The following is a 144,179-nucleotide window of genomic DNA, read 5'->3' on the forward strand; positions in this document are numbered from 1 at the left end:
TTAGTAGGGTTCTCAGCCAAGGAGGCCAATGTTGTCTTTCTCCAGATGAGAGGGACATCATCCTCTACATCCATATCATCCTTTTTTTCATCTTCTATCCTTTTGGACCTTTTTCTTATTATAAAGTTTTCCTTTTATTCTTCATCATTTGTGCTATTTCTATCCAACTCCTCAACAATAATCTTTGAAATATATTTCTCCCTTGTGGCCTTTTGCTTGGGTATTTGATTCTTCTTCTCACTTGTGCACAACTATCATAGGCATTCCAAAGGAATCAATCTTCACCAAGGGAGAGGTAGGTGTAAACCTAGTTCTACTTTGAGCATGTTTACCAAAATATTCAGACACAGTAGGTAGGTTAATCTTCTTGTACAAATTCTCCATTCTCTTTGCTTGAGTTTTCTCAAAATTCTTCCAGATCATCCTGTTTAAAATCTCAATAGCTATCCCAAATCTTTCTACCAATGGATCTACCAACAATTGCAGTATTGCCTCAATGTTCTTCTCAACATACTTCTTAGATATCTCATATGGTAGCTATGAGAACCAAGTAGTTTTTGGCAAAACAACTTCAATGTAAAAATGGTCCTTGTTGACCAAAAAAGTGACTTAATTTTTATACTTTTGGACCATCTCACAAGAGATTCTCTCTCTTTTTGCATCTTATCTTGAAATTTCATGAACCAACCTAAATAACTTGTGTTGTATGCCTTTGTGTCCTTATTAAAACTCCTAATATGTTAATTTATTTGTACTTCTATAGGAGTGAACTTGTTCCAAACTATATTCTTAACTCTTGGGAGCTCATTCATGACATAAATGCTAAATAAATTATTAGTGACCCATACCTAAATGAATACTTGGTGTTCTCCAATTTATCTAGATTGTCCAAAATTTGGACTGTCTCAGGAGCTCATGAAGATCGAACTTCTCTCCTTCAACCACCATTTAATAAACAGAGTGTGTTGCAGTGGTGGTGGCAAAACCCTCATGGTTCTGATAGTATATATTGTATGCCAAACCCTTTGTTACATAGCAGACACCTTGATTAGTGATGTCCTCAACACTCATAGCCCTTCTGTCAGATTTCATATTAGTTAGTTGAGACACCGTATCATTATTCACCATTTTTAGATTAAGAAGAGTGTTAAAGGTACACAACCCTATTAGATCCCTAATAGCATCCTTTGTGATTTTATATCAGCAATCTAAAAACATAGTATCTCTATGGATTTGGCTAAGGATGATTTGAATACATGCATTCTCATAGCTGAAATTAGGAAACTCCTTCCAAATGTTTAACCCCATCTCTGAAATATGCTTGTACGACCACTTAAAAGTCATTATGTCTTCTTCCATCAACTTCATCCACACATCATTGAACTTCATGTGAATAATTTCAATTAGGGGTGCATAAATATAATCCCTAACATCCTCCTGTTACAAATGTGAATTTGATGGTGTGTCAGTATGGTTGTCATTGATGTCAACATACCGATTCTATGTTTTTGTGATTGGTTTATGCTTTGTATTTCTAATATGTTGTAGTTGCTCGATGTTTCCTTGGGATGTAATGTTTATGATTCTATGATGATATATTAGATTTATGTTATCCATGTCTTTATCTATGCTATTCTAATTTGGGACGTAATGATATGCTCTGAAGTCGTGGTTGCAGATATGTTCATTTTGGGTCTGGTTGACCTTGAATGTTCTGTTTTTGCTCCAGTGATTGTGGCGTATGAATAACGTGTTATTTTCATCAATGTAATGCATTGTGGTGTGGTCCACTTCTCATTCCTTTCCATTGCGGGAATGTTTAGTGTAAACCTATTTCAAATTGGGATCTGGAGATTTCTTTCGCCGACTTGGGAGAATTCTATTTCAGAGATTAGTATAAATAAAGGATGATTGTAATGAAGAAATATAGAAGCAAGTGGATTGAGAAAGAAGATCCATCTCTTGTTGGTGCGAATTTGTGTGAGGTTACATTTGATTGTGGTTGAGAAGTCTGGTAGTGCGTTGATGTTGTTTGGTACGAAAGCAATGAGCCAAAGGTTTCTTCTAGCATTACAACTTAGTGAAAATTGTGCTTTAGTGGTGGATTACTTCTTTTTCTTTCTTTGTCTTCTATGTAGTGAGCCCTTTTTTCTGACAGTTTTCGTTGAGTAGTGAACCTACCTGTAGTGAGAATTATGATAGTGAGCCACCCTTTGTAAAAATCACCTTAACTGGTGTCACCCTAATAGGTGTTTAATATTTGAGAATTAGCATTCTCCATGGTTTTTCCCCTCTTGGGTTTTCCACTTTAAATCTAGTATTTCAAGTGTGTACTCTCTCATGCTTATATCTATTTATGGATAAGTAATTAGGAATTAGTTTAATGGATCTTTTTTTGTAGAATAAGTAAAATATTTTAATTGACAACTGATTCATCCCCCCTCTTAGTTGTCTAGGATATTCAACAATTTGTATCAAAGCTTTGGTTCCTAGAAAGTGAGACTAACCGCTTGAGGAGATCCGATGACACTTAAATTGACTATTACTAGTTTTGAAGGATTCAACTATAGTTTCTGGAGAGTGAAGATGAGAGGATATTTTATTTCTCTGAGTTACAAGACTTGGAAATCTGTGGAGACTATGCATGTGATGTCAGCAAATGGTCCTACTACCCCGGATTAGATTGAAGCCTATGAAGAAAATGAATGAGTAAAGTATGCTATCTTTAGTGCCCTATATAAAATTGAATTGGCAAAGGTTGTTGCATTAGATATTTCTTATTAGGTCTGGGAAAGATAAAAAAATCTATGAAGGAAATCACAGAGTTAAGCTAGCTAAGATGTAAACTGCTAAATATAGATATTAGATCTTAAGGACGAAAGAACATGAAGACATAACAAGTTATTTTTAGAAGGTTGACAGTGCAGTGAATGAGATCAGAGATCTTGGTAGCACCTTGGATGATAATAATGTGATAGAAAATATTATGAGGACTTTATTAGAGTGTTACAGTGATAAGATTTCAACCATTGAAGAAACTTATGATCCGTCCAAGTTGACCAAGGAATAATTGTATGGTACCTTGATTTAATTTGAGATAAGGAAGTTTGATAAAGACAAAGCAATAACTGAGACAATATTTAAAGCTACAAAAGCTACAAATAAACATTCAGATGATGAGAGCCTAGATGAAAAGGAAGCAAACTTTGTAAGAAAGCTGAATAGAGGAACTGACAAATATAAATGTATGTTACCTCTTAAATATTTTAAGTATGGAAAGATTGGTCATTATGCATCTAGATGTCCGAAGAGGAACAAAACAAAAGTTTAAAGAAAACAAAGGAAATTTTAATAACTATGTTAAAGATGTTGGCTTGATAATGATTGTAATGAATGACTTCATGTGTTGTCATTGATGGAACATGTACACACACACATATGTTCACATTGTCATTGTAATCTTAGACAAATTGGTATTGCTTCTAAAAGTTACTTGTATTGCAACCGGTATTTGATGCTTTGTTTATGATGGTTTAGAGAGTGACAACCGGTATATGCAGGAATGACTTGACACCAACTTGAATACTCAACGGAGACCATCAAAGAACCAATGGAGGACAGTCAGTTTACATGTTGAAAGTGGTTAACTCTAATTGGTATCGGTGTTCCAACTGGTATTCATTGATTGTGTGATGAGTTATCACCGATCGTGATGAGTTATCCCTAACTGACAAATTTTGGCAGTAATTTGTGATGAGTTATGTTAGATTGTCCAGATACACTGAATCTGGAAAAAGAAGAGTGATGATATACCTGCAGAAGTACCTAATCCTTCACCTAGTGTGGATAATCCTACACCGGTGAATTGAGCCTTTCAACAGGGCTAAGAGGAGCATAACAATAAATCTACTTTCAAACCCCTTGAAAGATGAGTGGTAAGAAAGCTTGCATTTTTGAGTTATTTTGTGAGAGATCTTGATATCTTTGTCAATCATTTTTTGAAAGTTTGGCAACCAGTTTTACACCTGTTAATATTGAATGTATTGTCAAGCGATGTATTAGGGTTTGTAACCCTAGCGGTCAAGCAATTAATGCAATAGGTAAAAGGATAAAAGCGAGTTTTACTATGTTATTTTTACCCTAAATGCATTCAAAAGAGAATTCTTGAGCACTTGCAGAGTGAAAAGAGATTTGCTAGCTGGTCTTAGACGAATTTGTGTCATGATTTGCATGATTGAAGTTGATTCAAAGATTAGTGAAGGTGGAACTGGTGTGCATTCAAATAATCAACCGGTAACCGAGGCTACGTGCAAGAATTAAGGTATTTCTTTGTAAATCCCTTTTTGAATCAAGTTTATCTGAATGGCTTCATCATCTAAGCAAGTAGAGAGGCTAATGATCACATCAGAACCTATGGAGGTTGAGGAATCAGAACAAATAGTGTCTTACAATGCTTTATCTCAAGTTCCTGAAGGTGTTATCATAAAAGGTGATTTATCTAGTTATATTGATTGTAAAATCAAAGATTTAGAATCATTGTCAATTTATTCTCAATTGAAATCCCTTTGCAATAAGAGTAGAAAGATTCAACCCGAGTATATTAGGGTTTATGAGAAGGGCTTTCCTAATGTAGCTTATTTTCATGAGGATTTTGAAGAGGAACACATCAGAATCATTCTAAGTCGTGTTCATGGTGAAAACATGTATCCAGAAAGGACACACACTATAACCAAGGAAGTTATCCATGCTATGATTGGTTTTTTGTCAACCGGTGAAGTTCCCAAGCTGAGGCAAATTTCTAAAGAGACTGTAACCACTTTAACCTTGTCTACCTCTGATGCGCGTGCACTTTCTATTAATAACATTAAGGAGCCAACGGTTAAACTGGCTACTATGGTTATAGGCTATAGGATATTCTATTCCAGTAGAATGAACAATGTGCCATTTGTAGCAGTGCATACAGCCTATAAAATGATTGCTGAGAATGCAAATTATGACCTATGTGAGGCCACAAGGAGTCAATTGATGTTGAATCTATAGTCAATTAAGAATGACAACAGTCAGAAGTTCAAATTTGGTCAGTTATTGGTTGGCTTATCCTTTTACTTTGAGAATTTCCTACCGGGAATTGATGATATTGAATGGTCTAAAGACCTACCAGTAACTCTCAGATCAAGAACAACATTAAGGTTGTTAAGAACACTTTCTCTGTTGCAATGAACAAGTACTTAAATGAATTTTAGAAGAAAAAGAGTATGAGGGTAAGGCTACCTAAAGATGTGGTGAAAAACTTTGCTAAGAACATCATTTTCACAGTCACCACTGATTTTTGTCTGATGGAAGCTATTGAACCAAGAGAGGATGAAATGGAAGACATGAGCTATGAAGTCAATTATGACTTATTGATTGGTTATGCCAATAGCCTATTGGCATCTCCAGGGGACAAGAAGAAGAAAAGATTGGATACTGTTGAGGAGCAAACTGCAAAAGCTGAAACCAGTAGTGTTCAACCCAATAATGTAAAAGGAAAGAAGAAGGTCGAGAAAGCACCTTCAACACCTTCTATACTTTCTAATACAAGAGTGACACGAAGTGTCCAAGTTAAAAAGGAATAGGTACCCAAAGTAAATACTACAAAGAAGAGAGGTTGTCAATTGATTCTTCAAGCTGAATCTGATGATATTGACACAAAAGAGGAACCCAAGAAAATGAAAGCAACTAGTAAAGTACCTAAACCAGTAGAAGAAGTGCCAAAGGCAAGTGTTCCTATTAATGTCTTGTCTTACAAGCTTATGACTGATTTTGAGAAGACATTGAAAACATTAGGGAGGAATAGATTTGATAATGTCAAAAAAATGTTTTGATTCATTTGATCAAGACCAGAAGGAACAAATTGTTCAAAATGTAATCAACTATTTATGTCAATACAATCAATTACCTTAGAACCTTAAAGATGATATTTTTGATTCTTTGTACTCTATTCTTGCAAATAAGTAGCAAATTGTTGTTGACAAAGATCAAGAAATTATTGATAATGTATTTATTCAATATTTTCCTGAATTATCTAGATATGAATTAGTTGCTTTACTTGATAATTACAAAGGACAACTTATTTCAAAGGCAAGAAGATTGAAGTTATTAAATGGGAAAGCTCAATCTATTGAGGTTGAAACTCATCAGATAGCTCAAAACGTTCAACGGATGCATAAGCACTCAAAGTATTATAATGATGAGCAAACAAAGCCTAAAGTATGACTGGAGATGGAGGAGGATGAAATAGTGCAAGTTGATATTGTTTATCCTATCAAGAAGAAGGATGACACTACTTCCCAACCAGTGATATTTGTTGATGAAATACATGATATTATTGATCTATCTGGGAACATTATTGAACCAGATATGCAGCCACCAATAATTATTGATTCACAGGTTAATGCAGTGGATATACCGACAACTCAACCAAGTGCAGATATTACACCCCCACCGGTAAAAGATCAAACAATGAAATCACAACTCCCACCAGTTTCACAAGCTACCCAAGAGAAAACTGCAGAAAGAATTGCAGAGAAGCCCTCTGAATAGGAAAAGGAGAAAGAACAAGAGGAAGAGAAAAATGAGAAGGAGAAATCTGTTGAACCAGAAAAGGAATTAGTCAAGCAACAAAATGATGATGATGATGATGATGATGATGATGATGATGATGAATCATTTGGCATCAAAGGGCCTATAGATGTTGACAATATGAGTGCATCAGAATTATTGGAGATTGCAACTATGATGCAATCCAGAGCACAGAAGAAGAGGCTTAAGGAACAGAGGAAGGAAGCAAAAACCATCCAAACTGTTGTGGAGATTTTGTCAACTCCTATTGACAAACTTGGCCAGTTGGTTGTTGATGCTTCTAACCAACTCAAGTCCCTTGAGGAAACAAGTCAAACTATGGCTGAGAAAAACTACAGGAAGAAAAGAGGAGAACAAATAATGAAAGATATTGATACAGGGAAGATTGCTTTATCCCTGAACAAAGATCTTTTGAGGAAAGCTATTGAGACATGAGGCAGAATTCTAGCCTACACATCTAATGTTTCATTTTTCTATGCTGATTTAGTTAAGAAGCGAACTGAGACAGAACTGGAACTAGAAAAGATATGTAATCCCTACATACCTTTACAAGACCCAATCTTAGCTTTTGGCAAATCTGTTGATGATTTACAAACTCAGTTAGATTCGTATGATTTTGAACAGGCAAAGAGAGTTCGATCCTTGAAGGAGTTAAACAACTTATTGAGACCAAAGGTGGACATCTTGCAACAAGCTTATAAGAATGCATAAGCAGTTTTAGCTACTCCAGAGATGAGTACAGTTGATGCAATGGAAGAATTTTCTGCACAGGTCATGACTACCATAGAGATTACCGACACTTTACTGGAAACATGGGAAAATGATTTTTCTCAAATGAAGCTTACTTTTAGTAATATTTTCTTGAAAATTGAACTGAACACTCCTTAATATAGTACTCTTACATTTTGTATATGTCAACTTTTGATGCAAATTTTGCTATATATATATATATAAGTATTTTACTCTTCAATTTGGCATTGTTGTCAAAGGGAGAGTAGAAATATGTATGTGTGTTGTGAAAATTTTGTATGTATTGTTAAGGGGGAGCTTAATTATGTTTGTACATTTTTTTTGTAAGCACACTTAGTTGTAAAGTTGTAAAATTTTCTAAGTGTTGCCATCAATGCCAAAGGGGGAGATTGTTGGCTTGATGATGATTGTAATGAATGAATTCATGTGTTGTCATTGATGGAACATGTACACACACACATATGTTCACATTGTCATTGTAATCTTAGACAAACCAATATTACTTCTAAAAGTTACTTGTATTGCAACCGATATTTGATGCTTTATTTATGATGGTTTAGAGAGTGACAACCGGTATATGCAAGAATGACTTGACACCAACTTGAAGATTCAACGGAGACCATCAAAGAACCAATGGAGGACAATCGGTTTACATGTTGAAAGTGGTTAACTCTAACTAGTATCGGTGTTCCAACTGGTATTCATTGATTGTGTGATGAGTTATCACCGGTTGTGATGAGTTACCCCTAATCGACAAATTTTGGCAGTAATTTGTGACGAGTTATGTTAGATTGTCTAGATACACTACACCTAGAAAATTGTGATATGATTTCTAAGCTGACATGAAATCTAAATGTCTATATAATGACATTATGATGAACTATTTCTTATGAGATGATTTGATGTGAAGATAGAAGTGTTAAGTTGTTGAAGGCATTATAGAATATGTTGGTGATGCATTTTTTAGTGCGCAGAAGAGGATCTATTCAAGCAAGTTATGCTACTTTTAGATCACACCACCTGTTATTTTCTAATCACTACAACTGTCAAATCCCTTAACCAGGTAAGCTCTAACAAGATTCATTGTACAAATCCTTTAACAAGGTGATCCATTAGTTTGGATCTAAAATCCTCTACTGAGGTTACTCCTAATAGGGTACTACATTTAACAGGGTATAGCTCCTAGTAGAGCTTTGGGATCTTTAACATGATTCGCTCCTATCAGAGCACTTTTGTAGACCTTAACCGATCAATTCCTATTACTGCAGATAGTTAACTTGTGAGTCCCATCTCACCATGGTTTTTCCCATTTGGGTTTTCCACATATAAACACGTGTGTTATGGTGGATGTTTTACTTTTTGTGGATGCTTTAATATCAGTTTGGATTGCATGCATAGTGTTTAGTAAACTTGTTAAGTATCTCAACCGGTCAATGTTTAAAGTGGTATTTTTTGGTGTTGTCACTGATTCACCCCCCTCTCAGTGCTTATAAGTCTATCAAAAGATGATGCTAGTATTTCAGATGATAATTCAGATTATGAAGATGGTGATTGTCTATTCTTAGTAGAAAAAGATGAATCTAAACTATCAACAATAAAGAGATAATTGTTGCTTCAAAATTTCATGTTAGAAGAGATAGAAATGAATGGTTGATAGTGGATGTTCAAATCACATGACCAGTGACAAAAGTAAGTTTGTAAGACTTGAAAAGTATGATCTGGTGGTTCTTGTAGATTTGGAGGTGATTAGGTTGCTCAGATTGTTGGAATAGGTTCTATTACTTTTTACGGAAAACATAACACTGACAATGTATACTATGTGAAAGGATTGCATCATAATCTCTTTAATGCTAGACAGATGTGCAAGAATGGTTACAGTGTTTTTTCCCAAGATGGTGGTTGTGAGATCTGGAAGAACATACGAAACTATTGTTGTTGTAGGAAAAAGGAGAAGTGGAAACATGTATCAAGTGGAGGCTACTAAAGGGCATTGCATGTTATCTCATATCAATGAAAGTCAACTATGTCATCAAAGGATGTGACACATCAACATTGACAATTTGGTGAAGATTAGTTTGATAAGAGTCGTGAGAGATTTACCAAGACCGACTAAACTAGATAAAAGTATTTGCAGAGAATGTCAAGTGGGAAAATAGACAAAGGCAATGTTTAGAGGAAAGGAACAATATTCTACTGGACTGTTAGATTTGGTGCACACAAACTTATGTCGTCCCACCAGAACAAGGAGTTTACAAGATGAGAGGTAATTTATGCTCTTAATTGATTATCATTCTAGAATGACTCAGGTTGAATTTTTAAGAGAGAAGTTAGATGCATTAGAAAAGTTTAAGATATTCAAAGCTAGAGTTGAAAAGGAAGTTGATAGAATTAAATGCTTAAGATTTGGCAGAGGAGGAGAGTTTTTTTTTTATGAATATAACCTTTCTATGAGAAATATGGGATTAGGAGACATTTGTCTACTCCTAGGACACCTCAACATAATGCTTTAGTGGAAAGAATGAACACGACTTACAAGATGTAGCAAGATCTATGATCAAAGAAGCAAATCTACCATAAGTTTACTAGAAAGAAGCAATAGATACTATAGTATACACTTTCAATAGATTTCTATTTAGGAAGAAATATGGGAAGACATTATATGAGTTATGACGTCGAAGGATTCCATCAATTAAGTACTTCAAATTATTTGGAAGTAAATGTTGCATCTAGAGAGATGAAGGAAATCTTTGAAAGTTTGATTGCAAAGCAGATGAAGACATATTCCTAAGATATTCTACAAAAAGAAAGGCTTACCGATGTTACAACAAGAGATTGAGTAAAATTGTTGAAAGTGCAACTGTGAAGGTTGACGAAAACATTTCCAAAGACTCTGGTACACAAGATAGATATGAATATGATGATTCTGCAAGTAGAGAAGGAGAAGTGAAGAATATAGAAGAAGATAAGCAGAAAGAAACTCGGGTTGCTCTGACAACTATATCAAAAACTCTGAGGTATGTACCAAAGAATAACTCCAAGAACCAAATTATAGGAGATAAGAATAAAGGTGTTATTATAAGAGGCAAAGCTACTGAAGAACAAGTTCTTCTGTGTTTAATTTTTGAAACTGAACCTAAGATAGTTGAAGAAGATTGTAATGTTCAAAATTGGATGAAGGCCATGAAGGAAAAGCTAGACATGATTGAGAAAAATCAAACTTGGGAACTAGTCCCTAGACTGGTAGATAAGAATGTCATTGGAACAAAGTGGGTGTTTCAAAATAAACTAGATGAAGATGGACAAGTTGTAAGAAACAAAGCAAGATTGGTATGCAAAGGTTACACACAAGTTAAAGGCATTAATTTTGAAGTGACTTATGCTCATGTTGCCAAAATGGATGCACTAGGATGTTTTTAGCTTTTGTAGCATATAAATCTTTCAAATTTCATCAAATGGATGCAAAGTCAACATTTTTGAATGGGGAACTAAAAGAAGAAGTTTACATTGAGAAATTGGAAGGATTTAAGTTGTCAGATGATCCAGATATTGTTTGTAGATTGAAGAAGGTTCTATATGGGTTGAAACAAGCTCCTAGAGCTTGGTATGGAAGGCTAGACAAGTATTTATTGAATCAAGGTTTCCAAAAGGGATTTTTTGACAACAATATTTTGTTCAAAGTTGAATCAAATAAGATTCTAATTGTTGTAGTATATGTGGACGACATAATATTTGGAGGAATTGTTGTTAGAGAGTTATTGAAAAAGTTTGGATTGGAGAATTCCAAACCAGTATGTACTCCTATGACTACCAAATGTAAGTTAACTAATGATGATAAATCTTCTGCGACAAATACAAGCAAGTATCGATCAATAATCTAAAAGATCTGATAAACGCAAGCAAGTAGTTAGATTTCAGCAAGATCCGAAAGAGTCACATGTTGTTGCAGTAAAGAGGATTTTCAGATATTTAAAAGGAGCAAAAGATTTTGGACCATGGTATCCTAGAGGATCAAATTTTATTCTAAAAGCTTATACTGATGTTGATTGGGCAGGAAGTGTTGATGACAAAAATTGTACCAGTGGTGGAGCATTTTTCTTTGGCTCCTGGTTAGTTACATGGTTAAGTAAAAAGTAGGACTCTATATCTTTGTCAACTGCATAAGCTAAATACATTGCAGTTGCATCATGCTGCACTCAGATACTTTGGATGAAACAGACATTGAAGAATATTGGTGTGGTGTTTGATGAACAGATCTCAATCATGTGTGATAATACAAAAGTGACAAATATCTCTAAGAATCTAGTACTTGCAATCCATAAAAATCATCTCTCTAAATGGTATCAGTTCTCAAGGGAGAACATGTTGGATAATGAAGTAAGACTTGAGTATGTTTCTACAAAAAGACACATTGCAAATATATTTACAAAGGTTTTGTGCAAAGATACTTTTGAGTATCTCTAGCAGAAGTTGGGGGTAAACGCCCAAGATTCCTAGTTTGAACTAAGTGCATCTCGTAGTGCATTAGTCCAAGAAAATTCATCTATATATTTTTATCTGGACTAATGCTTGGGGCTTCCTCTTAGGGGGAGTTGTATGGGATTTGAAGATGGTTATAAGTGTTGAGTTATTTCTCACATTTGTCTTTGACGTCAAAGGGGGAGAGATTGGAGTTATGATTCTGAGTTTGTATTATCATGTGTGATAATACAAAAGTGACAAATATCTCTAAGAATCTAGTACTTGCAATCCATAAAAATCATCTCTCTAAATGGTATCAGTTCTCAAGGGAGAACATGTTGGATAATGAAGTAAGACTTGAGTATGTTTCTACAAAAAGACACATTGCAAATATATTTACAAAGGTTTTGTGCAAAGATACTTTTGAGTATCTCTAGTAGAAGTTGGGGGTAAACGCCCAAGATTCCTAGTTTGAACTAAGTGCATCTCGTAGTGCATTAGTCCAAGAAAATTCATCTATATATTTTTATCTGGACTAATGCTTGGGGCTTCCTCTTAGGGGGAGTTGTATGGGATTTGAAGATGGTTATAAGTGTTGAGTTATTTCTCACATTTGTCTTTGACGTCAAAGGGGGAGAGATTGGAGTTATGATTCTGAGTTTGTGTTTATTGTTTATGAATATTGTCATCAATGACAAAGGGGGAGATTGTTGCAAATGTGAAGTTGATGGTGTGTCAGTGTGGTTATCATTGATGTCAACATATTGATTCTATGGTTTTGTGATTGGTTTATCCTTTGCATTTTTGATATGTTGTAGTTGTTGGATGTTGCCTTGGGATGTCATGTTTATGATTTGGTGCTATTTGACAATGTTTGCAGTGCTCCACATTTCTCCGCATTTCTGGTTTTGATGATGATATCTTGGATTTATGTTATTCATATCTTTATCTTTATTATTCTAATTCAGGATGTGATGATGTACTCCAGAGTCGTCATTGCAGATATGTTCATTCTAGGTCCGATTGACCTTGAATGTCTTGTTTTTGCCCCAGTGATTGTGGTGTATGGATAACGTGTTGTTTTGATCGATGTAATGAATTGTGGTGTGGTCTGCTTCTCATTCCTTTATACCGTAGGAATATTTAGTGTAGACCTATTCCAAATTGGGTTACAAAAATTTCTTTGGCTAACTTGGGGGACTTCTATTTTAGAGATTTGTATAAATAAAGGATGATTGTAATGAAGAAGTATAGAATCAAACGAATTGAGAAATAATATCTATCTCTTATTGGTGCAAATTTGTGTGAGGTTGTGTGATTATAGTTGGGCAGTGTGGTAGTGCACTGATAGGTTTCTTTTGGAATTGCAACTTAGTAGCAATTGTGCTTCAATGGTGGATTACTTCTTTTTATTTCTTCTTCTTCTAGGTAGTGAACCCTTTTTCTAGTAGTTTTAGCCACACAGTGAGCCCACCTGTAGTGAGCATTCTAGTAGTGAGCCACCCTTTGTAACAATCACCTTAATCAGTGTCACCCTAACAAATGTTTTATACTTGAGAATTAGCATTCTCTATGGTTTTTCCCCTCTTGGATTTTCCACATTAAATATGGTGTTTCATGTGTGTGCTCTCTCATGCTTATATCTGTTTATGGTTAAGTAATTAGGAATTAGTTTACTAGATCTATTTTTGTGGAATGAGTAAAAGATTTTAACTAACAACTGATTCACCCCCCTCTGAGTTGTCTAGGATATTCAACACCAACAGGAGTAGTCATTTGAATCAACAAGCATAACTGATAACACAAGATTTGTAGAATACCTTGACCGCACTGTCTCTAGGGTTTGCACAAGAAATCTTCTTTCACACACTATAGATTTGAAATTTGCAAGATCACAAGTGACTAAAATGAATTTAAAAACTCAATTTACCTGTTATCTTCAACCACTTAGGTTTTGCATTGAATACACTTGACCATTAAAGACCCAAAAGTTGCTACCTTGTATTGACAAAGATCACAAATACATCTACAAATCACCAAAAAGACTTAGAAAGCACTACAAAATCCTTCATAACATCTACCATGATGAGAGCAATCTAGTATCCAATCCATAAGGGGGTTCTTAAGGTCTTCAATCAAATATCCCACTCAAATAATGCATTTTATCTAGTTACAAGAGGAAGCATATGCACCATTAGTAGGTATAGACCCATCCATTGTCTTGCCTTCTATACTCTATTTAGATTTCTTCACCCATGTCTTCTACATCTTCTCATTTATATCATTAATATCAATCTTATTTTTTGAACAAGAGGTCTTCCAATTCTTCCCTCTATAGAACATAGCAATTTGTCCTATTTTTTGCAATTGTAACAAGTAGGACCTTGTTGCAAATCACTTCTATTCCTTTTGACATCGGATATAGACTTAATAGCCTTGTGCCCATATTTATTGCATGCATAACAATATCCATTGAAAGATTGAACATTTATACCATAGTTTGTATTCACATATCCATTCCACATCATTATACTTCTGCATTCATTTTCCTTATGTTCAAACTTATTGCAAGTGTAGCATTGACCATTAAATGATTAAGATTTGAATCATTTGATCAAACTTATACATTCACTAGCTCTATATCCAAATTTATTGCATGTAAAACATTTAACATTGAAAGATGGAGAATACCTGGTTTGAGCAGGAGGAGGCTTTCTGAAGTTCTTCTTGTTTCGAATCTAAGTGAAACCTTTTCGGTCTTCATTATTCTTCCAGATACGTCCTTAACCTTTTCCTTTTCCTTTTCATCTTTGCTAGGAGTTTTAGAACTATCTCCTTTGTCAAAACCAAGATTGTCTTTGTCCTTAGATGGTTTTTGAGCACTTAGCATTTCATTTAGTAGATCACTGCCACCTTTGAGCTTTAGGTTCTTATCAATTTGTTATTTTTCCTCTTTTAATTCTTTCCTCAACAGTATTTTTTCTCTTTTAATTCTTTCCTCAACAAAACCACTTCTTCTTCAAGCTTAGTGCACTCTCTAGATTTGTTATGTAGTTTTTGTTTCAAGATCATCAATGGTCTTCTTTCCTTCATCAATTTATCTTTTCAGATGGATAACATGTTCTTTTTCTTTCTTGAACCTATTTTGGTAATCTTTTAGATCAGATAGAGCTAGTCTTAATTCTCCTTCAATATCTACAACCACATCAATATCCCATTCATGTGATTCTATAACATCCAAATCTTTAGATTCAAATATTGTTTTCAAATCCCATATCTTAGTTGTTATATTGTTTCTTCATGAACCTTTCTCTATTACCAATTGTTGAACACTTCCAGATGTTGAGAATGTGGGGGGGGGCGGGGGTGGGGGTACATCAACACATATTAAAACTTAATGATTCATTCAACATTCATTCAAATTATCATATGTGCAACTGGGAAAACAATAGAAAATAAACATCAATCACACAAGGACACCAAGATTTTGCATGGAAAACCCAATTAGGGAAAACACCATGGTGAGAACTGTTGACGGGTGTTTTGACACACCAACAAGCAAGTAGAACATGAATTCATACACCACCTCTCCTGACAAGCAATCAATCTCAAAAGACTGACAACTCCAAGGTCTCTGTAGTCGGGTCACGTTGGCGTTGGGTAACTCGGTGGCTTGATGTAGTTGTACCTATTAAGGGGCTAGCTAATACATAACTTTCTAGTTTATTTGCAAAAGTTGGAAAACTAAACTAAAACTAAGCTAACCAACGATAAAGAAATAGCAAAAGAGGAAGGAAATGCAGGGAGATGATGAAAATTCAACATTCATTCCATTTGACAATATCAACTAAACTTGGAGGATATTTAGAACATTTATACATTAGCACGCAAATCAACAATTCAACACACTAACGAAGCCAAATTCAGAGGTTAAAATTACTAAACCACATTTACATCAATATTAACCACCATTGAAATGCGTAGATCAATAAGAAACAAACATGATTCTCTCCAGACTCAAAAAGTTAAACCAAACAAATGAATATTAAACATTCATCATATGATAGATAACAACTAAGATAAACAAGAAATCGAATTAAATCATATGATCTCCTTCTAATGAGGATAGTTATTCAACAAATTTGCCACGCTAAATGTCTGATTTTGTTTATATCAGATTGCTTCCAGCTACACTAAGATGAAAAATGCAATGGAAAAGGAATCTGGAATGACCCTCTGTCAATTTCTAGAAATTTTCCATCTCCTAAGCTATTTCTAATTCTAAGAACCTAATTTAAAAAAGTCTAAATCTAGAGTTTCTAACCCTTTACAATGAGCTTTCAGCTCCATTTTATAACAATTCCCCTTGAAAATCCCCTTTTGGAAACATCAGATCAATCCTTAATTTGTGCATGCAAGTACAAAGTTTCCTTTTGCAACCCAAAACTAACTCCAGTTGACTGTGCAACCTTGATTCTGAAACAACAACTTTCCAATTGTGACATTGAGTCTACTCAAGTTAGTCAACACATTGAACCCCTAGTCTTGCTAATACTCAGTTTTGACTTCCAACTCAAATATAGTTCGTCCACACATCAAGCTTTCAAACCACAACTTGATCTTCAATTTATTTGCAGCTTAACAACACATTAGATAATGATAATTAGTTCACTCCAATGAGCAAATATTTAATATCTCTAAATTCACAAAATAAAAACACAATATTAACCCCCTTGTGAATTTAAATGAAATAAAATAATTAAAACATTATTAAATTTTAAAAATAAGTTAAAATTTAATAAAACTCCCTTTGTAATCGCTTTTACCCACATAAATTCGAATTGCTTGCAAAAAGGAAAGTGAAATAAGTAATCATTTTTAATGCTTTCTCTAAAATAATTATTACAATTTAAATAAAATTTAAATTACAATTAAAAAAAAATTTAAATTATAATTATGTCGATCATGTTTCAGCTTTTGTGGAGGTGTTATTTTATTACTCCAAATAAAATAGAACCCTCGCCACTTGTCTCGAGCTAGATTCACAACCTTTTGCATGGAGGACTTTAATGTATTTGTGTTCTTGATGTTTAGTATTTTAGAAGAACATTTATTTTACTATGATTCTCTTCTATTATAAGATATTTCTCTACATATTTTACATATTTTTTTTAAATATAAATATACTAATAATATTCAAAAATCATAAACATCTAAGAGCATTTTTAAAAAAAATTAATAATAAAAGTTAGCACATATGAGTGCCTCCATTGCATCCCGTAAAATGGTATTGCATTTCCCGTCCGTTTATTCTATTCAACACTATGCTCTTCTACCCTACTTAGGGTTACGAGACTCTGATATTCTGCTTCCTCCAGTTCGGGAAATTAGAATATATCATGTTTTGTCTCTCCGGAGGTCAGAAACTCTGGGGCTTGTATCACTTTGGTTTTGCGGGACCGTGGACTTTGGTTTACTCTTTAGCTTAGTTTATTCATGCCTCCGAGGTTCTGGAGTTGCAGGGTTTGGAATATTGATTCCTCCATCTCCCGGAGATGCAGAATTCCAGAGTCCATCGTTTCCTTTGTTGAAAACTTCGTGTTTGAAAAGTTTCCCCAATCTCACATATGCATGGCCTGTCATTTCCTTAATCAAGTTCATCTCTTCATGAATCATGGTACTTCAATGCCAATAATGTGATCTGCTTCTGATATGCTATCACATTTCAGTCACATTTGATATTTTTGTCACTACACAATGCTTGGTTGAATTTGCTTTCTTGTCTTAGTCATTTTGTTTGTACCATCAATTTTCATGTATTTTTATTTTCTTTTGTTTTGATTTCTCACCCTGCACTCGCAATGCCCTTAATCTTATCGCTTACCAAGCATCCAATATTTGCAAAGAATAGATCACATCTTCCATTAACTTTACATGATCATTGCTATCCAGACTTTCCCTTCCATGCATTGCTTAGATCAGTTCATGGTTCGTTCAAATGATATCCGAATCATATCTTAGCTGCAGACAAAACATATCTTTTCACCTAGGATGTCTTTGTTTCAAAAAGTGACTCCTTATGCTCATTTGTTGAAACTTCTAATCGATATAATAACATTTTGTTGAGTTTTGTGTGCCATTGCAAAAACACCAATACTGGCACATTATTTATCGATCTACCTCAAACTTACATCCTTGCTCATATTCAGTGATGTGCGCTTATTTCCGATTGCACAATGTTTGTTTCTCTCTGCTCTATTTGTAGCCAAGGTTCATTATCGACATTACTATTGGCAATCGATTTCTTTCATCTACACTTCGGGGATTTGGAGTTTTGGACTATCTTTTGTTTTGGCCATGGCTATTCTAGCTTCAAAATAGACATTTCGTACAGCGTGTTAGTGACATGTTAGTCAATCGCAGCTGTTAATTGCAAAATCGACTGTATAAAACGCGAGACTAACACGCGTCTTAGTCAATCCCTGGGAGTCTAAGATTTCAGACTTCCCGAGTGTTGAGTTTTGGGTGGGGTCTCATGGATGGGGGCTTCCTAAAAATAGAGCTAGAGCTGGAGCTGCTGAGATTTTTTAAGAATATTTTAAATCTCCAGGTACCATGATTTTTATTTTAAATTCCTAAATTTAAGTAAATTGGTAGTAAAAAAGTTTAGTTTTTTTTTTCTAAAATTTAAGTAATTGACAAATGGCATAATACATTCTTAAGCTGGTGGGGCAATTTCTAGCCCACCCCATTTTCACCAGCTTTGATTTTCAAGCCTAAAAGGTAGGGGTTCTATTTTTTAGGAAAAGAGGGGTTCTATTTTTTAAGAAAAGATTCTAATTAATCTCTAGCCAAAAAAAAATAAATTTCATGGGACCTCCTCTTCCTTAAAAATAGAGCTTAAGCCTTTTCCATGAGACCCCTGCCTTAGACCTTTTAAAGCTTTCACCATTTAGAATTTTGCATTCATTTGGACTCTGGGTTTTCACTCCCTAGGTCTGAAACTTCATCATATTTTAGATTGGGTTCGGAGTTCCGGAGCTTGCATTATCTCATTTTAATATTATCATCTGGGGGATATGAGACTTCGAGTTTGAAACTTCGTTTTATTTCACTCTATCTAACCCTAATATTCAAAAATAATAAATCTAAAGATTAAATTAAACTTAATTAAAATTGTAAACCGTTCTAAACTCAACTAAATCTAAATCTTTAATATTTGAACAAAATTCGAATTATGAAATGATTAAAATAAAATTATATTAGAGTTCATTTAAAATTTACCAAAGTTAATTCCAATACATTTTAAAACTCAAATTAATTCAAATTTTCACATAATTAAAATTTAAATTAATTTTGAATTTTTAAAATAATTGAAGCATTAATGTAGGTATTAATTAATTTTAATATTTAATCTTAATTGAAATAAACTTTAAATTTGGTTTTTCACAATTATTCAACTTTTATTATTTTGTATTTTCAAGGGTTATTCAATTTTTATTTATTTTTCAAATTTTATAATTTTTGGGGTTTTTTGGCGTTTTTTGGATTTTTTACATTTACCGATCTATGCTAACCCAAACTAACCAGGCAAACGATGACAAGAAAAAATGCAAACAAGAAATAACAGGATGACAATGACAACCAACAAGAAGATGCACACACAAAACAAAGACGCACAAGTGACAACATGCACCAACAACACAAAAACCAAAATGCACACAACGGAAAAACAAAAACACGGGACTTTGAGGTTCAGGGAACCAGGAACTCAAGGAACTAAATTCTTGAGGTTTCCGAGATTCTGAAATCACGAAATCCTGAAAACAACAAAGAAAGACGAAAACCCAGGATTCCGGGATCTTGGGGTTCTGGGGAGTGAGAAGGCCAACACCACAAACCCAGAAGTTCGGAATTTTGAAACAACAACCACACAAAACAAACAAACAACGAAACCCAGAAATTTGAGATGTCGAGGTTCTGAGAAATAAAAGAAGAACTCTTCCAAACTCGAAACTCTAGGATCTCAAAATTCCACAGAAAACAAGGGAAAGAACAAGCGAGGACACAGAGGAAGCCCAGTAGTTTGGAGATACGAAAGAGGACTTCAGGACCTCAAAGTTTTGGGACTCTGAAATACAAGACAACAACACAAAACAAAGCAAACAACAAGAAAATATTTATGAAACCAAAGCGAAGCAGAGGGGGGCCCCCAGCCAGAAGCGAAAAGTTGGGGTGTGTTATGCAAGGTATAACAAGAACTAGATCTCACTATATGAAAACAAATTACAAAGTTTTAGGCTCTAGGCCAAGAAAGCTCACTGCTCCTAATTTGGACTTGTAGGCTAAGGTGCACAACCTTAGGGAAAGATACAATGGACTTGAAAAACATTGAAGATTACTTCTTTAGGGCAAGATACAATAGATATGATTACAAAGAGTAATTATTGTTGAACTGAGTAGAAGCACATCCTCTGAAATGATGATTATTGTTCACTATTCTAAACATTTGAAACTGACTCCATCATTGCACATTTACAATTATGAACCTTCGCACTTACACCACACACCATTCACAACTTCTCATACCACCCATTACCATTTTTTATCCTCAAAAACATCCCATCCTTAATATATCATCCACACAAATAAAATACATCAATTAGGTCAGCGTAATTAGATGCAACGTGTAGAGTATAAACATTCACCCCCAAATACTTTCTCCAAAGCAATGCAAAAGGTAAACTAGATGTGTGAAGCATACACCATGTTGGCACTCCTTCCTATTACTCCCAAAGCATTGCCTTCAACTTTGCATGCTATTGTACAGACCAAAAACACTCAAGTTGGAGCCAGAGGATAGAACCGATAATGCAACCCAATCAATCATACTCAAAATATGGTGTGTACCTCCGCAACACTTGTGGATACACATCATAGCATCAGATAATATTGACAATACTACATTAGAGAATTGCAACACCAAAAACATCATAAGGCTGAGGAATGCAAAACATTCCTACAAATATGTACACTTTCATTGTGCAAATAACACTCATACCAACACTAATTTAGCTACAGATCAAATGAGAACATGAAACCTTGGATATAACATTCTTTTGCATCGACCAACATCATAATATAACCACAATCAAATATGAATCAATGCAGACTATAAAACTGAAACCTGTTTGACAAACTACTCATCAAAACAATCAAACTTAACTAAAATCTACTACGAACACATCTTCAATTTTCTAGAACAATCATGAGTAACTCGGATACACCATCTACAATCATCGCCACCAATATCCATACATCAATAAGCAAACTCTAGATATAGAACAATTAATCATATACTTGTGGAGTAGCTTCCAGACTTTGGTTGCCATTAATGACAACACAAAATCATATTTGCAACAATGCAAACAAACAAATAAAATAAAGCATCTACTACATGAACAATCTAGTATAAAAAATGCATGTCTCCCATTCTTTCTCATCATTTAGGGATGATGGATGGAGCTAGTTCTAGTGCTAAACATGGACCAAAATCTAATGATGGATCACGATGTGTCACTAGGAGCTAAAGTTAATGCTTTTGAAAATATTAAAGACAAATCCTTGTTAGTATTTTCAATAGTTTCATAATCATCGTCATCATCATCATCATCATCTACATTAACCACAATGGGAGATTTGATAGGAGGAGGAGAAGAAGAAACACTTGGAATTGACAACTTCATCTTTTAATGAGGTTGGTCAAGGTAAGCCTCCTCTCTAGGATTGTGTGATGGTAAGGAAGGCTAAGAAGGTGGGATCAAATTAACATTTGACAACTTAGGAGAAGAATAGCCTTTTGCAGCAAGCTCATGAACCTTGGCACAATGTATAGAATAAGGTTGGGGATCACTCAACATCGATTTATTTTCTTCCTTTTCTCTAAGAACGAAAGAAGTGAAAGGAACCACTAAAGTATGAGAGATATGAGGTGTTATATGTTTCCCTATCCTTTATAGGATTATGGAGGTGGGATTGCAACATATATAGGATGAATGTTAGGAGTAGGGAGGATTCTTGGTACAAGATGTGGTTCACTCTTTTCCTGTGGGACAAGAAGAGCTACTTATATATCCATAGACGATGAAGAATCCTTACGAGTAGCAGTCGAAGTGGATCCTAAAGGATCACCTAAGGATAGTTATATATTCTATTAACCATAAACCTTTGATAGGAAATAATAATGATATTTTGACGAGGTTTTAGTGGTTGATGTTTTTTAGGCCCAAAATAATCAAGGGTAAAGTTTTCATGATTAGCTAAGGGTTGGAAAAGACTATGATGTATCTAGTTATAGCTTGTTTGTTGAAAGGGAATTTGAAACACTTATGAACTATGAAAAGGACTGCCTTCGTGAGCCAAGGATGACTCAACTTCACACAAAATTGGTTCGAGGTAGGGATAATGGTAAAAATAACAAAAAGCACTTAGAACCAACTTCAATGGGAAGACTGATGGAACCTATAATTTTGATCTTGTTCATCATCATTTTCCACATAGTCCTCGTTTGTCACCTTCTTTCTTGATTGGACATGTACCTAGTAACTTTGGCATTATCGTCCATGGACATGGTGGCACATGAGTAGATTTTAGATACATCTCACACATATTCATTCTTTTCCCTATTAATTCCTATTTAGAATGGAGGTATTATTATATCTATACTTTATTTTGTTTCTTCCTAATGGGAGGAATATTGTTTATAGTCATTAAATCTCATTTTATTCAATCATCTACCATTTTTGTAAGAAATTATAATTTGAGGGGTGGGGGGAGGTTACATAGTCTCTCTATTTCCATCTTATGCAGGTTATATTTATTGTATATTTATGATATATGTAGTCCGTGGAGGTTATGTTAAATCCTTCATTATCACTTCATCACTTTTACATGATTATTATTTTGCATTATCTCTTTTAGAGAGGATTTTTTCCCATGTTTTTCTCCTTCACTCCATTTGTGAGATGGAAAAGTAGCGGATTGAGGCATACCCTATGAAGTGGTTGAGAGATGTAGATGGATTGTGGAATGGAAGTTAGTGGATTGAGATAGGATGGAGGATTAGTATTTGATCGAGGATTGAGGTTCATAGAATGGATGTTGAGTTGAGATAAGAAAAATTGGAATTTGATTGACTGAAGTAGGAGGGAATGGAATATGACATATTGAGTTTGATGGAGTGGATGATGGATAATTATAGGAGGGAATGAAAGGTGGTGGATTGAGATAGGATAGAGTGGATGAAGGTGGATTAATGTATGATAGAGTGGAAGGTGGTGGATTGAGATAGGATGGAGTGGATGTCGATAGACACAGGGGCTTCACTAAATAGGCAATATCATATCACATGTGTTCATATTGGGGGGTTGAATATCCCAAAAATAAGGGTGCAATATATTGCCCATCGGTTAAAATAGGGGGGGTTTAATTCGAGCTATGAAAAATGCAATACTTTATGCAAATAGGGGGGCTTTTAATTCAGGTCGTGTATTGGGAGGAGGTGGAAAAAAAGGAGTTTAGGGCAATACTTTTTGAAAATAGGGGGATTCTTTAGTATGTCATGAACACAAGTGATATGACCCAGGTTTGCTGAGTGAAGTCCCCATGTCGGTAGATTAATGTATGATTGACTAGATGGTGAATAAGGAATAGTGGGGGGATTATGGTGATGGTCTAGAGGAATAGGATTAACTATAGGACTAGGGTTATAGATTGGAAGATAATGAGATGGTGGATTTGGATTAGAAATTTAGGTGGTAGTGTTGCTATGAAAAGATGGATGTTGGGATATTACTTTGCGAGAAGGTGGAGTTATGAATTTTGCATAAGCAAGATATGTGGGTCTGATATAAGAGGGAGATGTGGATGTGTGACATAATGGATTTCCCTTATCAAAGGTGTGATACAAGTTATGAGTGGATATGAATGTAGCAATGGTGGAGTACATTGGATGAATGATTGGATATTGTAAGATGCTTGGATTGACAAAATCATCATAATAAGACTGTGACATGAATATAAGTTGATAAGTTAGACATGGGTGAATGATGAAGATGGATGATAGACTAAAGCTTAGAATAGGATTGACAATAATCTTAGACTAGGATTTTGATTAAGCTTAGACTGGGATTTGGATTAAGCCTAGATTAGGAAGGTAATTGACTATGAAGGAATGGGTGAAGTCTTCTAGCTAGTCCTCTAAATACCACAAGGGTATGTGAGGCACATTCATAAAAATCAATCGATCACAAGCATGGGTTGGGAATGTTAGATAAACCACTCAGACCAACCCTGTATCTCTATCTTAGTATCACCCAAGCTTTGGGATTTTGATAAAGACATGGCATGACTAGATTGGGTTATAGCTTTTGCTCTCACCCCTTTATATACTCTGTTGATTCACGTGGTTGAGGTCATCCCTTGAGGTGGTGAAATCCCCAAGAAGGCCTCCTAAAAGAAAGGAAATGTTAGGCAAGCTATCACCCTTGGTATGAACACAACAAGAGTTAGGTGTGTGTGTGTGATTTCTGATCCCCAAGTTTATCTTTCAATAGAAGGGGAAAGCATTCGTTGACACACACCCCAAACATGACAAAAAGATTAATTAAGCCTTTAGAAAAATTGAAGTGTTCCTAGATTAGTGATAAAAAGATTATCTTTGGCCATGAACTTGTAGAAGATAATGTTAGTATTTTGAGATGCTAGTCTTTGAGAAATGATCACAAGTTGCATAAAAAAATGATTAGATGCCAAAAAAAGTTCAAGGATAGTGATGTGTTAACCCAAAAGGGTTGGAGGAATTGACCCGGCGATAATGGGATACAAGAAAATTAATTTAGAACCGATTATTATACCTAATTTTGTGAGGAATTACTATCTGGAAATTGTATGGAGAACAAGCCCACTAAAAGACAAAGAAATCTCATTGAATTTTCTGCAACCCCGCAAAAAATATATGATTATCTCACTAATATATGAGTTCAGCTAAATTTTGATGAAACCTATCGGAATATGATATAGCCTTTCAGTTCACAAACCTATTGAAATATAGGGTAAACCCGCCAAAAAATAGGGCAATCTTGCCATATTATGACAAAGTCACCAAACCATAGGTCAGTCCTGCCACTTCTCAAGTCAAACTCGTTGTTTCATGATTAATCCTTTCGATTTGTAAATGTCACAGTTTCATGGACCCATTGAAATGTGAGGGGATTTTTATTTTACAACCGGTCGAAATACATGTATCTCTTGTTGTTTCACAAAGCATACCCATTGAAATATAAACAAAAATTTGATTTCGAACTTGCCAAATTTTGACAAAGTCACCAAACCATAGGTCAATCCTGCCACTTCTCAGGTCAAACACGTTTCATGATTAATCCTGTCGATTTGTAAATGTCACAGTTTCATGGACCCATTGAAATGTGAGGGGATTTTTATTTTACAACCTGTCGAAATACATGTATCTCTTGTTTCACAAAGCATACCCATTGAAATATAAACAAACATTTTATTTCTATCAAATGTGAACTTGCCAAAATGAAGGCAAACCGACTAAAGCGGTTATAGACCCACCAAATTGCAACTTGTAGAAGTCAAATTGCTAAAAACCGTAAAAATTGTTAGATCAGACCTATGACATGGGTCCCACGGGATGTCCCAGAATGTGTGCAAGGAAATTTGAGCTCAAAATAGATAGCAATAACAAAGAAAACAACCCAAAATCACATAAACAAAGCAATAATCAAGATAGGATGAAAAGAAGCCAAATTGAACATAAAATCAAACCAAAGTGAAGTTTGCTAGCCTCCTTGACACAACAATTTGTCCTTTGATGGTAGATTAGATGTGTGCTCACAATTTTGGCATTATAATAGTACTCCAAGTGCTCAAGTTTTCGTAAGATGAAGATGGTATAGTTGCATGAGTTGTGTGAAAGTAGCATAATAAGAAAATGAAATGAATATTTTGGTTAAGTGTTGGAAGGATTTGAATGGAGGGATAGGATGTAAAGGTGAAGATCGAGGGTGGAGAATGGTTAGGGTTCTCACCTTCCATGAGAGGTTGACAAATGTCAACCTAAGAGAGCATGAGAGGACATGGTAGTTAGGAAAGGTGTTGGGTGGAGTGCAAGGAAGATTTTTCATAAAGGCACTTCTTGTTGTCACACTCCAAGGTACACGAGGAAGGTGAATAAAGGAATTTTAAATTACTTGAAAGGGATAAGTACAAGAGGGATCATGTGGGCACTTTCCAAATGTTGATGCAATCAAATGCCAAGTGGGATTTGGAAAGAAAGCCAATTAAGGTATATGTTGACTTTCACCCTAATCACCATGATTAGGGGTGTGCACATGATTAGAGAAGAAATTATATTGAAATAAATGGACTAGAGTGCAAGTGGGCAATGTAGGAGGATTTGACATTTGGAGAGAGAATGAGTGGAGAAATTTAAAATTACTTTTAATTCCAAATGGAGGAAAAGGGCTATTTTAGTTAAATTAAATGCGAAATTGGAGGAAATGGGAAGGGACATTTAATTAAATAAATGTAGGAATTTATTTAATTTTAATTAGAAGGACTATAGGTAAATTAAATAAATCAATTAACCTAACACTAGAGGAGTAGACACTAATTAAATAATAATGAATTATTTAATTAATAACATGATACAATTAAGACAATAATGATGATTAATTTGATTGAATGTTAATGCTCAAATTTACGTGTCTACAGTAGGAATGTGGAATAAGATGTCTAACTATTTAGTTTACATCACGTTGATATCTTGGATGGTTAAGTGAAGAAGTTTATTCATCTCCTATGGGAAAATGTTGAACTGGGTCATCTAAGATTGTTGATTATGCAATTTTATCATTTATAACATAAATGAAGAAACTCTATATACACTTATTATGTAGGTTAATACTAAAACTATAGTATAGGTCCCATGAAGAAGGAATTAAGTCTAAAAATATAGTTTTCTCTAAGAATTTATTATATGAGTTTGTATACAATTTTCATACATTTTTTTAATAACTAATTAACATCCACTTTTTCATAGAACCTTACAAATTGAATTTCCCTTCGTTGACATAGGAAAAATAAAGTGGAATGTTCCATTATCAATGTCTCTTGAAATAAAATTCAACAAGGTATTCAAAGGAAACTCAAACCCTTGAATGGTCGGTTGCTTGATTAAGGATTCAATTGAGACAATCATTTGTTGTACTTCAAATAAATTAATACTATAGTGAATCCTTCCTTCAAAAAAAATATTTTTTCATAAAAATTAAGGGCCTAAGGATGGTAGTGATTGACTAGCTTAAACCTTAAGATGTAGTGCTCACATATATAACTCCTTAATTCCTTAACTTCTTAAATGAAACATTGGTCAGGCTCAATGGATATTCAAGCTGCATGGATACATTTTAACCCATAGAATACAATCCTAGCCAATATAGATTATAAATAAAATCAAATATGGTGAGTAAAAATTGGCAATATGGCTCTAAAGTAACCAATCATTATAAAATATTGTTGGTAAATTAATTTTGTTTTTACTATAATTTATAAAATTTAATGAATCTGATTTCATTATGTATCAAATATTGTGTCAAATTTTTTGAGTTTAAGATTTTTATAAAACAAATGTTTTGGAGATTTAACCTAGACTAAAATATTTTTTTGTAAAAATGTGACGATTCAAGTCACCTTATAGCTTGGACTATTAACCTAATTTTAAATCTCTAATATAACTACTTATTCATTGACTAATATTTGCCACCAAAAAATTATTTCTTTTGACTTGATAACTTTTTGTGTTTTTGAATTGAAATGAGACATTTCTTTACAAAGACAAACAATTTTTTTTTTGGTGACTCAAAGGTATCCCTGTGACCTAGCCTGCCTTGCCTTAGTCTTTCTTACTGCCAAGTTGGGGCCAAGAAGGGGCGAGCTGAGGTGAGACTAATGAAAATCACATGCATTAGACAAACCCGAGACCAATGGAAAGCAAACCCACAGTCCAAGCCAACTATGCTACTCATGCGGGTTACAAAGACACGATTTTTTATTTAATAATCCTTTATATATTAATTTTTAAAATCACTTTGGAACTTATTGCTAAGAGAATTCCTTTTCACTTATTATATCTTTTTTCACACAAGTTCACTCAAAATTAGACACTAAATGGAGAGGAAAGCTCCAATACACTAGACATCCATTTTTCATGACATGAAACTCAAAATGGCATTCTTCAATGGTGTAAGAGGTCCTTTTCACCCTTTTACCAACTCTGTGCCACTTAATGCATTGGCATGCTTCAATACATGAGGATGTCCTCTTTTACATGCTTTAGTAATTTGTCTTCACTCATTTAGGTCTATTTTCTCTCGTTTGATGTGTTGGAAAGTTGAGTTGTGTTGTATCACTGATTAGGGAGCCCTTAAAAATATATCATTGACAAACATGAAAAACAAGTATTAAATAATGGCTCACAAAACAGGGAATACAAATGTAACAAAAGAAATGATTCAATATGAAAATTTTGTATGGTTATAACAAAGGGGAAATGATTTAATAATCACCCGCCCATTGCACACATAACCCCACAATTATTATTTTTTTTAAATACCAATACATGATAATTAAAAATTCACTAAAATATTCCACATGTACCAAAAGTTGTTCACTTGTGCATCCAATAGTTAAAATTTGAATATTTAATTATAGGAGTTAATGCCACCTTTTTGGTAATCAAAACACTCAAGTATTAGAGCATTTGTGCATAGGTATTGGTCAAAACATTTATTAGAGGAATATGTGTTAGATCAATTGTGCAACAAAATTTTGGTGGTTTTAGCACATGGTTATTGGAGTGTCTATGAATAGATATCAAGCATCACTTCTAAATAACCACTTTTATACACTGAATGAATCCTCATGTGCTCATCATAACTCCCCAAAAGATGAAACCATAACTTTAAGCTCTTAAGTCATATATGAAGAAGCCAAAAAAAATTGTCAAAATTTGACATATCATTTAAGACCTTAGAATGTGCAAAATTAAGATATGAGACTATTGAATTATTTCCCCTACTGCATCCCCTTTCAATCAATTAAAATACATTAAAACAAAGAAATCAAATAAACTAATCTTGCGTAGATTGTATCTTGAAGTTATCTATAAGATTGTGAGAAAGAACCTAACTGAGAGGCATATGCATGGTTCTATAATACATGGGTTTTAAATCAAGACATGAAAGCCATGAAAGCATTGAAGGAGATGAACTTATTAACTCTCACAAGATACTAGATTTTGAACTTATAGTTGCAATCGCAAAAGCTTATGGAGCAAGATCATGTTGTGAATTGAATTATGGTATCCATTACGGTGTAGTGTTTCAATATTAATGAAGTACTTGCAAGTGAGAAGCGCAATTGATTGAATCACACTCAAACTTGTTTGCTACTAACTAATGAGCACTCGATGAAACTCATTGAGTAGTTGCTAAGGGACTTGCTTGCAAGTAGTAGTGCTTCCAAATGTGCCATGCTCAAAATGTGCAAGAAATGCTAAATAGTCTACATTCACCCCTCATTTATCATCCACAACTACATTTTATATCTTCACGTTCATGATTGAAAGGATTGAGGAGAAGGATTTTTTACTATTTTCTTCAAGTATGGTTTTTCCTTCCCTTTTCAAGCATTAGCATTAGATTTTAATTTCTTTAAGACTTTTCTTGGATATTGGAAGGATTCCATTTTGAGATTTGTTTCATATCCATTCTATTTGAATTAATGTATGGTTTTTAATATTTTCGAAGTCATGTTTTTGTTAAAAAATTCAATATTAGGATTTGCAATTATTAAATTTGATTATCTTACTTTTTCAAATGAAAGATTTTTAATTGCCATACAAATGGCATAAGAAAAAGAATTTATTTTTCAAAATGTCACTTGAAAGCATGTATCAAGACTAACCATCACAATGATCCTTTGCAACTATCTCAGTTTGAGATAAGTGGAATCATCAATCACTTGAAATACCATCTTGCACAAACCCCTAGTTGCACATCAACTTGTGCCTAAACTTTTAGCTAGAAGTTCAAAAGGAGATTAATGTGACTCTATTGTTGATCTAGCAAAAAAATGATTAAAGAAAGAAAAGACTCAAACAATCATTGCATAAATAATGAATTCTAATATAGCACAAGAATCAAAGAAAGATATAAGGACTAAGATTGTGGGCTCTTATCCTAGTCAACAAATTCAGGTCTTGTCCACAGCATAAAGCTAAAGTTGCATGCAATTTTTTTTTGTCATAAAACACACTAGAATTGCAATCTTTGCTTAGAAGTACAAGTTGGAACAAGCACAAGCATGAGGAGCCAAACATGACATACAATTTTTCGGTATCATGAAAAAACATCCTTCAACATGATGATAAGCTCATATAGGGACAATTTAGTTATAGAATTGACCATTGCAAGGATATAGTACAAGGCACCTACTCAACATGTCTTAAGTGGGTCATTGCTCCAAATGGCAATTACACATTCAATTATAAAAGTGAAAAAAAAATGCAATGCAAATATGGATGCAACATACAATTAGATGAGGAATCTCCATGTTGGGTTGCGAAATCTTGGCAGCCCCTTGGGGTGGGCAAGATTGAACTTTACATTTGTGCTAAAGGCTTCTTCATTGCCTCTTTTGCTTCCTTGGAAGAGAGGAACCTGGTTTTGGATAGAGTTTGGGATTAAGATGATTATCCTCTTTCTCTTAAGCCTTGGTCTTCTACCTTCAACCCCCTTTCTAAAACTTTGAATATGCATCTTGTCTAGGTGTGGCTTCCAAATCTTCCTCTCTAATTCTAGGAGACAATTTGCTATGAAGCCATAGGTAATTCTATTGGCCAATTCTTGAGGGTTGACGAGTCTAATTGTATGGGGAACTCTACGCATGCTCGTTTTTTGGTGGACGTTGATCTCTCCTTGCCCCTTCTTGGTGAGGTGGTTTTGATGGTGGGGGACCAACCTTGGTATCAACCTATGGATTATGAGGGCATCCCTTTCTGTTGTCACCATTGGTTTATTACTGGACATTTGGCTTCAACTTGCTTTTTGGGTCATTAGAAAAGGCATGCTACTTTGTGGAAGAATGCTTATGAGGATCACTTGATGGTTGAGGATTTGGCCCCTTTTGTGGATGCATCTTCCCAAGATCCTGAGGAGTGCCCTATTATGAAACTTGTTGTCCCTCCTACGATTCCTTCTATGATTCTTTCTTATATTTTCTCTCTTCATGTTGCTTCTCTAGCTATTTCTCCCTCTTCAACTGTAGTTGGCCACCTATCTCCCTCTCTTTCAACTCGCCTTTTATCGATTGTTGATCTCCCTACAGTGGGACCTCCTCCTCTTCTTAGATTGCATTGCCTAGACAATTGTAAGTAGATGGAGGAAAGGTCCTAGTACCTCTTCTCCCCCTCTTTCATCTATGTTGAAAGAGTAGTATTTTCTAGGGTTGGGACCAACCCTTGTTTACCACTAATTCTTAGCTCTAGTTTAAAAGATTTTGTCTTTAGGTTGTTTCACCCCTCATGAGACCTTGCTCTACTAGCCCAGTTGGTAGTTATGTAATGGTTCGAACCTCTCGTTTTTATCTAATCAAAACATACAATTAGATGAGTGAACAAATAGAAGGAACTATACAAGAATCAACTTTTTACTTGCTTTACACAGTAAATCAATCTTCTCCTTGAAGTGCATTAACACCTCAAACATAGCGAAGAATGTGAATAATTTGAATTAAATGTTGGAGAAGAGTGTTTATAGTTTGGCATAGAGAATGTGATTCAAGTGGTGAAAAACAATGCAAGAGTGTGTGTAGCTATAAGGAAATTTCCCAAGGGTAGGCACTCATTACTTAAGCCCCTTGTATGTTGCATTGCCTTGATCTCTTGGAGGAGATGGACAATCTTGATTAGGTAAGGTACATAGTGAAAGAGGGCAAGAAAAACACCAAATATACCTACAATCACCCAAGGTGCTTAACTTGATGAGAAAGCATCTCAAAGGAATTATGCTTATGCAAGCAACTACCATGGTGTTTTCAACTATAACTTCATTGCCTTGCAAAGCATTTATAATTTGATAACACCTATAAAACATATCTTTATAAGCAAAGCATGCATGGATTTGGCTTATTTAAATAAGGCAGATGGTGAAGGTCATAAAAATATTTTTTATGATGTCTTTGCGAAGAGCACTAATGAGCCTGTCAAGGTAACTTCAAACATTTTAAATTTTAAATTATATACATCCAATTCATATTTTTTTAATTGTGGGTATTAGATACTATTCAAGAAAATTAAGTTATTTTTAATTGCAACTTTAATTTATTGTAGATGTTGAAGCCTTTAATAAGAATTTTGTGCTTGGCGTATGCCAAGTAAAACCCAAAGGGCTACCCAAGAGGCCATCAACAAGACCAAAGAGGTCATCTGAAAGTATTACAAGGGAGAACTCAAAAAATACTAACTCATTCAAGACGTCATTGATGGGAGGTAGAACAATCAACTCTACCAACCCATTCATGTAATTTTTTAATCTCAAATTTTTCATCTCAATGGACTTCATGGGCATCGATGGAGAGCTTATTGAGGGAATCCCAACATGCATGGGGAAGATGTCAATTGAAATTGAAACTAAGCATTCAATTATGGAATAGTTGCAAAGATACAAGCATGTTGAGGGGAGGTTGTCTCTTTTGCCACTACTTATTCAAGGGAGAACCATCCAAACATCAAATAACAAAAAATCTCAATTGTCACTTCAAATCTTTGTTAATTAAAATGTTTACTTACAATCTTGTGAATATATTTTTTTGTTGTTGCTTAGTGAAAATATAGGGGTACAAAAATCACAAGCATTCAAGGCTAGCTCTTCAATTTTTTTTCTCAAACTTACTTATAGATGTGAACACAATTGAAGTTTATTTATTTTCATAACAAGAAAATACATAATAGATTGATACAAGAACACATACCATCATCTTTGTGCAATGCAACCTTCAACATCCCTAAAAAAAAGGTCTATAGTCATTAGGCAATTGAATTGAACACCAATCCATATTATAACTAAACTACCCTCAATGAGAACCCTATGTTTATAGAAGATGAGATTATCAAATTTAAAAAAGTAGAGGATATCATAGAAGCAAAAGTGGGAAGTATTAGATTGGAAGAGATCATGGCAAAGGTCCAAGATGGTCCTAAAGAGTTTACGTTGTAATTTGAGGGCAGAGTTTAAGCCACAACTGACACAAATTAGTAGGACCACAATGATTAGCAGTATGCATCTAGGAAGAGAACTCTAAAATGTTGTAACTTGAATGAAATTGTAATTTTTTATAATGTCTTTCAATCATGTGGTTTATATCATATTCTGTTGTATTCATACAATGATATATTGTACCTTTCATTCAAAGCTAATAATGCTTTCTCAACATTCTATTTGTTTTATTTTTAATGAATTTAGGTAATTTTAAAATTTGTCAAGTTTTTTTGTTTAATCACAGAATCGGGGTTGAAATTGGGTCTGCTGAGTTTTGTTGAATCACCAGTTTTGATGGTGGAACATATTCGTGTTGAGCAAATTGGAACACTACATGATCAAAGTTGGTTTTAATAATGAACATGAGGCTTTCATGGTCCATGAATAAGAGCATTAAGCTTCTAGAAAAATCTGTACATGTGATTTTTCTGATTGCTGTTACGTGTGGAGTTTGATGCTGCCATTTTTGTCGGAATGATACAATGGTATGACTATTGCTGGCACGTCTGTTGCAAGCTTGGAAATTAGAACCAAGATTGTGTTAGGTTCAAAGATGAACCTTTAGAGTGTGATGGAGCCGTTGAGAATCATTGGTGTAGCCAAAGATATTGTTACATATAGATTTGAACCCATTCAAGATTTACTGTCCTGGTCGTTCACCAATTTCAGAATGAAAAAAAAAAAATTACTTGAGAAAAGACAGGCACAAAATACAGAGGGAAGCATCACTAAAAAATCCTAAAACTATTAGAGCCAGAGAAGTAGATTACCCAAAATCCACCTTCAAACTTGTCTTAAAGTTAGTCGAAACATAAATGTTCTTTCAATCAAATTTATATGGCAATTGCCTACTTCACCTAGACTCACACCAATTGAAAAATATTTTTATCATTCCCCAAAATTCAAGAGAGCTTTTTTTTTTTATTTAGTACACTTGGAAATTGACAGATTGTACGTTGCATAATATTCTCTACAGTTATGGATACAGGTTAAAATGATTGGAAAAGACTTTTCTGGAAGTACTAAAACCCACCTCAAATGTAATATTGTGCTCATCAATGGAATTTGGCTCATCAATGAACTTTCAGTTAACCACAAACCTATGTCAAAATCATTGGTTCTTAATGTAGATTTGTTAATACTGTTTCTTGGTTGATCCTTTGAAGTGTGTACAACTCCATTATGGGTTCTTGATCATTCAAACAGTCTTTGGAATTGAAGCGGTACTTTGAACAGTACAAATCGGCCACAGCATATTTAATTAGATTATTTGAGAAAGCCATAAACTTTTCGAGAAGAATCAGAAGCCTGTAACATTCAAAATGTACCTAAAAAAATACTGAAGAAAATGGAGAACCCAGAAGAATCTTAGAATTAATGAGTACTACATGCAACCCTATATATTAGCCTATAATATTGAAGGTATTCCAAACATATCCAAGCAAGAAAGATTTGATTTTAGAAAGGCATGTTTGCTTCATGTGAAACTAGCCAAGCATCTGCAATACAAATAAACCATTGATTTACATCTGTTTTGAAAAAAAATAGTAAGACAAATTCTAGATTTTATTTAGTACTAGATATATAAGGATGCCTAGGCAAATGATTGACAACCAAGAGAAGGGATAACAGAAAAATTTACACCTAAATTGGAAGCAAGAAACATAATATACACCTTTACTTCCAAAGAACATGCATTAAAACTACATGAGCAAGGAGGATGAAGTAAACCATACATCTACGATTCTAAAGTCTTACAAGACAAATTTCATTTAACAATCGTTCTACCTTAACATATTTTGGAACAAACTCCCTCAAAAACAGGCCATTGTGCATAATCAAAGCTCCAGATATGCGATAAAAAAATTGTTCACAGACATTGTAAACTGACAGTATGACATCATCGAACCAAACATGGTCACTAAAACATCAGTAAAGGATGGGAAAAAATCATACAGATCGACTTCCGATCCCTGCAGTAAATCCTTGTGTATACGCTGCATTTTTTAAAAGCATCTGCAATTCCAGAGCAAAAATGAACAGGTTAATTTCAGCAAGCAGCAGTAGAAATCCTCAACATGTAACAGTACCATGTAATCCAAGAAAAGGGAGGGAAACTTTGGCATAAAGATAATTAGAAAATGTTATAATTGCAAACATGAAAGCATGAAGAAAGATTTAAATAGGGAACAAAGTAGAAAGCATAAAGAAAACCCGGTATGTCTGAGCATTATCAATATATCTAATGTATATATAAAAACAGAAATTATAATCACTCATGTGTCACTCACCATGAGGCTTTCTAATTCAGGACCCAAGCGCTTCCTAACTGCTCCAGCTACAATAGGTCCCAGGTCCTTCCCATGCAACTTAACAGCATCCTCTGTGATCTGAAAGGACATACAGAATATCAATATCTCCCAATGTAATTTTAATTGTTAGCAAACAAGCAGCTACCTACCTCTGAAAGAATCGCAGCACTTGTTGTATCTATGATGGAGTTCACAAGATTCCCTACATTAGTAGCAGATGCTGTTGAACCCACAATATTGGTCCCCTTCTTGTCATTATTGACTTTTGTAATGGCCTTTGGCTTTGGATTGGCATTCTCTGTTACAAATTTTCATTAATTGTCAATAAATTCACAAACATTAAATTTTCTTTCATTCATAAAGATTGGGCTTTACCTAATTTACTTTGCATGTTCAATAAAAATGTTTCATTCCAAGTTAATTGAACTTCACTTGTACTGTGTAATGATCAGAAAGTTTTGAAGTGCTATTTCATGTAGAACTTTCATGTAATGGAGAACTTTCATGTAGCAACAGCATGCCTCGTAAATCTTGAAATGAGAAATCTTCTTTTCAAAATTTATCTAGAGAGTCTACATGCATCATCTCTCCCAGCAAATTAGGATCTTCATGGAAATAAGCTTACAGAAAACAATGTATGATCTAATATTGAAGGTTCCTAGAGGAAAGGATTCCAGAAACCACAAAAATAGATAAAATGATACAAAACATTCACACTTGTAATGCATGAACATAAAGAAAATGACTTCTTTCATACTGAACAAGAAGCCATATCCATTCTGATGAGAGCAGAAAAAGAGCTAGAAAACTCAATTTTGCCTTTACAGTGACCCAGCAAAAAGAAGCCTGGCAATTCAAAAGCAAATAAGCAAGATATTTTCATAGTCAAGAAAGACTCGATGTTTATGATGTAAAAGAGAAGGAAAAAAAGTTCCCATCAATTTACATGTGATGCAAATAATGCCTTTCAGATTGAATAGTTTCATTTTTTAATGCGCTTGTCTTCAAACAATGCCAATTCAGATGTGCTGACAATTTTGCCTAAAATCATTATTAGATTGTGCTGACATGTTATTTCATTGGTATCAATTTTTTAAATCAGTAAAACAGTTTTTTTAGCAACATTTTTAGCTATTTGGCTTTGGATTGACATTCTCTGTCAATAAATTCACATGAATAAAATTTATTTTCATTCATAAAGATTGGGCTCTACCTAATTTACTTCACATGTTAAATAATGAAGGTTTCATTCCAAGTTAATTGAACTTCACCTATAAACTGTGTAATGATCAGAAAGTTTTGAAGTGTTCTTTCCATTAGGAGAACTTTCATGTAGCAATGGCATTCCTAATGAATCTTGAAAATAAGAACTCTTCTTCTCAAAATTTATCTAGAGAGTTTACATGCATCATCTCTCCCAGAAAATTAGGATCTTCATGTACACAAGCTTACAGAAAACAATATATGATTTAATATTGAAAGTACCTGGAAGAAAGGATTCCAGAAACCAAAAAAAAAATAGATAAGATTATACAAAAAATTTACACTTATAATGCATGAACATAAAGAAAATCTGAAAATGGCTTCTCTTATACTGAACAAGAAGCCATATCCACTTCGATGAGAGCAGAAAAAAAAGCTAGAAGACTTAATTTCGCCTTAACAGTAACCCAGCAAAGAGAAGCCTGGCAATTCAAAAGCAAATAAGCAAGTTATTTTCAAAGTCAGGAAGGACTCAATGTTTAATATGTAAAAGAGAAAGAAAAAAAGTTCCCATCAATCTACATGTGATACAAATATTATTAAAATATTCGATGTTATGATGTTGTATTAAACAATGGAGACGAAGTCTCCTTATATAGATTTACAAAGACGATGTTTCTAAAAGAAACAATCGTGAACTGAAGCCAGAATAGAAACTACCTAGACTAATTAGACAACTAAATGACCATTAAAGAAACAAAACATTATTCTAACACCCTCCCTTAATGGTCAGCGTGCTAACTACCAAGAGAAAAACAGAGAAGGCTGCCCCCCCTTTTCAGAACATTCTACGACATGAGCCTGCCACTGACACTCCCAAACTCTGCAAAACTTCTGGGTAACTCAACAAATAAAAAATCATCACAAATCGTCCAACCTGATGTTGGGTAACAAAGGTATCACTCCCTATAGCCAGAGACACCGACATGAAGATGAAACTGAAACCACGATTTTGTGGAAAAATAGACAAATCCTCAACAAACTTTTGCAAATGAGCACAACGCCCCAAAACAAACTGCAAGAAGCCATGACTTTTGAGGAAAAAATCGCCAAACCCTGAAACTGAAGATTACAAAGCATCATTTTTTCCTAAAAAAACAATAAAAACCCTAAGACAGGAACACTTGTACCCATGATTTTTGAGGATAAAATCAAGTAAAACCCATCAAAACCCAAGACACAAAATCCTAGACACAAATCAAAATACAAAACTTCATTTTTTAGGAAAAACGGTAAAACCCAATAGAATTTTTTAAGGAAAAAATGATTAAAACCCATGAATAATTTTTGTGGAAAAATTATTAAAACCCACCAAATAATATTTTTAGGGACAATTATAAACCCATTGATTAATTTTTTTAAGGGACAAAAATTAAAAAACCCCATGAAAAGTATGACTGGCTGCTAAAATATACTGATGGTAAAAACCCTAGGCAACAGAATCTGTTGCAGGTTGAACAAACAAATTGGCAAAAATCAAAAGCCACCGCCATTGGAAATGAAGACCACAGGGATTGCTCAGGAGGAAGAAATCGTGCGCAGAATAAAAAACACAGGTCACAGAAATTAAAACAAAAAGGCGCCACGAAAAACTGAAAACCGTCGCCGGTAGAGAAAGGAAAATGCGATCATGAACTAAAAAAACGCAAGCCACCGCAGTTAAAAACAGAATCACACAAAAAAAATTGCGGTAGAAGCTCTCATACGAATCGCGAGTAGACCAATCACGAAAAATTACGCGCAATATTTGCAGAAGACAAGCGCAGGAAAAAGAAGCGGGCCATGAAAATCCGCCCACAAACCGACGCGAATGTGCAAAGTAAAAAACTGGATCACGTGGGCTTAGAAGTGTTGGAAAAACTCAAAATACAGGCACGAAAAATGACGCCACAATGCAACCCGAAAACAAACAAAGGCTAGACAAAAGTCGTGCAGGCTGGATGAGCCTAACATGGGCGCACAAAACTAGATCTGTGGCAGTCAGAAGACGGGTCTAAAACCCTTTACGAGTTTGAACTTAGAAAACCCGCTTTCAAAAAAACACATGAACACAAAAGGGTCAAAACCTTACACAAGTTGGAAAACACAAAAACCCTCTTTTGCGACCTCTAATCTTCAAACCAAAATCTACAAATGAGATGGCAACCCTTGAAGAAGGCCCTCCCAAAATCATGAGCCCTCCCATGAGGGAGACGGGCTCAAACCCGCTCTGATACCATATTATTAAAATATTCAATGTTATGATGTTGTTGTATTAAACAATGGAGACGAAATCTCCTTATCTATATTTACAAAGATGATGTTTCTAAGAGAAACAATTGTGAACTGAAGCCAGAATAGAAACTACCTAAACTAACTAGACAACTAGACAACTAGATGACCATTAAAGAAACAATACATTATTCTAACAGCAAACAATGCCTTTCAGATTGAATAATTTATTTTTTTAATGCACTTGTCTTCAAACAATACCAACTCAGATGTGCTGACAATTTTGCCTCAAATCTATAGGATATTGTGCTGACATTTTATTTAATTGGTATCAATATTGTAAATCAGTGACTCAATTTTTTTAGCAATATTTTTAGATATTGTACAGCTTGGGATAATTGAGCCAATCGTTCAACAACCCACATCATGAGCATTCATTTCATCTATGACCAATATCTAATAAACTTGATTGATCCACTTAAACTTTAAAGTTTATGATCCAGTGCTGCAATGAGTGCCCAAGAGGGCCACTCAAGCTCATGGGAGAATGGTAATAGATGAAATGACTTAAATATTAAAATAATATAAAATAATTATTAGACCATAAGGCTTACAGTTGTAATAAAGTCACCTTAGTGAAAAATGTGTTTTCTATTTTTTTAATTCACTATTTTTAGTGTTGGGTGAATCATGTATGTTTATCCTTTTGTATGGTTTTATTCTCCAATCTCTATATGAGGAGATGAACCTATTTGTAATTGTATTCCACTATTTAATAGAATATTAAAACATTGTGTTCTATTAATTTTACAACATACTATCAAAATGGGGGAGTCATGTGAATTTATTAATTGCAGCGAAGAGTGAAAATCACAAGCTGTTCCTAGTATAATTTGCAGCCTTTTTTTTGAAAAAAACTCTCAAGGGTTTCATTTGAAAATTGTGAAGGTTTTACTGGTTCCTTTGAATAGTCATGACCAAGATTATACATCAAAATCACATGGGTTTTGTATGAAAATCGCAGGTATCTGCAGCCAAGTTTCATGAGTTTTGATCTTCTGAAAATCGCATTGTTTACCAGGAAAAATCACACCTGCTTTCCAATGAAAATCGCATCTATGTTTTTAGTCAATATCATGAGATTTGTTTCTTGAAAATCGCAATTTGTTGCAAGGGTGCATGGGATTTTTTGTTTTCTGCAAGCCTTGACAAAGATTTGACAGATTTTCAAAGGGAAATCACAACTATTTTCAGCGTTTGACGAGTGGTCTCCCGTAGGCAGACCTTGGCTACAATTTGAGAGAAGGGATAGCAAATCTTCTGGGCCTGTAGGTATGTTTTTGTCTCAACGGTGGCAAATTTTTTTATTGTTGAATCTGCAACTAATGTTTGCAGTTCAATCCCAAGGTAAAGATTTCTATGACATTTTTTCTAAATAGCATCCAAAAAAATTTCAGAATATCAGCAAGATATTAGGATTTTTACTGTATTTTTTTCAGTTCAAAGAAGATGTTCTCTTGAAGTTTGAGCTTTGGTGAAGTATTTACTGTTATAAGTGGTTGTAGCTATAGTCATGGTTGTTGCAAGCTTCTTTTGTTCCTAATATCAATCCTCGCCCATTGTTGGGTTGTATTCTGAAAGTTATTGCCATTACAAAAATCTGGCTTCTCATGTCTATCTGGAGGATATCCAGATTTGAGCAATTATTGAGCATAAACATTGGAATTGCGGAGACACATGAAAGTTTGGCTATGCTTAAGGTGGGTAGGCAATGTGTAGAAGGTAATATTGTTGTTGAATCAAATGATAAAGGCAAACTTTGTTGACATGTTGAAAATCCTCCAAGCACGTTGCCAGGAGAGCCTGGAAAGATTACTGTACCAAAATGAATGATGAATTGTGCATATTTTAAGAAGCCCACACTTGGAAGACAAAAAGAAATCCAATATAGATAAAACTCAAAATGGATGGTTGCCTACTTAGCTTTGGAGTTTGTGATCTTGGGAGGCATACCCTTCAAAGGGTTATGAGACAACTTGATGGAGCTCTATGAGTGTAGCTCGGCATGGATTGTTGTCCAAAGGTTTGGGAGATCCATGATTTTGAAGTTCAAGGAGGTGGTACTCCAAGAACTTGGGAAATCAGCTCAGGAGCTACGCCTTTATGAAGGTTTGAGGCAGCTTGATGGAGTCCTACTTGGTAAATGGTGTGTTTAAAAAAAAAACGTTTCTGAAGAATGCCAATTTCATGGTTCGAAATATTTTTAGTTTGATATATTTTGTTTTCAATGAAGTAAGCCTTAAGAGGGCATATTAAAATAATATAAAATAATATTAGAAGATAAGGCTTACAATTGTAATAAAATCACCTTAGTGGCAAGCTTTTATTTTGCCTTTTTAGTTCAATATTTTTAGCATTGGGTGAGCCACGTTATGTTCATCCTTTTGCATGGTTTCATTCTCCAATCTTTATATAAGGAGATGAACCTCATTGTATTGTATCTTGTTATTTAATAGAATACTAAAATGTTGTGTTCTATTAATTTTTACAACATTAAGGAATGAATCAAGTATGGCAAATTGCATGCAATTGATTCTGAAAATGATATCCATAAATAATGATTGTTTATCATGTATCTTATTCCTTCTTGTTGTCATTTTATGACATCCTTGGTCCATCAATGAGAACCAATTAGAGATATGCTCCATGGACCAGCGCTACCCCAGTTGATCAAGGATAGAACCAATGGAATCATGAAATGTTAAATGTTGTCTTGTCAAGAGTCGGAACTTCTCAAGCCTTTTCCCTTCCTTGAACCCGGAACCCCAGAATCCTGAAATTCCCAAGTTTCCAAGCCTTTTCAAACCCGGAACCCCAAAATCTCAAATTCCAAGTTACCAAGCCTTTTCAAACCTGGAACCCTGGAATCCCAAAATTCCAAGTTCCCAAGCCTTTTCAAACCCGAAACCCCAAAATTCCAAGTTACCAAGCCTTTTTAAACCTGGAAGCTCGAAATCTTGAAATTCCAAGTTCCCAAGCCTTTTCAAACCTGAAACCCCAAAGTCCCGAAATTCCGAATTCCCAAGCCTTTTGAAACCCAGAACCCCGAAATCCTGAAATTCCAAGTTCCCAAGCCTTTTCAAACTCGGAACTCCGAAATCCCGAAATTCCAAGTTCCCAAGCCTTTTGAAACCCGAAACCCCGGAATCCTGAAATTCCCAAGTTCCAAAGCTTTTTGAAACTCGAAACCCCGAAATTCCCAAGTTCCCAAGCCTATTGTAACCTGGAACCCTAGAATCCTGAAATTCCCAAGTTCCCAAAGCCTTTTGAAACCCAGAATCCTGAAATCCCGAAATTCCCAGGTTTCTAACTCCTCTCAACTTGCGACACTTCTAGATGACAAAATCAAACACTCAATGCTCTTAATGCTCCACCAACCCCTACGACTTGTTTACTATCATTCATGGAGCTACGCGCATTTAATGTTTTTGCAAGATTGCCATCAGGTGGAGTACAGGGCCATGCTTATTTATGGGTACTTGATGACCTGCATGTCAGGCCTGCATGCTCTGACTTTGGAATGTCAGGCAATCCACCTTATAGAAGTACTTTTCTTCTTGGGATTGCCTTGTCAGGGTATGGCCAGGTTGCTTGCATGTACACCATGTCAAGTATGTGCACTTCCTTGACTAACATTCCTCTGTGCACGCCAGGGTCAAGGGTTCCCCTCCTTGACCATTGGTCTCTCCTCTGTGACCAATTTGCTATATATAAGTTGTTAAGCCTCATTGTAAAGGGTTCTCTACCTATTGGCTTGAGCTACTCTTTGCTCTTTCAATTCTCTTGAAGATTTGTATATTTTCTTGCATTTCTGCAACTATAAGTTTGGCCATTGGCCTGAGAATGAATTGAAATTATCATTCTTGCCTTTCTTCAACTTATGCATGTTGTGTATGTTTTCTTACCTTCATTGTAAGTGCATGTTTTGTGGCTTTCTTTCATGTATATGTTATGTTAACTTGTTTTTGGCTATGACTTGTGGGAAACCTTCTCCCCTTTTGAACAAATTTTAACCTCCATAGATGCCTTTGGAGTCATTCATACAACCGAATTTTGTGCATCTCCTAGGTATTTCAATTGGTTCTTTGTGTCAAATCTGGGTGGGGAGAGAAACATCTCTTATCTTGGTGCATCACCTCCTTTCATTTTAGCATTTTCTTCTTCCCTTTTCCTCTGCAAGCTGTTAGGATAGGTTTAGAAGTAGAATTTGGAGTGTTGAGTTGGTTCAACACTTGCACTTGGATTGAGAAGGAAGTTGGCCTTCTCCGGAGATTCAACACCCTTGAACAAGGTCCCACACTTCAGGGTTGTTTCCATGTTTCACAAGGTTGCTAGGTTGATAGCTTAACAAGGGTGCAAACTTTTGTGACAACACTTCCATCATAATTTGAAGAAAAGGTGCAGAATAAGATTATATTGTCTAAATTTCCATTGTGTGAATCTTGTGAAATAAGATTTTTATTTTTTTATCAGTAATGGGCACTTTTTAAAGTGTCGAACACTATTGTTGTTCAAATCTGCAAGCACACCAGCCCAGCAAAAGTATCAAGCCTACGAGCATAGCAGCCCAGCAGGGATTTGAACCTTGGTGGCAATTTCACCAAGTAAGTGTTTTAGCCGCAATACTACATGGGTCATCTCATGAAATAAGAATATTAATAAGATCATTCTTCCTATAAATTATCAATTGTGGGAAAATAAAGCAAAACAATTCACATGTATTAAACAAAGGAGGAGGGGATTGAGTTTTGTCATCAAAAGAGAGGAACTCCTTACCATAGAAGTGCAGAGAACAGACAAAAATACATACATTATCATGAGACTTACATTAAATATCATGAATGTACATTACAAGTGCCCAAGAGGGTTAGTCCTATTTATACACTAAACTCAAATCCTAACGTCTTATATTAATAAAGTTATGTTTAGTATAAAACTTAATATAAAACTTCATAATGCTTATATTTTAGCAGTATTTAAACATAAATCAGGAAAAATTTGCCAAATCATGATTAATCACAACGGCGAAATCCCAGATTTTTTACCCCAAAAAAGTTGCAATTTTTTATTAAAATTGTTGATTGCTGCTTTTCACCTAGTTTTCTAATTCACTCCAATTTTTTCATGTTTAATCACGGTTTTTTGGAATGTAATCATTGTTTTTTCAAGTTTAATAATTTAATTTGTATCAGATGTAGGCTAACCACCACATTAATATATACTCGGGTTTTCTGCCATTTTCTATTTTCACATGGTTGCCAAGCTTTTCTTGGCATTGACATTTAGAAACTTTTAGTATGCTAATATACATTTCTACAGTGGGTTTTGTCTTCTCTACTGGCTGCTTAGGATTAGTGGTAATCAAGTGCCTAATTTCCAAATGAAATTATGGGATAGGCATAGCAATGTCACAACAACATCCACATTGACGTAATATGAGAGTTCTTGGGGCAAACTAAACAAAGTCATTGAAAGGACTCTCAATGCGAAGCAAAAATTTAAAAAACACATTTAATCAGGAAAAGAAAAAATTGGTGGGGTCAGTAATTTTTCCTCCAATAAATCGCAAGTTCTTTTCCAAAATCATTGACCCATGATTTTCAACCCGGTTTTGGTGCTTATATGTGTTTCAATTGGTAAAACATCACAAAAAAATTACAACTCGCATGACTTTTTCGATGGATTTTTTGCAAACCGCATGGAATTTGGAGCTTTTTTTTATGAATTGCCTAGATTTTCTCTTTGTTAGTGGATGACCAAAACCACACCGCTAACAGGTCCAAAATCTTATTGTTGTCACAATTCCAACATGCTACTCTATGCTACTTTCTTCATTGTGAAAGTTGGCCTTGGTCTACCCTATGTTGTCTGCTGTTGTCTTCTTCAAAATCTGCAGCCCTTGAATGTAGGCGCACATTCATAGCTAGTCAACCCTTCATAACACCCTGAACAATGAATATTATGACAATTGTCCCTTCAATTGGCCATTGTAGTCGACAAATTTTTAATTTAACAGAACTTTGTATCAAAAAATAAAATTTATAACAATCAGCCCTTACACAACATTCATGATAATCAGCCCTCACACAGCAATTTCATCTTTGGTTTTTTTCTCCTTCAACAATTAGTTTAACATACCCTCTTCAGAGCTTACTTGCTCTAATACCAACTATCAAAAAACCAATGGACAGATTTTGAGAGAATATATGGCACAAACTCTAATATGTGTATGCTTGTATTTATTATTCCATTGTGTAAGTTACATTTTAGAGTCTAGACATTACTAGTGTGGTGTTATTATATCATTGAAGTAAACAATAAATGTTTGTGTACAGAGTATAGTCTAGCATTAAATTATAAATTTATAACCAATATCTTTAAATATATTAAATTATCTTTATGGAATTTGAAATTCAGAAAATAAAACATTTATCTTCCAAATATTCTAAGCCATTCAAATCCCATTTCAATCAATGTTGAGTAAACTTTCTCAAAATAGTAAAGGTAAAATGTGTTAAAATTCTAAGCCATCATACACTGTGAACTATGAAGTATGCTTTGTGCAATGTAATGTAATCAGCAATATGAATATAAACAACAAAAATCTATTTTTACGATTCATGGGTTAAACACTCTAATTTGTTTGCTCTCTATATCTCTATGCTATGCAAATGCTTTAAAATTTATTTATTTTTAAAAGATAGTTTGTCTTTTTCTACATTTATTACATTTCCAAAAAAATCTGATTTTTTCCTATTTTCTTTCCAATTTTTCCCCACTTTTTCAAAAAATCTTATATTTTTGGTTTTCCGATTTATTCTCCAAAAGATTTTTGCTGCTGTGGCCGCCCCACCTTATAAAAACTATAGACCAAACCCTACTCCAATGCCGCTGCCTAACCAAGGTTAATATATTGTCCTAACATAGAGGGTGTGTAACTAAGCACTATACACATCGTACGATCCCCATATTAGAGCTTTGTCTATAACTGTTGATTCTCTGCCTCTCATACATGCATACTTATCAATCTTGAATCACCTTCAACCAACATAGATTCTTTATATTCAAAAACATCTTCCTTTCTAGCACTCCAGCTATGCAAGTTGTAACAATGACTATCTACTGCTTTCAACATCGGAGACAACCTTCTGCTATTCTCAGTTGTGTGGGTGCTTACGTACACCTTGTCAAGAAAGAGAAGTGGAGGTTGTGGAGAAAGTACTCAACTGATAGGGCATTTATGCCCATTCTCATTAGGGAAAACTACTCAACCAATGAAACGGAGGGCCTTTAGGAATGGATCATAATGCACCACTCAAGAGTCAAAACTTTATGTCAGGGGACTAAGCAGATTCAGGAGACCAAGGACACGGCAATGAAAGAGTTCTTTAATCAGTAGATCAAGGAAGGGGAGGAACAACACCAAATTTAGATGATATTGAAAACAATTCATAAAAAAAACATAGAAAGTTAATTTGATGATTCCACTCTGAGATGAACAATATGACCTAAGTAGCTAGACTAAGAAACTCTTGATTTTGCCTAGGCAACTTGATTGGTCATTTTGGGGCCATAGTAATTCTGACTTGCTGGACATACCATTTTATCCTTCGGTCGTTCTCTTTATTTAAGGTAGTCCTGAGGTCTTTTACTATATTTAATATTAAGGTAACAGCACTTTAATAAGATAATAAGTTGGGCCCAGATAATGATCTCATAAATATGTTCAAATTCTGTCTCAGCTCAGTTATAAGCAGGGCTTTGACAATCCATGGACAAAAACAGATAATGAACATCTCCCAATTGGAGGAAACATGATTGAAGTCATTTACCATCCATCCCTAACCCCAAGTCAATCCCACTCATGTCAGGTACAACCACAAAATTCAAATAAATGGTCTTGTCAATTGCAGTCATACAATGAAACCATTTTATCAGAAAAAAATGCATGTCCAATCATTCTCATTAGTGGTGGAGCTATACTTAATCCAAAAAAATGTGCAACAAAAAGGTTTCTGCATGATCACCTTTAAGTCTGCTTATCTCACTCTCTCTATCAGAGATATTCAGAGACCCAATATCATTTATCACTTCCTGTTGTGAAATATTAGACAATATAATTACTTCAGTTGGAACATGAACTGCTAGATCAGGCAGTTGCTCTTTTCCAACAGGAACTGTAGCCTGTAAAAGGAGAGAGAGATAAGCACTCTTTATACATATCAAACATTTATACGATTAGCTTCTATGTCATTCCTTAATATTAAAACTAAGGGACTAGTTACCTCTAAGTCCACATAAGCAGGCTCCTTATTGATTGACATCAAAAACTTGTCAAGATCGTCTGTTGTAAGGGCTGCAAGTACATAAGAAGAAATTCAATAATTGCAATGACAAGCAAAGAACTCTCTTCTTGCAAAATAAAAAATATGCTAAATATGTGCATTCGCATATTTAACCAAAATGAAAAGGCATAATCACCCAGCTAAATTCAAAATATAAACATTCAAAATGACAAAATCTCACTAAATGTACAGCATTATAAATGGCACAATATCTATACTTTCAGTTTTATCACTTCATCTGTAAGACCCCAATTCATTGGTATTGAAGTAATTAAAAAGCAATTACAGTTGTATTCATTCAAAATAATTTGGCAATATAGCAGCTAAAAAGCCACACCAACTTTGAAGATTGATACACAAACGTTAAGCTAATATATAGAATCTTCAACAAGAGAAAACACTTTTAATGAAAAGGACTAACTAGGGAACGGTGGATGGCCATTAACTATTTCCCAAATCCAAAGACCTGAAAAAATTCTTTGACAGCTACTATTGTTATACAACTCTAAAATTCGTTCTGATCTTTGACAGCTACTATTGTTATACAACTCTAAAATTCGTTCTGATCTTTGACAGCTACTATTGTTATACAACTCTAAAATTAGGTATAGTGTTGAGTCTTGACAATGTGTCTGATCTTTAAACACGCATATGAAGTGCTTGAATCTACAGCTTTTATCATTTCCTTTTAATCACATGAAGTAATTATCCACATAATTGAAAGAAGCACTTGCTTTGTGCTGTCTACAAATTGCTACCAACTTACATGAACAATTGAAAATCAAATAATGACATTTGGCAGAAAATGTGAAGCCAAACTTTACAATATATCCACCCACAATGATTACCTGTGTGTTTTATCACATCATTTGATCAGATAATTGTACTGCTTACAAACATTGAATTTTCATAATAATTTATGCTGTAGAAAATTATATACAATAAATTTGAGTTAATATTAAAAATAACATTCTACAAGAAAAATTTACAACCAAATTATTAGCTGGCCAATCATAGGAAGCAGAAACGGAAAGATAACATGCATCCTGCCCTGTTGAATAATGTCAGCACATGCAACATGCTTAGCAAAATAGGATGCATCAAATTCATCTGGAGAGGAGATAATTTGGATTAAATGAAGATCTCATTCCAGAATACCTGTCTTTCCTATTTCACAACACCATTACTCATCTGACATTTGCTGGTTTCAGCCTTAGCAGCATGAATATTTTGGGGAAAAAATCAGCAAACCCAAAAGTATAAGATTTTTTGGAAAAATTGGGGAAAAATCCTATGTTACCTAGAGTTTCCGGGAGGGGGAATGGGGAAACAGGTTTCCGGGACAGTTTTTTTTGCCCAGAACAGGGGACAGCAGGGGACGGATATATATATATATATATGAATAATGAAATTTAATAATAGCAAGTAGCAACATAATAACATTGAGAAGATAAATCATTAAATATTACCTTAGGTTAGGATTGTCTTTCCATATGTATTTGCATTCAAAATGGAACTTTACTTCTCAGTAAAAAAATGTGAATACTGGTGAACTTTATTTGTACTTTTTTTATTCGCCAATAGAAATAAATACAGGATTTGTCATTTTTTATCCATTTCCTATTTGTAAATAAGAAAACTATTATCTGTTTGTACAGTTATGCAAGAATACAACACATCCATCTAATGGTCGAGAGCCTATTTTCACCTGTTCATCATATGCCAAATGGTGAAGCCTCAGCTAATTGTGCCATTGGTGGTTTGTTTTTCTTTTTACTTATGCGTGATTGTCCCATATATATCGATATCATAATATATGATATCGCCGGTGATAATAATAAAGTTAATAAACTTATTAACTTTTCTGCAGACTACAGATTATAAATTATAATTTATTAAATTTATAATTTACTAATTTGTAATTTTTAAATTATTAAATTATTATAATATTTATTATGTATTAATAATATTAAATAAATAATTATTAATAAATAATAAATATTATAATATTATATAAGCGATTTTTTAAAAATAAGAAAAAATTACTTTTTTATAAAAAATTACTTTAACAATCAGGTATCCAATTTTTTTTTAAAAATTAATTGCTCTTAAAATAATAATAATTTTTTGAGTTTTTTATTTTTTTTTAAATTTATTGTTGTATTAGCCAGAAACGGCTAGCCGTCCCCGGGACAGCTAGGGGACGGCTTTAGCGTACCCTACCGTCCAGGGGATGGTCAACGGTCCCCAGGGAAAATGTTGACTGTCCCCGAGTTTCCAGGACGGTTTCCGGGGATCGGGGATGGCTGGGAAACGTTTCTGGCCGTCAAACCGGGACGGTTTCCGAAACAGGTGCCTTGAAGCCAGAAACGCGTTTCCGGGTAACATAGGAAAAATCAGATTTATAAAAAACATTAAAAAATGAAGAAAAATAGTCAAAAACTATTTTTTTTTAATATAAAAGAGAGTTCAATCTATGAATTGTGGAAAATAGAGTTTCGTTGTTTATATTCATATCTTTAGTTCAACCCATGTCCTATTTTAGTTAGCCTTGCTATCTTTTTTTCTGCTGGTTAAGGCCGGAAATTGTATTTCTATCCTTTTAATATCCTCTACCATTTCATCCATTTAGGAAGATGATGAACTGTATTTGCCTTTAACTGTATGATTAGAATAAAAATGCTTTTTCCTTTAATCATACAGTTTATTATACTGTATAAATATAATAATATATCTGTCATTTATTCATCAAACTATGTTAGACGTTAAATGTATTTCTACATTTCATATATTATAATATATCTGTCATTTATTCATTAAAATAAAAAATAAATAAACTATATAAATAAATTGAAAAAATATATATGACAGATATATTATACTGTATAAATAAACTGTATAATATATGGAATGTAGAAATAAATAATATAAATAAACTGTATGATACATTTATATCTTGCCTTTTACTGTATGATTAAAATAAAAATATCATGTTTTTAGAATTCTAATATTTTTGGCATTATAATATGGACATATAATATAGACGTCTGAAATTAATGGCAGAACTGTTTAAAGATACAGATAAAATAAAACTGTTTTAAATACAAGAATTAGCATATTAATATTTCAGAATTAATATTAAATATTATACAGATATCTGAAATTAATATGTACATATATTTTGGCTTAAATAATGAAGCGGAAATGTTTTGGCATACTAATCTGGACATATCATTAAAAATGAAGTTTGCAAATTAGACGTTGAGCTGTAGACTATAAGATTTTTGCATGGTTTTTTCACGATTTGGAGGGTTATATTTAGGTTTTCGGACCATTTTTAGGGTTTGTGATCTTCATGCTGATTATTCCCGATTTTTTCAATGATCTAGTCACAATTTTAAATGCAAAAAAATTGTTGAAAACCAGTCAATGACTTGTTAATTTTATTAATCAGACTGAAAGAAAATAACAAAGAAAATAAATGCAACACACAACACAATGCTATCCTGGGAAAACCTCCCTCTTGGAGGTGAAAAAACCAGCAAGAAATCTCAGATCCAATTAGGTTAAATATAACAGCAAATTACAACATAGCCCCTCTAGGGCATACAAGTAACTTATCTGATTCGCAACTCAGATTAGACTTGATCAACTTGCCCAGAATTCAGATTTCAGACCATATGGTGATATTTGCATGCCCTAGGATGAATGTCTTCAGGTCTGGAGCAGATTCAGCAACCTTGAATCACGTTCGGCACCCTAGGAGCAGGCTTGGTAGACTTAAGAGCAGATTTGGCAGGCCTGAGAATAAGTTCGCCCAGTTAGAAGATGATTCACTGAATAGTTCGCTGCCTTAGATGATTAATTTGCTGTTTAGGAAGTTCGCACAGCAGAAGTAGGAGTATTCGCTTGGTTGATTATATTTTTGATCCTCAAATGATCTTACTTATATATGAGTTCAAGCCCACTACAAACCTTGGTCGGCCTTATTCATTTTGGCACCAAGTCACAATAATTTGAATACTTTATTTACAAGTTACATCGAATAGGTCTTGACCTATTTACAGTTTACAAGTTATATATTAATCAGTTTACGACAGTACGGATTGACAAACACGCGTGTTAGTCGCATGTTTTACACCGTCGATTTTGCAATTAATGGTTGCGATTGACTAACCTGTCGCTACACGCTGTACGAAACATCCGTTTTGGAGCCAGAATAGACGCAGCCCTTTCTCTCTGTGTGAATTCTCAACCACCGCTTGTTTTTACTATCAGTTATAAATCTTGATGCTTGTCCTTTGTATTGGTATTATATAATTTACCCTATCAGATTAGAGTTAAAACTGGGAGGCAATCAGTAGTGAAGAATAATCTTGTTTAATTATTCACCAGGAATCTTAGACATTTCATCAGGATGTTTGATCTAGCTTAATCTTCAAATTCTATATTTGTAGAACTTTGGCCAAACATAATGAGTATCAGAATTATATCCCTTTGTAATAAGACTGAAGATCAATACTTCATGAATTGCAGTGGTGAATTTCAAGGTGCTTGGGACTCCTTGTGAAGACAATGCCAAAAGAGAGTATGGGTGTGGTTAAATTCTCTCTATAAATGGTTTCAGAAAACTGTAGACTAGTAAAGATATGATCTGTGTTACCAGAAGAGATCATGCAGCCAACATGCACATCCATTGTCATGCAATCAAGCTCAAAAGTGCCAACTTTAGACAGCCTACTTACACTGATTATCAATAATATTAGTTTTAACTTTTGACTTCATTTTCATGTGCATCAAGTCAAGCAACATGACCACTCACAAAGAGTACGAGAACTACACACGCCTCTAACTTACTTGTGTAATGTCCCCACTTTGAAATATGATTTGATAATAAATTATAATAATAAAATTTAAATAAAAAAGCATAAAAATTAAAATTAAATTAAAATATAATGTCATGTCCCCTTGTACGTGATTAACAAAGATATAAAAATATTAATTACTTTATATGAATTTCCCATTCATTTATATAAATGATTAATATTTACAAAGGCATATTCTTTTAATTTGCTACTTAAGCATAACTAGCCATAACTATTACGGGACTTATAACCACTTCGGTGGTAATAAAAGAAATGGGCATCTGCGATAGACGGGAAAAAGATATAAAAAAACAATATTTGGAAAGAGAAATGATCATTCACGAGATGACAATACCAGTGGTATGATTCCTTTCGCCAGCCAATTACCTGGCCTATTGGAACTATGAAATAGTGAACCTGTGAAGAATAAACTATAGGCGGAATCACTGTTTAGATACAAATTTTGGGAAACCCAGCAGAAGGTTGACGGAGTAGCACGCAATTCCAATCGTCTTTATGTTCAGAAGGCACGTGGACTTCACACCATCTTCCGTAAAGATTGCAAACTGTGTATGTGTTAGAATATTGGCGAAGAGGTGCACAGGTCTCAATTCCTTCTATCTTTCCGTGTGTAAATCGCTCCTTCTTCTATCCTCCCGTGTATAGAACGGCTTGCGGTCTTCAAACACTTTCCCGTGAACAGAAACGACGTACATTACATTGGCTTCCAGAAGACCCGATATCGGTTGCAATCTCTGTCAGGGCGGATTCCTTCAATAGCGTTGCGTGAGTCAACAAACCCCCGGATGGGTGTGATCAGGATGAGGCGGAACCAGTTTCATAGACGTCAACACCTACGCGAGCAACTACGTCATAATGCCAATTACAATGGGGTCATCTGTTTTTATGTCTCACCATAGACGTCCCAAATAGCTGACGGCTTCCAGATTGGGCGCAAACAATCTCTGCAATTTTAGGTGTACTTTGAAATACTCTTTGAATGTTGAATACGGATTGCCACTAAGTGCCATCAATAAATCTGAAGGTCAAATTGGAGTTATTTGTGTTAAAGTCTTAAATCCATAAGCAACGGAATAAGTTAAACATTACATTTCCTGTGCAATCTGGACACATACATTAATTTACAGTCTATCCTAATAAGGAATTTTACAGTGGTATCAAAGCTTTTGTGTCCTGCCAGCCTGTAGGGTATCGAGATTTCATGAAAATTTATTACACAGTTGATTATGCACCAAGGAAATTATAATTTCCTAAGTACTAGGGCCCGTCAAAACAGGTTTACAAACTCTCCTTTAGCACAGAATAGTTCATCAATTCCATTTGAAATTGAGGATAGCCACACAGAAACAGACGAGGAATTTATTTTTGAAACCAACATGGGAGGCCCGGATAACAATAGGGATTTATTAGCTGCATTGATCAGAAGTCAGCAAGATATTCAAGATAATGTTAATAGAATGACCAACTTGATGACCCAGTTTATGGCTAATAATATTAATCAGCATCAAAATAATGGAAGACAAAATAATCAGCATCAAAACAATGGGAATAGAGATGAACAATCAGTTAATAATCAGCCAACGAGATCAAGAACAGCTAGACCATTTATGCCCACATTTACTGCTAGAAACCAGCCACCAGAAAATGAACCAACAATAAGAGAAATACAGGCAGAAATACATCAGGATTGGTTAGATTCCGGTGAAGAATTCCGATCAACAATGACCTTTAGAGAATATTTAGATGTCAGAATGAAACATAGGCCACGAGGACAGCGAGGGAATAACAGTGAATTGCAAAAGAAAATTGGAAAAATGTCCATTCCTTATTTTGACGGAACAAGTAAAACAACTGCTCGGGCTAGGGTGCAAAAATTAGATACCTACTTCCAATTAAATCCTATGTTGGAAGAGGAGGCAATTAAATATGCTGCATTACACCTTGACGGTATAGCACATGAATGGTGGCATCATGGGCAAATAACTTTGGGCCACAATTTGATAGGCACTTATGTTGAGTTTACTGAGAAACTTATTGATAGGTTTGATTCTAAGGATCCTGAACTACACCTTAAAGATCTGACTCAACTTAAGCAAACTGGAACTGTGGAACAATATATCTCTGAATTTGAAAAATTGGCAGTTTTAGTCACTGAAATTTCTGAAAGGCACAAGATTGTGATATTTATAGACGGATTGTCTGATTCCCTCAAAGGGTGGGTTAAATCCTTAAACCCCCTTACTTTACAAACAGCTGTCAAAAAGGCAAGAGAATTAGAACCATCTTCAAAAGGAAAAATTTTTAACAAAGGACCACCCCCTAAACCGGAAAAAGACAAACAACCTTGCAACAAAGATGAATTCCCTAGAAACAGACTAGATAAGGAGGAAAGAGAAGAACTCAGAAGGAAAAAACTTTGTTTCAGTTGTAGAGAAGCATGGCAACCGGGGCACAGATGCTTAGGGAAGGGGAAAATTCATTATATAGAGGTTATGTCTGACAATGAGGATGAAGAAAATGTTAATCCTAACATAGAACGAACACATCAAACTACTGAGTCAGAAACAGGTACCAAACAAGGAGAAGGAGTCATAGCATCCATGACAGGAACCCCACATTATAATATTTTCAGGGTTAGAGGAGTTTTGAATGGACAAAGGGTAATTGTTATGCTTGATAGCGGTTCTACTCATAATTTTATAGATGCAGCACTCGTAGAAAAATGTGATTTGCAGACAGAAAAACACGAGGGTTTTGATGTTAGAGTAGCAGGTGGCACTAATTTGTCTAGCACTCATAAAGTTCCTAAACTGAATATCACTCTTGCCAATTACACTGTTACTGATGATTTCTATGTGATTGATCTGGCTGACACTAATGTTATTCTGGGCATACAGTGGATGGAAACATTAGATGAATATACACAGAGCTTTAAAAGAATGGAATTCTCTTTTAAAATTGATGATAAGAAAGTAGTCCTTCGTGGTATGTCTAACAGTGGGCCCAGGATCGTCAGTGCGAAACGAATGGAAGCTATTTTCAGACATGGAGATGTGGCATGTTCAGCACAATGTTTAATCTCCAACAAGGTATCAAGTTTTGAATCTAAATCCTATCAAGCTGATTTGTTAACAGTATTAGATTCACATTATTCGGTTTTTAATGATATTCCTCCAGGAGTTCCACCTGATAGAGGTTTCGAACATACTATTGAATTAGAAGGTGGTGCTAAACCAGTGATTACTACTCCTTATAGACATCCTAAAACATACAGGGATGAAATTGAAAAAGCAATTAAGGAATTATTGGATATGGGGCACATCAGACCTAGTTCTAGTCCTTTTGCATCTTCTGTAGTGTTGGTCAAAAAGAAGGATGGGACACTTCGAATGTGTATTGATTACAAAGCTCTTAACAAAAAAACAATCAAAAACAGGTATCCAATTCCTCGAATTGATGAATTGTTAGATGAATTGCATGATGCCATTTATTTTTCTAAAATTTATTTGAGATAAGGGTATCATCAAATTAAGTTAAGAGAACAAGATATTCATAAAACTGCTTTCCGTTGTCATTATGGCTATTATGAATTCTTGGTTATGTTGTTTGGTCTAACAAATGCTCCAGCAACATTTCAATCCTGTATGAATCATATTTTTAACAAACAGTTAAGGAAATTTTTGCTAGTATTCTTTGATGATATATTGATTTATAGCAAAACTTGGGAAGAGCATTTGAAACATATTGACATAATTCTTGGTATTATGGAATCACAATCATTGTATGCTAAGGCATCTAAATGTGAATTTGGAATGACTGAAATTTTGTATTTAGGGCATATGATCAGTGCAACAGGGGTACAGGTTCATCAAGAGAAGATAAGAGCCATTTTGGAGTGGCCACCACCACGGAACCTTACAGAATTGAGGGGATTCTTTGGTTTATGCAGTTATTACAAGAGGTTTGTCAAAGGTTTTTCACAACTTGGGGCACCCTTGACAGATCTTACCAAAAAGGGGGCATTCAGATGGACTGAGGAATCTCAACAGGTATTTGAGAAACTTAAACAAGTAATGAGTTCTTGTCCGGTACTCGCTCTTCCAGATTTTAGTCAGCCTTTCGTGTTGGAATGTGATGCTTCTGGTGATGGAATAGGGGCAGTTTTAATGCAAAACAAACATCCTATAGTTTATGAAAGCAGGAAACTTAATAAACTTGAGAAATTATATTCCATCTATGATAAAGAAATGTTGGCAATCATGCATGCATTGACAAAATTTAGACAGTATTTAGTTGGTAGCAGATTTGTGGTAAAAACTGACCATAATAGTCTGAGATATTTCTTGGGTCAAAAAGATTTAATGACAGGCAACAGAAATGGATCAATAAGATTCAAGTTTATGACTTTGAGATTGAATATGTAAAGGGTAAAAATAATGTTGTTGCAGACGCGTTATCTAGAAGGCCTGAAATCAACGCGTTATCTATCGTAACAGCTGATTGGAAATCTTTATTGCTGACCGAATATTCAAAGGATTCTTTTGCATGTGATTTGCTAGATGGTAATATACAGGATGATAAATATAAAATTGTTAATGATGTTATTTATTACAAGGACAGGATCTATTTAACTTCAGGATCGAAGTTGAAAGAAAAAATTCTCCAATCTATGCATGATATTCCTCTAGCAAGGCATCCTGGGTACTTCAAAACATATCGTCAAGTAAGAGAATTGTTCACGTGGAAAGGATTAAAAAATGATGTACTACATTATGTCAAGGAATGCACTACTTGCCAGCAAAATAAAGCAGAGCAAACCTATCCAGCAGGTTTATTACAGCCACTACCTATACCAGACCAGAAATGGGAAAGTATATCAATGGATTTCATCATAGGTTTACCGAAATCCCACGATAAGAATTGTATTTTTGTCGTGGTTGATAGATTAACTAAATTTGCGCATTTCTTTTCTATCACTACAGAGTTTACAGCAGTTCAGATTGCAGAGTTATTCTTCAGAGAAGTTTTCCGTTTACATGGTTTACCAAAGACTATAATTAGTGATAGAGATAGCAGATTTTTGAGCATATTTTGGGGAGAGCTTTTCAGATTAACAGGTACAGAGTTGAATCATGGCACCAGCTATCATCCGCAAACCGATGGACAGAAGGAGATAGTGAACAAATGGATTGAAGGTTATCTTCGTAACTATGTCGCCGGTCATCAGAAGGCTTGGGTTTGTTGGTTATATTTAGGAGAATATTGTTACAATACTACTTTTCATATTTCAATTGGTATGTCTCCTTTCAAAGCATTATATGGCTATGATGTACTCTCCTTTCTTGACCTTGCTTTTGAACAGAGCAATGTACCTAAAACTCGTGATTGGCTTCAAGAAAGCCAAGATATTTTGTCAGCTCTTAAGGAGAATTTGCAATGTGCTCAAAATCAACAGAAAATCTATGCAGATAAAAAAAGAGTTGAACGTCATTTCGAAGTGGGCGATTTGGTATTTCTCAAGTTGCAACCTTATTGACAATCTTCTCTCAAACGTAGTGGGTCTGAAAAATTAAAACCACGGTTTTATGGTCCCATCGGGTAGGCCGGAAGGTTGGTACAGTTGCCTATGAACTTGATTTACCAGTGGATAGCAAGATACACAATGTATTTCATGTATCTTGTCTCAAGAAAGCTCTGGGGCAGCAGGTGTCAGTGTCTAAAGATTTTCCCCCTCTGAATGATGAAGGGAAGCTTGAAATGATCCCAGAGGTAATTTTGGAAACACGAGACAAGCAACTGTGGAACAGAACTGTCAAGGAATATCTCATCAAATGGAAAAATTTGCCTCAGGACGATGCTACCTGGGAAAATGAGACAGTTTTGGAGTTGCTTGAGGGCAAGCAACACGAGGCTGGGGAGACTGTCATGTCCCCTTGTACGTGATTAACAAAGATATAAAAATATTAATTACTTTATATGAATTTCCCATTCATTTATATAAATGATTAATATTTACAAAGGCATATTCTTTTAATTACATATTATATTTACAAAGGCATATTCTTTTAATTTGCTACTTAAGCATAACTAGCCGTAACTATTACGGGACTTATAACCACTTCGGTGGTAATAAAAGAAATGGGCGTCTGCAATAGACGGAAAAAGATATAAAAAAACAATATTTGGAAAGAGAAATTGATCATTCACGAGATGACAATACCAATGGTATGATTCCTTTCGCCAGCCAATTACCTAGCCTATTGGAACTATGAAATAGTGAATCTGTGAAGAATAAACTATAGGCGGAATCACTGTTTAAATACAAATTTCGGGAAACCCAACAGAAGGTTGACGGAGTAGCACGCAATTCCAATCGTCTTTGTGTTCAGAAGGCACACGGATTTCACACCATCTTCCGTAAAGATTGCAAACTATGTATGTGTTAGAATATTGGCGGAGAGGCGCACAGGTCTCAATTCCTTCTATCTTCCCGTGTGTAAATCGCTCCTTCTATCCTCCCGTGTATAGAACGGCTTGCGGTCTTCAAACACTTTCTCGTGAACAGAAACGACGCTCATTACATTGGCTTCCAGAAGACCCGATATCGGGTGCAATCTCTGTCAGGGCGGATTCCTTCAGTAGCGTTGCGTGAGTCAACAAACCCCCGGATGGGTGTGATCAAGATGAGGCGGAACCAGTTTCATAGACGTCAACACCTACGTGAGCAACTATGTCATAATGCCAATTACAATGGGGTCATCTGTTTTTATGTCTCACCGTAGATGTCCCAAATAGATGACGGCTTCCAAACTAGGCGCAAACAATCTCTGCAATTTCAAGTGCACTTTGAAATACTCTTTGAATGTTGAATACTGATTGCCACTAAGTGCCATCAATAAATCTGAAGGTCAAATTGGAGTTATTTGTGTTAAAGTCTTAAATCCATAGGCAACGGAATAAGTTAAACATTACATTTCCTGTGCAATCTGGACACATACATTAATTTATAGTCTATCCTAATAAGGAATTTTACATATAAAAAATATAGTTAAATATAATTAAAATTTGATTAAGTTAATAAAAGGACAAAAGGCATGAAATGATAAGTTGGGACTCCCCCGAGTATGAGGTATAAAGAAGAGAGGAGAACCCATTTGAAGGGGGGATTATTTGGGGAATCAGAAGTGCAGATCTGATTTAAATAAGAAGCGCAGATCTGATTGTGAAAGGTTGTGTCCCTTTCGAAGGGCAGAAATAATGAAGAGTTGCACTCTTTCAAAGGGTGCTAATGGTGAAAGGGTGTGTCTCTTGCCCAAGGGCATACATGATGAAGAGGTGTGACCTCTCCCTCACATTGAAAGATATAGAGCATAGTTCCCAGACTCGGACTCGGCAAGGCCGACTCGACTCGTGACTTGGCTATGACTCGGCAATGACTCGGCAAAATAAAAAAACCCTTGAAATTAAGAGATTTTTAACGATTTAAAACTTGTTTCATGGACCCATTATTGAATAAAGCCCAATTATAATGTGTGCTAGCTTGTTATGCCATGAAAGGCATGCTGGTAGAGTATCTACTTGTTTGGGGCTTCTGTTTAGTATTTTCTTTGGCCAAATTGAAATTCTGGGAACACCAACATGAGACATCATGAACAACTTCACTTGGGAACTATAAGGAGTGCTTGTGTATGGTAGCATTAAATAGTGTGCTTGTTGAACTTAGGTTTTACCTTGGGACTATAGTTGAACTTGGTCTTTCTTGGACCTCGTAGTTTTTAGGCTATATATATATGTTGGATGGAAGGGGGAATTGTGAGGCCAGAAGGGTTTGAAAATATGCTCCTCAGAGACATGTCCCTTGCCAAAAATAACCTTGTGCTCCATGGGGGGATTTTTTGGGATGTGGGGACAGGTAGGAAATGTCCCCAACTCACACCCTTTTTTCAAAATTTTAAGAAACATCCCTGTTGTGAGGTACTCACACATCACCCCATTGCAAATGAAGACCCCCACTTTTTGCTTTCTAGGGTTAGCTCTTTTAGTTTTGTTGTTGGTCGTTTTAGTGTCTTAGCCTTTGCATTGAAGGGATTGAGTTTCTCAAAGGTCATCAAATCAGGTGGATCTCCTCAAGGTGAAGTGAAGGAGGTTAGGTTAGTTGAGCGATTAGGGGTTATTTAGATCATTCCTAGGGTTTTTGTGTACTATCTGGTCACGCTTCAAGTTGCTAAATCAAACCTTGGTTGAATGCATAGTGTCCTCCTAGGTCCCGTCCCTTACATCAAGGTCAGAGTGAACTCGCCTTAAAAGTCTAGAATGTCATCCTGATCCTGAAATGGCCTGAAATTTGACTAAGTCTGGAAATTTGAAGGATCCTCCAAAAACTAGATTTTGCATTATAACTCATGGAGGTCCGAAACCACTCTCAAACATCCTGACAATATATATGGAATATAACTTAAAGTATATCTTATACTTAAATGTTATATTTCATATATGAATCCTGACGGAGAGACTAAGTTGTCAAACAAGTCAAAACATTGACTTGTCGTTGCCGAGGCTTGGAGCTTGGACTTGGCGAGTTTTGCCATAACTCGCCTGACTCGCGAGTCAAGCGAGTTATGGCAAAACTCGCCGAGTCCGAGTCCCAAGTCAAGCCAAGCTCGCGAGTCAGGCGAGTTATGGTCAAAACTCGCCGAGTCCAAGTCCCAAGTCAGCAAAACTCGCCGAGCTTGGCTCGACTCGCCAACTCGGCGAACTCGCCTGACTCGCGGCGAGTTTGGGAACTCTGATATAAAGGGATAGAATAGAATTGATATCCTGATCGAATATATATTGATCATTCACTAAGAGCATTAGAGCACACAGCCTGGTACGCTAAATATTCTCTGATGTCTGCAATGTTGTTCGCTTGTTTCCTTTTTGGATTTTTAAATAAATAAACTTCAGAATAAGATAAACTATGACTGAAATAAAGCATTTTTTCTAAAAGAACCTGATTATTAATTAGCATTTGTCTGCAGTTAGAATATCATAATTTATATGATTTCTTACGTAATTAAAAATCAGAAAATCCGAAATATTAGGGATCTGATCTTGGATACTTCTGCTAATGCCTATGGAGGATGGGAATGATTTGTACAAAGGGAAAGGCAGTCTAATTCCCCAACCATCAGGTGGTCCCAAGATGGGGTAAGGATCAGTGATCCGGAAACCTTGAGGGAGTAGTCCCAAGAAGGGGTACGGGCCTGCATCCAGAAACCTTGAGGGAGCCTGTTAGTAGTTTGGTTTCTCAGCACCCTAGCACCATAATTACCCCTTCCTCCATTAATGTTAGGTAGCAACCAGGTTAGACCATAATATAGAGGATTATGATTTATAAAAAGAAGGAATAGTAGTAATAAGCATAATAACATTTGGTAATGCATTCAAAGACGTATGACAATTGTTGATAACATGACAGCTTCCAAGTAGGGGACATTACAACTTGAGGCTTGCATGTTCATGCATAAGATTAATCATTTTTTAGGCATCTTAGAAAATGAAGATCTATTTATTAATTTATGGAATTAGTTTTAACATGTAAGTTACTAGTTAATGAATGTTTATGTCATGAAATGATTAGGGTTTATCCCCTACAAGTATATATTGAGGGAAAATAATAGTATAAATTTATTTTGGCTGTTTAACATCTATAAAAAACAAGGAACCATTATGTAATGTCCCCAACTAGGGATTACCTGAATTTCGTCCTAAATTAAAAATTCCATAATATAGTTTATCGTTTTTTCAAATTATGAGAGTGACTTAATCTATTCATTCAATAAACTTATGAATTGATGAATAAATACATGGATTAATAGCACATATTTTACAAAGAATGATAAACATGTCTTTCTACCTATAACCAATCATGGTTTAGTTTGGTAGGAAAGCCTTGAGAGGGTGCCTGTAAACTGCTCAACCCAACTAAGCCCAAGAGCGCACAGCGTCCCACTATGACAACTCACCTCTTGGCCCACAAGAGGCAGGAACATCCCACTATGACAATTCCATCCCTTGGGGTGGCCTACTTAGCTTGGGAGAACCAGTAAACTGCAATTCCCTAACATACTTCCTCCATTCATTCCTTTGATTGATTACAAGATAAGACGCGCATATATAAATAATCTAAGAAAATATAATCAAGTATATATATATATATATATATCAAGCCAATACAAATCTTGCTAACATCATTATCATATATAAATCTATTATCCTTATTCTAATTTGAATATATATATATATATATAAAACTATATTACCAATATATTTGGTAATTACCCACTATATAAACTATTAACACCACTTCTACCTATTGGGGCTGTAAAAGCAGAGAGATCTGACATGAGTCAGATCAGGTCTGCCACAGTAATGAAATTAAATATGACGCTCATCGTATTGCAGTCTATATTAATAGTATTATTAAATTCTGCATAATAACATTATTAGGCTTAATATATTAAGCATACGTATTAAGCACATCCCCATGCATACCAAAGAACAAGGATGTTACTGCCTGTAACTTAATAACAGTTCTGTTCTGATCTGATCAATATTATATATTGATCTTCTGTAGTTTTAAACTTAATCTGTTGTGATGGATATCTCCCCCCCCTTCCTAATGAGTATGTGATTCTTATTAAATATATATTTGAATGGTTGAATGGTCACACCCTTTTGCTCGGTGATGGATACAACCTTTCCTTAATTGCACCTTTCCCTTTAGACAAATCGTGCCTCTTGTTTAATGTGTTGACTAACAATTAATATTTTTAACATTCACATCGCTGTTGTTAATTATCGAACTTAGTAATCGTTGTTCATTGATCATCATGAATATCGTTTACTAAAGCATATTAACCGATTGCTGTGTATCGCGTGGCTTCAACCTGAGTGTTCTTTTTTTGACACAAACGAATTCCTAGTTTTCTTGTTTTCTTATCCTATGTCAAACTTGTTAGCAGATCGCTGTCTTAAAATTCATGTATGGTTTATGTAATTGATGCAAACATGCATCAGATCTGGTCTGCCACTATGTGTTTATTCCCAAATCTAAATCATTGTTTATTAATGTTTTATCATACATCATCTGTCTTATCAACATTATTGTTGCCTTATAATTACTGTGTAAATAAGAATATTAATTTTATGTAATATTTAATGAATATTTAATGTTAATGTGAATGTGACTAATAATCTGTTTATTATGTTTATGAATCTGATTATATAATACTAAAATAATTGATGCGTTAGTATATTAGATATAAATGATTATTATTTGACAATATGGGGATATCACACATTATTTGTGATCCCTTGTGCTTTTCAGCCAGATTTGCAAATGTAATCTATATTGAATCTACAGGTGCCCCAATCATTTCGAATTTCAGCTATTTAATTTCATCTTTTACAGCTCATCCACCCTCCCATTCTCTTTAGAAATTAGCAGAACTGTTGCTAAGGAAAAGAGCTAAATATAATAAAGCCTTGATCTATTGATAGAAGTGAATGTAACAACAATCTTAGCTCTAACCAGCACCACAAATATATAATCATAACTTGTTAAAAATGGCAAAAGTTCAAAACAAGTTTATCAAATAACAAATGGTAAATTTCACTTATGACAATCCCTTTTAATTTTCCTCCAAAAAAAAAAAGTATAGCCCCTTCCTCAAAGATACAAGGACCCCTAAATCAGACCTTAAAAAAGTGCAAAAGAAGCATAACTGTCAACTTAATTAAAACTATTCATAATAATATGACAGTGAAGCCAAAGAAATTTAATGGAAGTCACACAAGATATTACTAGTTCGGTGTTAGTGGCAAGCCAGTTGGTTCCAGTCCACCCTAGGGGCTGTCCAAGGTCCTGCCTGATACCTGCATGTTCATCTGAGATGAACGCGGATGTACCCACAACAAATTTGGCAGAGTGTGACACCCAGGTGGCAAATTTGAATAGTTTTTTAATTTTGTCGATTTCTTGAAGACAAAAACAAACTCATTTCTTAATGCTATTAAATTTCCGCAATCCAAGCTATTATCTTTGCTGTTTCTGGATTTGATTGTGTGTCACTTTTATATCGTCAACATTTCGGATCACACTCTATGATCCATCATTAGGATGAAAGAGAGTTACAGGAGATGTGAAATGGTCAGTTGCAGACCCAGGATTCAATAAAAAGAAAGGAGAGAGGGTGGGAAGAGATAGAGGTAGGAAGCTCAAGGTGTGAGGAGAAAGAATAAGAAAACAAAATACATTAAAACCAACAAACATAACAAATATAAAGTGCACAAAGGGTTAAGAGAATAAAAGAACATATATAAAATAAATGCAACGAACATAATATATACACAAACATAACAAATAACCACGTATTAATAATATATATAAAAGAGCAAAAAAATATATAATATAAACCAACTAATAAACAAGAAATATAAGCAAATAATATTACATAATATAGATTAACTAGGGCGCATGATGTATAGGCTTGAAAAATATTATAAATACAAAAAACAACTATACATATTCGTGAATATAAAACATATTTAATAAGTAATTTACTCTTACAACAACCAGAAAGACTATTATGTTTATTTATAATAACTCAAAAACCAATATATGAGGAAAGAAAAATATTTGAAGCCATTAATGATTATAATAATACGCACTATAATGTTTATTACAATTAAAACATAAAAAATTACAACAAAGAAGATAGGAAAATAAAAAAATTAATATAAGCTACAAGAATATAATAACTATAACAAACCTATTAAATACCTAAATTAAAATATATAAAAACATATAACCAACAACATAAATTATAGCTTTTAAAATATACTACAGACCCTTAAAATATGAAAATATATATATCCACAAAGATTATATGATTAACATATATATGTGGATACATGTTTTTTCATATTTTAAGGGCCCATAGTATATCTTTGAATATCAAATAGGTTATTGAGACCCATTTTGCCTCCAACACAATTGTCTTGAGACTACTTGTGAAGGTTCATGAGACACTTTCTAACATGGTCATTAGCCCAAATTGGACCATATGGAGGCAATCTAGCACTACAAGGGCAGCAAATATCAAGCAAATGATTCTAGATGACATTTGGTGGGATCATGAAGAATATCTCCACAATTTCACTAAGCCCATATTGAGTATTGACGTTATATTGACATGAATAAGCCTTGTTTGGATGAGATATATGATGACATCGACTCAATGGTTGAGAAGATATAAGCCATCATAAATGCAAAAGAGCAAGATTTTGAAAACACTTTCTTCAAACAACAATACAAAGTTATTGAAGAGAGATGGAACCAAATGACCACTTTACTATATCTTCTTGCCTTTGCATCAAGTCCCAAATATCATAGTGGTCAGCTCCCTTTAGTGTCAACAAGAATTGCCCCATATAGAGATGTTGAATTCAGTCAAGGATACAAGGCAGCACTTCACAGACTCTTCATTGATCTTGACATGCAAGATGCAATAAGTTCATGGATTTTGTACACTCCGACAACTTTAGTGTCGATGTTCTTCGGGACAAGTATAAGGTCAATGCTAATAGTAGGTGGTACTTCCATAGCTAATCATTCACACACCTACAACCTCTTGCGATCAAAATTTTATTGCAAGTTCTATAAAAAAATTATTTTTATTTTTTAAGTTTCATTTATATTTTTAAGTTAAATTTTTTAATTTATAACTCTCTAATTTTGTCTTAAAAGATTGATAGTTCATCTACATCTAAGAGGAATTGGAGCACTTACTCCTCCATCCACTTAGTAAAGCACAATCAACTACACTCGAAAAAGGCAAAGGACTTGGTGAATGTGCATTCAAACTTGCAATTTGTTTTAACAAACAAAGTGGCTACAAAGAAGGGGGATATCAAGCCAAAGCATATTGACTTGGATGCTTCCACTTACCACCTTGCTGCACTTGATGTTAAAGATAAGCCAACTAGCAAGCATGACAATGCTTGTGCTAGTGCCAATGCCAATGGCATTGCCTGTGGTCCTTCTAATTTACCAATGCCTACATCAACTAATATGGAAGATGGTGATGATCTTTTTGAAGACCCATTTGATGATGCTTGATCAGCAATGGTTGACTGTAAACACTTGACACTATTATTTTTTAATTTTAATATATAATATATATCATGACATTCGAGTTTGACTAATTGGCATTGTAATATTTTTTATTTTTATGGTGCTTTTGTTTATTATACAATATATAATGCTATGTGTGGTGTATTTTGAACTTAGCTACTGCGGCAAATATGTCTATATTTCTGATTTTTATATGTTTTTGTATCTATAAACCCAAAATGAACTCAACTCCAAAAAAAATTGACTGAACTTGAACCCAAACCAATAGTAGGACCAGTATCTTAGTATAAACATCATAATAAGAAAAGTCAAACAAGAAAATCATACATAATTCAACCAGATATGGACCTAAATTTCATAGTTAAAAACTAAGTTACCGGTTCTTCCCCTTTTGGCCTAGGTTCCGGTCCTGGTTCTCCCCGGGTTCCTCCCAGGTGGCCGGGTTCCCTGTGAGTCCTGCGTCGCAGGATCCACAAGGAACCCGGCCACCTGGGAAGGACCCTAGTGGAACCCAAGGAGAACCCGAGAGGACCCGGGTGAACCCAGAAGAACCCGCGTGAACCCATGCCCGTTGTTTCCCAAAAACGGGGCCCACAGGTCAAAAAAACAATAAAAAACAATAAAAAAAGACTTTTTTAAAATAGTTTTTTTATAATAAAACTCTAATTCGCCTCTTTATGACTTTTTAAAAAAGACTTGAAACTTGAATATTATCTTTTTTGCAAATTATGAATATGATATTAGACTTTAGTTATTAGTTTACTAATTACATTTGCGATATATGAATATTTATTGGCATTGGCAATTAATAGTTATGGATTTATGATTTATCATTTATCATTTATGTATGGAACGTCACATTGTATATTTTATTTTTGTATGGATTGTATATATTGACCATATATATAGTATATGGGTATATATATATAATTAAAATATATATATGTGTGTGTGTGTGTGTGTGTGTGTACGGACGAACCCATACCCGTACCCAAGATTTTATTTTTTTTGCCGAATCCGTACCCCAATCCGAACCCGAACCAGTAACTTAGGTTAAAAATATCAGGAAAAAATAATGTGAAATCACAATTTCAGAATTTCTTGAGAATTGGACCATTTCACGAGTTTTTCACTACCAAATCACAAATTTTTCATTAAATCAGATAAAACTTATTTACAACTTTGGTTCAATGCTTATGTTCATAAATAAAATAAATGTAGTGACAATTATTTACAACTTTGGTTCGATGCTTATGTTAATTTTTTGTTGATATCAATGTTGTAGGTTGATTTACAATCACAATGGCATCTGGATGCACATCTACTTCGACCTGAACAAGTGCAAGTCAACCTATTGGAAGGAAACCCCTTGGTAGAAGTGACCCCACTTGCAAACATGGCATAATGGGACCAGTACCATGGACTATTATGTGTACCTGGTGCTTGAAGAAACATAGTGTAGGCATCAATCGCCTCAAATACCATCTTGCAGGCACTACTTGTCGTGATGCCAAGCCATGTAAAAAAGCTCCTGAAGAGGTCAAACAAAAGATGATAAACCTCCTTGCAGCACTAGATGAAAAGAAATTTGAGAGGGCAAGGCAACAAGCAGCCATGCAAGATGCCATTGCTCCTAATTTGACAACAACAGCTAAGGTGAATGTGCAACACATTGTTGGCTCTAGTCGCAGTCCACGTGTACATGACTAGTCTTCCTCCTCCATGTTAAATTAGAACCAGAAAGATAAAATTCAGAATCTGAAAATACAAAACAAGAGACTCAAAGATTTGTCCTAGGAAAACCCTCCACCTAAGGATGAAAAACCCAGCCACACCAAAATTGAATTTTATTATCAATATACATCTGATACAATGCTTTTAAGTATAACAAGAAGCTTTCTGAAAAATGAGGACTTCTACCTTACATTCAGAATATGTCCTCTCTACAATGAGATGAGATCACATATCAATCGAAAATAAAGGATAATACTGAGAGATCGAAAAACTACAAGATAGCTGAACACGATATCATTGCTTCAAAATACGTTCACAAAAGATTACTGAAAGCATATGATAAAATTGCCTTGCTTAAGAATAATACTGCACTCCTCGAACAACCTGTTACAATACACATATCAAAAAGAAAGAATGGGAGCACGAGAACAATATAACACGAGAGGACAGAAGAAGAGTGCTGAACAATACAAAGAGAACTGAAACACATTCAGTAAAATCACAGCAAATATAGAGCTCAAATTTTATGAAGTGAGCAGAGATGCAGCAAAACAAAGAGAAATCCACAGCCACGGCAGGAAACAATATAGAGAAGTTACAAACATTAACACTCCACTTCAAAAAAATTCAATACTTTTGTGCCTAGAAATGAACCAAGATCACAGCCTTCATTGGAAGCTACTACGTGGAATAGGGGCATGCACAAGGAAGCAAAGAAGGCTTGTGCAAACTTTTAGTATTATAACAACATTCCCTTCAATGTGCCAAGGAGTCCATAATGGGAGAGTTTGTTGACAGCATTGACAATTGTAGAGAAAGGGTTCAAGGCCCCTAGTCCAAGAGATTTAAGTGGTAGGTTGCTCAAAGATGCTATTGTAGATGCAAAAGAAATTGTGGAAACTGAAAAGAAGCAATGGCAAAAGTATGGATGCCCAATTCTTTCAAATGGTTGGACAGATGGAAGAAATCACACTCTTATCAATTTTATAATGGTTTCAAGTGGTGTGATGGTTTTTCTAAAGTCAATTGATGCCTCCAACATAATAAAGAATGCAGAAAATTTGAGCTTGATATTGGAGAAGGTTGTATAAAAGGTGGGCATACAAAATGTTGTCCAAGATGTTACGGACAATGAAGCAGCATAAGTGGCAGCAGGTAGATCGCTTCAAGAGAGGCATCCAACACTTATTTGGACCCCCTTGTGTAACTCATTGCCTTGACCTTCTTTCGGAGGACATAGGCAAAATTGATTGAGTGAAACCGATTGTAGAAGAAGCAAGAGATATAATAAAATATATATATAATCACCCATGGGTTCTTCAATTGATGAAAGAGCACACCAAGAATAAAGAACTTGTGTGATCAACGTAACTAATAGTTTATTGACTCCCTTGAAGCAGATGTTTGTGAGTCAACCATGGGTAGACTCTTTTTTATGGTGACTCAGCTTGCTAAAAGAAGGCTGATAGTGAAAAGATAGTAAAACTATTTTTTATGGTGAATTTGCAAATAGAGCATTAGAGACTGTCAAGGTAACTTCAACTTAATTTAATTTTCAAATTGAATCCTTTGTTTTTAATTTTAAAGATTCAAAGTATTTTGTTTCATTGTAAGTTGTAATTTAAATTTGTTTCTACTTTGTACTTTGTAGGTGACTAAGCCTTTGGTGAGGATCTTGCGCTTGGTGGATGGAGAGAAAAATGTAATGGGATATATAGCCAATGGATAGGGCCCAAGAGGCCATCCAACACTATTACATGGGGGACGCAACTATATTTGCCCCTATTTGGGAAATCATTGATTGGAGGTGGAACAATCAACTCCACCAGCCCATTCATGCAGCGGGGTACTTTCTCAACCCCAAGTTATACTTCTCTTATAGCTTCACAGATGCTAATGGGGAGGTTATGGAGGGCCTATTCACATGTATTAAGAGGATGACACCTACAAGTGCAATAAAAGACCTCGTGCTTTTAGAATTGCAGAATTATAAGGCAGCTAGGGATTTGTCGTTTTCTTCCAAAAGTATACGAGGGAGAGAGATCCAAACAACAAGTAAGAAAAAGTGAAGCCTTATATCTTGCAAGTTATAAATTACAATTATTAATAGAAAATTATTTATTTACAAAAAAATGAATATTTTATTTGCAAGTTCTTGATGGGAAGATTTTGGTGGAAATACCTCAAATTTGGAAAGGCTAGACCTCCGAATTTTGTCTCAACCTTGTAGTGCTTCTGGCTATATGTGCAACTACAGTTTGTTTGATGGCATTCACACAAAGAAGTGTAATAAGTTGACTCAAAAACACCTCAATGATCTTGTTTTTGTGCAATATAACCTTCACCTTCGCACAAGAAAGGTGTAGGACCAGCCAGGCGAACTCATTGATATGGATGATGTTGATCCCTACAGCGATTGGACCATGCAGGATGATGAGGCCTCCTTGTTTACAAAGGATCAGATTGCTGATTTCAAGAGGCAAGCTATACAGGATTTGGCTGAAACAAAAGCAGGGGAGATTGATTGGATGACATCAATATGGTGGAGGAGGAGCCACTGCCACCGACCAACATGGTGGAGCCACAAGCACAATCTTCTACACCAAGCAAGGAGCCAAATTTGAGTGCAAGGACCTTACCCTCTACCTCACATTATTTCTTTAAGGTAGGGAAGACGAAGATGTAAGAACTTGTAACATCTAAGTTGCCTAGATATGAAATTTATTATGATGATTTTCAAATACAATCACCATTAATACATAATAGTTACTAGTTAGCAGCTAGCTATTGTGTACAGTTCCACTATCCATCTTCGTATGATGATGCCATTTTGTAATCCATATGTATTCAACAATCAAACTTAATAGAAAACACTTCCTCATGATTTTTAGACTCATTTGATACATTTTGTAATTAAATTTTGCCAAAAAAAGTGTTTTAATAAGAAATTTTAGTAATTTTTAAGCTGCCAAGTTTTCACCGAGTTTTTGTAAAGCCAAAAAATTTGGGCTCATCGAGCACTATCTAAGTCCGAGTATGCGATCTATGGAGCAAGCTATCCAAGGAAAAAACTCTCAAACAACAAGTAATAAAATTTTAAGTCTTTATATCACAAGCGTCTTACAAGTTACAAATTTCAAATTTACAACTATTTATAATTTGTTTGACATTGCTTTCTAACTCTTCGATATTTTATTTTGTAGATTCTTGGTGGATAGATTGGAGTGCTAATAGCCCAAATCTCCAAAGATTAGCCCTTCGCATTTTGTGCCAACCTTGTAATGCATCTAGCTGTGAGCACAATTGGAGCTTGTTTGAGCACATCCACACAAAGAAGAGGAACAAATTAGCTCAAAGCCTCAATGACCTTGTCTTTGTGCAATACAACCTTCGACTTTGCACAAGAAGGGTAGGGGACAAATCAAAGGAGCTCATTGATTTGGATGAGACTGATCCTTATAGCAATTGGGCAAAGGAGGGATGAGCAACCTCAACTGTTTATTGAAGATGAGATTCTTGATTTGGAGAGGTGGGCATTGGAGGATATGGGTGCAGCAAGAGATATAGGACTGGATGACATTGATGAGACTAAAGAGGAGTCATTGCCATCTACTAGTAGGATAGAGGTCGAGCCACAACCTTCTATGCCAAGCAAGGAGCTACAACAGACTCAAAGGATTAGAACCTTAACCTCTCCCCAAGTTTTCACTAGGTTAGGGAAGGGGAATATGTAAAATGTTATGTTTTGTAATATGTAATTTATGAATTATGATAATGATTTTCAAAGCCAACCATTATAAATTCATAAAAGTTGTCAATTATCTATTGTATAAGCCATCAGAATTCCGCATGATTATGCGATTTTGCACTCAATTTATATTCAAATAAATTAAATTTAACAGAAAACACTTTTGTACTCATTTATGGACTCATCGGATACATCTTGTCATTGAATCTTGCAAAAAAAAAAGTTTTTCTAAAGAAATTTAAGCAATTTTTTAAGTTGCTGAATTTTTTACAAGTCAAAAATTTTGGGTCTGCTGAGGTTTTGCCAACTCTGAGTCTGCCAACTATGTAACAATCATAAGAATGCAACCCTTTCAAGCATATGAAGAGATAATTAATAATAACAGGGCATGCAAGTATGTATCATTGCATACTATGGTGACTACCACAGCGAAGGGAAATGATGTTTCAGGGAGGCGAAGGACCATGGAATAATAACTGCCGTGGGGCAAATGTGTGAAAATAGCAATAAGACGGTTGAACCACGAAGCCTCCATTTATCTACTCTCTTTATTCGTTGTCTACTCTAAAAACCTATGGAAACCAACATTCAGCTTGTGTCTTCTTACCACCAAATGGCATTCTTAGAGGGGATATTAGAGATGGGGCTCAAAGGAGTCTTCGAAGTTAAATTAGATATTACTATCGTTGCTATACAATGGCTGCTGGTTGGTGAACTCTCGTTGGCTGATCATAGCTATAGACTGAATTAAGCTGTACCATCAATGTTCATTGTGGTGCTTTTAGATCTGGAAGAAGACAAAGAAGTTATTAGAATAATGGCCTCTCGGCTGGTCAGGAAAGGCCTACTAGGAGGAATAGACCTGATTCTAAAAGAGGCGGTGACTAGAGCTGGTTTCCCTCCAATAAAAAGCACCATGATCATCCACAAAGGGTTGGTTATAAGGCCATGGCCTTTGAAAGAAATAAGCAGCAGCTACAGAAGAAGGCAAGCAAAGCAACAAAGCTCATCAAACTCATGACTGGGACAATGTCATCAAAAATGAATTGGTGGGATTCTGCACTAATCAAAAAGCTTGCCATGATAGAACGGTAAAATTGCTGGAAGCTTTTTGTTTTTATTAAAATAATAATATTTCAAATAGGGCATTTTGCTTAGTTTAACTCTTTATAGGAAAAATGTATATCCCCTAGATAGCTTAGATACAATCAGAACAGTTTGAAATGTTTAAGCCCTCTCAGATAGTGTGTGGCATGGCATGATATATACATTGAATAAGCTCAAACTGCTGCCTGTCCAAAGACAATCTTTTTTTAATACAAAGGATATGTTCCCCACAACCACAATTCACCGACCAATTGAGAAAACAAGGAAAATGCAGCAAAAATAGGATAAATGTACATTTACATTTTTCCTCAAAGGTTAAAATGAGACAAAAGAAGGTAAGTATATTATTTTTTTAAATCTAGAAGCACTTTTTTAAAAACTTGGGAAACAACATAACAAATGTAAAAAGTTGTGATTACTCACAATTAACTGCAAGATTTTCAAGAGAACTGCTACTATGCTTTAAACACTGTACTGGAAGTGAATTGGAGGTGATGATAAGAAGCAATTATGGCGATATTATAAACCCAAAAAGTTAAAAACAAGTCTGAGGCTTTTCATCTCATCAGGCAGTTGTCATCTACGCCAACCACTTACTATAGCATGTTTACTCATAAAAACCAAGCTTAGACACAAAAGCAGATAGACATCTTATATGTGGATCACAAGCCTTAAAATAAAATTGATTGACATCCATTGATCATGTGGCTAGAAGGGCCATAATTTTGTAAATTGCAAACCACAGAAAAAAATTGATCAAAACCCATAGACCACAGGGCCAGAAGGGCCAGAAACACCTCACCCCAAGACAAAAAGACAAAGTTAAAGACATAAGTACTAAAGACACAACAAGCATACCATCTCTGTCATAGAAGTCAAACCCTACATTTAGAGTAAAGTTAACACTCTGTCCTCACATTGGGAAATATGTGTTCAATCCAACAGCATAACTCTTTGTGCTCACTCAATAAGCATGTTTGCACAAGCTAAATTGTTCATAACCAACGATGCATCTGGTAGCTAGAATTATAACCACTTATAGATATCGTGACCTAAAACAAAAGTAAGTTTAGACAAGCAACGGGCAAAATATATTTTTATAAATTGATAACAATGAAAACCATCTTTAGCAGAAAACAAACAAACTAAATTTATCATCAAAACCTTACATTAGATGAATAGATCCCAAAAAGAAGATTGAAAGTTAGGCTTGATTTTCCACTCCACTTGCTTAATCATTTCATCATTGGATATACATATGCCACATGCCTCTAAAAAAATTTAGTCTTAAAATGAAAATGAAAATGAAGTTAATCCTGTAAAAAAGCAATCAAAAGCACAGAATGCTGAGTTGCATTAAAAATTCACATGTTACAACTTACAAATAGTCATATCATTTGATAATGGATGGAAAAAAACACACTTTTGCGCTTTGAAACCCTTGTCCAGAAGTAGTGCAACAGATCTACAAATAACAAATACCAAGATGAAGTCAGAAGCTAAAAAATAAAATAAAATCCAAAAATAGAATGCATCATCACACAGAAGACTTAGAAACAAGCAAATGCAAAAGAGAGCAGCCATTACTGAAGCAAGCTTCTCTGGGTCACTCTTTATTACTCTCTTTCCAATTCAAGCATACTTCTGATTCTGTTTTTCAAGTGATTACTTTGAAGGACACGTGGATTGAAAGGTGTCTGGTCAGAAAGTACTTATACAGGCCTAATTAAATCTAATTTTGGCTCATGTATTATGTTTTCTAAAAGTTTAGCATTGAAAGATCAATTATAAACTGAAATCAGGTGTTTAATTTTCATTCAAACTGGCCCTTCAGAATTTTAAGATTTTTCTTATCATTTCATTAATGACTATTATGAACCAAATCTGACTGATAAAATGCAACAAACAGCTAAAGCAGCAACTAAAAGATAATTGAGGAAATTATCTTTCTTCGTTTTTCATAACTTGTGAAAATGAGCTACAAAATTCAGACAAGGATAACACTAAATATGAAAGATGATAATTCTGCAATTTTCACACTCTGTTTTGGCATCTATCTCCCCTAGCATGTTTTTAGATCCGTTTAGCCCTATCCTAGCCTTTGTCCCACTCTCATTGTCAACATGGACTTCGTGTTTTTGTATGTCTCAATCTTTTCTATGTAAGTGAATATATTTTTTTATGTCAACTTAGTGCCCCGTTGTCATTGTGAGCCCTTTTTGGCCTTACTGTACTTGGACAATAGCATGACATACTAGTGTCTTTTGATATTGCAGCCATAAAACAGCCGTTTCCTTCTAAATTTGCAACTTTGCTGTGCCTAAATATGCAATTGTAACTGCTGTCAGATCCATTAAGTGAATCCCAACAGCTAGTTTGTCTAGGCATGTCCCTTCATCTTCCCAATGGATCTCATGTTTTAGAATCTCTCGAGCAATATATCCTTCATTTTCTTTCCAACACTTTCATGTCTTTGTAAAGCATCCCAGCACTCTTGAGTTTTTTAGCAGAAGCTTTATACTTCCAACATTGATCTTCTATGGGTTTTCTTCATTCCTGAGGGGATATGATTAAAATTTCAGCAGTTATCATCTCCATTTCAGTGTTGCAGGTGATATTGTTTGAAGCTCTACTTTCATTTCCTTTTTTTCATTGTTATTGTAAACTCTCCTTGTGTTTTAGCTTCCATGTTGGCACATACAGGGTTTCACCTCCATTTATATCCTCACACACACACTAGGGTGTTCATTCTTGTAGACTAAGGATTCAAAAAGTCATAGCTTCATTTCAATATTGTTGTTTTTAAATTCTTGGAAGCACTTAGGACTTAAGGGCACACATTTTCCATTTCTCCTCTTTCCATAGGCTGCCTGTGAAAGTTGAAAGGCCAAAATAGGTGCTTGACCTGAAAGCAAGCTCCTATAAAGCCATCCCCTTTCTCCCCATTTTTGATTGCAGGTGTTTGAGGACCCCAAATGCACAGAGTGTTTGTTATCTTTAATCTTCTATTTCATTTAAAGTTAATTTCTTTCATTCTGTGTATTCCTGAAAATATCCAATGTCTACATTTTCAGTCAGGCTGTTACATCCAAATGCACAGGTATTCTTGAAATCCATACAGGAATTGGAATTTTGCATCTGTTTTGGACAATAGCTCCACACTAGCATCCTAGACAGTGAGCTGCCAATCCAGGTTCTTCTCTATTTTCTCTTGAGTACTCTGAATTTTGTTTTTCAATTTTGCATTCTAGATTTCAGTTATTCCCATGAGAAAATTTCTATACAGGATTACATAGTTAACTATTAGTAAAACAGTAAGCTAGAAGACACAAAAACATAGAAACATCTCTCTTTTCTTAGTCTTGTAGGTAAAATCAATTTTTCACTTAAACAAATGTCAAAGAATCTTTGACCCCTTCCATGTGACATAATTTTAAGACAGTGAATAAGGTCTTGTACCTAACTAATTCATTAGTGGGTCCTATTCACATGATTAAGTTCACTTAGGTCCTATGGTAGCTTTCTAGAAGGTGTTAGTTGTCATAAGTTCTTATCTGAGCTTTTAACATTTAATTCAAATTACCTAAGTCATTTAATAGTTTACACTTTAGTTGTCTCATAACATAAGATTAAAACACATGTCACCATGTTGTCTAACCCTATCTCATGTACATTTCATATTCAGTCAATCATTCAAGCATCCATAATCAAGCAAGCTATTCTTGCCATTTTTGTTAAAATAATATTAATATCTTCTACAATGGTCATCTTCTATTTTTAACAGTCATCTTAGTTGTCGACTTATTTAGCTATTTAGCTTTTTAGTCGGCTTATTTAGCTTGTTAAGTTAGCTTTTTATTATTTAGCCTTTTAAGCTATATTTAGCTTTTTAAGCTTTTTAGCTTATTTGATTTCACTTTAACGACTAGTTCTATTTATAGAACATCGTCATGTAACCTCTATATATACGTGTGTATATCATTCAATGTAATTATCCGATTATTGAATCATTCATTCATTCAATTTATTTTTCATGGTATCAGAGCATGGAAATTAAAATTTTCGAAAGTTTAGGTTCTTTTTCTCTACCTGGGCGGATTTTCTTTTTGCAAGTTGAAAATTTTCCTAGGGTTTCTACAATTTTCGAATAGGGTTTTGACCCTTCAGTTCAAGTCGAAATTTTATTCCGATTGCAGATTCTTAGTGGGTTTTTCGAAACCTCAACTTGGTCGTCGTCAGATTTTTGGGGGTGCATCGTTTTTCATGCCTCGATTTTTGAGCCGTCGAATCTGCATTTTGATTTTAGATTCTTGTTGGGTTTTTCGAGAGGTTTTCTGGGTTGGTCTCAAATTTTTCTGAATGCCTCGTTTTCTATGCCTCGAATCTATGCCAACGAATTTGCCTTGGAATTTAAAAACAGTCAGTGATTTCTACCAATTTTGTGGAAGTCGGGAATTTTGGTGTCTTCTGGGCGCCGCTTATGTTGTACATCCGACCTAGGGTTCCTGCTCCTATTTTTTTTTGCGTTTTTTTGGGGGAAAAAGCGCCAATATTTTTCTGGGTTTTTTACAAAAAAATCAGAGGTATTAAAAAATTTCAGGTTTTAAATTTGCCGAAAATTTTAATTTATGGGTTTCTCCCAAACCTTGAAATTCGCGCATTAGGATTCGTGTCTCGAATTCCACTCTAGGGTTTCAAATTTTTTGTGCAGCTGCTTCTATTCTGATTTTTGAATCAAATTCTTCTATCTCATGCTTTCACTAGGTTGACCTCATTCAACCTCCATTTTCGTGATGGCATCTTTGACCAACATCATGTTGGAACACAATCAAAAGTTCAACAGTTGCCACAACACCTGGAAACAGTGCATGTTCACGATATCTGAATATCGTTACTTTTATCAAATTGATTTAGGCTCGACCTCGTCTTACAGGTCCCAGCGTTTTCACGATTTTTTCCTCAAAAATTGTTCGCAAGGTTTATAATTTTCCCTTAAAAATTATCTCATCTGTAATCCCCAATATTTGCGTAAGATTTTAGTTATCTGGGTTTTACCGTTTCTTTTCCCACAAAAATGCGATTTGTAACATCAGATTTCTTGGGTTCCTATTTTAGGGTTTGACGGGTTTTTCTTCAAAAATCGTGCTTTGTTGCAGTCAGTTTGGGTTGCACCTGTCAAGGTGAACATCTGCAACCATGGTATCTTGCAGTCTGTTTAGGAGTTGCTGGAGCAAATAGTGCTCAGTACTCTTCTGCAAAAGGGTTTGCTGATTTTTTCCTCAAAATCATGGTTTCAGGCTTCAGTAATTCGTGTGTGCCAAATCTCGAATTCACGTGTGAAGGCTACATTAGCTTGGATGGCTTTTGGTACTCTTCTATAAAAGGGTTTGCTGATTTGTGATCATAACACCTGCAATGTCTTTTGTAGGGTATTGAGTACGATGACCATTGGGGAGGGTGTTAAAATAATATTAATATCTTCTATAATGGTCATCTTCTATTTTTAGCAGTCATCTTAGTTGTCAACTTATTTAGCTATTTAGTTTTTTAGTTGAGTTATTTAGCTTGTTAAGTTAGCTTTTTATTATTTAGCATTTTAAGCTATATTTAGCTTTTTAAGCTTTTTAGCTTATTTGATTTCACTTTAACGACTAGTTCTATTTATAGAACATCGTCTTATAACCTCTATATATACGTGTGTATATGGTTCAATGTAATTATCCGATTATTGAATCATTCATTCAATTTATTTTTCAATTTTCTCTCTTGAAGTTATTTTGTCTTGCAAGTGATCCTAGGGTGTGGGGAGTTCACAATCCAAATCCTACATGGTATCAAAGCTCAAGTGCTACAAACTCCTTCCTAGATCTAAGGGACATCATCAAGTTTGAAGAGCTTGCTAGGTGCATTTTGGGATTTCAAGGACCTAGTACTGAAATCGATGTCAAAAGATAGTCAAAATTGGCTTTTGTTTCATCAAAATCTGACATGTTGAGCTAGACCTACAAGGATTGCAAGTAGGGTAAAAGAGGACTAATTCAAGAGGTAGCTGAAATTTTGAAGCACTTTGGGTCAAAATTGACCCTGCCATCACGTCCAAAAGGCCTAAAAACCTAAAGATCACCTATCAAATTATCAAAATTAGTGACATATGGTTGAATTGCATATGGTTGTACGAATCCATACCTAGTCGTACCATACGATCAGGAGGCATTGGCAAAAAAAATACTACTCCCTATTGTTGTGACATTTTCACACATCACCCCATTGCAAACGGGGACCCCCTTTTCCCTACTTTATGCGCTTTGTTAGTTTAGGGTTTTGGCAGTCAGGTGACAATTTTGAGCTTTCAAGTGCCCGAGTCTCGTTTTTGAAATAATCATGCCCAGAGGCTTTCCATGCGCAATTAGGGTTTAAATTTTGAATTTTGGAGTCAATAGGATCATATGTTTTAAAGTGTCAAAATTTTAGAGTGATCCTAAATTTTGCTAAGTCTTGAGGTTGCAACAAGTTTTGAATTTGAGCGAAAATATGTCCAAGTGTTGCAAATTGGTGTTATTTTGTGCTAAGAGTGTCAAAGATTTCCTTTAGGAGTCAGTTTTTTTACTCGTAGGACTTCAATTCCCCCCCTCAAATCCAGTTAAAATGTTAAAAATCCCGATGGAAATAGAATTTCCACCAAGGGAAATGATAAAATTTAATAAGTTTGGACTTTTACAATGCGAAAATCACCAGTCCCAATGGGGAACGTTTCTCCCCCATGAAATTAAGGCATAAAATCAAGTTGTCCCAATGGGAGACATTTTTCCACCAAGTTTTAAAGGCAAAATGGACTTTGTCCCGCCGGAGGGCATTTTTCCATTGAGTTTCAAATGTTTTTTGGGGAAATCTCGATGCCTCTAAATTCTCCACTGCAGTTGTCTCGATGGAGTGAGCAAAATGAACAAAGTGTGTCCAAATGACCCACTTTTCCACCAGGAGTAAAAATGACTAAGTTAAGTGTTATAATATGTCCACATGAGGTTTGAATTTCCCCTAGAGGATGTTTTGATGGAATTTGACAAGTTTTGATGGGAATTTGAGTCCCGATGAAGGGCGAACTTCCACCAGGGGATATTTTTACATAAAGATGGTCAAATTTGTGTCTACATGACCATCGATTTTTCCCTAGAGTGGATTTGTGGGTGAAAATGAGTTAAGTGATGAAATTTTATTGTCCAGATGAGGGTCGATTTTCCCCTCAAGGCTTTATGTGATAAATGATGACAAATTTTGATGCAAATATTTGTCCAGATGGGGTTCGATTTTCCCCCAAGTGGCTGGAAGTAAATTCAATTAAGTTTTAAATGATAAGTGTGCCCAAACAATGATGATTTCGCCTTGCCATAATTATTTAATGATCAAGGGTAATGAATTTAATGTCAAATGTGGGATCCAAGGCAAATCAATTTTCCACCAGGCTCATATAAGGCAAATTTTTATCCCACATTGCTTGTGTGGTGAATTTGGAAGGTGAAACATGAATAAAGGAACCCAGCCAGCATTAAAATAATATTATAATGCCATTAATTTGACAAGTTGCAAGCTGATTGGAGGCGCCATTGCTGGCCTGAAGGTTTGAATTTCTCCAAGTGTGATTGGGCACCATTTTTGGAGAGGATTTCCAAGTATTTCATTGCTGTGTTAAGGCGATTTGTGTGCATATTGTTTGGCGCCATTGCCGGTAGAGAGGCGACTTCATTCAAATCTGAGTTGGCGCCATTGCTTGTAGAGAGGCGACTTCATTCAAATCTGAGTTGGCGCCATTGCTGGGTGTGTTTGTGACACCATTGGGAGGGTGTGTTTGCTGGTCCAAATCTGAGGCATCATTTCCAGCCCCCCTTAGCACCATTTTGATTTGTTCTCTGTCCATTTCCAGCCATTGTTGCGCCAAAACGTGGTCATTTCCAATCAATTTTGGGCCAAATCGTGCCATGTGAGAGGACTATGCCATGTATTTTAAGTGATTCCAGCCATTGTTGCGCCAAAACGTGGTCATTTCCAATCAATTTTGGGCCAAATCGTGCCATGTGAGAGGACTATGCCATGTGTTTTAAGTGATTCCAGCCATTGGAGTTGTGTTCTCAGACCTAGCACAGAGAGTATTCAGACCTGAGACGTGTTGGGAAAGCCAAGATCATACATTTTCAGACCTACACAAGGTGTATTCAGACTTCAATATCAGAAAATCACTTTAATACACCATTTTCTGAGTATACCAGGACGTCTTCAGACTTATATTTTGTGATCAGACTTGAAATAAGTCTGAAAATCAGGTTTAAAGAGGGGTTTTGTACCCCATTTTTGGTCAAAATTCATGTTGTTTTCAGAATTTATGTTACTTACCATTGAAATTTCTGATTTTGAGCCTTTAAATGAAACAAAATTATTAGAAATCAGAACTTAGGATATTCTGAAATTGAACTACTAGAGATATTCTCATCATGATATTAACTTCGAGCTTCATACAGGTACTGTGTCTAAGTCGGGGATAGCAGCGAGGAAAAATCAATTGGAGGTTGTATAAGAGAGCTTCTATCTAGAGTCGCTGATATCATCTCGATGGAAGAAGGTCACGGACACAAACATGGAGTACCTGAATATGAAGCAAATGAGGCGAAGAAAATTTGGAGTGAAGAATCATCTTCCTTCCACCATATCTACTGATATCATGAAAAGTGGAATTTACAATGCAACTGGCTTTCCACCATCTATCCAATGCAATGAACTTGTAATTGAATGTGCGAAGCATTATGATCCTCAAACCCGAATGATCAAATCACCTAAGGGAATAGTGCTTGCGTACCCAGCTGAAGAGTCCATTGGGGAAGTGTTTGCAATCCCTAGAGGTACGCATATGCAAGAGATGACTAAGGATGAAGCCTTAGCAAAATTTGAGAAGAGAGCAGAAGCATGTATGACAGTCGTCAACAATGAGTGGATCCTTGAGACAAGGCATCACCACTCCAGATTGCCCAAGAGACTTCTATGTTTGGACTTCAAAGGTGAGTACAGTGACTTAATGTTTTTGCTCAACCGAGTCATGGGAACACCTCAAGGGGCGCTATTTGAGAATTGGATGTATTATTTTATTGAGGAAACATCAAAGGGAATGGTGATCAATTGGGCGAAGATAATCAGTGATAACATTGACTTCCAGTTGAGAGGTTTGGAGAAAACGCGGACATTCGGTATGGCCTCCTACCTTGTATATGTACTTGTCAGATTTATTGTGTACAAAGGATTGATATGCAATACAGAGTTTGTGAGAGCTATCTGCAACTCCATCTGCACAAGATTGAACATTATAGAAGGGTGAACGATGCTTTCACCATGTACATCACAAGACTGTTGCAAGGGGGGATCCACAAGCGGTTGTCCAAGGAGGCAACTACACTTATTGAGAAGTACTGATCTTGATATATGCAGTTTCCTACATTCACATACCTACGAATCCAGGGATTTCAATCTGAACCATACAAGCTTCCTAGGTATCCGACAAATAGGATGAAGACAACTTTTGGAGTATGATCTTACTTGAGGTAGTGAGACAACTTTTGGAGTATGATTTCCTACAAAAGGAGAAGCATAAAACAGGGATTACTCTTCCAATTGCACTTGGAAAGACTATAGAGGTACGCCACACCACAACCACGGCGAATTCAGTTATTGAAGAATTGGAGTTCTATTGTCTTGGAACCTATAAGAGCAGGGATCAATTTGATCCAATTCAGAGAAGTGTAACGATCAGAGAAGGAAGATTTACACAGAGAATCGACATCGAGGACTATTGGGCTAATCTCATGGATAAGCTCACAATTAGGAAGAGGATGTGCTCTTGTATGTAAGTGGACTTCATGAGGAAGTGTGATCTCTTCTCCATTCCAGATCAAGTTCAGGATGATGGTGACCATGTCCATCCGCAATACATAAATGAGAAAGACAACCCTATCTTGTCACCCAATTGGACACAACCTGAGTTGGTAGACTTGAATGTTTTGATTGGAGAAGTGAATGATTACTCCAGGGAATGGGTGGACAAGTATGTTAATGAGTTAAGAAAGTTGAAGGTCACCTTTACCTATGAAAAGACAAAAAATGAGGAGTCCTCTCTCAATGATGATGAAAGGACAATCAGTAATATAAGAATGCATAGTGAAGGGGAGAGTCAGGCTCCTAAGAGAAGAAAAGGTATGCCTGGAGAATCACAAGCAAGAGGCAAGAAGATTGTTAGCCAGAGTTCAAAGCAAAAGAAGCATAAGTCTAACACTCCTCAATCCACCGTGAGCTCCTCGTCTGTGAAGGAGAATGAAATGACAAAGAAGGACAATAAGTCTAGACAGGATTATGACACGGAGATCTAGAGAACAATCAAGAGTTATATGCTACAGCACAATCGGCACCACATGATGATGATGAAGAATAGTCGAGATCTCCTACAATTCAATTAGAGGACAACTTGGGCAATAATGTGGTCGATTTAACCAAGGACAAGGATACAGATGATGATGTCATTTCAGCCTTGAGAGGACTTGATCAAGACTTGAGCCTCAAAGACGAGATGGAAATTTCTACTATTCTACTATTCTTGATTGGTTGCTGCAAAGCATGGAGAAGAAGATGATAGAGGCGCAGCCTACAAAGGACATTGATGATTTCTTGGCCAGGATTAGAAAAGAAAAGGAACAAAAGAAAGCTAAGGTGCTCTCTAAGATCACTAGAGATGATGCAAGTGTGCGTTTTGCACAAGTGGTCATCTCGATGGGTGATAAGACTAGAGATGCAATCACTCCTATGGATTATCAGATCACCACAATTGACCTTGGACCTACTACAAAGAAGCAAGAATTCTAGGAGTTGGATGATACAGTCAAGGCAATCAAGGCGTGATTGAATAGAACTATTTAGAAGGAGATACTTGAGAGTGAGAACAAGAGAGTCAAAGAATACATTGAAGGGATGAATTCCCAAAGGCGTGGGGATCCCACTTTCATCTCACCCATTGCTATTGATCACGAATGCCCCTTTGATCATGAGGCAGCAAGGAATACACATCAAGAGGTTGGGAAGTGGATTGAAAATGTTTTTAAACAAGCGGATGATTTCCTACCTCAATTTGTCCAAGCATTTGACAAGGCAGCGATGCTTATATTCAAGATACAATACTTGGAAGGAGTTTGAGATGATTTCCAACAAGTACAAGAGAAGACTATTCCTCACCTCAAAGTGTTGAAGAGGATTCCTACACCTACATTGATCCAAGGGGGAGTTATTCAAGTAGGGGATGTTTATGATTTCCAGGCTAAGTCACAGAATACGGCGATTTTCATGGATGAGATTCGAATTTAATCAAATTTCAAACTTCTATAAAAAAATCGTTCAAATTCGTCCATAAATTCGGCAACTGCTGGGTCACGGGTGTCTGCAACTGTTGGGTCGTGGGTGTCTGCATATCTCATGAAAATCTGAAAAATTCGTTTAAGTTCGCCCAAATTCGTACAAAGAAGGGAATGCTAGAAACCCACGGAAGGGATTCTACATCAGCAACTACTTCATTCCAGATTCGTTGCAATTGCATGCGATCACATCCATCGTATCGACTGGGTCTTCCCATGCGATTAATTTTCTTATTCCTGTCCCGTAAATAAAAGCTATGTTTAATGTTTTTATCAGTGAACCACGAGGACGCGTCCCCCCCCTTTTTGGGCGCGTCCCCCCGTCAGAGACGTCTCGGGGACGGGGGGACGGGGACGCGACGTCCCCCGCCGTCCCGCCACCGCCACCCAAACGCCGCCGGGACGTGGAGACGTCCCCGCGTCTCCCAGGGAGACGTGGAGACGTGGAGACGTCTCCTTGGGAGACGTTTGGGCGTCTCCCCGTCCTTCAAGAGACGTGCAGACGTCTCTCCAAGGACGGGGAGACGCCCAGACGTCTCTTGTCGCCCCCACTTATATGCAATGTTTAAAATTAAAATTTTTTTAAAAAGTGAGTTTTTAAGTTTTTTGAGGGTTAAGGGGTAACTCTAATTGGACGTGGGCCAATGGAAAAATAACACCCGACGCCTTTAGAAAATAATAAAAGTATTTTTGGCCTCGCGGGGCGCTGCCCCTCGACCCCGCCCTGTATCGCGACAGGGAACGCGCAAGGGGCGCTGCCCCTTGACCCCAACTTGGGGGCGCTGCCCCCAAACCCCTGTTGAAAAATATAGGGGGAAACCGCGCCGATAGAAGTAGGGAAAATCTAACCTCCGAGTTTGATCAGGCTCCATATAACAACACAACTTAGAAATCTTGGTATTTAGATTTAGTATTTCAAATTTCCTATAGTCTCATTTGAAATGTATTTCTTACACTGTAATACTGTCATACATCTTTTCAAAACTAGTTTTTCAAGTACTATATGTATATGTACAAGTATATGAGCACCACCACCCCGCCACCCCCCCGCCGCCGTCCCCCCGCCATCCCCCCGCCGTCCCCAAATTTAGGCCCTTGGTCCCCCCGTCCCGGAAACGCGTCCCCCTCGTCCCCCCGTCCCCCCGTCCCCAACGCCCGTGGAACACTGGTTTTTATCTTCTTTATAAAACATGTAAATGGGAATTAACGAGGAATAGGTGGCTATTAAAAGAGGGCTCGTATTTTCAAATTTTTATAAAAAGTTTAATATATTAAAATGTATAAATATTGTTTTATTTTGTTTTTATTTTTTAATATATTATAATGGTATATATTAAAATATTATATTTTAACATATATTTTTTAGATTTTTAATTATTAATATATATAAGATATAAAATTTCATATATTTATTAAAAAAAAATTATTTTGGTAATTTTGTGGATTTATTTAGTTATATTGGTCGAATTTAATGTCAATTTTTTTTTCGAATTTTTTCCCTTGTCAAATTTCATACGAATTTTATTGTTGTCGAACTCGAACTCAAATTCGAACCTTGTGACTTAGTTTCCAGGGATGGTATTGTTCATTGGCCATGCAAAAGTCCGCTTATGATCATGCAAGACAGGATTGCACAACAATGGAAGGATCAATTCAAGAGATTCAATCCAAGATCCTTACATCTATTGAAGAATTATTGGGACTAGATGTCCATGCTTCCAACAGTTTGAACTTGGAAGAATTGAAAGAAAAGATGAAGTTTATCTACTTCAATCAATTAGAGTCTTTGAAGAAGAATCAGTTTGATGATTTGGTTTCTCTTGTGATTCACATCAACAATTTGCAAAAGCTTATGCCGGATTGGGAAAGTGTCTTTGATGCTTGCTCAAATGCCTTGGATGTGATAGATGCACAACAGGAAGCTCTACCCAGTGTCACAATGGAGGAACTCGATTCAATCTTGGCCAAATTCATGGAGTATGCAGCTAAAGAGAGGGATGCAGGCCGGAATCTTCTAGAAGATTTCCTCCTTGATAACTAGGTGTCATCCCATTGGACCTCCTTTTTTTATTCCATTTTTTATGTAAACCCTAATTGGGGTTATTTTAGGGCAGTGTTGGCAAGATCTTGGCCCTTGATTCTAAATGAATCTTGGCCATTCATTTCATTTGAGACTATATAAACCCATTTGCCTCTCATTTGTAAGGGAGAGATTTTTGAGAACTGTCGCCTATATGCTGCAAGTTTGAATACAATCGTTGAGGTTTGGTGGTTTAGTTTAGATTTTGTATGCATTTGTGGTTCTCACTGCCTCCAAATTAGATTAGAATTTTCTTTCAAGTATTTGAGATTGGATGAAAGAAGTGTTGAATGCATTTGAATGAAATTCGTATAATCCATACCACTAGCTTCTTGTTGATTGTAAGTTCACCTTGTGTGGTCAACTAGAATTTGAATAGAACTTAACTTCAATTGTTGCTCGTCCATTGGTATGCATTGTTTTGATGGCATTGATGTTGATGGTAATAATTTGAACATTTATAGATCTACCTTAGATGATTGCACTAAGCATGTGTTAAATTGTTCTTTGATGGTGAAACCTTGCCTAGTAGAATTTCATTGAATCATTCACTACGTCTTGCATTCTAGGTTTTAGATTAGAACTCCTAAACCCTCATCCCTTTTTACATTTTGTTTGAAAACCTTTTGTTAGAATAGATTGAGCTCAAATTGCAAAATCATTTGAAAATTATTGGCAACCCATGTCCATGCATGATAACCTTGAATCATTTAGAACAATTGTGTAAGTCCCCAAGTGAAAACAGTAAATCACATCAGCCATTGAGTTACCCACATGTCAAGAACTGACTGTAGAAACCTTGGAATCGTCTTAGTTGATCAGATATTTAGCATCTGAGGTAAAATACTTTGGTCTTTTATTCTATGTTCAAATGTGCATAAAACACACATCAACACCTATGCAAAATATTCTTTGGCATTTTCGACGAATATTTTGTGGCATGCGCAATCAAATTGGTCGTCTACATAAGATTCATCATCGTACTTCCTAAGTCACATGGTTAGTTTGTTGGCATATTCACCTGGTCACAATGCTACAAAGCCTTTTTTTAAATCATTTTTTATTTGAGATTAGAATGTTATTAAGTTTGGTTGCCATTTGATTTGGTTTTGCCAACAATTGGTTGGTCTTACACATGGGTCATATTATAAATGAAGGTCATGGTCGCCGCTAAGTGGGGGGCTTATCACCCTAGGCAATGTGGCCTATGACCCAACAGCAAGATCTTTTTTTGGGTGCATGCACCGAAGGTCACAAGGGCGCATAGGGGCTAACCCCTTGAGTGTTGAAAAATTTTGCGTTTTTGGCATTTTACCCTTTGCTAATGTAAATAATGTCATTATCCAACTAGTTAGCCAATCACTTTTATAGGATTAACCTACTCACACCTAGCTAAAGTTTCCTTAGGCTCTATGTTTTTGTCTCACTTCATAACATTGAGACATGTGTCCTCATCACTTGAGACACTTATTGTATGCATACTTGCTCACATACTTGTCAAGTGATCTCCCAAGTGTTGTACCTTGGAGGGGTAGTCAAAGTTTCACTCCTACCTTCTCGCCTCATCTACCTTGGCTATATATGCAAGGCATGAATGTACAATTTACACGCTCTTCATATTATATGATAGATTACCCAATTGTGTTTATTGTTTCACTAGTAAAAGTTTTGTTTTGTGCTTTCATATTCCTGGCTTACTCCAACATGATATCAAAGCCATGAGAGGGAATTCCTTCCCATATTGTGATTTTCACACATAGCACTATAATTGGAATGTCAAATTTGGTAGTTTTTTGTTTTTCCAATTTTTAATCATGTACACGTGTTGTACGAAAAAGTTGATAAAAAAAAAGGAAGGAACCCTTTGACCCTTTGCCCATATGCCATTTTTGGTAGATAATTTGTTTCTATAGAGAATTTGGCCTTTTGACCTATTTTTGAAAACAATTTGTGGCCTTTATCAGCCTATTCGCAAGTTTCAAAGTTGTTGCAAATTTAACTTGTGGTTTTGTGGAGGATTTGCCATTGTTGATTATTTGCAGGCATGGTCCATGACTGTATTTGCATTGCTGATTGCGTGGACATTAAACAAAGTCTCCAGTAACACCTCTTTGTGTCTAGTGTGTTAGGGACGTCAAGTGAGCTCAGATGTGTTGTACCTTTGGAGGAGTAGTCAAATTTTCACTCCTACCTTCTCACCTCATCTACCTTGCCTATATATGCAAGGCAATCTATGTACATTTACACACTCTTCAAAATATATGATAGATTATCCTATTGTGTTTATTGTTTCACTAGTGAAAGTTTTGTTTCGTGCTTTTAGATTCCTGGCTTACTCCAACATGGTATCAAAGCCATAAGAGCACATTCCTTCCCAAATTACGATTTCCACACACAACCCTATCATTGAAATGTAAAATTTGGTAATTTTTTATTTTTCCAATTTTTTATCATGTGCAGGCGTTGTACAAAAAAATTGAAAAATTTTGAAAAAAAACAAAGCAGGGAGCCCTTTGACCCTCTGCCCATCTGCCATTTTTGATAGATAATTTGTATCTACAGAGAACTTGGCCTTCTTTAACCAATTTTTGCAGGCAATTTGTGGCCTTTATCAGCCTATTCAGAGGTTTCACTTCTAATTTCGTCGAGGATTTGCCATTGTTGATTATTTGCAAACATAGTCCATGCCCATATTTGCACTACTGATTGTGTGGACATTAAACAGAGTCTCCAGTAACACCTCCCTGCGTGCTAGTGTGTTGGGGACGCCAAGCATTCCATATGTTGGCTGCACACATAACAGTGGTCAAGGTACGTATTTGAGGCTGTAATTTGTCTTTGATTGGCCATTGTTTCCACCGCCACTTTTTTTACTCAATCTTCTGCATAGGAAGCTTTGCCACTTCCTCCATTCCTTGGACATATTTGCCCAACACTTGGCTATTTACTTAGATGCCTACTTTGGTGACTGGTATAAAAAAAAGGAATTTTGTATTGTAGATTGGGAGTTTCAATTGCCCTCCAATATCAGTTTCAAGTTTCAACTATTGGATTTCTTCCAAATTGTTTTGCCAACAGATTGTCTAGCGCCTCAACATCTTTCCAACGCATCTGCAATCAATACAACTTGGCTTTTTGCAAGTTTTTAAATGCCTGGAGGAGAAATATTGTATGGCCTACATCTGCAGGATTAGTTTATTCAATCTCAAAGTGCTTTAGAATGTTGCAGGTTGTTTGTAGCACTGTTGTACATACGGGCACCTCCATTCTCACACAACATTCCATAAGAATTAGGCTCATCATTTTTGGCATTCAACACTTGGCTGTGGATTGCTTTCCATGCAGTCTCCTATTCCATATTTGGCGGCATCTCTGCCACCTGTGATCTCCCTCCAATAGGTTCCCCACAAAATGAATTTGCAAGAGGTGTCAAGCATTAGAGATTAAAGGAGTAGTGTGGTGCATACAATAGAAGACTTGATCTTCTTTCTCTATCACCCTCATATCTTGCTTTTAACTCAGGCTTAATCTGCATGTAGCCTCCACTCCAATCCAGCAACTCTTAGCAAATTTGCAACGACTCCTCCCACTTGGCACTTCACAATAGTGATTTTAGATAAAAATTGTTTGACAACTATTATTACCATTTTCTGCTAATAATATTTATTATTGTCACTGTTATTGCAACATTAACTGCAACAAATAATGTTGCTTGAATCAACTGTCCAAACCATTTAAAGTGTTTGTAAAGAGGGTAGTTTTTTCTTTTTTCTATAACTTGCAAACAAAGGGGTCTTTTTTAACATGAAAAGTCTTTGCGAAGCTCTTTCTGTGCCAAATCCAATGAGTGGTTAGAAGGCTAAGTCTGATCTCTCCGTGGGCATTTTTTCAACTTTTAATGCAACTGTATTTAAAATAGGCCAATATATGAGAACTTGTTTTTGTAATAACTTTTTATTGGTAGCTCGGAACTGAGTACCGTTTCTTGCAAAAGTTGATATTTTCCCATTTCCGACGCATTGGACCTATTTGCCTTGTAAAACGCACTAAATTGTAAAGTGCCAAAATTGGGGGGGCTCTCTAATCACGAGGGCAATTTGAGCGTTTCTACTTTTTGAGTTTGTTGGTTCATATGATCATGTCTCTCACACTAAGTCCCTTCCATTTGAGTATTCTTTGTATTCCTCCTAATGAATGAAAAAAAAATGTGGATATCATGGGAAGAAAAGGCATACACCAAACGATTGCATTCGTCATATAGTTGAAGAAATGGAGAAAATTCTTCTCGATCATGGTATTCCCTTACCTAAGCCTCTATTTCCAACACCTACAGAACCATCATATAGTCTCACTAATCCATCTTGTGAGACATCACCATCATATGGGGATGAACAATGTAGTTGAATGGCTTGCATTGAAGACTCATATCCCATATCACATGTTGCTACATCTAAATCCAATGTTGACACATCCATGAGTCCTAGAGATTCTTTGCATCAAGACATTGCTATTGTCTTTCAAATCCACCTCATTGGTATGCATATCTACTCAACATTTCGTGTCTTTTTGTAGATTCCACCCTACCGATTTGGGTGACACCATTAAAGAAATTCATCTTCTATCAATGTTAGCTTCAATGAAGTTGCATCACCATCTTTGGATATTGCTCTTGCCTCGCCTACATCAGCTTCTATCATGATAGATTGTAAACATATTGATGAGTTGACCTATCCGACTCAATCATCATCTATGTTGACATCATCTACAACAATATCAGATTCTCATCGGTTCAGTTATCACCATACATCCGTGGTCCCTATTCTTGAATCTTCTATGGTACCTAATCCATCATATCAGCATTAGTCACCTCATAGCATTGGCTTGGAGATCATTGAGCATCCATCATGGGCACCATTTCAGTCTTTGAATCATGTGCACAATTCAGAGACATTCATAGTACATCCTAAATCTTCCTAGCCGGAATGGGAGGTCATCTTGCACACATTTCTGTTGTTTCTTCCTAAAGAGAGAAATGTTGTTAAGCATTCCTAGATCACCTTTAGCATCCAATGTTGAGCATCTACCAACACTACAAGCATCATCTTGAAGGGAGGTTGCCTGGTTCCTCTTCTCTTATCAATTTTGGGAGGAAGAATATCTTCACATGGAGTTCATTCCTTCTCACTTTCTGAGGGACTTTCTCTCTCTCTCTCCTATAGGGGATCATTATTGCACTTGTGTTAGAAGTAGTCCTTGGACAGTCAATTCCTTCCTTCTTTCACTTCTCATCTTCACAGTTGTACATTTCTTTCATGCATCATTTCTGTTTTGGAGAGGAGTTTTGTTCCCACTAGATTTTCTCCTATTTTCCACTTTATGAGAAATTTGTACGTGAATACCTAATATATCCTAGTAGTTGGGACTCATCATCTTGCATACATTACTCCCTAAGTTGCACTTAGTGTAAATAATGTCATTATCCAACTAGTTAACCAGTCACTTTTCCAAGATTGACCTATTCACACCTAGCTTAAGTTTACTTACACTATTTTATATTTTTGTCTCACTTCGTAGCATTGAGACATGTGTCGTCGTCACTTGAGACACCTATTGCATGCATACTTGCCACTTGCTCACATACTTGTCAAGTGAGCTCACAAATGTTGTAGCTTTGGAGGGGTAGTCAAAGTTTCACTCCTACCTTCTAACCTCATCTACCTCACCTATATATGCAAGGCATCTATGTACATTTTACACATTCTTCATGTTATATAATAGATTATCCTACTGTGTTTATCATTTCATTAGTGGATGTTTTATTTCATGCTTTCAGATTCCTAGCTTACTCCAACACCCTCGTTGAGAAAATCATCATAACTTTTGCATATGGAGTCGATTTTTCAAAAAGGAGATATCATCAAAAAGCTGATTTAGTGTACCTTCCAGTGGAGCAAGTAATTTTGCAAATTCTACTGTTTGGTGCCATTTATTGTTGTTTGAAATCATATCTTCATTATTGGAATCCGAGCTCATAACTTTTTGCCACGATCTTCGATTTTCACAATTCCTACAGCTTTAGAAAGGTATTGATGACCTCCATCCATCCATCCATTCACTTTTTCCGATTTCAGCCCCAAGTACATTTTGTTTCAGTTTTTGTCCAATGGATATCTTAGAGATATCTTAGAGAATTACTCAAACATACTATCACTTGGGAAGGTGTTGTTTTGATCAATGTCTTTCATTTCAGTTTCAAAGCATCTAGCATCTGTTGTTGCTTCAATCAGATTCTAGTGTTTCTCCACCAGAGGATTTCCAATGTTTCTTAGCAAAAAGACAATCAATCATTTCTATTGCATCATCGGATTCCAATGTTGCTCCAACAATCATGAGTCTCGGTGTTTATAGGCTTCAAAAGCTTGTCTTTGTTGATATGAGTAAGGTTCAAGAGTATAATCCAATATGCTTCCAATGTTTCTTTGCAGCAGGTTATCTCATTATGGGTGTGGGGGGAAGGCTCCATAGTCTTCTCTTCTTTCCTTCCTATGGAGGTTTAATTCATTATACTTTTGTAATGGATGTAATCTTTAGTTGGTATCATTGAGTCCTCCATCTTTCATCACTTGATTGTATCTTTGCTCTCTTTTGGAGAGGACTTTTGTCCCAATGGGTTTTCCCCTTTTCTCTACTTGTGAGAGATTGCATTGTAAATAGGTACCTAACCCTGACATGGCCTAGTAGCTGGGACCCATAATAATTTTCATCTTTGCACCATTTGCATAATAACATACTAATCCCTAAGTTGCACTTGAGGGGGGGTGTAGGTGTGAATAAGTTCTTGTAACTAATTAGTTCATTAGTGGGTCCTATTCACATGATTAAGTTTACTCAGGTCCTAGGAAATCTTTTTAGAAGGTGCAATTGTTATAAAATCTTATCTTTTAACATTTAACTCTAGTTACCTAGGTCATTTAAAAAATTGACACTTTAGTTGTCTCATGACATAGGATTGAGACAAATGTAACAATCTTGTCTAATCCTATCCTTCAACCTTGTCTTTATAAGCAAGGTATCTCATGTACATTTCATATTCAGTCATTCAAGCATCCATGATCAAGCAAGCTATTCTTGCCATTTTCTCTCTTCTGGAAGGCTATTTTGTCTTGCAGGTGATCCTGAGATGTGGGAGTTCACAATCCAACTCCTACAAAGACAACACCTTCCACCAAGAAAGGTACTCTGGCAACGCCCTTGTCTTCAACTTTTTCTCCCTAGTTGCCAAAATGCACTTTAGAATCAAAAGAGTGTGTCTTCCGTCACCTACAAGGCATCTGAATTATTCACATATTCTACAAATGCCTTCTTCAAACATGGAAGGTATTTTACACTCGACTAACCAGGTTCCTCTCGTTAGCTCAAAAGTGAGCTAACCAATTTCCTCTTGGTATATCAAAAGTGTATTCAACCCTCACTCATGCTAGGATCTTGTAACAACCAATTTTTTATAATCATTTTCCTTTAAGAGGGTTTTCCTTAAGGCCACAACCTCAAGATAACCCAATCACCTACCTCAAAATCTCTCTGACTTCAATGCTGGTCCTAGTCATATTTCATCCTATGTCAGTTAACTAAGGCCTTTCTCATGGGGGAGCTACAAAAGGCCTGTAAAAATGTGTACTTTTGGACTGGGGGTGTTACCCAGCAGAAGAAGCCTGTGGAATGATTGTTCATGGCCAAGTGTAATATGAACTTAACCTGGAACCCATACCATCTCAGGAAAGTGTCTTCCCATCTTATACACTACCTAGAAATTCTATTTGAGTGTTTAAATTATAATACAGTTATAATTGAATTTTTCAAATTTCGTTTGTATTTAAGAAATTGCAAAATCTAGTCTTTACTAAAAGAGACAAAAAGAAGAATTTAAAATTGTATTACAGAAATTTCAATGTCTGCTGCAGAAGTTCTGTTTATCACCAGCTTCCATCTTTAGTATTGTAAAAATAACTGTTTCCAGTGGAGATTGATGTGTTTATGAGTTCTATGGTGGTGATGGAACTCAGGTTTCACCTGCAAGAAGCGTTTCTCTATATTTTAATAAATAATTTTGTCTTAAATAGTATGTATTTTTTTGTTTTATAAACACCAATTTACAGTGCCTAAGTAATAATCAGAATCTATCAAAAAGCAAACTAATTTAGTTAAATTTAAGGCTGAAACCTGGCTAAAATGTAATGATGCAGATCAGATAGCCCACAAGAATCTCAAAGAATGGTATTCATGAATAGTCAATCAACATGAACACTTATTCAAAAATCTGAATGAAGCACACACTTATTCCTTGAAATATACATATATAACTACAAGATATAAAACTGCAAGTACATGGCTCCATAAGAAGTATATTGCTTTACAAAAACCAAAACACAAGCACACACAGTTATTATGTAAAGAACTACCATGAGTAATGAGAGAAATACCGTGCAGATTCATTGTACAAGGCAAATGGGGTTACACATCCAAGAGGTACCTTCCATAAAAAAATAGTTAAAAAGCTAAAGTAAGCACAAAGTATTAAACAAAAAAATTAAATTTACTCAATGAAATTATATAAGACAAGCAAACAGTACAGAACAGAAACATCCTGATTTAAAAATTTAATGATCTGTCAATTAAGCACCCTGTCTAGCAAAAGCGGATTCTTTAAGGGCTATAAATATATTCCAAACACTAAAAAGTGTTGAAAAACAAGCAGAAACAATTTAAGCACGATTAGTGTCTAGTTAGTGTCCTGTATATTTCAAAATACTTTAAGGCAATGGACTGACATGTGAAACAACAAAGCAGATGTATAATTTTGCACCAACTAGAAACACAAGTACAATACAGCGGTGCAAGTACTCCAGTACTTGAGAGGTATTCGGTATGCACAGTATTCCATTTCTTGTCCATTTTCACAAAACAAAGCACCTGGACATGTGAAACAACAAAGCAGATGTATAATTTTGCACCACCTAGAAACATAAGTACAATGCAGTACTCCAGTACTTGAGAGGTATTTGGTATGCACAGTATTCCATTTCTTGTCCATTTTCACAAAACAATTGTATGCATACAACCACCTGAAGCTAATTGTCATTCAAGTCACCAAAAACAAATAAAAAAATCATAGTTCCAAAAACAAACCCAAAAGCATGCATTGTTGCATTGCAAAACTCAAATTGCTGTAGGGAACACACATGCAGATCAGATAGCATCTACAGTTAACTAAAATGATGTACCTGAAGCACATCTTTTAATGCTTCTTCTGGAGCCATGCGTAAACCACCCTTGCCCAACCCCAGTCTCTGAGACAAAACTGTTTAAGCTTTATTAGCCATGGAAAAGATTTTCCATCAATAAATATCGAAAGGACTATAAATTTAAATTATGATATCAAAGAAAGCTTTACCAAGTATTACTTGCTTAAAGCCACTAACATCAAAAGCACGAAATAAAGAGTTACACACCTTTCAAGTCCACATTTGTGGTTGTCAAAGCAGAGACAACATAAAGCCTGTGTTTTTTATCCTGTAAAATGGTGCCCAATGTCAATGCTTTTCGGAATATACAAATGAATACAACAAAAATGGGAAGAAACTGTATCCTGGAACACCCTTTGTAAGATAGGAAGCACAGCCAAATGAAGAACTACACCATGATCAACAAAATAACAGCAACTATACGTTGTATCATGCAGGAGTAATTGATTTTAATGTTAAAAATTACTTTTAAAGCCAGTGTTCCTTTTCCCATGAGCCAACTTCCCAGCCACCTAACATCAACTACCCAACTAACAACAATTATAAGATATTAGTTATTACTAACATTTGATATAACATTGCAAACGTAAGAACTTAGGCTATGAAATAATCTATAGTTCTAACACTGACATACTTACACCTATATCAACGCTAACACAATACAAACAATGAAACATGTTTTTGGATCACATTGACCACAAAAGCCAACAAACACCCTTGATCCAAAAGGGGAAATACAGATGATCTGGACAATCTGATAGCTATTTTATGACTCTGCAACTCCTAGTCTTCTGCAATTGGTATTGATCAACCTGTGCCACATCCTGATATGATCATGTTTAGGTGTCACGATTCAACATGCCTCTAACTATCTATACCTGCATGCAATATAAACAACCTATGTGCTGCTCCACCACGGTGACCCTACCTCGCTGATCAACCTGTACCTGGAATCATCAGGCAGCATCCACCTAAGTTCACCTAATCCCTGTGCTCCCCATTCTTCTATGAACATCTGTCAATCTGTATGACCACCATTAACAACTAATCACAAAGACATTTAACCTTGCCCTATCTGTTGTGAGGTAGCATTCACACTACTTTTACACCTCATCAAAGCTCAAAAACTGAAACCAAAATGGAAAATAACAACTGAACTGTAAAAACAAAATTGTAAACACCACATTAGAAAGTCAAAAGTCAAAACTTCAAAAACACACTGCAACAATCAAACAACACTGAAACAAAGTAGAAATGTCATTGACTTCTACCAAAACTGCCTCTGAAGCAGTCCCCTTAATCTCTAATTGAGAAGCTAACTAGGGATGAAAAAAAATTCTTCATCCTCCACTTTGACCCCCCTGGCTCTTATTTGTCAAATGCAACATTAAAATCACTGAATGAGCCTCAATAGCACAATCACAATACAATTTGTACACATCTATGTTGACCATCATGCCCATGTACAAAACCATTGTGAGAGAGAAAGAAATAGGGTTTTGGCCAAAATTGCACCCATTACAATTGGTAGCTGTATAGAACATGAGCAATAATAGATAATTTAAAAATATCTTTATGGATGATTAGGATGTGCTAAAACCTCCAAAATAAATGGGCACATCACTTGGCTGGGACAAAAAATGGCCAATCACAAAAGAGAGTATAGGTTTCCAAAGCATGATCTTGAGCTAAAAAAGACTTTTATGGTTTTTAACCATTAGATTGTAAGTCTTTCAAACAAAAATATCAGCAACTCATCTACATACTTTTTTGGATACACAGCAGTTGTTCATTTAAGATCTTGGGCTTGACTCTGCTCTTATGCTCGCCATCATCAAAGGAAAATGCATTAAATCTCACAAACATTTAAAACTTGCTTCCACCAATGATTTACTTTCCATGTTTTGACCTCTCTTTTTAAATCTTTATTTTCCTTGAGACAGTACATGCCTTGTATGTCTGGTAGAAATCTGTGGGGTGGAGGCAATATTCATGTGCCACATACTGCCAGTTGCCATAGCCTTCATTAAATAATAAAAACTCATTATCATTCTCACACAGAACAATGACTACAATTACGCAAACAACAACAGCTGAGGTTTCATATAGTTTTTTTTAGAGTAAAAGTGCATACTTCAGTCAAAGGTGTGCAGGGAACTCAAAGTGGATTTAAAATTGCACGAAATAAAACATAAAACACAGAAAAAACAACTCACTTGTGTAGAAAACTGCAGCAATAGCGATTGGTTCTTGTTTATGATGTGCAAAAGCAGCAATAGCAATGGCTAGTGTGCTTGTAGCGGATAATTCCTATGAGTGCCAAATTGGCAAATCCTACCCAAAGAAAACAGAAACAATGATCTCCAAACACCACTAGATTCGTGGATAGAATCATGCCCTTTCTTCCTTTTATGAGTCCATACTGTCTCCTTACCCACCTTGTTAGACATTTTGTCATTGATGTCAAGTGATTTTTGTCAAGCCTATGTTATTCATCGCTAGAGGATTACTCAAAGTAATATTGGATTAAATTTGAGCTGTTTGGCGTGCTTGACCTGCTTTAGGTGCTTGGTTAGCTATCAGCTTGAGGAGCCTACATGTCTACTTGTTTGCCAAGTCAGAATTATTTACCATGTAATTAATTGAATATTCAAAAGGATGGTTGTTTTGGAATCAAATTAATATTTTATGGGCTGTGTTTGTTTTTGGAAATTGGTGGGTCACGAACTTCATTTGAGCAGTGAGAAATTTTTGGGAAGAATATGTTACTTCTAGCTCATTCAATACTTGGTTGCAGAGCTAAATATGGAGAAAATTATTTTTGCGATGGGATGCATTACTTTCCATATCACAGGAATTAAAGAAGCTAAGTAACGTCTTGATTTAAAAATAAGGGAATTCGTCTTTTTCCTGAATATGGTCGAATATTCTGGAGCTGTTTTTTTTTAAAAACAGTCAATGTTTTCTCAGCCGTTTCCTTCTGGGGAGTTACTGGAGCCATTTTTGCTGAGTGCGTTCTTTTTAGAAGACGTGGTGATTGATGATAACGTAATTTCTTGTTTTTTAAAATTGTGGCTCTGACACAGCAGAAGTGCTAACCAATATCGTATTCCCTTTTTAAATGTATTGTTTTTATGAAGTCGTGAGAGTGAAGGTAGCACTGAAGTTACAGATATTTTTATTTTAAAAAAACATCAGTTTCTGGAGTTTATATATTGACATATATCATTTTGATCACAAGCAGCTTTGTAACACGATACATATTATTTTTACTTGTGTTTGGTGTGTAATGATCATGGAGTCGAGCTTCTGAAATGCCAGCCATTGTTATTTCTGTTCTGTGAACATTATCAAACAGACATTGATTTCAGGCTGAGTGGGTGTATTGATTTGAACGGTGGTTGAGTTTGATGCTGGTGTGACTTACGTGGTGATGCTCTTGTTTGGAAGCGAAATTCATCTCTTTGCAGAGGTAGAAAATTCTTCATACCGTAAAAGGAGATTATGTAGTGTGAAGCTATATAGTTGATGGTCTGAAAAAGTATTGTGGCAGAGATATGATTTGGGATTAACGATGAAGTTCTTGTAAGTTGGATATTGTTTTCAAAAGTGGGTATCGTTCTCCTTCAACACAGCATACTAATATAACAGTGAATCCTTTACACTAAAAAGGAGCACAATTTAGAAAGATTTCATTAACTCAGCTAAATCTGGAAACATCGCAGTGATGGAAGTGTAGTATATATATGAAATATGTGTTCTTCTTTTGAGCTGTGGCAGAGAGAATAAGCTTTTACTGAGAATGTGTGTGCAGCTGCGTTTTGAGTTAGTGAAGTTTAGCAGAGTTGTGGAAGAGATTGAAGGAGTTAATTTCATTTGAAGAAGAGTTTGAGGTTGGTGCCTCTTTCAGGTGGAGTGGGTGCTTCATCTTGCAGGTTGTGTTCTTCTGAGAGTTGGTGCTCTCTGGAAACTAGTAGTTCTTTTGTAATCTGGGTTGGTGCCCATTGGGTTGATGCCCATTTCTTATTAATGAAAGTTATTTTGATGTCGTGGTTTTTTACCCGAAAGAGTTTTCCACGAGATATCTGGTGTATTTGACTTTGTGGTTGCTCTTGTTGTGTTTTTATATGATTTCAGAATTTAAAAAGGTTAAATTTCTGCAATACTGATTCACTCCCCACCCACCCACCCCCCTCCCACTCTCAGTATTGCCTGAGTGCTCTTCACACCTTTCATCCTCTCCTCCTACCATGGCTCTAATACCACTTGTAGGATCATAAGCACAGCAAAAATGTAAAACTACAACATGATCAAAACAATAACAGCTATTATATGTTACATTGCGCAGGAATAATTAATTTCAATGTTTACAACGGCTTTATAGCCATTCTTCCTTTTCCAATGAACCAACTTCTAACATCAACACACTTACACCTATCTCAACAATAACACAACATAAACACAAAACCATACTTTAAGATCACCCCGGCAACAAAAGCCAACACCCTTAACATAGATCATCTATAAAGTCAAGCGGCAAACCACATAAAACAAGATTGCAGAATTTGCAGCAAGTCAAAAATCAGTTGTAACATATTAAATATAAAGGCAATAATTTTCACCTTCAGGAATAAATTTTTGCTGTGCCCACCTTCCATATGCCCGATGTGTTTGGCCTAAACAAAACAAATCCCAAATAATATTCAGGATAATGGTCACCCTTCAAAATACATTGTGACCTATGTCTATGAAATCAAAATCATTCTTACCTGTGCTTCAACAGTCAAAACAACTGGATGCTCATAGCTCTCAAAGCAAATTCCATGCTCCTACATTACATAGGACGAAAAATCTTGCTGTAAGCTTCAGTTCAATTTAATAGTATTTTACATAAAATTGCCTTACTAGGAATTAAAAAAAAAGGATAAAAATGCAAATGACATAGTTCTTAAGTGAATTTTTTGCTCTTCAAATCATGCAGTGTGAACAAACTGTTTAAGAGAATAATAGTACTCCTCCTTCCTATGCACATCTAGATAGTGCATGCAAGCGGTCTTATTTAGTATCAACTAAAATAAAAAAGAAAAGTCTCAAAAACTTGGAGCAGCAAGGGAAGCAAAGAACATAATAAAGGCTTACAAAAAATGGGCAAATGGAATAGCTCTGGATCTGACCAGTTAAAATATAAACAATGATTGCGTGAATGCTTTCCAGTCGAAAGAATATACTAAGCTGTGCCCTTCTTGCATCTGAGTCCTACGATGATCTTGAGAAAAAACGGGTACAAATTTCCTCTTAAAAAAAGCAATCATATAATCATTAGGTTTCCATGATTTATCACAGTAGAATGTTATATTTGTTTATTGCAACTAGTAAGTAGCGGTAGAACAGTTGAAAACAAGTGAAAATGAAAGCTAGGGAAACCTTTCTGATAAGGAAAATGATAGGTTTATTTTACAGAGTAGATATCAGAACCCCAATAAACATGTAATCTACATTGTTTGTTAATAACGCGCAATAATGTTGAATGGGCTGAGCTCGGATGATAAAGGTATTGTGGCTTTGACAAGAAGGTCTAGGGTAAAATGCTGCATTGCTATGCACATTTGATGTCTTTTAGCCATCTTAACCTTTTGACTCTTCCCTAGCTGCTTGCTCTTATTAGTCCAAATGCCCAAGATTGAACCATTAAAATCATGCGTTAGCTTATTTAGTCAGTTGTTTTGATGAATGTTTAAAATCAGAGAACAATCTCCAAGCTTAGTTTGCCCACGCTGATTTCGAATTTCATGAACCAGGCTCTGATTGGATAGAATGACCTCAAAAGGTAAAGTGTTGTGGCTTTCATAATGGATACTTGAATTCCAATCCCACTAGCCATTATAAACTATCCAAATTTGGTATATATCATCTCCAACTTGTTGGGCGTTGCCAAAGATTATCCCCCAAGGAGGTATATACCAAACGAAAATGAGAGCGATAAGACACAATAATGTAAATTTCGAACAGAAGAAAATGCCAACTAGAGTGTGCACTTGTATTGGAACTATTCAATTCAAATCGATCGAGTTCATTTGATTCCTCGCAGACAAAATCATAATAAATCTATGCGGGATAACAAGATGAAACGAATAAAGATTTAATAAGAAATAGCAGTTTAAAAAGAAAAATAAGGAAAGAACCTTGAGATAATCTAACAGCTGTTCTTTAGTATGTCCCATAGTTTCCTTGTGCAGAAATGAGATACGGATGAAAAATGAAGGGAGCAAACCGAATAGTAGTCTGCTATTCGTGGTTTTCGCAGGCTTCTGTACAAACCTAACTCTGCCTGGGCAAATGCACAGACGGCCAATTTAACCCAAGGTTCTATAATTTTAATGGAGTTTTCCTTTCCCTCGCACTTAGGAATGAATGGCGTGGCGAAGGATTTGATTGGAGAAAGAGCCCATCAAAGTTCATGGTTAATTTTTTTTTTTTATTTATCTTTTTGGTAATTATAAAATTCATTGTGTCTATTATCCATAAAAAAAAATTATAAAATTCATTGTGTCTATTATCCATAAAAAAAAATTATAAAATTCATTGTGTCTATTATCCATAAAAAAAAATTATAAAATTCATTGTGAGGTGAGTTAAGCCATCCAAAGCTTAGTGTTTTGACAAGGTGAGTTCTCTTATAACTTTCTATCATAAAAGATCATGTCTATATCAGCCAATTATTAAATTAATTTGGTGAGAGTATTGATGGATCTACATGGGACAAACTCAAAGTCCTTAGTCGACGTCGCCATCCATTTGGACTAAGCTCATGGTTTAATTATAGCGCTTGAGCAAGCAATGTGTTTAAATAGAAATCGGATTCAATGTTATTTCTATGATAAGTTCAATTTTATTAACCTTTGCTCTTTTCATAAATATTATTAGTCATGTGGGTTGTTTTTTTTTGTTTTTTTTTTTGGGGGGGGGGGTTTGATAATGTGGGTTATTTTATTATTATGTAGCAATTACATGGAATTGTGAAGGACTTCCATTTTTATCAAGAAATATGGTATGGTCTCTTATCTAATTATAATTAAGGTTCAGAGATGTGACTCATTACACAACTCATCACATCAATGAGTCTAGTGAGAAGTGTTATTATTATAATAAATTTTAAAATATTTGGCAGAACTTTAATATATAATCTCTTGTAGTTGAACAAAAAAATATCATGTTCTTATTTAAATATAATTTATATGCAACTTAAATGATCTTGAAACCTCTTAGGAGCCATAAATATTGTTATATTTAATCTTTATATCCAACATAAATGACCCAATATATTATAATAACCCTTGAAAGGTTTTATCTCAAATCCACATAAAAAATTTGTGATCGCTCAAATTTCAACTCTTTCTAATTAGTAAATCTTGATGTACGAAGGTATGAGTGTATGAAGACTACAATAAGAATAAAGCAAAAATAATTGAAAGATATTGATCACTAGCTAACCAAATTACAATAAAGTCATAGAATCAATTGACCTAAACTAATTGATAATGAAGGCAAATGCGATCAAACCAAACTAGTTGAATATAATTAAAAAAAATTGCATGAATGTCAAAATGATAGGTTGATTCACTTCATTCAAATACACATCCAAAAGGCAAAAACATTAAAAATAAAGATAAGATTTAATAGATAAACCAACTAAAATCTTTTACAATGAGTGCAATGATTTGATACATCTCAAAATGCAATAAATTGTATTCATGGTGTATTTTGGTTTATTGTAAGGACAGGTAGCGACGAAAACAATGATTGAGTGAGGTTTGGAGTCTTTGTAGGCTTATGATTTTTTATTTTTTTTCCTCCCCTCTATAGCAATAAGGTGTGAGGGGTTTGTTGACAATGAGGTAGGGTGTGATTGTTCTTTCCTCCTTTCTTTCCTCCTTTCTTTTCACTTTTCTTGAAGTTTTTTGGTGGTTTTATCTTTGTCTATTGGTGTTGGGAAATGTGACAACATGCATGGCATCAAAATAAGGTTTGAGGGAACCCCCAACCTCCTTTTAAAGATGTTTTCAATACACGTGAAAGGATGGTTCATTTTTCTTTGCATTTAATGAAAGAGTCCAAATATGAGCTTTGATAATCTAAAAGTTTGAGTTTCAATGGTAGCCTTGAGAGGAGAAATGATAGGACAGTTCAGGCAAGTTTATTTATCAAACCTTCGCATGTTGGTTTTGATCCAATGGAAGAATTGCTAGTTAAGATCTATGCGTGGATTTGTCTTCATAGTCTTTTGATAGATTTCTAGAGATATGGCATCGTTTAATCAATTTGTAGTGATTAATAAACCCTTGGGACTATCTTAAGATACTCTAGATCAAAAGGTAGCTACTTCTTCCCATCTTTGTGTTGAAATAAATTTGAATAATCCCCTTCTAAATTCTCTAGAAATTAGATTGGGTAGTCTTATTTGGATTCATTAGATTGATTATGAATCTCTACCTTACCAATGTCGGGTGTTTCATGAATATGGATATTTATAAAGGAATTCCTCCAGGTTTAAGGATGATCCTCATACAAATCTTGAATGGCAAATAATGAATTCAAGGTGAAGGGAAAGAATTGTATCTCTTTTGAGGCTCGAGATGTTAGTTGATTCATTCATGTAAAACCCCGTGCCAAGGGGAAGACTATGAATCAACAATAGAAGGATGCTACTTAAAGAATCTATAAAAATAAATTTGATGTTTTGCAAGAATCAGAGCCAATGGGACATGACCAAGATTTGTACCCTTTCAATTTTAGTACTATCTTTCTTCTAGCTAAATTACTATCAAAAGCATATAATTCTAGTTATCCACGACAAGGAGATACCTTGACAAAGACTATGGCTCAAGTTGATAACCACTAGGTGCAAGAAGGATTGGCTTTAGTATAAATGGATTTCAAATGATGGATGGATCTCAAATGGAGTCAAATGAATGTTAGGATATTGCAAACTCCCTACTTGATGTGGAAGCCAAAGATGATGGAAAAATGAAAACCACTAATATTATAGGCCTTCTATAAATGAATATTAAAAAGGGGGAAGTGAAAAAAAATCTAAAGTTGAAAGGAAAAGAGATTAGGAAAAAGGTGAAATTGATCAGAGAGACACTAGTTGATTTGGTGTTATCAAAGCACTAGATACTCCTTTGGCACCTCCCAAAAATGATTGTGATGTCATGGAATGTTAGGGGTTTGGGTAGCATCCCTTAACAAAAGGCTACTCAAGTTTTGATTCAAGAACATAGAGAAGACAACATATTTCTCAAAGAGACAACTTTCTATGAAGGATATCTCATGTCTTGCCTCTAAGATTTGGATAAGGGGACAATGCTAGTGTATGGGTGTCCAAGGTACTATTGATGGACTTGTCTATTTATGAGATCTATGTAAGCTCACATTGGTTTGATGGACAAATGGTAGATATCCAATATCTTTAGTTGCTTCTTGCTTTGACATGGGAGAAACTCTTTTCTTCACAAATGTTTATGCTTCTATAAATTATCCCAGGGCGAGGTGTTAGTTTGGTCCCAAATTATATACATTCTCAATCTTGTTAGAGATAATGTTTGTCTTCTCAATCTTGTTGATATTAAGCTAAGTAATAATCTAGTCACATGATGTGGTACAAGATGTGGGACTGATGTCATGTCTAAAAGAATGGATCAGTTTTTGCTCTCAAATCATTGGATGGATAGCAATTGCTCTACTTAATCAAAAAAATTAGGGTGTAAAGGGTCGTATATTGCCCCATTAAATTCTCATCTTCACTCTTCTCTACACCTAAGAAACCTCCTTTTAAATTTTGGCTTATGTAGCTTCAAGATGTTCATTTACCCAAGCTCATGGACGGGTGAAAGGTAGAAGGGAAGCCAACTTTTGGGTCAACCATATATTACTTTTTCAAGAGACTTTAATTTTCCAAATTTAAACTTAAAAGATTAAATAGATCTTCCTCTAGGAATATGTTTACAATTAAATAATATATTTTAGTGAAGTTGGATATAGTCATTTCCCTTATCAAGGATGAAGGCATGATATATGAGATATTGTGGGAAATGTTGGTGTATGTGGCCTAATCCCACTTACTTAAGTTTGACTTAGGTAATCAACTTTTAGTATTTGTTATAGGTTAGTTGGGGGTGGTTATAATTAACCTCGCATAGGATTTAGACACATGTCAAGATCTTGTGATCTCCTTCCTATTACCTTAATTAAGGCCCTTTGTACATTTGTATTCACCTCCAATCTCAATACATTTTCATTCTTCTAGTGAATATTATTTCCTCTCTTGTGAAAGTTTTTTGCAAGTTGTGATCCTGGCTTGAGAGGTTGCAAACTCCAACATGGTATCTGAGCCTATGACTTGTGTTTCTTTCTATCTTTGAGAGCACTCACAAGATTCGTTGAGGTCCTTGGAATCTTAATATTAGCAATATAGATTTCCACCATTTCATTTGGCGCAACCCAATCTACTTCATTTCTCACTCTCGGTTAACTATTCACTTCATGGAAGGTGACTAGATCGTGTTCTTAACAGAGGATTTTGTTCATCATTTGTTTTAGAGGTGAATTATTCATTATAGGTCGTGGCCTTTTATTGGCTCTATTAAATATGTCTCTTGGCCTATGGTTTGAACCTATGATATTCTTTCGAGCAATTTGAGCCTCGGTCTATATTTAGCCATAGTTCGATCATTTTTGGCATCAATTTCATTTGAGTGTCAACGGACATTATATGAGGCGGTATCATATTCCTTTGGATGTGATTTATATGGTGGTGATTTCCATTTATTATTGACAATATATTACTTGACCAGGTTGAGGTGATAAAATATTGATGGTGCATATTAAATTGGTGAAACATTGTCTATATTGTGTGGCACGTGGAATTGCCACACTTTATCCCCCATTTGCCTCACCCTATTCATGTTCACTAATTTTTTGCTTAAAATTCCTAATGATCCTGCATCTGCATATTGTTTTTTTCTTCCCAAGGAGAGACAATTCGTTTGAAAGCATTGGATCATGTTTTGCCTTCAACCACTTACCATTCATGCATGTGTTTGTTCATTATGGGGGGGCTACATAGTCTCTTTTTTTCCCTCCTATGGAAGGGCTATTGATTGGATTCTAGTGATGGATGTATTTATTGGGAGGTATTAGTGTTGAGATCTCCATTCATCACTCACCCTATCACTCATCTTCATTTGCATATCTATTTTTTGGAGAGGATTTTTATTTCATAAGGTTTCTCATTTTCTATGTTTGTGAGAGATTAGTTGCATGATTAGTTGTACATGGGTACCTAATGTAGACACCTAAAAATGTCTCATTGATTGTGTACTAATTATTCGTCTAACTGATTAAGTAATTCTTTAATTATTTAATTAATCTTATTATTCTAAATTCACATTTCTTCCATCATCTTACTAATTATTCTACTTCAATTCCATCATCAATTAATCATTTAACCCTTTTCTAAATATTAATTAAATAAAAATTTAATTATTTGTGATTTAATTCCTTTAATTTAAATAATCTTTATTATTTAATTAAATTCTTTCTAAATAATTAAGTAATTTCTTTAAATTATTTAATTAGCTAATTAATTCTTCTAATTAAAATTCTAAATCCCCAAATTCTAATTTCGTTTAATTTCATTAATTCTTCTAATTTCATTTAATTTCATTAATTCTCCAAATCCAAATTCAAATTCATATTCTTCTAATTTCTTCTAATTTCAAATACATGTACATGATTTCAAAAATCAATTTGAATTCCAAAGTCAAGTTCTAAATATATTCAAAGATCAAATTGAATTTAAAATAAGTTCAATATTTGAATCAATTCTCATGCAAAGATTAAATTGAAAATCTAAATCAAAGTTTAAGCACATGCTAAATTAATCAATTAATTGAATTGATTGATTAAATCAATTATCTTTCCAATCTCTATTTCTATCTTTCACTTTGCTTTTTTTCCAAAAAGCTCTCAATCAGTCATCTCCAGTTAACAATTCAATCTATTTAATTGATAAATTCAATTAATTGATCAATTTCATCGTTCTTTAATTATCCTCCAATCATTCTTTTTCATCTTTCAATTAGCTTTTTTTCTCAATCAGTTAACTGAATTAACTATTCAATCTATTTTGTTCCACCTCTAAATCAATAGTTCAATTATCAATCAGCATGTGAGCTCACCCAAGTTCCACCTCTTAATAATTTTGTTCTACTTCTCATTCAATCTCACCCAAAATTCTATAAATTCATTATCAATTCTCCATTTTCAACAATCATGAGCTTTGAATCTTTGTGTCAATTGCAGGTTACCAACACAATATTTGAGAGCCAGCATACCACAAATAAGAGAAGAACAATGAAAGCTATGATGCAGAATAGGGAATTTTATATTGTTTAAATTGATTCAATTATGCATCCATTTCATTGGTTTATGTTTGAATTGCATGAATAGTTAAGGAACTCATGATTTTCCTTATTTCCTACTTAGCGATGAGGATTTTAAGCATATACATTTTGGTGAACCCTACGTGAACAACAACTAATCAACCCTCTATGTTTCTTTTGTGTTTTGGTAGGATCATATGGATTTTCAAACTTTTTATAGGTTTTGTACAGATTTCACAGGCGGACTTAATCATTATGCATTCATTCAAACAGAATAACATAATCAAATAGATAGATTTACGCATCTATGCAGACATGATCATGCATTCGTGCAAATACTTTAACGCATTTATTTAAATAGATTTACGCATTCGTAGTTATTATTTTTGCATTCTATTAATTGTGTTTTTCTGATTTCTTATTCTCTATTTTGTCTAAATTCGCCATTCAATTCTGCAAATCTGAAGATTTTATCTTTGTATGACGCTTCAAATATAATATCTCATGGCACATAAGGTGAAGTTTAAGATTTCAGGTGTTCAAAGAACAACTAAACAAAGAAGGCAAGCTAAACATTACCGACGAATCCTGAAAGTAAAGAAAAGAATACAAGACTTAGAAGACCAAGAGGTTATTTCCAGATTCAACGACCTTGTTTAGTCATACACAATGAAACATGACTTGATTAACATAGACTGGTTGATGAGAGATCTGACTAGGGTCTGATATTCGATTTTGAAGGTTTCTAGTTTGAGTTTATGTTTTTGTTAGGGTTTTTAATTCTTTGTTTTGTTGTCACACATTCGTTCTATCTCGGTCATGCATCTGTGCTAATAGTATCATACATTCCTTCAGTCAATATTATGCATTTGTTCAATAAGGTTTACGAATTCGTAGGTTTAGTGTATCGCATTCGTTTGGTAGATAATTTGGCTTTCTATTTTTTGGTTACTGATTCCTTGTTTGCAACGTCTGGCAAAATTACGGAGAAGGCTTGATCATCCCAAACTATTTTGAGACTAATGATAATTTGATTGTAGGATCCTTTAGGGTTAGCTCACATTTGGATTTTGGATTTAAAATTGACACGCATGATCTCACACTTCGTCTTGGTGATTAAAATAAATCTTGGATTGAAATTGAAATGCATGATCTCAACTTCACTTTGGTGTTTAAAATAGACATGCACATGCGTATCTCACACCTCAGTTTGGGATTTTAAAATTGACATGAATCTGCCTTGTGAATAGAATAAATCACACATTGCGATACATAAGGGAAAAATAAAATTGTGTCTTGGGTGGACCTATTGTTGCCTTAAGTACCTTTCCACCGACCTTCAAGGTCTTGGGAGAGAGGGAAAGGTGATAACGACACTCGCTTTTTATTTTTAGTAGAGAGGGGTATCTTTGACTAGGGATTTCATCACCCCACAAAGGTATTTCAAATCGGGATACGTTGCGGATATCATCTCTCCCAGCATACTCTCGAGAGGGTTTTTCGAGTCACTATATAAACATACCGATCAGGCGGCTAGAGTGTTGAGTGAATTCGATGTATGTGGGGGCCTTCACTGCACCGATAAGCTTAACTAAAGCCTCAAGTGACTTGCTCTGAGAATCCATTGTTAGATCGGGATCCCTCAAAACTTACAATAAGAACCAACTTAGTAGCCCAAATTCCACATTCATTGATTTCGGGAGTGTGGATTGTACCCCATAGATACCCTTCATGTACCTTGCATTATGAGACATAAATCCCTCGGTGATAAGATCTTTGGATCTTTGGGGTAAGAGAGACTAGCATGCCTAAGAAGTGTGTGTCGTGGAGTGGAGCCAGTGCTGCCAGACTCTCTAGTTGTTCATCTTGTTTCGGTATTTCGTAAGGACCTCTTTGAATGGTTTCCAATATCCAGCCTAAGATTGTCTTCTATGTTCTTGTATGTATCATTGTGTTAAATCAGTATTGAGTCATTATTTGGGATATCTTAGGCCCTACCTCGCATAGCTCTAAATTCTCTGAGTTTGTCAGAACACAATTCATCCAGCTATACTTATCTTCAGACAATGTTCTCAAAATTGATAAAAGACTTGTCCCACAAACAGAGTTACTTGAAACAAAGTCTATATTGAAACATCAAACAGTCCAACAAAGTCCAAAATTTTACATACTTGTGACCATAAGTTTTCTTAGAGTCCTTAGGGTTTGCATCGTCTTCATTATAATCCTCATTTACGTCCTTACCCTGCATAAGTCCTTGCATAGTCCTCATTATTGTCCTCATTTACGTCCTTACTTTACATCAGTCCTTGCATAAGTCATTGCATATTCCTCATTATTGTCCTCATTTACGTCCTTACTTTGCATAAGTCCTTGCATTATAATCCTTACACGATCCTCATTATCATCCTCATAAAGTTCCCATATATGTCATTGTAATCTTCGCATAAGTCCTTGCGTAAGTTTTACATAGTTATTAGAAAGTCCTTATTTGTGTCCCATTAACATCCTCATAGATCTTTTACATAGATATTCATTTTAGTAGCGTAATAATCTTCATCTTAGTCCTTATTTAGACTCCATATACGTTTGTCATAGTCTGTCATCACTTGCATAGTCATCTTAGAAGTTCATAGCATGTGTCATAATGGGTCTATCAGGCGATGATTTTCTCCCATTTGAGCAACCTAATCTAGTGTCAAACGACGGTCAACGAGAAATCATTGACGACTTGTATAACTTGGCTTGGCAATTAAAGACAAGCGCACCTCAATACATAGGAGTCGGGTTTGAACTAGATAGAGAGTATAATATTGCCCACAAGAAATTGCAGCAGAAGTCCTTTGACAAGAACTTGAGAGACTTGCATTACAAACACCTCAACAAATTCCTCAACAAGTTATGTGTCCTAATCCCTAATAGAGAGTTAGGTCTAGTTTTGCATACCTCACATTTTGGTCTAGGGTCTTGCATTCATACACAAGGTTTGTCGTCATCTTTCATTAGGTCTTAGTGTCCTCATATAGCAATCTTAAATGCTCATCACAAGGTCACATAGAGAAAAGGGTAAAATGGATCCAAACAACGACCAGTCAATTAACCCTACTGGGAACATGGATATGTCAAATAGTCAAAACTGTCAACCGTCAAATTCTTATGTCATGCCAAGAATACAAGAGCTACAACAAAACTTAACACGTGAAGAAATTGAGGCAGCTCAACAAGACCCACACGTCCTTGTGATTCTAAATGCTCTTATAAATAATGACAAAGATAGGTATCTTTCATTGTTATTACAAAATGGTGCCAAGCTACCTCAAGGTTTTGATATCACAATGATCTTACCACCAGGAATTACCTTAGGTCAAAATAGCAGTCAAGTACCAAATATAACACAAACACAAGCTATGACTTCAATTTCCTCCCAAAATGCATCAACATCGTCAACTCAAGCAACTTGGTGTCAAACACAAGTTCTCAAGCAAGTGCATTGTCCTCAATAATGAATTTTAGTGCACAAACGTAGGCTATCATAGCCTCTCAAACCACACCAACAATGCCAAGTTCTTCGACACCAAGTCAAAAACAAGCCTCACATGTTTCCCATATTACAAGTGCAACACAAACTCCAGTATCTCACTCAATAGGTTTCATATACAATCATCAGAACATAAATCCAAGTTCCGCTAATATAATGAGTACTGTAGACACCTAAAATTGTCATGTCTAATTAAATAAATATCTTAGCCTAATTCTTCTATTAATTAAATAAATCCTTATTTATTTAATTCATTCATTTATCATCTTCTAGCCTTATTTCTCATTTAAATAAATACTTTTATTTATTTAAATAATCGTTTTCCTAAATTAAATAAATACTCTTATTTATTTAATTGATCCCACTTCTTCTATTAATTAAATAAATCTTTATTTATTTAATTAATTCATTAGCCTTTTCTACCCATGACACATGTCATTCATCTCTTAATTCATACACTACCTACCCTCTCATTATTTTCTTATTTTCTCTATCCACTCTCTAATCATAGCCGACCATTTATCTTTTACACCTCTCAATCTTATCCCTTCATTTCTTATAGTGTCTTCTAAATAAGGAGATCTTTCCTTCATTATCAACCCTAATCAATCAATCAATCCTAATCATTCTAATCAAGCATCCTAGCATTCGAACTTTCATATGCGATCAAGCCTACTTGCAACCACATTTTTGTTCTTTGTTGAGCTCTTGTGCGCACATAGAATCTGAGAGCAAATGTATCAAGCATGATCAATGGAGATAGGAAGAATGGAGATTCAAACCCTATTGGACATGTGATGGTATTATCTTTGTGATTTCATTTTATTTGCATTGTCTTAAGTAATCTTCATATGTTATGGTGGATCTTTGTTATTGTTAGGCTAGGGTTTTGTAGTTGAATTCATTTAGTCTTTCAATATTGTTTTATCCACTTTTCACCATAAACATTTTGGCATGCCCCGTGGGACATGGATTTTTGTTAGATCTGTGTTTTTTGCAGGTTTTTCTAACCCTATATTGTTGTTTTGTAAAACAATTTGGAGAATAACCTTGTGCAGATAGGGTTTTGGACACAAAATCAAGATCTTGGAGATATTTGATCTGATCTCACAAACGGCTAAGAACTTTTGCACTTTTGTTTGTAGGTTGAGGACAACGTTAAGAGCTCTCAATCCAAAATTAAGAATTTTTGGAGCACATTTGCATTTTCCATGATTTTTCATAAAAAATTAATTTTGAGAGCAAATTAGCGAATTTTTCAGATTTTCTTATATTTTTGGAAAGCTCTCTGATTTATACACATGATCTATTCTTTGTGATTTTAATTTTGATGCAAAATATTTCCCTAAAAATGGGATCTTTAAAAATTAGGGTTTTTCATTATTTTGATCAGATCGCACAAACGGCTTTCAATTTTGGCATCAATTTTGTTTTGCAAGTCAGGAAAATTATCAGATGTGCTCCGTAAAAATTTCATATTTTTTGGATCATTTTGGCATTTTATATTAATTTTGTATGATTTTTCATAAAAAAATTAAATTTGAGAGAAAATTAGCGAATTTTTCGGATTTTCTTACATTTTTGGAAATCTCTCAGAATTATACACAGGATCTGTTCTTTGTGATTTTAAATTTGATGCAAAATCATTCCTCAAAAATTGGATCTTTGAAAATTAGGGCTTTGCATTATTTTCCTCATATCTCGCAAATTGCTTGGAAAATTTGCAAGAATTTTTTTATGCAGGTTTGGAAGGTCATCAAGAGTGTCCAGTAAAAATCTCAAATTTTTTGGATCCATTTTGCATTTTATATGAATTTGTTATGATTTTTCATAAAAAATTAATTTTTGGAGCAAATTAGCAAATTTTTTAGATTTTCTTACATTTCTAGAAATTTCTTGAAATTTTACAGGTGTTCTTTTTTTGTGATGAATCAAATCTTTGAATTGGTCAAAAAAATGCATTGTTGAAGGCCCCTGTTTCACAAAGTCTTTTGGATCTAAAATTTACCTAACTTGTGTGCTTGCATGAAGGGGTGATCATTTGAAACAACCCAAACTACTAACAAATCTTTGTTGCACAACCTTGAAAAGGATTTTCTTTTGATTTTTATTGTGCCTTGTTTTCATAGATTATCAAACACTTCAATTGGTGCACTAAAATTGAACCAGTGTCTTTTGTGTCTTGGGCAATAGGCTCTTTTTGTTTAATCTTTAGAGGGTCTGTCTCCCCGTGTGGTCATTAGGACTACTAGTGAGGAGAGAACAGCCCAAGTGGTAGCGAGGAAAATCCATCCTCTTCTGAACCACTATAAACAATTGTATCCATGGTGAAAACTATGGATAACATGTGTTGATTAGTTCATACCAACACTATGTCTCCCCATAAACCCATTTGATCAAATTTATTTGATCAGTTGTAGGGCATAACCCCTACCGACTGGGAGCCTTCTATATTTACAAAGTTGAAAGTGTCGCATGTATGGCCACACGAGTAGATGCCCTTACTAGCACCTTTTTATTTTAGAAGTTATAATCTTTCTAGTTGTTGGGGCAGGAGGTCAGACCTTTGGAGTGACCCACACACATACGGTTCTTAGTAGAGATACAAAGTTCACCACGGGGAGTTTTCGTGGGGACTCATGCTTGGCTGCCCTGAGAAGTGAGTGTCGAGGGTGGAGCCAGTGGGGTCAAGCATCTAAGTATCTGCTTTGAATAGCGTAGCCTTATGTGGGATCAACAACTATTATCCCGGCCAACCATAAGAATTGTGTTTGTCTTCTTTTGAACATTCAAACATTTAAGACCAAACATCAAAACATTGTGTCTTTTGTGTCTTCAAGTGTATGCAAAACATTTTTTACATCAAACAACACACTTTTCTTTGAGTCATTTTTTAGTCTAAACACTTGCGAACATTGAGTCCTCGTCAACATTGTGTCCTCTTGTCACAAAAACAGTCAAAATTTCAGATTGGGTCACAACAAAACAACTTCACAAATTGGAAAAATTTACAATCCAACAAACAAGAGCAGTCAGTTTCAGAATTCTTGAGCTTCCTAAGCTATCTCTTCAGGTTTTCATCTAGAATTCAACCTATCTTTGGGTCTCACAAAGTCCATCATTGCTTTACACCTTATATTACATACACATTTGTCTAAACTTGAGTCAAAAGGTCACTTGCTTGTCCTCATCTTGCTTTGTCAACACACTACATACAACAACATTTTGCTAAGTGGTCCCTCATCAAGGTCTATCACCTTTGGGTCTCATTTGGTCTTACTTAGAGTCAAGGTCAACTTACCTCATCAAGAGAAACTATCATCTCTTTGGAAGCCACACCTACTCTACTACATACATACTTGGTCTTACACTTTGGACATTGCAAGTACACCTCAGATTCATTTACATTCCATCCAACTCTTGGTCTTCCATACTCTTTTTCCATTTTCATCTAGTCTCACACATTTTGGTCAATACCTAGTTCATGGTTGAAACCCGTTCCCAGAAATCTAGGAGAGAAGTTAAAGAGGCTCAAGAGTCTGCAAACAAGAGTTCCTATGAATATGACAATGATGTCTTTTTCAATTCTGATCATACTACATTGCCTGACATGGATGCTTATAGAAACATTCCAAATTTTGAGAACATGGATACTATAAACAACAATGGTACACACAATGACAATATAGACAACATTTCCGTACATTTAGTAGAAGTGGAAGACTCCATTATGGATCCCCATTTCAATCGATTGGTTGAGGAAATAATGAGGAGGGATAGACAATACTTCTTACAAGTGATGGCACAAAGTGGAGCCAAGTTCCCTCATGATTTTGACATGTCTCAAATAATGGAAAATCGACCTTTGTAACAACCTCACCTCAACATGGATCAAAGGAGGCCTAATAGTGGAGGCAATAGATTACCACATCTTGTGTCTGAATCACCATCATCTTTGTTCCAAACACTAGAGGTCCCATACACACATGGTCAAGCATATGATACTCACCTTCGCAGACCATTATGGAAGTCTTATGTAGAAAAATATACTCAATCACATACCAATGCTAAGGACCAACGATCAAGGCAATTGGATATCCAAAGGCAGGTTCAAAATTTGGACAAAAGGAAACCCCATGTCAATTTTGGGGGCAACACACTAGAACAAACTCATGACATTCTGGTAGAGTATGGTATAAATGGACAAAGCAGATATTCCATTCCTCACCGTGACTCTATACCAAGTGGTCCATACATGCAACATCATTATAGACCTCCTCCATATGAACATGTGTATGATCAATATCATCCATACATGCAACATGCTCCTCCTCCACCCGATGGTTCAAGCATGGGGTATGGTCCAAGAAGTCGGTCTCCACCTAAGAATAATTTGGAACAACAAATTAAGGACTTACAAAAGAAAATGGAGGACATAAATACACCGAAGCCAAATTACACAATGAGAGACATATGTCCCTATCCATTTGACAAAAGCATTCCAATGCCTCCATTTCCTACACACTTTGTGACACCTAAGTTCAATAAGTACAGAGGCAAAGGAGATCCCAAGGCACATATAAGATAATTTTTCATAGCTTGCATTGAGGTAGCAACAAAAGAGACATATTTGATGAGATTATTCCCACAAAGCTTAGGAGATCAAGCTATGGAATGGTTCTCCCAACTCCCACCTGGAATTAAGTCATGGGGTGACTTAGCAAAGGCATTTATCTAACATTTCTCATACAACATAGAGACAAATATATCAGTCACTACTTTGTGCAACACCAAGCAAAAGGATGGAGAGTCATTTTCATCATTTTTACAACGATGGAGGAATCTAGCCAGCAAATGCTCTTGTGAAAATCCACAAAAACAAATGGTAGAGATGTTCACCCAGAATGTTAACAAAGACATTGGTTATGATCTAAGAAAAGCTTGCTTGTCCACCTTCAAGGATGTCATTGAAAAAGGTTTAGCAACAAAAAAGGTCCTAATTGAGCAAGGAGTCATCAAAATATTCAAAGAAAACAAAGAGGACTATAAAGGAAAAGACAAGCCAAGATTTTGGAATAAAAACAAGAACACAGTCAATGATGGTGTTGTGGATGCCAATACAGTACGACCCAAAATCGTTTTTTCTGGATCAAGCTCTACAAACAATCAAGTGAATACTCAAACAACTTCCAAATCACGAAGGAAGTACACTCCATTGGGAGAACCAATAGAATCAGTTTTCAAGAAGCTAGTGGCAAACAAAATAATAATGATTCCAAACCTACCTCCATATGAGCCAAAGGTTAAACCAAATTGGTGGAATGATGATGAGTATTGTGAATTTCATAAGAGCAAAGGTCATAAAATAGGAAATTGTCATCGACTGAAGAACATCATACAAGATCTCATTGATAGAGGTGACATTGAGATTGAGGGACACTCGTCTAACCAAGAACATGAGATGTTTAAATAACCATTCCCAAAACATGACAAGGGAAAAGCTAAAGCCACAGATGAGCAAACCAATTATACAAGAGCATCCTATAACTATGATTCAATTGTCAATCACATTTCAATGGATAATTATGTCTCTACCATTATCGTCAAGGACAAAACACCTAAGAATTGTACCCAAAGACCTAAGATTATCCTAAAAGGCATTGGATCTTCTTTCAAACCTACCTCTGAATGTAATGTCACAACTCATCGAGGTAAATTTACATTGCAAGGTACTCCAGCTAAAAACATCACTTCCTCGTCAACCACACCTGAGTATGACCTTGTAGAACAGTTAGGGAAGACACCTGCACTTATCTACATCCTTGAACTTTTACGCATATCCCCTACACATAAAGCCATTCTTGACAAAACTTTGAGAGACACTTCTATCCCCATTGATCTGAACGTGGACCAGTTTCAAGCCACGGTGTGATACCTTTCTATTCCACACTCCCTTACATTCACAAAAGCTGACGACGCCTCTATGAGCCAACCAGATAATGCACCTTTACATATTGAAGCCTTTCTACACAAACATCGAATAAAATGAGTCCTGATAGATGGAGGAGTTGGTCTTAACATATGTACTTTGAACACAATAATACAATTGGGATATTCAGACAAAGTTGTGAATTCTACAAACAAAATTACCATCAAGGCATATGATGATGAAGAGCGCTCATCCAAAGGTACAATCACCTTACCTCTCAGAGTTGGGCCAGTTACAAAGGATGTGGTTTGTCAAGTCCTAGACCTAGATCTCACATACAATATATTGCTAGGACGTCCATGGATTCATGAAATGAGAGTTGTTCCATCAACATATCACAAATGTGTCAAATTTCCACACAATGTAGTTGAAGTGACCATCAAAGACGATCCAAATCCGTTTATATATTGCAATAACCTGCAACATAGATCAAAAATAACAATACCAATCAATCAAGAAGTTGTTCCTTCTTCAGCATATGTGGATCCAGAATCCTTGAAAGTTTCTACGTCAACACAAGCAGAGATCAAATAAAAGTTCAAGATTAAAGACATGGGATGTGGTGAGTATATCTTTCGTGTTGATCAACTAACACTATCTCCTAAGGTATACAATCGTCAGGAACAATCTACAAACAATTTGCAATGTCAAGGAATTGGGTGTGAGCCACCTAGTGTTGTGGATACTAAGTCTGAATGCAAATCTCCTTTGGTGGTGCAAGCATCTTTTGATATCAATAGTCCTAAGAGTGGTTCTAGCAAAGAATCTATTGAGTCTATCGCCGAACCTCTTGAGAAATCATATAACTTTACCATTTCATCTGTTCATTCCGTTTTCACTACTCTCCTAGACTTGGATCAACAAGAATTCCAAAAGCCCTTACTAATCGAGGATGAAAAATCAAGCTATGAACAAAAAAAACTAAAAGTCAAAACTAAAGAAAAGTCCTTCAGTCCAAATCAAAATCAAAAGCTATTGGACTCTGAAAAAATCAAGGTCAAGGATAAAAATCCTATGAAGCAAAAAGAACAAGAGATGATCTTCCCTAATACCAAAATAACTGGGGGCAAAAGTTTTAAAATTTTAAGTCAAAAAGCACACTTGTTGATCCTAAGTCTCCATCATACTATCCTATTCTCACTTCTTTTCGCAATCATAAGCTTTCATAACTCATCCACTTGTTTCACACATCCTTTCCCTTCTGGCGATACATCATGGACCTTTAATGGATCTTCCTCGAAGGACTTTGTTATCAGGGGTGCCCAAACTTCTTTAGGTGACACACATATGGGCAAACGTAGTCCACACATTAGTAATTCTATCTCAGTTCCTTTATTAAGGAAGACAGTCGCTCGAGCTACATATCATTCAGTCAAGGAACGTCATAGTTACAATCACAAGGTAAAGCCTCGCACATTTGAGGTAGGTGACTTAGTTCTCAAGAAGAATCCTACAAATCAGCAAGACGGAGAGAAGGGCAAGTTCGAACCAAATTGGCTTGGTCCTTACATCATCATAGCGACCTATGGATCTGATGCATATCAGCTCTCAACTACTGACGGTGAACCTTTGGAGGATCCCATCAATAGCACGCACCTTCATAGATTTTACACATAGCTCTTCAAAAATATCTTAATTCAAAATACAAAAAAAATCATTACTTGGTGAAAACCTAGCAAACAGGCGCCTTGTGACACAAAAAATTGAAAAATTAAAAAATTAAAGAAAAACATTTCATCCAACGGTGAAAACCACTTCGGTGGCGCCCTGGGCAAGTACCATGGTGAAAACCGGGTCATCGGCGCTAGGTGTAGAGACATTGCTCCTCCCTCCTTTGGGATTCACTTTCATCCTGTCACTTTGCACACACTCACAACCTATCCATCCACAATAAACTTTACACATTCCCATCATGGTTTGTTATTGATCTACCTAAGATTGGTTCGCCATTCATAATAAACCTTCCTTTTCACCCTTTTCCATTCATAATAAATCAACTCCTATATGTGGCTAAGGCAAATCCTACATCTAGTGATGGGTGTGGAACTGAGAGCATCACACGTTCTGAGAAGTATAGTTTCTTCTAGTTTTCTTCAGTCTATCTGCGCACAATCGACAATAAAGCAACACTTGCATCGCCAATCCGCAATAAAGTTCCATCTTCTTCGCAATAAAGTATCAGTTTCATGGATTCAGTCAGTTTCATATGAGATACAACAACAACAATGGACTTCAACAAATCAAATATTTCGACAGACTTAGACAACATTATGGTTCAGTGCTATCTATCCTTTTTGTGAAAGTAAACATTGTGACCACAATCAAATAGACTTATACAAGTGACAAGAGACACTAAACTTGAGGACTACAGTGGATGTTGGTGTCGAGTCTTGGTTTTCTTTTGATTTTTTTTTTTGGGTGACATGTCTTTTAGCTTTTCTGGGATGTCTCTGACTAGAGATTTTATCTCCAGGATGTCATTGACTAGAAAGGCGAGGATGGGGTATCGTCACCTATTTTTCTTTTGTTGTCTGTGATTGTCTCTTAGTAATGCTATGACTTGTCTAAGGATATGAGGACACTATGAGTCTAGTGTGAACTGGGGCATTCCTTGTTTATGACTGTCCGATCTCCATGCAAACGGGTACAATGATTTTCTAGGTCAAACATATGCCTCGATTGTCATAAACTATTTTGCCATAATAAAGCTCAATGATGATAACGCACAAGAAGCTCTTTCACTTTCATATCTTCTATCTTCCATCCCCCTTTCTTGACTGACCTCCATCGTCCCTCCTAAGTCCATGTAGCCCGCTATCACATGACTGAGTATAATGACACGCAAAAAAATATATTTGCATTTCATGTAGTTTGCACCTGCATTATCACATATTAAGCATTTCATACATACATATAGATATCACAAATTGCATCACATCCTACACACAACACATGTTAGCACATTTTACATTCTCATCATGTAAATAGTTCTTTGCAATATCATATTCATTTGCATTTCATACATTCACATTCACATTTGTATAAACATATAAAACATAAAAGAACAAAAATATTGCATTTCATCATGTACATATTTGCATCCATATCACAAGCATCATGAAACACCTCATCACATAGGTACACATGCATATAGCTGCCACAAGGATGAATCTCATATATATATATATATATATATAAGTGTCATGATACAATGATGTCAAAATCATATGGCTACAATCACCTGAAGGTTTCATCATACAAAATGGTACAAAACTGATACATAAGGAGCCCTCTAAGGCTATGATGAACTCCCTCCCTTGGAGCCGCCTGGCCTCAATGGAGTTTGAGCCCTAGAAGGACCCACCCCAGGATCATCTCTCATGTCCCCTCTCTTTGGTGGTGGTAGAGGACCCATGACCCCACCGCTAGACAATTGTCTCCTGTCCCTCCCTCCAGTGGTCATTGTTATCCGCGATGGTCTACGGAAGCTCCTAGCCCGCTGCTCTGGTGGCACTGCTCCATAATACAGGTCTCTCCACTAACTTATCTCCTCCCTGGCCTACAGAACATAGGCATATCCAGCCCCTGTGTCCTTTGTTGCCTACCTCCCTGCCCTCAGTGCAATCTCAGCCTTTGTATAGCATCGAATATCCCGATCCCTGTCCCACTGAGTATCCTTCAGCTGTCTCTTGAGCCTAGTTGTCTCCCTCTCCAGATTGTGGATCTCATATAACTGTCCTTGACAGATCTCCCTCAAGGATAGTAGCTCATCCTCCTCCCCCATCCCACAACCAACCCTCATGTCGCCCTATCTAGACAGAGGAACCCACTGATCACTCCTGCCAACACTGCTGGTAGTGCTAATCTCATCTGTGTCATGGTGTCCCAAGCCACGTGTCTAGCCCTCATCTCCAATCCCGGATCCTAGAACACTCATCTTAGTGCATCCCTGTCTCCGTCTTGATCGTAAGGAACCAACTCCCCAACAATCAGTATCCTCAAAATCCTGTAAACATCCTCTAAGGTGACTGTCATCTCACCCATCGACAAATGGAAACTACAAGTCTCTGAGTGCCATCTCTCAGCCAGCACAGTCAACAATCCCATGTTCGCTCGAAACTTAGGCACATACAGAATATGTCACAGGCCCATAGTTTGAACCGTTGCTCTCTCATCAACTGTCAGCTCTGCTCGCAGACTCTGAGTCGATGGGAATCTCTCCCGTGACTCCAGCATAGGTAGATACTCCTGCAGTCAAGCAAATCAATCGTGTCAGTCATAGTGGCACTCCCTGTTCATCATAAAGTGTTGCTCATATTTGCACTCACTGTTCATCACAAAGTGCTTCTCTTTTTAGTACTCCTTATTCATCACAAAGTACTTTGTCTTGGTACTCACTGTTCATCACAAAGTGCCTTGATCTACCCTATCCTAGGGCCTCTTCCTGAGTGTATCCTCTTGAGTAGTTTCCTAATTGGCAACGTATGTTCTATCACAAAATTGTCAATCCTAGCCCTATCTGCTATTCTAGTCTTCCCTAGAGGACCTGCTTGAGTGTATCTTCTCAGCAGCTTATCCAATCGACAGCGTATGTTCATCATAGAACTGTCAATTTGGCCTAAAAGACATAAACGCACATTTATGACATAAACACGCTTACATACTGCACATACGCGTCTTCTCTGCACATACGCGTCTTCTTTGCACAGATGTGCCTAACATACATAGACATGCCTCTGCTCTGCACAGACATGCCCATATAACATAAATGCGCCTAGCCTACCCAAACGCGCTTGGCACCAGCACAGATGCGCCTTAGCATTTTTTGACCCCCGCTTGACATATCTAAAATGCATTTATTACCCTACCTAACATGCATTTATGACAACATTTATTACAACAAACTACAAGTAGGTTTTGCAGTACTTACCGATTCTCCTGCATCTAGTAGCCTCTGAAATCGGCGAGCACGATCGAATCTGTGAACCAATGCCATCGTTGTTGACTGTTGCTGCTCTATTCTCTCTCTGCACTCTGATCTCTTGGATGTGTGGATGACAATGAGGATGTTTTCCCCTCGTGGTCTATCTTATAGACTACCTTAGCCCTAGCCCTCGTTTCCCGAGTCAGTCTTCTTTATCCCGTGACTTTGTCACTCTATCCGGTTAGTCCATTCTAGCCTTTCTTTCTTATCGAGAGATTGTCTATGATCTTTTCAGACATTTTCATCCAATCTCTCGAGGGGGCATATCATTTCCATCTTGGGGCAACTTTGTATCAGTTTATCTTATCTTCTTTGAAACAACGTGACCAACTGCATTGTCTCAAAGAGGGGCAAAATGTAGACACCTAAAATTGTCATGTCTAATTAAATAAATATCTTTATTTATTTAATTATCTTAGCCTAATTATTCTATTAATTAAATAAATCCTTATTTATTTAATTAATTCATTTATCCTCGTCTAGCCTTATTTCTCATTTAAATAAATACTTTTATTTATTTAAATAATCATTTTCCTAAATTAAATAAATACTCTTATTTATTTAATTGATCCCACTTCTTCTATAATTAAATAAATCTTTATTTACTTAATAAATTCATTAGCCTTTTCTACCCATGACACATGTCATTCATCTCTTAATTCATACACTACCTACCCTCTCATTATTTTCTTATTTTCTCTACCTACCCTCTAATCATAGCCGACCATTTATCTTTTACACCTCTCGATCTTATCCCTTCATTTCTTATAGTGTCTTCTATATAAGGAGTTGTTTCCTTCATTATCAACCCTAATTAATCAATCAATCATAATCATTCTAATCAAGCATCCTAGCATTCGAACTTTCATATGCGATCAAGCCTACTTGCAACCATATTTTCGTTCTTTGTTGAGCTCTTGTGCACACATAAAATCTGAGAGCAAATATATCAAGCAAGATCAACGGAGATAGGAAGAATGGAGATTCAAACCCTATTGGACATGTGATGGTATAATCTTTGTGATTTCATTTGATTTGCATTGTCTTAGGTAATCTTCATATGTTATGGTGGATCTTTGTTATTGTTAGGCTAGGGTTTTGTGGTTGAATTCATTTAGTCTTACAATATTATTTTATCCACTTTTCACTATAAGCAAGTACAACCCAACCAAACATGGGTTCACAATTTGCTTATTTTACAACACCTAGTAGAAGCCACAATAGGCAAAATTACAGTTATGGTACATTTTAACAAGCTCCTGTTTACACTATCACAAATCCTTTTATGGGAAACATACATACACAAAAATCACCATTGACTCAAATGAAAATTCTAACTCAACAAGTACAAAATCTCCAACAAAAAGTGACAACTATGCAAACTGGTAATGACAAAAAGAGATACAATGCAGGACTTACATCGTTATCCCTTTGATCATACAACATGCATGCCTGCTTTCCCTCCATATTTTGAAACACTGAAATTTGATAGATACTGAGGGAAAGGTGATCCTAGGGATCACATCAGATAATTTTTAACTGCATGTATAGAGGTTGCACATGAGGACACCTATCTGATGAGATTGTTTCCTAAAAGTCTCAAAGGTTCTACTTTGGAATGGTTTTCACACCTTCCACTAAAGATCACATCGTGGGGTGAACTAGCTGAACAATGCATTGCAAATTTCTCACATAACATTGATACCCCAGTTACATTGATGGATCTATGTGCTACAAAACAAAATGAGAATGAAACATTTGCATCCTTCTTACAAATATGGAGATCTCTATACCAGAAATTGAGCAAGTTGACATTTTTTTAGAGAACTTAATTCCAAAGATTAAATACCCGATACAAATGCAATGTTTGACCTCATTCAAAAAAATCACGGAAATGGCCTTAAAATTATATAAATTGCTTGTAGAGAAAGGTCTCATAAAATATGGAGCTTCTACAAACAATACAAACAATTATAAACCTAAGTTCTGGTCAAGAAATAAGAATGTGACTAATGACGGTGTTGTGGATGCCCGTACAGTGAACAGGGCTCAACCAACTGTATCTTTACAAGGACCAGTTCAGTCATCCATTTAGAATAAAAGTTCATATTCAAAAAATAATATAGTGTCAACAAATGTAAACGCTACACAAGCTACAAACACAAGATTCCCAAGAATGAATGCTCCAAGAAGGAATTACACGCCACTGGGAGAGCCCATTGAACCAGCATTAAAGAAATCAATACAAACAAATGTGATCACTTTGCCAGAGATTAAAGTGTATGAACCAGGTCCTTTCAAACCAAGCTGGTGGAATGATAATGACTTTTGTGACTATCATCGCACAAAGGGTCATAAGACTGCAATTTGCTATAAGCTGAAGAACCTAATTCAAGATTTAATAGACCAAGGTGATATCACAGTGGACACAAACAAAGCTTTGGCAAAACAAATCACACCATCTTTAAAGACCCTTTTTTCAAACATGAAAAAGGTAAGGCATCAACACCAGGAACACAAGACAACACTGCTAACTATACAAAGGTCTCATATGACTATACCATTCATGCTATTAGCTCAGGAGATGCAATAAATATTGACCTAAAAGAAGAATTTGATGACGATGACCAAAGTCAATGGACCGATAACTATGATAACCAGGTTTGCATGATCTCAGATGCACCGAGGTATGATAAAGATGAGAATATTTGTCTTATAGATTGGGGGCAGGAAGAACCACCATATTCAAGATGGTTTAAAGGAGATGAAGTTATAGCAAAAATCATGGATGTCATAATTATACATGATGATTATAAGATAGGATACAAAATAAACCTTGATAGCACAACATATTATGAAGGAGTGAAATCCCTCACAGGAGATAATATAGTGGCTACTATTACAGTAAATCCAAGAGATAGAGATTGTGTAGTAATCACATGCAGATCAAAAGTAACCTTACAAGAAGTACCATCAAATCATTCACCAACAACAAGAAATTATAATGTGGTTGAACAATTGAAGAAAACCCCAACACAAATATCCCTTTTTGAGTTGTTTCACATATCACCGAATCGTAGGGCTATCCTAGATAAGGCACTTCAAGACTCGGTGGTTGCTAGGGATATAGATGAAAATACTTTTCAATCCATGGTAGGGAATTTGGATGCTTCTACCCACATTACTTTCACAGGACAAGATGTTCCTAATGATAGACCTTTTCACAATGATCCACTACATCTAGAGGCTTATATACATAAGAAAAGTCAGAAGAGTACTCATAGATGGAGGAGCTAGTCTTAACATTTGTACACTAAAGTTGGTCAAGGCATTGGGCTATTATGAACTCCACATTTATTCCATGAAGAAAATAAACATCAAGGCATGTGATGATGAAGAATTCCCTTCAAAAGTTGTGGTTACACTACCAGTACAAGTAGGACCTATCACAACAACGGTTACTTTTAAAGTCTTGGATAGAGAAATGGGATATAACATGCTATTAGGTCATCCATGGATTCATGCCATGCAGGTCGTACCTTCAACATTCCACCAACATGCTAAATTTCCATACAATGGCATTGAAATCACCATCCATGGTGATCCAAACCCATTCCAACACTGTAATAAAGGCAAGTGTGGATAACCAAGTACCTATCAATAAATCAACCTTGCTCACCACACAAATGGACTCATTGACAATTATAGAAACACAAAAAGGTACACCGACAACACCTTATTTATAGATTAAAGATATCAGTTATGGGGAATATTCCATTACAGGTACATCAAATGTCAGACTATTATCTCTTTCTCCTAGATCTTCTGGGAAACCTCATACTACTTTGATAAAAACAAGAAAAGGAAAAGAGATAGTCAAATACTCAGATTCATGCTCATTCATTAGATGGGGAGACTTACAGGAAGAATCCTTAGATGAAGATGTCAATCAATGGTTATATAAAGAAGAAGAAGACATGGCAATAGTCATGTTACCCTTAGATCAGTATGATAATGGTTTCAAAATGCTACAGAAACATGGGTATGATGGTACCACAAACTTGAGACTATAGAAACAAGGAAGAATAGAACCTGTTTTACCTTAGTACAACCCAAAGAATCAAGGGTTAGGATATAAACATGTTACAAAGATAACAAAGGCAAGATAACAAACACTTGATATATTGAATAAGCCTAGACTAGCATCAGAGTATATACCTCAAAATCGGTTATCAATGCAAGTATTTCCTCCTTCATCTCATAGAAGTGGGAAAGAAACAACATACCCTAGTATGGAATCATATAGTGAAGATCTCAGACACCTTTTACAATAAACTAATGTGGCATTATCCAACAATATGGTACCTAAAAAATCTTCACAAGCAAATGTGGTAACAAAGACTGGGTTAGCATCTACAAATGTGGTAAGAGAAACTAGACTAACACCTACAAATGAGTCTAATATCGGGATTCTACCAAGGGATGTCATAATTCTACCAAGGGAAACAAACCTAGTTCTACCAGATGAGTTAGATGAAGAAACGCTGCAACGTCTTATACCAGGATTGAGGGAAGTCTCCACCAAACAAAGAGGATCCAAAAGTAAAGAACAGATTCCATTACGCATTATTATAGCTGAAATTTCCCTACCACCCATTAAGGAACAAGATTTGATGAGTGACATAGCTTTAGATAGTGAAACATATATAGAAAGTGTGACAGATTCTCACGACTATGAATTTCTATCTATTCACAATAGTAGTCCACAAACAATAGACACGACATATGACAACCAACCACTCATTAATGATGGAATTGTCTACAAGGATATACTAGTTCATCCAAGATGAGTAAAATATATTCAGAATAACCAGGTGTGCATGATGTTAGAAACTTCTTCAGCAAAGGAAAGCATTGATTTACCCCTTATACATTCACATTTAATTGACTGGGGGCAAGAAGAGTCACCAAGTCTAGTCTGGTTTGAAAATGACGAAGCTATCATAGAATTCCTTGGTGTTAGAGAAGGGTTTCCCAATGATGATCATAAGGCAGGGTTTTCTATAGACTTGGATATAAAAACATAATTTGGGGAGGCAAGTTCCTCTATGTCAGAAGATGCAGATGAAAGTGATAACAATGGCAAAATCAAGTTAGACAATCTCCCTAATGAACAAGAAAGTTTTGCATTGCTTGTAGATAAGACTAAAGAAATCAATATAGCAGAAGGATAGGTTATACACAATATCCACTTAGTCGAGTCATTAAATCATGAGGAAAAGAACAAGTTCATACAATTCTTTAGACAACATTGGATCAATTTTGCTTGGTCATATGCAGATATGCCAGGTCTAGACCCAAAGTTGGTATTGAATCACTTGTTGTTGTTACCAGGAATCAAAACATGCAAGAAAAAACTTAGAAAGATGCATCCATAGATCGTATTACTGGTAAAGGTGGAACTACAATTTTTTTTGGATGTGGGCTTCATTAGACCTATTGACTATGTAGAGTGTATATCCAATCTAGTACCCGTGACTAAACCCACTGGGGGTATAAGAAATTTGACCTTATTTCTGATATTTAAACAAGGCATGTCCTAAGGATGATTTCCCATTACCTAACATAGACATGATAGTTGATCTAACTGTTGGGAATGAAATGCTTTCACTAATGGATGGTTTCTCGGGATACAACCAGAACGGGATTGCACTAGAAGATCAACACAAGACTGCATTTACCTGTCCATGGGGAACATACTAGTAGAATGTCATGCCATTTGGTCTTAAGAATGCTGGAGCAACATATCAAAGGGCTATGACGATATTATTTCATGACATGATCCATAATATCATGGAGGATTATGTTGATGACTTATTGGCTAAATCAAAAACAAGAGAAAGTCACCTAGAAGTCTTGGCTAAGATATTTAATTGATTAGAATAATACAATGTCAAATTAAATCCAAAGAAGTGTGTGTTCGATATCATGACAGGAAAACTTCTAGGCTTTATCGTTTCTAATAGAGAAATTGAGGTAGATCCAACAAAGGTCAAAGCAATCGTTGATATGCAACCTCCATCAACACTCAAGCAGTTAAGGGGATTACAAGAAAGATTACACTCTATAAGAAGGTTCATAGCACAACTACTAGATAAGTGTCACCCATTTCAGCATTTACTTAGGAAAGGAGTCACCTTCAAATGGATAGAGCAGTGCTAAGAAGCTTTTCAAGCTTTAAAGGATTATCTTCTGACTACTCTAGTATTAGTTCCACCCACTCTAGGCAAGTCTTTATTATTGTATATATCAGCAATAAAATCATCTTTGGGAGCCCTTTTGGCACAACATGGTGATCAAGGAAAGGAAAGAGCAATCTACTATATAAGTAGAACCTTTATTGGATACAAGCTTAATTGCACTCTCATAGAATGAGCATGTCTAGCAATGATCTTCGCATCCCAAAATCTTAGACACTATATGTTGAGTCACAAAGTTCAACTCATAGCACACTTTGATCCTCTCAAATATCTATTGAGCAAAGCAACATTAATCGGAAGATTGGCCAAGTGGGTCCCGATTTTAAGTGAGTTTGACATAGAATACATGGATAGAAAGGAAATCAAAGGGCATATTATAGCAGATCAATTAGCAGAAGCTCCCTTACAAGATAGTCACCCGCTACTAGAGGATTTTCCTAATGAATTTATGTTTACATTGACAATATCCACCACTTGGAAACTGTACTTTGATGGTTCTTACACAAATCATGGAGCAGGAGCAAGGATTATTTTTATCATCCCTCAAGGGGATTCTATCTCGAAGTCATTCAGAATCAATTTTCCCTATACAAACAATATAGTTGAATACGAAGCTCTCATCATAGGACTTCGTACCGCTATACAGTGGAGGATAAAATAACTACAAGTGTACAATGACTCACAATTGATTGTCAATCAAGTCAATGATGACTATAACACAAAATATGATAAACTTATGCCTTATAAGCAAATGGTAGAATATTGTAAACAACATTTCAACAACATCACTTTTTAGCAAATTCCAAGAATGTAGAACAAGGCAACATATGTCATGGCTACGGTAAGGTCTCTCCTAGACATTCCTAATAATGAAATTCAATTCGAGTTCATTGTAGAACAATTGATGGTACTGGCATATGAGATTCCCTCATCAAAATATGTGTGTACAATTGTGGGTCCTGAATCCCCATGATATAACGAGATATACACATACTTACATAATCAGTATATGTCTCCTAATCTAATAAGAAATCAAAAGAAGACTCTTATGCGTCAAGCATCCAGACACACCATTATTGCTGACATATTGTATAGAAAGAGTCTTGATGGAACACTTCTTCGATGTCTTAATTTTGAAGAAGCGCAACTTTCCTTAAAAGAGGTACATGATGGAATTTGTGATGCACATCCGAGTGGCCTTGCATTAGCAAAGAAGTTACTAAGAACTGGGTACTATTGGACTACTATGGAGAAGGATGCCTACAAATATGTACAGAAATGTAGACAATGTCAAGTACATGGGGACTTCATTCATGCACCAATGTAGGATCTCCAACCCATCACATCACCATGGTCATTTTCACAATGGGGGTTAGATCTTGTTGGTAAAGTCAATCCTACTTCATCTGATGGGCACAAATTCATCTTAACGGCTACCGAATATTTTACCAAATGGGTCGAGGCAATCCCTCTAACATACACCACTGGTAAGCAGATAGCAAAATTCATACTTAACTAAATCATCTGTCGGTAAGGAATTTTGATGTGTATAGTGATTGACAATGGCCGTCCGTTTAATAATCGAGAAATGAGAGAACTATGTGAACAATTCCAAATACAATAGAGATTTGCAATTCCATATTATCCGCAAAGTAAAGGACAAGCAAAGGTAACAAATAATATAATATTGAAGATCCTAAAGAAAGTTGTCACTGACGTAGGACGGGATTGACATCTCCAGTTAAATCTCACTCTTTTGGCTTACAGAACAGGGGTACGCATACCTACAGGAGAAACTTCTTATTCATTGGTCTATGGAACAAAAGCAATTTTACCTATTGAAATAGAACTACCTTCTTTAAGAGTATCCTTAAAACACATCATATCAAAGGAAGACTGTCGAGTTGCAAGATTACAAGAGCTTGAAATGCTAGATGAAAAGCGACAAATTGCATTAAATCACTTGCAAGACTACCAAACTAGATTAAGAAGGAGTTACAATAAATGAGTATGGCCAAGGAATTTTGAAGTAGGAGATCTAGTTCTCAAAGAGAACCAAAAGAACCTAGCAAAGCTTGAAAAGCCAGGAAAGTTTGAACCTAGCTGGCTAGGTCCTTTCATCATAACAAGGGTCGTAGGAAACGAAGCATATAACTTGACTACCATGGAGGGAGATCCACTCCCTTACCCTATGAAAAACATGTACCTTAAAAGATACTACATCTAAGGGCTGGGTTAGTTTAGGTTTTACTTTTTGCATTGCATATCATTTTCTTAAAAGCACTGCATCGCATCGCATATAGTTTCTTTTTCAAACGCATCGCATTCACAAAGTTTCTGCATTGACATATAGTAGCATCAATAAAGAAAGTCAATTGTCCAAATTCATCATCTGTTTGCATTCAAGAGAAATAAGGGTCATCTCATTTCTTAGATATTCGGACATGAATTCTTTGAGATCCTAAGATCATACATTTTCGACATCACCCCGTGACAACAATTTACTTTTGGTTGGATAGAGATTTCACTATTTGAGACTTGTTAACCCAAAATCTATCAATTGCTATATCTCAAACACATTAACAAAATCTCTAATTCATTCTTGATCATATGACTAATGAAAAATCCAATATTTTTCTTCAGCGCCATTGTAATTGTCACACCCGTATGGGTTTCATTACTTACAAGTCAAGGCAAGAAAAGAAAAAAGAAAAAGTGCTATGCCAAATATCCATCTCAAGGCAAAAGAGCAATGATATATAACTGAAATATCACGCATACAAGTGCGACAAAAAGCTTGACTATAGGAACATGCAAATAACTTCATCAGGGCTATGGACGCCTATTGGCAATAGAGCAATATTAGAGAGATTACATTGTATAACCTCGTTGGATCCCTAAAAGCTTGCTGGCAATGAGGCTCTGTTCAGGATGCTTTTGAAGTTAGAATAATCCACGTAGCTAGTCATATAGGATGCCAAGGATCTTTAGTGAACACAAGAGTGAGAATTAACTCACTGGCACACACATGGGCAAAAGAAGATCAAAGTTTAAAGAATCAATGGGGAATTTTTTTGCATCTCCATTTGTAAATCCTAGTCACTAAGTGTGTTAATTTGTATGCTCCAAGGGATCTTAAGGATTGATTGACCGCTTATCTATGAAATGTTTTGCACCCCCAATTCAATTGGTGTAATACAAAATGTTAAACAAACATAGTCAGCCTTGTTCAAATAGGAAATGCATTTTCATCATGCATATTTCATTAACATAGGTCATCTCAAAATTCATTGTCTCCACATGCATAATGGGGACATGGCTGAAAAATTCCAAAATTTTTGAAAAAAACATAAAAATCATTAAAAGTCTTGAAAAAAAAAATGTCTTGAAAAAATCCAAAAAACATTAAAAACACACAAAAATCCAAAAACATGGAGAATTCACAGAATCCAAAAACATTGAGAAAACACAAAAATCCAAAAACATTCAAATAAAAGTCCTAAAAAAATCAATCAAAAACATTCAAATATTATCTTGAAAAAATCAATAAAAAAATTCAAATACGATCCTGAGAAATCAACCAAAAACATTCAAATATCAATCCAAAAAATTGAAAAATCGAAAAACAATAAAAAAACTTACACAATAAAATGTCTCGCAAGAATCAAACACCCTAGCAGATATCCAGCAAACACTTTGCACGAAGTTCGCAAAGGATACAACTATCTAATCAAACATCTGCAATCAAATCGATCAAGTTGTCTAATCAATCGTATCAATATCCATAACAAGTGATCATTATCACGTCTTAAACAGAGATGGATACACTCAAAATCAGACTGGTCAATCTTAAACGGGGTCCAAACTTTCTGAGATCAGACATTATCAACCATCACATCAAGCAATCAAGTACAAATGCACATATCAATACAGTTGTTGAATTTTGTCCTAGTTAGTCTCTGTCTTTTATCATTTGGCGACGGATTATGTTCCCATGCTACTCAAGGATGTCCACAAGTGACTAGAGGAGCCATGATGGGCATTATCTTTTTCTTTGTTTTTTGTTTGTGGTGTGAACTGATGAAGTTTTGGGATAGGTGTTATGGGTGCCCGTGATAATATCTTTCATATTTTGAAACGCCACACATACCTCGACTCCTAGCATTATTCCCAAAATGGAGGGTTCACTCCTTGTCTGTTACATGTTTGTTTATTTAATGAGATATCGTTACATCTTGGTTCCTTATACCCTGATGTGCAAAGCTTCATTGTTACATAATAAGGCTCAGTGATGAATATATATTGTGCTATGAATAAAGGCATAGAAGTTCATGTGTCCATCATCAATCTTTCCATTTCATTTTCTTATCTCATCATGTCGATTATGTCTCAAGATCATTCTCTCATCAAACATCTTTTCTCAAATCAATTTCGTCATTCAATCATCTAACATGTTCTTTCATCAAATCTCTCTAATCTTTCATTCTCATATTTACTAACATTTCTTCAACTTTCTAACATTATCGTTAAAATTGGTCTCAGTTCCATAATTTTTTGACCAATTTTCCGAGGGGGCATATTTGCACCCTAAGTGTCATTGGGGCAGAATTTGTTTCATTTTATTTGAAACATCGTTCCGACATTATCTCAAAGAGGGCAAATGTAGACACCTAAAAATTTCCCATTGATTTCCAAAAAAGAGCTACAATAATCTGAGGCCATACAAATTTCAACATCGGCCCAAAAAACTAACAGTCCTAGCCTACTATGGAGAGCATTCAAGCTAAAATGGAAATAAAACAAGTACTGTGCATTTTTGCACTAAATATTACAGTCATTCATAATATATATATATATATATATATATATATATATATATATATATATATATATATATATATATTTTTTAAAACCCAGCAAATAGTAGAAAGCAAAATAAATTTTTAGCATCGTAGCCACTCAGTCGGTATCGCTCCAGTTCGTCTGCTTCTCTTCCTCATCTTCAATGTCTACTAGAGCTTTTCCTTTGGCTGCTTCGGTCTTAATCTTCGAGATGCAATCCAAATTCCCAAAATTTGGGTCTCCTTCTAGACTTGCTAAAAACTGGACCGCCCTCCCTTCCTCAAACCGGTCTCGCAGTTCTCTCCCCACCTCCATGCGCGCCACCACCTTGAGGGATTTCGGTACCTCATCTATTTTTATTAATTTGACGCAGAGCTTCATGGCTTCCCAGCCTATGCGAGCTCGCTCTCTGCATTGCTCCTTTATTCAATTCTCCGGCCCTTGAACAAAGGGTAATATCTCCTCCTCGACATCTCCTTCCCGAATACGAATTCCAGTCTGATGGATCATCCACTCCAAAATGGAGTTAAGGTTGATCAAATAGTCCCCGTCAATCAACTTTGTCATTGTGAGCTTAATTTTTTCCACCTCTGGTTCAAATTCACATGCCCAGGCCATAATCAAGGAATAAACCTCCATATTCGTCCTATACCTGAAGTGAACGTGCACCAACTTCTCCCCCAGCATTAGACGCGCTGCACTCCATAGTTTCTCTTCCTTTTATTTGAAGAGTCCTTGCATTCTTTTATTCGACACCATTCCCAGAAAAGGAACCAATTTCTTCTTGATTCTTAGAGTAAAATTTGCCTCCATTGAACCTGCTCAAAAACTGTTAACTTCAAACACTACACTGCAAAAGACATAAAAAATCTCATTAATCTGATTCTTTTATGATACGTTGCTCATAAACCAAATTAGTAATTCCTCTGTCGTCATTTGCGACGGGTCATAAATGCATAATCAATTATATAAATGGAAAAAGAATTCATGGCAGATTTGTTGTCCTCCGCCATTGTATCAAACAGATACTCTGCGCTCGGTAACTGCCTCATTAATTGCAGTGCCTTTGAAAGGGTGTACTTGTCCTTACAGGCTATCTTGCGTGCTTATTGATTTTTTCATGTTTCTAGGACTGCATTAATTCCACTTCCACACTTTGCCATCTCCCTTCCACCACTTGGCCATTTGGCTTGTCATGTCACATCCAATGTTGGAGAGGAGGTCTGCCACTACATTGGCACCCCGCCTGACATGGGAGACTCGAAACTCATCAAAGGAATTAATTTTTTCTTGAATGATCTCCACCCAATGGGATAATTTCCATGATGGGTGTTACCCTTTGCTATTGCGTTGATAATCACTTGGGAGTCTCCTTCCATGTGCAACTTTGGGATTTTCATGTTTATAGCCAATTCAGTGGCCATTAGTGTCGCCTGTGCCTTTGCTTCGTTATTTGTTCCATCTTGCAATCGTCTTGCACCCTTGAAAAGGATGACCCCTTTATCGTTTATTGCGACTACTCCCACTCCTAAGGTTCCCGGGTTTCCCCTAGATGCCCCATCAAAGTTTATTTTTATCCACTCCTTAGTTGGCGATTCCCATTTAACCTCTTATTTTTCTAAAGGGGGATTAACCGTCAGAGACCCATTAACGGGTTGACAATTCACAAGTGGCCAATTGGCTTGAATAATTTTGTCCTCACTTGTATAGGGGTGTTTTGCCAGGTTATGGTTTATGGCTGCCGCTGAGACTGATTTAGCTATCGCTCTTTCAACTCTTAATAGCAAACTCTTCGTTGAATCTTCTTTCTCTTGGAATATCCTTATGTTTCTTTCCTTCCAAATCTCCCATACTACAAGGGATGGCGCCACTAGCCATAGACTAGAAAAGACTGATCTATGACTCGGTATATTCCAGCTGGAGAAAAGGTCAAGGACTGTATTAGGTAGAGGAGCCATCCATCCTAGTTTCCCTAAAAGGAAGCTCCAGACCGTTTGCACTTCCTCACATTGTAGAAGCAAGTGATCCAGGGATTCCTCTGCCTTTTTGCACATTATGCATCTGAAAGGGCCCAAGAAGCCCAGTCTGCGCAATATTTCCCCTGTTAGAATGCGCTTTTTCAAAGCCAGCCATGTGAAGACTCCTGCTTTTGGTAGAATTGGGGAGCTCCACATAAGTTTTGTTGGCCATTCCTTTCTTTCTTCCATTTTGTCAAGAATGTTGTAACCAATCTTCACCAAGTACTACCCCGATTTTGAACCACACCATCTCATAGTGTCTTCCTTTGCAGACAACATAGGGGTGTACTCCTGCATGATCCCCTTTAACATCTCTTTTTGATTTGTTGGTAATGGTAGATTTTCTATGTCTTTCCATTCACACATATCTACCCCCTAGACCCTGCTTTTCAAGAGAAAATCTCCTACCTTTTCTCCCCACTGGATTCTAGTAACCTGTTTAATATTCTCAATATCTTGTCTACCTGAAAGAGCAGGTCTCCCTTCCCATGAATCTGTCCAAAAATTGGCCATTATCCCATTACCCATTTCCCAGGTGATGTGTTTAGTGATGACATGTCTGCACGAGGTAATAAAATTTCATATGGTTGAGCCTTTTGGTAAGGTGGTGATTGTGAATATTCATTCCCTGCTCATCTGATCTAGATACTTGTGTTTTGAAATTTGTACCCATTTCTAGTTTGGCTGAGCGTAAATCTGCCAAATCACTTTTGCCCCCATTGCTTCATTTAAAAGTTTCCAGTTTCTCAGTCCTACTCCCCCTGCCAGTTTGTCTTGACAGACTTTATCCCACGTGACCAATGGAATTTTGTCATTTGTTTCTTTGCCATTCCACAAAAAATTTCTCATCCCCTTGTTTATACAATTTATCACTTTCTCTGGAATCTTTAGGGCTGTCATGGAGAATATGGGGAGGGCAATAAGTGTGCAGTTAAGCTCCTTTGCAACACTCACCCTACCTCGTGATTCCTCCACTACTGCCCAAACCTCATTTCCTACAATCTCCCAGAAAGTTTGGTAGAAAAAAGTTAGGAAACCATCTGGCCCTGGCGCTTTATCACCTTCCATACTGAAAACTGCACTTCGAACCTCCTCAACTTGAATGGGTTTCATTAGTGCCTGATTTTGTGCAGCTGTTATCAACTCCAGGATAACACTTAGACCATTTTGTTGGTGCTCCAAATTGGGTCCGTTATCCTTGGATAGCAATGCTAGAAAGAACTCAACCACCTCTTTATTAATATCCTCCACATTATCTAATAAGACATTCTCATTATTGTAGATGGTTGTGATTTTGTTTCTGGATCTTCTCACCTTAACCGAGTTATGAAAAAAAATTGTATTTTTGTCCCCTTCCTGTAGCCAACACTCTCTCAACTTTTGTCTCCAGTAAATCTCCTCTCAAGCTAGCACTTCACTATATTGTTCTTTGAGTTCTCGCTCCTACCGGACTATCTCAGATGTCATCCCCTTTTGTATTATATCTTCTTGCAAGATCGCTAGCTTGTCCTCCAGATCTCTTTTGTTAGCAAAAATATTGCCAAACTTGATTCGGTTCCACTCCTTAATTTTTGACTTAATAAATTGCAACTTCTTAACAAAAACAAAGGCCTTAGTACCACACATCTCTAGAGCCCCTGACCACCATTCATTAATTAAATCCCTCAGGCTTTTATCCCTCAACCACATTTTTTCAAATTTGAAAGGGCATCTGATGGGGGGGCCATCAAAGGCTATAGTGAGCTCAACCGGTAGGTGATATGAAGCAGCCATTGGATGGATATTTGAGGCGAAAAGGAGATTGGTTTCTGCCCAGGACCCACCCAAGAATAAATGGTCCAACTTCTCTGCAACATGTTGTCCTAAGATCCTTTGATTAGACCATGTGAACTGTCCTTCCTTAGATTTGATTTCCCTGAGTCCATTGTCCGCCACAAAATTTTGAAAATTTACTTGGTTCGCAGAAAGTCCTCCCTTGCCCCTTGATTTATCACTCAGTTCCAATATAGCATTGAAATCACCCCCAATAATCAAAATGCCCCCATCCAAATCTCGAATGAGGGAGCACAGGGATCGCCAAAAATTTATTTGAAAATTGGATTTTGATGGTCCATAGACATTGATATCTGTGAAATCAACATTTAGGGGGTAGGAGTGGATCTTACATATCTACCACATATTGGAGGCAAAAAATTCCTCCACCTTGTGATTGTTTGCATTCCAAAGGATACCCAGACCTCCCGAAGCTCCCTCTGAATTCACAAAGACCCCCATCCACTGCTTCCATGATCCCATGAGTGCCTTCGCTTCCACTTTGTTTATCTTTGTCTCTTGTAAGAAAACTACATTTGGCCTTAATTGATCCAACCCTCGTTTGATCAATCGACATTTGTCAGGGGCATTACAACCCCTGACATTCCAGGTTATGATTTTTATTGTCCTTCAGGAAGGGTGACACCCTTCCCTACTATCAATTTACTTTGGCCTTTGGCATTACCAGCCATTGCAATCTTGAACTAATTCGACTTTCTACCTCTTGATCTCTTTTCCCCTGTCTGTACCTTGGTACACACAGGTTCTGATTGCTCTATTATTCTGGTTTCCATAATGTCTTCCTCATCCATCCATCCCCATTCATCTTCCTCATCGACTCCCTCAGATTCTCTATTGTCTTTGGTTTCCTCCTTATCAGACCTCGAGTCATTATCCTTCTCTGACTGCTGTAGAGTCTCCAAACTGACTCTTGCTCCTGCAAGAGGAAAGGTCCTGGTGTTAACCTCATCTAGAATATCAACTGCTTTCTCAACTCTTGCAATGGCATCTTCTACCCAACCCGCGACCTCCCTATATTTGTTGATAAGAGCAACTTTTGTTATAGTCTCTTCCACCTCCTGGGTGGTATTATTGAGAGCCTTCGAGACCTCCCCCTGCACCAAAGAGTTTTGCATAGCTTGGCTCATATCCTCATTGGGTCTCGTCTCCTTTCTTGTACTATCCTTATTCGCATAGTAGGTCACCTCATCTTCTATTGTTGTCTTCACAGTTTTCCCTTTAGGGCCTATTAAGCAAGTTTCCTCCGAATGTCCTTCTTTTTTACAATGCTTGCAAATTTCGTTAGATTCCTCCACCTCAATTTTTTGGAGCCAATGTCCTGCATTTGTTATGATCTCCACTTATTTTGGAAGTGGGTAATGGGATTTCCATCCAATATATATTCGTGCATACATGCTAAAGTCTTTGGACTCAATAGACTCATCCACTCTGATGTAGAAACCCAACTTGTTACCTAAAGTTTGGGAGAACTCCTCATTCCAGTATTCTCTGGGTAGGTTATATAATTTGAGCCAAACAGGTACCTCTTCAATCAGAGCCAACACTGGGTTGAAGTTAGGTTCCCAATTCCTAACGTACAAACCCCTTCCTCCCATGAAAAAGGGTCCATTATTTAAAATTCCTTTCTCATCCTCACTGTCTTTTGTGATTACCAAGAAAAACCTATTTGGAAGGGTTTTGAGTTCGATTTTGCATTTCCAATTTTCAGTACATCAACCTTTCATCTTTCCCATCAAAGGCCAATCCCCAAAACATTTGAAAAATAATCCCCTCTCCTGAAAAAAGGTCACAGAGTCGTTCCAGCATCAACGACACTTTCTCTGTTCTCATACCCTCTTTTCGTTCCGAGGACTTCCTCGGTTTCTGAGCATTTCTTCTCGGTCACCATTCTTTCTCTTGGTAATGCTGCCATATTGTTTTCGGGCCATATTCCTTATTGCGATGCCCTTGGGTTCTAAGACTCCCTTTTCTCAAATATTTGGAGTCTCACACTGACACTGCCTCCCCCTATTGCTTGTGGGAATGAAAAAAGCTATCCTGATCCTCCCAAGCCTTGCTTGGATTTTGCCAAGGTCATTTTCTAGGTCGTGGCTGTGTAAAGTTATGTCGTGTTCCCTGATCTGCAAATCTTCGGTCCTGAAAGCCATCTTCCTGTGGTCGAAAACCCTGAAACTCCCTCGGTCGAAGCCCTAGTCTCCTCCTCCCCCGCTCCATCAGTCGAAAAGGGTTTATGGTAACCAGTGAGAATCGAACTGGAGTTGATGTGTAGCATTGGGATCATTAGCCTAACACTACGCCTCACGACTCACCTTCACACCAACTTGGCTACTCATGTGCCCTTCAAAGGGTTTATGGTAACCAGTGAGAATCGAACCGAAGTTGATGCGTAGCACCAAGATCGTTAGCCTAACACTACGCCTCATGACTCGCCTTCACACCAACTCAGCTACTCATGCGCCCTTACCCTTTTCTAAATATTAATTAAATATAAATTATTTAATTAATTGTGATTTAATTCCTTTAATTTAAATAATCTTTATTATTTAATTAAATTCAATTTCTGAATAATTAAGTAATTTCTTTAAATTATTTAATTAGCTAATTAGTTCTTCTAATTCAAATTCCAAATCCCCAAATTCTAATTTCGTTTAATTTCATTAATTTTTCTAATTTCCTTTAATTTTATTAATTCTCCAAATCCAAATTCAAATTCATATTCTTCTAATTTCTGCTAATTTCAAATACATGTGCATGATTTCAAAAATCAATTTGACTTCCAAAGTCAAGTTCTAAGTATATTCAAAGATCAAATTGAATTTATAATAAGTTCAATATTTGAATCAATTCTCATACAAATATTAAATTGAAAATCTAAATCAAAGTTCAAGCACATGCTAAATTAATCAATTCATTTAATTGATTAATTAAATCAATTATCTTTCCAGTCTTTATTTCTATCTTGCACTTTGTTTTTTCCCAAAAAACTCTCAATCAGTCATCTCTAGTTAACAATTCAATCTATTTAATTAATAAATTCAAGTAATTGATTAATTGCATCATTCTTTAATTATCCTCCAATCATTCTTTTTCATTTTTTCAATTAGCTTTTTTCTCAGTCAATTAACTCAATTAACTATTCAATCTATTCTATTCCACCTCTAAATCAACAGTTCAACTGTCAATCAACATGTGAGCTCACCTGAGTTCCACCTCTTAATCATTATGTTCCACTTCTCATTCAATCTCACCCAAAATTCTATAAATTCAGCATCAATTCTCCATTTTCAAGAATCACGAACTTTGAATCTTTGTGTCAATTGCAGGTTACCAGCACGATATTTGAGAGCCACCATACCACAAAGAAGAGAAGAACAATGAAAGTTGTGATGCATAATAGGGAATTTTATATTGTTTAAATTGATTCAATTATGCATCTATTTCATTGGTTTATGTTTGAATTACTTGAATAGTTAAGGAATTCATGACAATGATGATTTTAAGCATATACACCTAACATGGCCTAATCGGTGAGACCCATATATTGCATCTCATATTTCATAGTTTTATTCCCTAGGTTGCACTTAAGGGGGGGTGTTGGTGTACGTGGTTTAATCCTACTCATTTAAGTTCAACTTAGGTAATCAACTTTTAATATTTGTTATTGGGTAGTTGGGAGTGGTTATAATCTACCTATCCTCGCATAATATTAAGACACGCGTCAAGATATCGTGATCTCCTACCTACTGTCTTTTGCTTTATAAGCAAGGCCCTTTATACATTTGTATTCACCTCTCATCTCTGTACATTTTTATTCTTCTGGTGAAATATTATTTCCTCTCTTGAGAAAATTTTCTGCAGGTCGTGATCCTAGCTTGGGAGGTGGCAAACTCCAATAGGAAGAGAAGAAATGGTCTATGGAATTGTCCGAATGAGAACTTCATAAAGAGCTGAAACATAAATCTGACATTTATTGGTTACAAGAAGAGGATAAATATACCTTGTTTTTCATAATTTAGTGAAGGAACAAAAAAATGGAGAATATCGTGGCTTCCCTTATCTCTACCTAAGAGAATCCACTATATTATTTTTAAGATATTTTTGCAGAAGGTATTAGACACTTTTCTTTCTTATTTTCTTAAAAATATCTCTAAAATTATAATGATGAGAGCCTAGAGATTGATTATATTCCATCGTTAGTGTCTATTGATATGAACAATTCTCTCCTTGAGGAGTTGAGGATAGTGGTTTTCTAGATAAAGAAGGGTAAGGATCTTGGTCTTGATTAAATTATGATTAAAAATTTCCAAGGATTTTGGTAAACTACTAAAAATTAGCCAAAAATACTAGGCACAATGGAAATAACAAATGAAGCAAGATTGTAAAAGAAAGTGAAGAATGTATAGAAAGGAGGTATATTTATACAAGAACATTTTCCTACTACCACATTCACTAACTTTCCACATAAGAAATCCACTTCAACATTATTAGACACCAACACCCCCCTTAAGAGCGTGTCCCAATATCAAAGCCTAATAAGGTACCCAAATATAATGCACATCTCACAAAAAAGAGGAGAAAACCTTATGGGAAAAAACTCCCCCCTAAACGAGGGCAATATATGCTCTCTAAAATATGATAAGTACAAAACCTCATGAGAGGAAAAAATCTTTTTAATATAAGAGAGAAGAAGGGGAGAGATTGTGCATCCCCCCTCAATGTAGAACCTCCTGCAATTATTATATATGCCTAAAAATGAATGCTAAAGATGATCAGAGCTCGATGGAATAACATTCCTCCCCTTAGGAAGAAATATAACCACAAAGTACACAAGTTGTCTTCCCATTCCTAAAAGGAATATGGGAAAATAAAACCCAACATTAATTAAGCCTCTAAACAGTGCTCATGATCCAAATACTGATAAGATTCCCATGATGATTGCTTAAAGTTCTCCAAGCAAATGTTGGTATGTAATATATGCCGATAAGAAAGAACAAGTATCATAGAAGATTTAGGAATAGGTACCATGAATGTATGATGATAATTAGAACAATGTGGATTTGATATTATTGTAGATGATGGTGATTGGATCTTGGATAGGTAAACTCATGAGTATCTACACAATTTGTTACGATAGAAGCTAAGGTAGGAAAGACAAGGGAAAAATCCAATGTTGAACATGAAGTGACAACAACATTGATATCATTATCATCAAATAGAATACCAATATCCTCAATAGTGTCCTCCAAATATACAAGATTGGACTTACAAAATAAACCAATAATATCTATGAAGTACTCGTCCTAAGTAACACCTAGAAGATAATGAATTGTGTGTTGCACTGAACCATTGAAAGTTCTCAAAGAAGCGATTCTAAACTTGAAAGTAGCAACATGTATTATAGGAGTGTCATCAATCATAAATGTAATGGTGTGTGGAGGAGATGTAATATCCTTAATTGTATGTGCAATAGTACGTGGAGAATCAGTGTATGTCAACTGATCATTTCCTAAGAATGTGTCCACACAATGTTGGTGTAATAGGTGTCTTAGTATTATCTAAGGAAACATCACTATTACATGAAGATTCAAAGTCTCCATAAAATTATTGAATGATGGCCCAAGCAGTGAAAGGGAATTTAATATTCTATTTATATGAAAATATCATTATAATACCTATTAGTCCATAGACCTCGTCACTTTTGTTAAATCATAATTTATTATTTTGATATTCATCATATGGATCAAGATCGGGTGTAAGGAGATAGGGCAATAGACCACACTCGTGATAGTGATTCAGTATCCTTTGTTTCAAAGATAAATGATTTTCTAAAGTTACATTGACAATAGAAGGATGGAATTGTGGTTTGAATGACATGATGGACCCCCCAAAATGGAACTTTATCTCAATTCATGGTCACATGTATGATCGTCATATTGTCTCAATTAGTGTTCCAAACTAAAAATGTATAAGGAAATGTGGAAGCATAGTATACACAACTCTAGGAAACCCCCACTAATTTAGTAATTGAGACCCTCCCATAATTGGCACTTTATAGTTGCAATGCACAAGCAAGTACAATTTGGAAAGAAAAATAGAATTGTACATGAGAGTGTAGAATCGGCTCCAATGAATCAAGCATGAAAAAATAATCACTTTTGCAAAATAAGGAGCACTCAATTTTGAGCTATTGGTCAAAATTTATATTGCTTTTAATTTTCCCCAGTTTGCCCTAAACATGCATTACAAAATTTTACAAAATGTCTTGCAAAATCTAATATATATATATATATATATATATATATATATATATATATATATATATATATATATATATATATATATATATATATATATATATATATATATATATATATATATAT

General features: G+C 35.6%; 1 protein-coding gene across 2 annotated transcripts; it reads right to left on the minus strand.

The window, feature by feature from the left end:
- Positions 1-15,904: 15,904 nt before the first annotated feature.
- LOC131048388 (uncharacterized) lies at positions 15,905-102,333 on the minus strand. Of its 2 annotated transcripts, none has more exons than XM_057982336.2 (13): positions 102,075-102,333; positions 100,662-100,721; positions 100,515-100,568; positions 96,100-96,160; positions 95,872-95,948; positions 95,071-95,120; positions 74,458-74,540; positions 47,362-47,432; positions 47,104-47,260; positions 35,692-35,840; positions 35,522-35,620; positions 35,187-35,246; positions 15,905-16,466 (listed from the first exon to the last, which is right to left on the minus strand). In XM_057982336.2, exons 1-13 carry the CDS (start codon positions 102,111-102,113, stop codon positions 16,452-16,454), a joined length of 975 nt encoding a protein of 324 aa, XP_057838319.2. In that variant the 5' UTR covers positions 102,114-102,333; the 3' UTR covers positions 15,905-16,451. The 2 variants fall into 2 exon arrangements, with proteins under 2 accessions (XP_057838319.2, XP_057838320.2); XM_057982337.2 differs by lacking the exon at positions 15,905-16,466 and adding an exon at positions 34,195-34,729.
- Positions 102,334-144,179: the final 41,846 nt, after the last annotated feature.

The sequence above is a fragment of the Cryptomeria japonica genome, chromosome 8 (assembly GCF_030272615.1).
Source record: "Cryptomeria japonica chromosome 8, Sugi_1.0, whole genome shotgun sequence".
Taxonomy (NCBI): Eukaryota; Viridiplantae; Streptophyta; class Pinopsida; order Cupressales; family Cupressaceae; genus Cryptomeria; species Cryptomeria japonica.

Excerpts from the sequence above, each read along its gene's own strand:
- LOC131048388 (XM_057982336.2), bottom strand. The coding sequence starts at position 102,113 with ATGGGACATACTAAAGAACAGCTGTTAGATTATCTCAAG. Across the intron at positions 96,161-100,514 it reads GCAAAAATTTATTCCTGAAG|GATAAAAAACACAGGCTTTA; the intron begins GTGAAAATTATT and ends ACCATTTTACAG. Across the intron at positions 35,621-35,691 it reads GTGCTGCGATTCTTTCAGAG|ATCACAGAGGATGCTGTTAA; the intron begins GTAGGTAGCTGC and ends ATGTCCTTTCAG.